Consider the following 144,179-nt stretch of genomic DNA (forward strand, 5'->3'; position numbering starts at 1 on the left):
ACTATAAATTCTGATATTGATATCCCAGAAAATAAGTTAGGCTAAACTCCTCTTCCCTTTATTCATTCATGGGTGTGGGCACTGTTGGCCTGGGTCATTATTTATCATCCATCCTTATTACCCGTTGAGAATGTGGTGGCGAGCCACTTTCTTGAACCGCTGCAGTCCGTGTTGTGTAGGTAGACCCCCCAATAAACTTGAGGGAGTTCCACGATTTTGACTTTGTGTCACTGAAGGAATGGCGACGTATTTCCAAATCAGGATGCTGTGTGGTTTGGCAGGGAACCTGCAAGGAATGTTGTTCCCCTTTCCCTGCTGCTCTTATGCTTGGGGATGGCACTGATGTGCATCTTGTAGATGGTATACATTGCTGCTACTGCGCTTCAGTGATGGAGGGAGTGAATGTTGACGATGGACGATGTTGAACTGGGGCTGCTTTGGCCTGACTGGTGTTGAGTTTCTCGAGTTTTGCTGGCAGATGTCTAGACAAGTTGATGCTGCTGGCTAAATCAGCCCTGTTGAGATGGTCTTCCTGATGGTAAAAATATTGAAGTGGAAATAACATAAGGATAGGAATTTATGCACCTAAAATGATGTGCTTGATGTAGTTTGTGCTTTTAATATTTAAGCTTTCACATCCTTTCTGTAATGCAGTGACCAGAACTGCACACAATACTCCAGGTGCAGCCTTGCCAGTGTCTCGTACAGTTGAAGTATAACCTCATGGCTCCAAAACTCAATCCACTACCAATAAACACCAACACACCATATACCTTCTTAAAAACCCTATCAACCTGGTTGGCAACTTTCTGGGATTTATGCACCAGGACACCAAGATCTCTCTGTTCATCTACATTGCCAAGAATTTTACCATTAGCCCAGTACTCTGCGTTCCTGTTACTTCTTCTGAAGTGAACTACCTCACACTTTTCATTAAACTCCACTTCTCAGCCCAGCTCTGCATCTTCTCTATGTCCCTCTATAACCCACAACATCCTTCGGCACTATCCACAACTCTGCCTACCTTAGTGTCATCCAGAAATTTACTAATCTATCCTTCCACGCCCACATCCAGATCATTTATAAAAATGACAAATGGCAGTGCCCCCCAAAACAGATCCTTGCGGCATACCAATAGCAACTGAGCTCCAGGGTGAACATTTCCCATCAACCACCACCTTCTGTGTTTAGATGGCCAACTTCTGATCCAAACCTTCAATCCTGAAACTCCGTATTTTGTGCAATAGCCTACCATGTGAAACCTTAAATCTTCTCAAAACTCGCTATGTGGAACCTTATCAAACGTCTTACTGAAATCCATATACACCACATCAACTGCTTTACCTTCATCCATCATTCTTGAAGAACTCAATAAGGCTAGTGAGGCATGATCTACCCTTCACAAAACCATGTTGATTATCCTTACACAAATTATTCCATTCCAGATGATTACAAATCCTAACTTTTATAACCTTTTCCAACTCCTTACCCACCACCGAAGTAAGGCTCAGTGGCCTATCATTACCTGGGTTGTCCTGACTCCCCTCCTTAAACACGGGAACAACATTTAGTGTCCTCCAGTCTTCTGGCACTACTGTCGACAATGAAGACATAAAGATCGAAGCCAAAGGCTTTGCAATCTCCTCCCTGGTTTCCCAGAGAATAAATTTCTTCCAGCCCTGGGGTCGTAGCTATTTTCAGATCTTCCAAAATTGCTAAAACCTCCTTTTTGTCAATCTCAATCCCATCTAATCTTGTGGCCTTTGTCTCCGTATTCTCACTAACATTGCCCTTTTCCAATGTGAATACTGACAAAAAGTATTCCATATGAGCTTCCCCTATGTCCTCAGATTTCACACACAATTTTCCACTACTATCTTTGGTTGGTCCTAATCTTACTCTAGTCATTCTTTTATTACTGATATACCCATATAAGGCCTTAGGGTTTTCCTTGATCCTATCTGCCAATAACTTTTCCTGTCCCCTCCTGGCTCTTCTTAGCGCTCTCTTTAGTTCTTTCCTGGCTAACTTATAACTCTCAAGCACCTACCTGAGTCTTCACGCCTCATCATCACATAATCCTTCTTTTACCTCTCGACAAGAGCTTCAACTTCTTTAGTAAATTCATGATAGACTCCCTACAGTGTTGAAGGAGGCTACTCAGCCCATCAAGTCCTCGTTGACCCTCCGAAGAGCATCCCCTCCCACTCTATAATCCTACATTTCCCATGGCTAACCCACCTCGCCTGCACATCCCTGGACTCTATGGGTAAGTTAGCATGGCATATCCACCTAACCTGCAGATGTTTGGACTATGGGAGGAAACCAGAGCACCCAGAAGAAACTCATGCTGACACAGAGAGAATGTACAAACTCCACACAGTCACTCAGGAGTGGAACTGAACCTGTGACCCTGGTACTGTGAGGCAGCAGTGCTAACCACTGAGCCACCTCCTGCCCCTCAATACTAGATTATACTTGAACTGGAATTTTATTTTCCAATTATTCCATAATCATGATTTCCCTCACAGTCTCAAATCTTTTCTCCAATATCACTGATCAAAACCATTGAATCCATAACATTTGCACAAGAATATAGCAACAGGAGCAGGCCATTCAGCCCCTCAGGCCCGTTCTGCCATTCATTCAGATCATGGTTCTTCCAGAGGATTAATAACCAAAACGTTGAGTTGTTCACCTCCTGATGCTGCCTGGCTTGCCGGGTTCTTCCAGCCTTCTTATTGTCTACATCCATAGTTTTACGGTACCTATTAGAATATGCTGATACATAAAAGAGGTGAAAGTGAGGACTGTAGAGGCAGGAGATTAGAGTCAAGAATGTAGTGCTGGAAAAGCGCAGCAGGTCAGGCAACATCTGAGGAGCAGGAGAATCGACGTTTCGGGCAAAAGCCCTTCATCAGGAATGGGGCTTTGAGCCGAGGGGACGATGAGATAAATGGGGTGGGGGGTGCTGGGGGGAAGATAGCTGAGAGTGCACTAGGTAGATGAAGGTGTTGGTGTTAGGTCAGAGAAGAGGGTTGAGCCGATAGGTAGGAAGGAAGATGGACAGATAGTACAGGTCATGAGGGTGGAATATTCCTGATGAAAGGCTCCAGCCCGAAATGTCAATTCTCCTGCTCCTCGGATGCTGCCTGAACTGCTGCACTTTTCCAGCAACACACTCTCGACTCTGATCTCCAGCATCTGCAGTCCTTACTTTCTCCAAGTACAGGCAGGTCCTGGGTCTCCTCCATTGCCACTTCCTTACCACATGACGCCTGAAGGAAGAACTCCTAGTCTTACACCTCAGGACCCTCCAACCCCACGGCATCAATGTGAATTTCCTCATTTCCCCAACCCCCATATTATCCTAGTTCCAAACTCCCAGCTCGGCACCGCCCTCATGACCTGCTCCTCAGAAGCTGCCTGACCGGATATGCTTTTCCAGCACCACACTCTAATCTCCTGCCTCTGCAGTCCTCACTTTCACCTCTTTTATATATCAGCATGTTCTAAAGGTACAGTACAACTATGCATCAGGAATATTCCTTATGAAGGGGTCCGGCCCAAATCGTCAATTCTCCTGCTCCTCAGATGCTTTTCCAGCAAAACTCTCGACCCTGCATATACTTGGCGGAGTGGGAGGGGGTGCTGAATACATAAAAGATCCTAGCATTTCTGTCCACTTTAATTTCACAATTATCTTTTAAGTGAGAAAGACCCTTGACAGTGGTCTTTCTCCACTCTACCTTGGTAGCAGCTGCTCCAAGCCTTCCTTTCATTTTCAAGATGGTGGCAGCAGTAGAGGCCATGTCTAGGCTCAGCTTGTGCTGGTACTTTCTGTCCGCTTCTCTTTTCTTCCTTAATTTTTTAGAGTTTTATTTTGGTTTGTCAGAAAGAGTGGTGGCTCTGCAGCAGCTGAGGACCCAGTGCAGAGCGCGACAGCCAGCAGTTGACAGACCAGGGCAGAGCAGGATGGCCAATGGTTCATGGGCTGGAGTGAAGCTGCTGGCAGTTTGGGGCCTGGTTGTGGGGAGTTGGGGGGAACTGGGTGGGTGTTGGCTGGTAGACTGGGGCCAGGACATGCAGGTCCTGGGCATCCTCTACCGTCACTCCCTCACCACCCGATGCCTGGAGGAAGAACGCCTCATCTTCCACCTGAAAACACTCCAACCCCAGGGCATCAATGTGGACTTCACCAGTTTCATTTCCCCTCCCCCCACCTTACCCCAATTCCAACCTTCCAGCTCAGCACTATCCTCATGACCTGTCCTACCTGCCAATCTTCCTTCCCACCTATCTGCTGCACCCTCCTCGCTGACTTATCACCTTCATCCCCACCCCCATCTACCCATTGTACTCTTGGCTACCTACTCCCAGCCCCACCCCCCTCCCATTTATCTCTCTACCCTGGAGGCTCCCTGCCTCATTCCTGATGAAGGGCTTTTGCCCGAAACGTCGATTTTCCTGCTCCATGGATGCTGCCTGATCTGCTGTGCTTTTCCAGCACCACTCTGATTTCCAGCATCTGCAGTCCTCACTTTTGCCTACAGGTCTCAAGCCTGGCAGTGCAGAGAAAGCGAAGCTCTATGTCGAAAGCCCATTGTATGGGCAGACTGCATGCTACAGAAGGACTAACATTTATCTTTATTTCTTTATCGTCCTAATTTATATACCATGAAGAGGTGTAATGAGGAACTTTTAAGTTTCCTCTTTATTTCTCTATTTTTGTACCCAATCTACTTCCGTAGCTAGGTAGTTTGTACCTAAAATGGCACCTTGTGTGGTGAAATTGTACACAGTTCACCGTACTCCTGTACTTTGTATGAGAGTGCACATGACAATAAATCTGATTCCAATGCTTTAGAGCATCCCTCAGTGTGTAGTCTTGAACCTTCGAATGTGCCAGTCTGCAGCACTCAGTTGAGGTCAACTCTTTGCATTAGAAGACCAAATTTTGGGCAGACCAAAGACCGTCATTCACCGAGTTGATGGTCCTCCAGTTGATCCTTGGTGCGCATGCCAGGGAACAGCCCATACAGTACTGAGTCCTGCTCCTAAAGTCTCAATGCCTGCCTCTATTTGGCTGGTTAGGTCTCCTCTAACATCTGAAGTCTCTCTCCTCTCTTTTCAAGCAAAACATTTGCATGAAGATTTACAAGATTCTTACACCAAGAACTCCTGCATGAGAACATTTAATCAGAAACTTTTAATTTTGAATCCAATTAATTTTACTTTTCAACAATCAATTGGTGTCAGAAAAGAAACAGGTTATATAAACACGGTGTTCAAATGAACATCCTCAGCCAATCTGAACAATGCACGTATTACAAGAGCACATCCCGTGAGCCTCAATTAGCAATACATTGGAGAATCATACACTCTGGTTAAAAGTGTGGGATTAAAAAATAAATCAGACATCCCGTGGTGGTTTCAGGCACAGAACTGTTCGACCTTTCTTTTGCGATAACCCCTGTGGTGAAATCAGAGATCCAGGGAGCAGTCTGCAGAACTGTTTTTCCTAGACTTGGACTAGCCTATGTATGCCATAAGTAATGACTCTGTATTGATGTTCAATAATAAATTAGGCTCTTTTCCAGTCAGGCTTCCTGAGGCAACAAAAATAAAGTTTCAGACAGCCTTGCCTTTCAACGAACCTGGTAAGACCATAACAGCAGAATATTGGAAATCTAGTTGTTTGGGAAACTGGACCATTCTGGTCAGGGTGTGGAGGATTAGCCCCAGTACATAGAAGAATTAAATACCTTTTTCAGACAAAAACGAACGTCATTCTCCTGACCGCTTGTGGAAGCTTGACTTTCAGTGTCAAAGTGTTTAGCCCACTTCAGCAAGCCTGCAGGCAAAATCCTTTGATGAACTAAAACAGAAAATACTGGAGAAATTCAGCAGGTCAGACAGCATCTGTGGGAAGAAAACAGAGTTGACGTTGTGGGTCCGGTGACTGTAATCAGAACTCTCAGTGGTGAAGCATTACAGGAGTTGAAAAGTCGACTCTGCTTATTCCCACAGATGCTGCCAGAACCTGTTGAGTTTCTCTAGCAAATATCATTTTTGTTTCAAACCTTCAGCGTTGGTAGTTCTTTGCTTCCTTTGACCAGGTGATTGATATGGTTGTGGAATGCTACAACACCAAATCATCTGTTAAATTGCAGGGCTGCAGGTTTAACATGGTAAATAGACTGCCCCGGGAACAGTTTAATGAATTCTCAAAAAGACTGCCGAAAATGTTGGAACAGCGAGACAACAGATTAGCTCTTTGGGAAATGTTATGGTTTGTGGAATGAACAACATTGCCACCCAAAGGAAGCGACTGACCAAACCAGATCAAGACTCCAAGAAAGGCATAGACTGGCCTTTTCCCATGAAAACGTGGGCTCAGGAGATTCAGGGTTCCATAGACTGTACCGTTGTCAGCCTTGGACTACTGCCAGACCACTGAGTCAAGTCCCTAGTGGATAGTACTCATGGCTCCCATTGGCTGCCAAGGAAGGGTGATTGGAGTCAGAGGTCCACAAGGTTCCAGAAGTGGGCAGAAGTTTCACAGAATACAATAAGCAGTAAAAGCCATACTTCACTTGTATGGGTCCACCCCAGACAAGGCGACCAAAGCACGCATTACACATACCACTCCGTGCTGAAATATGTTGTCACCTCTAGATAGGGCCTTGCAAATGAATTAGATTAGATTAGATTACTTACAGTATGGAAACAGGCCCTTCGGCCCAACAAGTCCACACCGACCCGCCGAAGCGCAACCCACCCATACCCCTACATTTACCCCTTACCTAACACTACGGGCAATTTAGCTTGGCCAATTCACCTGACCCGCATGTCTTTGAACTGTGGGAGGAAACCAGAACACCCGGAGGAAACCCACGCAGACACGGGGAGAACGTGCAAACTCCACACAGTCGCCTGAGTCGGGAATTGAACCCGGGTATCAGGCGCTGTGAGGCAGCAGTGCTAACCACTATGCCACCGTGCCGCCCACTAATTAGCTGGTGGAAGAGGAATTGATACTGCTAAATTACATTGCTGCTCCCAAACTGGCCCCAAGTAAGATAAAATTCCAGGTAACTGGCCATCCCTAGCCATGGAGGTAGACACAGGTACCACTATCTATTCTTGGGGAGCAAATCATTAGGAAACTGGTGGGGCATCTTGCCTTAAGCTTGTGAAACACATGGCTACACTGGCCACATGGTTGTCCATTTGGATATATTTAAGAGGCATCGATGATGGTTTTGTTGCAAAACCATCGTGTTTACAATCTTGACAGCAAGTTACCACAGATGCAGGAAATCTCAAACAAAGGCACAAAATGCTGGAAATACTCACGTCAGGTATTATCTGTGGAAGGGGGACTGGCACAAACTCGACAAAACAACTGATAAGTTTGGTGCTCTACAACAAGTTGTCCAGGTATTTTTGTTTTAATTGAGTAAAATTTGAAAAAAAAATGTCTGGCACATTCTGAAAATATCTTTGGACAACTTGCAGTTTTTAGGCAGCCACTTTTGAGATTGTAATCCATATTTCTCTCTTCATAGATGCTATCAGTCCTACATTTAGAGTCATACAGCACTGGCCCAAATACTCCGTGCTGAACATAATCCCAAACTAAACTAGATCCATCTCCCTCCAAATACTAATCCAAATGTCTTTTAAGCATTGTAACTGTACCCGCATCCACCACTTCCTCTGGAAGTTCATTCCACTGATGAACTATCCTGTGTGTAAAACATTTGCCTCCATGTCTTAAAAACATGCCCCCCCCTCCCCAGTCTTGATTCCCCCATCTAAGGGATGGGACAACTATCATTAACTCTTATTTCTCAATATTTTCTGTCTTTGCATTAAAACTGCACAGTCTTTTTATTTATTCACTGATGTGGGAAGTGCTGGTTAGGGCAGAGTTTATTTGCCATCCCCATTTGTCAAGAAAGCAGTTACAATTTAAATGACATGATTTATCTCACTTTTTAGATTAGAATCAATCTAAACATCAGGTCATCGACAGAGAACACAGGGGGCTAACACCTTCAACATATTGTCCAGCTATTACCATTGTTAACAGCTAACCCGAGGATGCAACTTTTAAAACAAAAAGGGTTTTTTGTGATTTACACATGAAAGAAGTGAAACTATCACTGTATTCTAACAGATAAAAGGCTTAGCAATCAATTTTTCAATGTATAATTTCAGTTACATCACACTGCAAATTTTTGCTATAAATTCTGTGTAATGATTGAGCCCTCCACAATCACCTGATGAAGGAGCGTCGCTCCGAAAGCTAGTGTGCTTCCAATTAAACCTGTTGGACTGTAACCTGATGTTGTGTGATTTTTAACAATTTAACTGCATCGCCACAGGGTGGAGTCTTACACAGGCCAGACAGAGTGAGAACATCAGAGTTTCCTCCCCAAAGGACAAGAGTTTTCACAACAGTTGACAGTGATGACATCATTGCCATTAGACTAGCTTCGCGTTCCAGATTTTTATGAAATTAAAATTTTAACCATTGCCACGGTGGAATTGGAATCCACATCCTATCACCTTGAACCCATGTCAACCATCAAAATTGGTTGAATTATTGCAGAGGCCTAAGTCAAACAATGCTGGATATTTCCCAATCACCATCCTTGACAAAATTAAAAAATCGCACAACACTAGGTTATAGTCCAAAAGGTTTGACCATCCTCGATGTTATAGCTAGCCAACAGAGAAAGGCAAGTATTAAGTCAAAACAGAGCAGTTAAATCTTAGCTAGCTGAGGTGATGGAGCTGAAAAATGGAGCTAGGATGTAAATCAGAATAACGTGATCAAATGATGGAATAGGCATACCAGGCTGAATGGAATACTCCTATCACAGGCAGACAGGAGTATTCCATTTGACTGGGTTCCATTCTGGAGTCTGTTTGCAAGTTGATTTCTGGTCAAGTTGGAACATAATGCAGGACAACAGAAAGAAGCCATTTATAAGTTAGGGGAATGTTCATATGAAGGGTGTTACGCTTCGCTCAACAATCTGCAGAACATGCTCTTATTGAGCACATTGGCAGCTCAGGCAACATCCGATGAGCAGGAATCCTGATGCATGACATATGCCCGAAACGTCGAACTTTCCTGCTCCTCGGATGCTGCCCGACCTGCTATGCTTTTCCAGCACCACACTCTTGACTTCAGCATCTGCAGACCTTCTTGTTGAAGAAGGTCCAGTTTATGTTCCAGGTGGAGAAGAGCTCCGGGCGAGAGCGAGAGAAAGAGAAACACAAAAACAAAAACAGATGTGGTATAATTTAAGAAATTTTTTTTATTTTTAATTATTAACCAAGATTCTGAATAAACCCAAAGATGCTGTAAAACTCATAATTGCACCAGGTTCATTTCAGAGCCTAGGGAGACTCAGTGGAAATATGCCCACTTACCCAGAATCAACAGATTAATCAAGTATTTTGTACAAGTGCAGGTACTTGAGGAGGCATCAACATACATTGATCATGGGCAGAGATGCATGCTCCATCGTCCACGGCTACAACAGTCGAAAGAAAAGCAACACCGACTCTGGGGGCACCTAATCTCATCTTTAAAAAAATAGCTTATATTATTAGCAACAAAAGGGATTGGACATTTTGGCGACATACTAGGTGCCAGGAATTAATTACAATGAAAAGGAGTCTTCTCTGCATAACAGCAAACTCAATACAAAGCAGAGATCGGCTTTGCAGCATTAAGCAGTCAATCAGCAGAAAAACTTAGTAAGGGGCAGTTTGAATTCCTGTTGGTATTAATAGCCAGGGAATTTAACAATAATGATAGCAAACAATCTGCTGCTTTGGTCTTACCTGTCGGAAAACGGTTAGGACAATTTATGTTTACATTGGAGAAGTTGGCGAGTTTTAGCAAGACACAGCGAGTAAAGATGCAGTATCAAAGAAAATTAGAAAGGAGCTAGAGAGACAGGGACAGACAAATAAGTAAGAGAGCATTGGGGAGGTAGAGTGAGACAGAGAGTGATATGAAGGAATGGGGGCGGAGGGATAGATGGGGAGGGATACAGAGAGAAAGTGAGACTGTAGGTAGAAAGAGATCGATGGGGAAAGGAGAGGGAGACAAAGCAAGAGGAAGAGCTTGGGGGAACGGGTGTGTGTGTGTGTATGTGGGGGGGGGGGGGGGTGTTAGTTGGAGAGGACAGAAGAAAGAGAAAAAAAACAGCAGCAGGAAAAGCATTTTAACCTGGCTTCTTAAGCAGGTTTAACCCTAACATCAGGTGCTGTCACCACCTATGCCTCTACTTCTGGAGCTGGGGGGAAAAAAGGGAATTATTGGATCAGGATCAATTGGAATTCTAAGGAGTTATCAGTCCCCTTCTTCCATTGCTAAAATTATCACCACTAGTGCAGAACTGATGTATTTTTCTTTTAATCTGCACCTGTTTGTAGACAGGGAGATTGCTGTTTACAGGTCACACCACAGTTCTGCATCTTATCCTAATGTTTTGATGAACCTCTACCCCCATTCATTCAGCAGAAATAGATCCTGAAAGAAAATCACTGGTGGAGTAAAAAGGCCATTTAAATTGGTATTACTTACTGGTGAATTAGGAGAGAACAGAGACAAATTGTTTTGTAATGCCAGGAATGAGAGGATGGAGCCGGTGTTGCCTTTTGCCTGGAGTAAATGCTGGGCCAGGTTGCTCACCAGGAGGGGGGACAGGGAACACACAACTCTGCTCAGAATCTGCTGGGCACAGTGTCACACCTGATGCACTCCCCACATTGGGAGGGCCAACCTCACTGCTCATTAATTCTTACATGGTATAACAGTCATTTTAAAAGCAGTATTATCAGAAATCATCAATTGCCACACTGAGGACAATCAATCCCTCCCCCAAACACCTTCCTCCCAATCCCGGCAACAATCATCATTGTTCTAGTACAAAATCTTTGTTCTTCTCCCCGAATCCCATTCAGTCATTCACAATTATCGTGATTTCTGATCATACAACCACTGCGTGATATAGAAATCTCAATATATTAGTGTCCCATGTCACCATCACACCCCCTCCTATTCATTTCAGTGGTGCGGACTGGACATATTCACCATGCTTTCAGCTTAACATGTCCCTCTTTCTCACCTACAGGACCAAGTGTCTGGTGTCACTCAAGGCCAAAACATTCAAGATAAATAAATCATTAACAGCTGGTAAACAACAGACGGTTTCTCCTTTCCTCGCTCTGTTGGCCAATGCTGGTGACCCTTATTCATATGCATGATCAATGCCACATTACATCATTTCTGGCTGAGTATTACAGTACTCAGAGAAGTACGCATTCCTGTTTTCACTCAGTGTGCGCTTCTGTGCACTGACTGCTGAGACAGAATCAGGTACAATGTCTGACAGTTCTGCGCCTAGCGCTGGCACACTGAAATCGTTTTGAAGACCTTCTGCCATTCTAGCCCAGACTGGGAATCGGACCTTCCTAACCAAATACAGCTCAGCTGCGAACAATGCAGTTCCCTGACCTTTAAGGCTTCGAAACAAGCTTTTAAATATGTCACTGATGTTAATTTATACATAAGACCCAAACCTAACAGTGGATTCACCGAATAAATGAGTGTCTCTTTGAAAAGATAAACTTCCTCACTTAAAACTAACGGCTGATTTGTTCACTTAAAGGGGCAAGGTCAGTTTTCCCCAAATGGTGTCACATCGTAAAACTCTACATTAGTGTCATTTCCAGATCAGATCTTGAAAGACATCAATCTTCTAGAATTTACAAGAGATTACGAATTGCATTACCCAACTACAGATAGTGTAAATAAATAGGGACCTTGTAATAAGGAGACCACTCGAGTGTACTCTGTTTACATAGTATGTCAGGATCTGCTGCACAATTTCTAATTGTGTCGACTGACATTTCAGAAACCAGATTCTCATTTCTGTTCCTGTGAAACAGAGACATGTTTCCGCAGAAGTGGCAGTGTTTACCATCACAATTACGGACTCATTCTCATCAGATGCAGCACCTACCTCTGATTTTGAATCATCATTCTATTTTAGGTATGAGTCCCTGAGGGGGTCAGCTTTGAGAACTGGCTGGAATAGTAATTAATTCTGGTTTTACACGAGTATGCTCCTGCTGGAACTTGAACAATGGGACCTTGGACACCTGAAACCAGTATGAATCGTTTCGCGTGTGTGTGTGTGTGTGTGTGTGTGTGTGTGTGTGTGTGTGTGTGTGTGTGTGTGTGTGAGAGAGAGAGAGAGAGAGAGAGAGAGAGAGAGAGGGGGAAGAGAGGGAGCGATCAAGTAAGAGAGTGCAAGTGAGAGCGCGACTGAGTGAGACACAGCGCATGAGTGAGAGAGCGCGAATGAGAGCAAGTGAGTGCAACAGCGAGCGAGCGCAAGAGAGAGAACGAGTGCGCGAGTGAGTGAGAATTCAGCACTCCAGACAATTCCTGTGACATTTCCCTTAAACCAAAAACAAAAACCCACTGAAATGAAAAGGTATCAACATCTGGGCTCCAACTACCCAATGACATGTTGCCAGGACATGAACACGACAAAGTATCGAAACCTTTCCCCTCCCCCAACAACCCACAACTATTAAATCCAGCCTATTTAGGCATGGGATAGCTTCAATAGACATCTCTAAGACAGCCAAAGTGTACAAGAGTTGCCACAACAAACAGACACTGCAAAATAAAAACAATTATTATTACAACAAACTCCTGACTGGAGAAAACATCAGGAAACAAAAAAAATGAAGAAGCCCAGCAACACCATTTCACGCTCATTTCTAAACATAGTGTTACACTAGAAATCAGATCCTCAGCATTTGGAAGTTACAGAATCAATTTATACATATCCTGCTGTAACTTGCATGCAGTTAAGTCTTGATGCACTGCCCTGAAACATTTATTGCACTTCTTAAAAGATCATCTGGAATCTGACATTCAGCCCTTCAGACTGATGCCATCGTCCCGTTTAATTTGGATTAATCGTGGAGAGACACCCTCACCCACTCTTCCAACCTTCTTTCCCATAAAACAGGTTTATTTTACATATATAATCTTTTATGAAATGAGGAGGTGTTTGAACATTTTAAGCTCTCCCCTTCTCTCTCAGTCCTTTACCACTGTGATCTTTCGAGCACTGGTCACAGCTGGGGATGTGGGGTAGTCATAAATCTTTGCATACCTTTGGCTTGCACATTACAATCGCAGTCAGTCTTTGAGGCAGTTTGTACATTACTTTCTCTCCTTCAATTTCACAAAAGACTGATCCGCACCCTCCAGTGCTCAGAACTGAAAGTGAGGCCAATGTTTATCCAAGTGTGAAAACCCGGTGGATAGCGATAAGTTGCGTAGCTGCTTCTTGGGTTTCTTACTTTTGTCTCAAAAGCAGAATGACCAGATCTGGGATCACCTCGGTCGGCAGGCTGTTAACTACTGCCTCAGAATGCTTCACTGGCTTTTGCTCAACAGTCAGAGGAAGCGACCAGCACAGGAAACTGCAGTAAATATCAAACTTCAGGAGGCAGATGACCCAGTTTTCAAATGTTCATCCCATTCCCAGGATAAGGCGTCAGAAAAGGACGGTCCTTTCCCCCCCACATAACCTCAGTTGTGGCTCAGCTGGGTAAAATGTACATACACAACAAATACTTACAGAATATGCTGTCATTACTTTCTCAAAACTGAAAACTCAAAAAATTTACATTTCTGAATAATGGGTAGCAGAAACACACACAAACAAATACTCTATCAAGTTCAGGTCATAACATAAATCACAAGAGAAAAAAAAGCCCGATTTACTTAATGCTGATTGGAATCCAGATGACATGTTCAAATGTTAATTTTCTTTATATACAACGTAGCGTTTTAAAAAAAAGCATTCCAGCAAAGTTCACATCATTTTTTTTCCTGTCACTTTTACAGATACAAAACCTTGCCCTATGTAAGGGAGGGTTTGTAACACAGTGAACCAAAACAGCGAGGTAGAATTGGGAATAACTATCCCACTGCCCCACAGTACCTAACAGAATCTGTCTGCATGCCTTTCCATAATATTTCCATTGCTGACAGGGCAACAGAGTACATTTTGACCGCTGTATCATTTAAACTTAAGAACTTCTGCTTTTCTGCGAGTTACTGACTCAAGAAAATTTCTGAAAAGTGTTGGAATTGCAATTAGTTCTAAATGTACCCCCTCCCCTTGCAAAATTAATTCTGAGGTAATACAATGGAGTATCCCTTATATAGGGAGCTCTGGATAAGATCGCCTAACTTTATTATCAAGAAACCTCAAATGATCTTCTTACATCCCCCATTCATCCTGTGCAATAGGGGGAGCAACCAAGACCATGTATTGCTTCAGTTCAGTTACCCTGTCTTAGTGAGACAATCTTCCCAGGCTTCACAGTGAAAATTTTGTGTTGGAGGGAGATGGACGAAGTGTGATTTTACAAAGTATGATTTTATGTCCTAGGGACAACCTCAAACAACATTAAAAGGAAGTAGTCCCTTCTTATTTTCTCCCTCAGGTCTATCCAAGAAGAGAAAACGTCTCTTCTTTTCTTATTAATGATCATGTTCATGGCTTTTAATTAGGTAGTGTGTAAGTAGGTTGGTGATGGTGGGGAGACAGAGAGATAGAGCATGACAGAGAGAGAGCGAGAGAGAGAGCGAGAGAGAGAGAGGTAGAGCGACAGAGAGAGAGAGAGAGAGAGAGAGAGAGGTAAAGCGACAGAAAGAGAGAGAGAAGTAAAGCGACAGAAAGAGAGAGAAAGAGAGAGGTAGAGCGACAGAGAGGGAGAGAGGTAGAGCGACAGAGAGAGAGAGGTAGAGCGACAGAGAGAGAGAGGTAGAGCGACAGAGAGAGAGAGAGGTAGAGCGACAGAGAGAGAGGGAGGTAGAGCGACAGAGAGAGAGAGGGGTAGAGCGACAGAGAGAGAGGGAGGTAGAGCGACAGAGAGAGAGAGGGAGGTAGAGAGAGGGAGGTAGAGAGAGAGAGAGAGAGAGGTAGAGCGACAGAGAGAGAGAGGTAGAGCGAGAGAGAGAGGTAGAGCGACAGAGATTGAGCGACAGAAAGAGAAAGAGCGACAGAGAGAGCGCGAATCAGATAGTGTGCGTGCGAGAGTATGTGTGAGTTTGATAGTGTGCGCGCATGTGAGAGAGACAGAGAGAGAGAGAGAGAGAGAGAGAGAGAGAGAGAACATGCATGAGTGAGTGATTGAGAAAGACAAAGCCAGACACAGAATATAAAATTATGTTTTGTGGGAATTTAACACAAATTGCTGAATAGAGGTTCAAAATTCTGCACAGATCCTGACCAGTGGAAATTGCCACTGTTTGACTACTATCCTCAGGAAACAAGAAACTGTGGTAGGATAATGCAGAAGTACAACTTTGTTCTAGTTTCCCAGCCGACTGTTTTATCCTCCATTTTGAAGAATTTGCACATAGCAATACAAAAAGCTCTGACATTGGAAATTTGAAATAAAAACATGCTGGAAATGAAACAGCTGGTCTGTCAGCATCTGTACTGGTTGGCGATGTGATTGAAATGAAAATTCATAACCTGCTTGTTCTATTTAGGAATATGGTCTGGCATACAGGAATTCTTTCCCCAGCATTTTCTGTTTTATTTAACACCATGTCAAGTTAATTGATTCCGAATCAATTACCCACATAATCAGGTAGAAGGGAAAGGGTAGGCTCACCTCCACACCGTTCCAATAGCAGTAGGTGAGGGTATGCAGGAAGGAAGGAGGCTATTATAGTGCTGGGTTCTGAACAGTCACCAGTTCAGAAGTGACAGGCTTTGAACCTTTGATTAAAGAAGGGTATGTCTGTAAATTGGTATATAGCAAAGTGCGTGAGGAGCAAAGTAACCCATTTATTGGCAGCAATTTTCAGTCTCAAGTGCTGCCAACTCTGCGGGTTATTTCTGCTGAAAAGGACGGAGATTTTGATTTGTCTGCTGCACCGCAGATCAAACTGTGAAAAGCAGAAGTGTTTTGGCCACTGGAAAAGATTTTGCAAATTGTTAAACATCACTGTGCAGATCTGGCAGTTTAATGGGAATAATTATTAAAGATGTATCCAAAGCTTTTAATCACCCCCCCCACCCCCACCAAAGATTCATAAGTGCAATACAGAAACCGCTAGGTGATCAATCTACTTTTACCAAATGGTTGGGGACAATGACTTAGGTCAATGACCAGATTAACTAACATTCAGCAAGTTCAATTAGTGTTAACGTCTAGTTGTCGATGTCAGTAATTACTACATGTAGTTAAGTAGTTCTCGAGTGACTTCCGACGCTTTTCCCAATCGGCATAACCGTCCTGCTAACTCAAAAGTTGCATTAAAATTGGAGCATTCAAACTGCAACCCCTCAGGCAAATTCCACACTGCCAATTTTAAAAACATTAACCAGACATCAATAAACATCAACGCTAAAAATAAATAGCATCTAATCCAAAATAAAAAAAAATCTCACTGGTAAACTAGAACACAAACAGTACCAGAACTGAAAATGATCTTTTGAGTGTTTCTGATTTTCTCCTCAGTGCGAATCCTTTCACTATCAGGAGAGACGAAGGATCACAAGGAGGACCAACAATCAGGATTAAGCAGAGGGGCTGCTTTCTTGAATAGTGGATCGGCCCCTTGCTAGCAAAAAACATGAAGGGAGTGAAGGGAAATCCTACTTGTGGTTTCATTAGATGAGAACTAGCGTTAATCCTAGCCCTGGCATGATGCACGCACTGCCAAGGCAAACGTCCATTGCCTGAGTCACACTGTTAACAGTTTCTTCCAGACTCAATGGTCCTGGACACATCACGTGTTCCGATGGTCTCCGTTTCCATAAGCGAGACACCACTCACCCGCAGCAGGCAGGGTCCGGCAGCAATCTAACTTCCTGGGGTGGTGCTTACTTTGGTTTGTATCGCAACCAAACTGGGTCACAGAAACCCCTTCTCTGGAGGCAAGGTGGAATGGCATGAAGAGCAAGGTGAATTGACAATGGATAGTCCAATGGCCACTGCTCGGAGAGACAGAGAGCGAGAGCAATGAGGAGAAGGCAAGAGAGAAAATACATCTTTTGTTGGCGCTGAAGAGGGTGGGGAATCTTCAAGGACAGCCTCAACACATTCAGCAAGACCTGAAACTCACTGTGGAATAATATAAGTGAATATTTGAGTTAATACTGAGACATCAATAGGTGAGGGTCAAAAGACAGCAAGCAACAAGTAACCACAAGCGAAATATTTGGAAGTGAAGAACGGCCTTACCTGCTCACTTTCACGACGTTTCACGACAGGTCTCTTGACTCGCCTCCAGTAATAACTCCTCCAGCTCCTTTTCAGTTTTGGGGGATGTAAACTCTTAAAAACAAATAAAAACCATTCACAGATAGGGCAAGGATCAGAACAGTACAAGGTAGAAAAAGAAAATTTTAAAACACTGGGAATCTTAAGGATCTTACAGATTTACTTTTTTAAACACGGAAAATCTTGTTCTTTGCCAAAAGTGCTGTTTCATCCTGTGAAATGTCTCATTTCACCAGGAAACCTTTTTAATGCTGAACCAGAGTGCCTATATTTCATAATTGTATGTGGATGTCAGATGCTATCTTGGGAAAGTGTGGGTGTAGGATGGTCAGAATCAGCAGAGCCAAGACACAGTCAGGCCTTTTACAGTATCTCAATGAGGTACTTGGCAGAGATTGTTAACTTAGCCAAGACCTTCAGGCCTTGTGGGACAATATTGCTCAGTACAGGTGGTGGCTGATATCGCAAAGGGAGCATGGGAGAAATAGAAGCAAAGACTTTGCAACTTCAGTCAATTGTATATGATGAACTGTTGCTAGGCAAATTAGGGATCTGTCCAATTAACTGCACGTGAAGCCATCAACTATTAATTGCATTCTGACTAAACTTAAATTATAAAATTATATTATTTATAAATTATAAAAAAGGATATTTAAAAATTATTGGAAAGGCAAACTGGTTATCCAATAGTTACTGCTGTTTTTAGTTGAGTAGTGCAATAATTACAAGGATGTTGCCAGGTTAGGAGGATTTGAGCTATAGGGAGAGGCTGAATAGACTGGGGCTGGTTTCGCAGGAGCATTGGGAGGTTGGGGGTTTATAAAATCATGAAGGTCACAGATTGGGGAACAGACCTGGCTATTCGCCCAGGGTAGGGGGCAGGAGTTTAAGTAGAGAGGGGAAAGATTTAGAAGGAACCTAAGGGACAACATTTTCATGCAGAGGGCGGTGGTGTGTGGAATGAACTGTTAGAGAAAGTGGTGGATGCCAGTACAAAAACAACATTCAAAAAGGTTTCTGAATGGGTACATGAATACGAAGGGTTTAAAGAGACATGGGCCAAATGCTGGCAAATAGGACTAGATTAATTTAGGCTATTTGGTTGGCATGATGAAGGGTCTATTCCTGTGCTGTACATCTCTAAGACTCTAATTGAAGGGTGAGAGATAACAATAAGGACAGAACAGTGGCTCTGTGGTTAGCACTGCTGCCTCACAGCACCAGGGTCCCAGGTTCGATTCTAGCCTCGGGTGACTGTGCAAACTCCACACAGACATTCTCCCCGATTCTGCGTGGGTTTCCTCCAGGTGCTCCTCCCACAGTCCAAAGATGTGCATGTCAGGTGAATTGGCCATGCTAAATTGCCCATAGTGCTAGATCTCATTCGTCAGAGGGAAATGGTGAGTTGCTCTTCCGAAGGTTGGTGTGGACTGGTTGGGCTGAAGAGCTTGTTTCTACACTGTACGGAAATCTAATCTTAACTTTTAAGGGCTGCGAAAATTAAGTTAGAGATTAGAATACTATGCAAAGACTTGTTGGTTTCAGTATCGCAATGGGGTGGATTTGTGTAAAAGGGGATTTATTTGCAGATTTGGAGAGGGAGTTGGAGCATAATTTATTGAAGCATTGCTACAATGGAAGATCATTAGCACTGATTTATCAGGAGTCAGATTTCACCTATCAGGATACACACTCACCATGCTCAATGCTGCAGCTCATTGCTTTACCATCCTTGCCTGTGGTCAGCACTGTCGTCTCAGGCAACCTTTGTACAAGCTCTGCTTTCAGTCCATTAGGTAAGGCAGCCCCATGTATTATGTGATCGCAGTCTTTGGCACAAACTTTCTCAAAGTCGTGCCCAGCGTTATCTGCCCCTCTGTCCAGGCCTGACAGGCTCTCAGTCTGGGAACTACCATCCAGAGCAGGATCTAGAACAGTCGAAGTTGACAGTGGGTCTGATGCTGAACAAGGTAAAGGCTTTGATGGGGATTCTGCCTCTTTAGTGGAGATAGCATGCGCTCTGCTTTGCAGTGGTTCATTCTGCCATTGCATGTCCTGGTTGTTGGGGTTTTCTGGTGGGCTCTCCACCCTGGTTACAAAAAAGACTTTGCGTCCCCTGCCTGGACTGGACACCAAGCGCTCGTTGTTTCTTGGTGTGATGTCGATTGGCGACCTGATGAATACTGGACTCTCAGGCCCTGGAGATTTTAATTCAGTGGCAATCAGCGTTGGCTGATCACCAACAGTGGCCAGGCTGCTTCTGTCACCCCCATCACATTCTGTGACTGATTCCTTTCCACAACGTGTTTCCAAAGGATCCTGCTTCTCAGAGCTGGACATTCCAGCCAGGCTCAATTGTGCCTGGCTCTGTTCCGATTCAACCTGCACTGCAGGCTGCAGGTTACACTCCACAGAGCAGGACGCAACAATTGACTCATTGGTGCCAACCAGCTCTTCAGCATTCCTGGTTACTGTCTCTTGAACGATTTCACTTTCCGAACCCTCTGGCATTTCCTGGGTCTTCAGGCAGACCTGGCTCTTTTGGGGCTCCTTACTGTCGCACACTGTCACAGTGATCTCAGGCATTGACGCAGACTGCTGCATCTTCTGCTCTTTCTCCTCCTTCTCCTTTGCCAGGATGAAATTCCTCTTGCAGCCATTTTGAATCTCTGAGAGGAGAGCCTTCTGAGTTTCAATGAAGCTCTTTACCTGAGGAGAAGGTAGGGTGACTGGTTATATAGGATCAACTTTCATTTATATAGCAATGCTAACACAATAAAGTGCCTTAAGTTGCTTCAGACAAGGGTCAATAAAACAAAACTAGACATTGAACTACGAGTAGATATTAGGCAAGGCAGAGACAGCGGGAGCAAGGGGGGTGGGGGAAAGGGGGGGGAAGGGAAGGGGGGGGAGGAAAGAGGGGGGGAGGGAAAGAGGGGGGAGGGAAAGAGGGGGGGAGGGAAAGGGGGGGGAGGGAAAGAGGGGGGGAGGGAAAGAGGGGGGGAGGGAAAGAGGGGGGGAGGGAAAGAGGGGGGGAGGGAAAGAGGGGGGGAGGGAAAGAGGGGGGAGGGAAAGAGGGGGGGAGGGAAAGAGGGGGGGAGAGATGGTGTGTTTTCTAGGGAGAGATTGTCAGAGTTTAGGGCTCAGAGAGCTGGTCTCTAGTGGTGGAGCAACTGAATCAGGGTGCACAAGAGGCCAGGATCAGGGGAATGCACAAATCGTTACGGGTTGGAGAGCAGAGTGAGAATAGAAACAGGGAGGGACCATGGAATCATTTAAACACAAGAACGAGAATTTTAAAATCACAGCACTGAAAAACTGGATTTGGTGAATTCTAAATCACAGGCACTTTAGGCAGACAGAATATAGTGTCTCTCTCACAAGAGGCTGAGTCAACTATCGCAGGTGATAACATTCCATCATATCAAGCTTCAAAACGGTAAAGAGCCAGAATTAGCTTTTGTGAAATAGCAATCACTTTTGGTAGAAATTAAAAATCAGAAGTGCGAATAATTTTACTAAAACAGCATGGGAAGGCTTTAAAAAAAAAATCACAGCTTAATTAAGAAGAATGGCTTACATGTAAATACCCTTTCAGAGGGATAGAAAGATTAGGCCTTAAACCAGAATTGTATATGTAATTTTACCTTCTATATGTAAACTTTAAAGAGCAGAAAGAGACAACCTTTACCATCAAGCCTGCTCCAATCCATGGTGGATTGGGCATTTCTATTAGATTTTACCTTTCTACTCACTGCATCCTGCACTGATCACTAGGCAACTCAGATGATGAGCAGCAAAGTGAAAATAACTTGCTTGTGTGTTTGTATTTAAGAACTCTTTAAAATGGAAAAGGAGAGAAGGGGAGTGGATACCTAGAAGTTAAAACTAAAATTTTCTATTTTTATATTTGTTCATGGGATATGAGCATTGCTGTCTAAATGTGAACATTTATTGGTCATCCCTAAACATCCTTTAAGAAAATGGACTGCTGCAGTCTGTGTGGTGTAGATAGGAAGGAAGGTGCAGGATTTTGACCCAATGGCAGTGAAGAAATGGCAGCATAATTCCAAGTCAGGGATAATGTGTGGCTGGGAGAAGAATTTGTAGGTGGAGTGTTCTAGAAGTTAAGGGTTGCAGATTTGGAAGGTGCTGTCAAAACGCTTTGCTGAGTGCAACTTGTGGACGGTAAACATCATTACCACTGCGTGAATGTGGTGAAGGGAGTGAATGTTGAAGGTGGATGAGATGTCAATCAAGCTGGCTGCTTTGTCTTGGATGGTGCTGAGCTTCTCAAATGTTGTTGGAGTTGCACTCATCCAGGCATGTGTAGTTTTCTATCTCATTCCTGACATATGCTTTCTAGATGGTGGGCAGGCACTAGGAGACAGGAAATAAATTACTTGCTATGGAATTTCTAGCTTCTAACTTGCTCTTGTAGCTACTAATGCAAAGAGTATTCCATTTCAAAACAAGGAAGACAGTGATTACTAACTGTTTCTTTTTTGGGTTCCCTGTCCAGGTCAAGCCTTAGGAGGGAATGGTTCACTTTAAGGGCTAGTGAGAGAGCCATAAGTCCACCAGTCTTGATCTCATTTTCACGCAGATCCAGGCGGAGGAGGCGGGGACTGTCAGCAATGAATTCTGCCACGGCCACGGCGCCTGGTGAGAACAAAATAAAAACACAGCATTATAACTCCATTTACCATTCACCACAACTAACACAGAGTTATAAACGGTTCATGTTCACAACTGTAAATAATGTACCAGAAACCTGATGATTAAATCTTTAGTATGGAAAATAGCCAAGCAACTAACTTGGGAAGGATAGTTATTGTTGTGCTGTAAAGGTCTCGCTTACATGTTGGATAAATTCCAAGGTATATAGTGGGCCAGGGATTAAACAATTTAAACAAGCTTACAAAATTTTATGGAAAACATGCAATTTTGTTCAACCCCTTCCTACTCTTGAAGGTACTAACTATTGCATAAATTAGTTCTGAGCGTATTGATCGACCTTATTTAAATGTGCACCTGGGATGGGATGTAATAGCGGTGTCGTCACTATAAAAACAATCCAAAGGGTCACACAGATGCTCTGGAGATGTGGGCTCAAATCCTGCCAGTGCGACTTGAATTCAATTAATAAAATTTGGAATCTAAAAGTCTCAGCAATGGTGATCATCTACGGTAATACTAGTATTACTACGGTAACACGAATAATACTATTATCGACTGTCATGAAATCCATTTAGTGCACCGATGGAAATCTGCCATCCTTACCCAGTCTGCCCTATGTTCACAGACACTGCAATGCAGTTGACACTTAACTGCTCTCGGAAATGGCTTAGCAAACTACTCAGTTCAATGACTTTTACAGAAGGACAACACAGGCTGACAACTCCAACATCACTCACATCCCACATCAGAAAAAGTCCAGACATGTTCATTTAGCATACCTAAAAGGGCACCTCACTTTAATTTTACCCTCATCCTGTATGGGTACAACTCGAGCAGAATTCACTGCAGAGAAAACAGAAATAGTCTTTTCTGACTTTTCTCCCACCCTTCAAATGATCTGATGTCAGCATGCACCATCTCTTATACATGTACATGAATAACAAACACCAAACAACATGCTGGAAGGGACACAATACCCTGGAATTACTCATTCAAGAAAAATCAGTTTTTCAGTGAAGCAGAAAGAACTGGCAAGATGATACATGATGATCATCACCTTGGGTGAATTACAAAACTTTGACAACTCTTTCCTTTCTGCAAAGGAACAATCTGCTCCTGAGGTTCTGAATCTGTAGTAGTTCTTGTTGACCATGAGTGCCACTCAGCTATTTGACTGTGGAGCACATCACATTTGCGTCCAGTCCTATCTTTTGTGGGACATTTTCCAGCACTGGCTCTGGTTCAGAGATAGCTTTAGGTTTGGGTCACAGGTTAACAATCACATGTGGGCAAGCTGAGTCTTACCCCCACAACCACCCCACTGATAACACAGGCATCATGAGACAATGGTAGCCTACCCGGCTAACCTGTGATGGAGTTCAGCTCATGTAGCCAGGGTTGAAAAGAAAAATCCTCCTGTTTGGACAGTCCTTTTAATAACAGTTAGTTTTGAGAAAAATTTATTAACAAAGGACTTCTAAAGAATAAATCTAAACACAGAAGCTCAGAAAACTAGTCTAAAAGCTACAGGACGCAGCAAGATGCACACTTGGATGTGAGTCGTGAGTCATGTGTTTGGCTCTTACCTTCACAGGTGAGTTTTGTAGATGCCAATCCCAAGCGCAGAACCGATCGATTTGCAATCAGTCCATCTTTGAGTTTGTGCACACCTTCATTGCCAATAGCATTATGGCCAAGATTTAACGTCTCCAGACTCAACGTGTAGGGCTGAAGGGGGGGATAAAAGAAAAAGAGCAAGGATGGGTGAAAGAGAAGGGATATTTATCTTGTAATCTGCATCAGTCTGTTGATTTTGCACTGAAAACATTTGCAGCTGCTTCCCTTTGAATGAGCAAAGCAGCAGACTGGGTCTCAAACCACTACTTCAACAAAAAATTTAACATGGACAGGAGTCAAACTTAATTGGCACATATAGTTGAGGAAATTTCTTCAACTTCTGAGTGAATCAATTGGGAATTCTGAAGCTTATGGTGAGACTTACAGAATTATGCATTAACAGTAGTTCAATTGTATAGGAGGGAGAAGAGAAGGTGATGATGTAGTAGGAATATCATTAATAATCCAGAGTTCCCAAGCCAATGTTCCGAGGGTCTATTTCAAATCCCACCTTTGCAGTGGAAGAATTTAATTTCAGTTAAAGCCTTTCAGAGAATGAAATCTGCTATCCTTATCCAGTCTGTCATGCATGTGACTCCATAACTGCAACTGCCTCTCAATTGCCCTCTGAAGTGGCCGAGCAACTCAGTCGGCTAAAGGACAATTAGAGATGCACCACCAAAGGTGACACCCACATCCCATGAAAGAAATGTTTAAAAATTGAATTTTTCTTCTGTCAGTTTAATTGGCTTTATTCAATAACTTAACTCATCCACATCACTATTATACTTGCAGTGAACAACTGTGACCAACTTGTGAGATTGATAACCCCTTCAAATCATATTGTACCTATCTTGGTATTTGAATCTTTGGGTGTATAGTTTGAAAAAAAAAATATAAAGGAAGTATTTTTCTAGCACATTTCACAACAACTAGATATCACAAGAGCTCTGCAGTTAACGAAGTCATTTTGAGGTGTAGTCGTAGGAAATGCAGCAGCCTGTTACTGCATAGCACTGTGGTAATGACCATATAATCTGTTTTGGGAATGATTGAGAGATAAATGTTGGTCAGGACACGAGGAGAACTCCTTTGCTTGATCTATACCATGAGACTTTTAACATCAACTGAGGGGCGCTTACACCCTACCCAACAGTTGGCAATTCTGAAAATGCTGCCCTCCCTCAGTATACAGTGCAACATAAAGATAGATTTGTGCACTTGTGTTTAGTATGGGACTTGAAACCACAACTTTTCTGGATTTGGAGGCAAGTGCTTGTTTCAAATTATTTTAAGTGATGTGGATTATAAAAAATGGCTTATGAACATCAGAAATAAAATTGAGTTAAAATGAAGGCACAGAAAGAAACAGGTAGCAGTCAAAATTTTAAAGTGCCTTGTAGCTCCGCTCATTATGGGTCAGAGTAAACATTGGGGCTACACAGTGTGACTGCAACCAATTAGTTCAGCATTATCTAGAACATTTACACAGACAATTCCATTATAACTGATAACATTGGAATCTTCAAAGTTAAATATTGACACAAGACATCAGAACAAATCTTATGACAACAGGAAGTTATGTCTGTGGACAGGAAACGCCCAGATTATGGACAGTAAAGTCTAAAAATCACTAAAAGCACAACTCATAGCAAATGCATATCCAGTTCCCAAAACAGCATGATTCAAAAGGAAATCACGGTCACTCACTCACCAGTGCAGCTGCCATGTAGGTCATCCCATTGTGGGTCAGCTGATTGTTCCACAAGACCAGGGTCACTAAACCTTGTCTTTGTTCCTTCAATCCATCAGAGATGTATGCCAAGCCTGTGAATAAAGCAAAGAACACCCTGGCAAACTTCTGGAAACCCATTCATGGTCAAATTTCTCCTTATATTTCTTGAAGGCACTAGTTATCATTGGGGCCTAGGTTGGATATCTCACTCTGATACCTTGCTCATATGATCATGTTATTGGTGTGCACAGGCAATGGGCTTGTGGGAGAAGCCATCACATCACAGCTGGGCCTGCCTTCTCCCAGCATCTAGATATCAGAAGAAATGAAGCAGAAATCAGAATCTGTGGTCAAATCTTCTCCATTCCTCCTCCCAGGCTATGAACAACAAAGACCAAGCAGGCCTTCTTGTTCTTGCCTTACCCGAGATCAACTGACTCAGAGACTGGGATTGGACAAATTCACTGGCTAGTCCGAATGGCTCAATGCTCTAACGGGGACTGCAAAGATCTTTCAGAGGCAAGTTTTATTTATGGCAGCAAAAATCTTCATCATGGGTAAGACTAGGAAGCAGGTCCTGAATCCAGCGTAGCCAGATCAGAGATTGAAGGTCACACGATTGGCCCCAATATGGCCTACTTTGGCTGTCCAGCCGATTGAGTTAACCAGCCCCTGAAAGGAGTCAAAATACTGAGTCAGCAGACACTTTTACATGTATGCAGTAGTCTGGAGCTATAGACAGCAATGTGAGAGATTCCAATTTCTTTCCACAACAGGGTTGACCAGAAATGTCTCCCACTCTTAATGCCCATTATTGGTATGTGGTAGAAGGATTTGCAGGTTGACACTTAACCTGAGTGTCTGCATTAAAATGACTCCTTCCTCGGTCATTAAGTCCTGAGCAGGACTTGAACCGAGAACTCTTGCCGAAAGGCAATGACTACCACTGTGCCAAAAGTTCTCCTGAAGGACCTCTAACCACTGGTAATGAAGCATTGGATGAATGCAATCTTACTCAATTGTTAAAGAGTTGATTCATACACTATAAAGAGACAGTCAACATCTAAGTAGCCTACGGGTGCAGTCAGATTAACAGTAACTTAGAAACAAAGGGGGTTTTCTTCAAACCAAAGCTGTATTTACAGTCCAAACTCAGTCTGAAGCTGAAGTCAGGGTTTAACCAAATTACAGGATAGCTGGACTATTGCTAGTGCAAATCCAATACAAAAATCCAACTCAACGGATATAACAATGTCGGAGCAAATTACTACAGATGCTGGAGACTGTACTGAAAACAAAAAATACTGAAGATCACAGCGGGTCAGGCAGCATTTAACACTGTCATCGTTTTGTGAGGAGCCAACTGTCCCACACGGTTGGAGAATTAAAATAACTAGGATTATACTCCTTACAATTTAGAAGAATGTAAGATGAGCTAACTGCAACAAAGATTTTAAATGGGCTTGACAAAGTAGACACTGAAAAAAATGTTTTTCCCCTGGGTGCGTCCTCTACAACATGGGGTCAGAGGTGCAGTACATTGGGTCAGCCCATTTAACACTGAGGAGAGGAGAGACTTCTTCATTCAGAATATTGTGAATGCTTGGAATGCACTACCCCAAAGAGCTCTAGACATTCAATCCTTGAATATAAACGAGGCACAAAGATTGACAGACTTTTGGGTTTCAAAGGAATCATGGGACAAGAAGATTGTGTGATGAAGACATTGAGATAAATGATCAGCTAAGATCGGACTGAATGGCAGAATAGGCTCAAAGAGCTATTGGGCCTATTCCTACTCCTACGTGAGGAAGCAGTGGTGTAGTGGTAATGTCACAGGACTACTAATTGAGAATCCCAAACTAATACTGTGGGGAGATGGGTTCAAATCCCTCTGGGGCAGATTGCAAATTTTTGTTGAATTCAAAATTGCACAATGGAAAAGTAAGGTTAGTGCTGACAATGTAATCACTATCAACTGTAGTAAAATCTCATCTGGTACATCAACACCTTTTAGGGAAGGAAATAGTCTGCCCTTACCTGGTTTTAGGCTGACAATGATGCCATACCCACAACAATATGGTTAACTCTTAGCTGCCCTCTGAAATGGCTACTCAGTACTCAGAACTCAGATCAAGGGGCAGTTAGGGATGGGTAGTAAGTGCCACAACGTTTGGCTAAGTCTTACTGGGGATATACAATAAATGTCAGGATGGGTGGCAACATTCAGCATCCTAGAATAAATCTGAACGATTTTATAAAATATTCCCATTGAATCTAGTGATGTCCTGTCCATTCAATCCAATTAGCCAGAAGGAAAACAACAAACCATGGCAAAAAATTAAGTGCTCTGCACCAATGTGGTCAGCCCATATAACTCCAGTGCAGCTGCCCTACTTCCCAATCACCTACCTGCATTACAAAAGTGTAACCTAATTATTTAGGTGTATGAGGACAGAGTAACAAGGAGATTCATAATATCATAAAGTCAGCCTTGGAGAGATGAGCTCAGGAGAGGGAAGCATAATGTATACCTGAGTCTAGAATATGGTTGTTGCGCAAGTCCATTAGCTGGATTGTGCAGTTGAACTTTAGGAGGTTTCCCAGCTGTGCCGAATCCTGCAATCCATTCAATTTGTTATCAGCCAAAAAGAGCTCTCGCAGCGTCATGTTCATCTTCAACGCAGTTGCTGCCAGGTAGAACAACAGGCATACAGTAAGGTTTGGAATGCACGTACCACAACAGCCCACAAAGTTAGCATCACCCGATATTACAAACCAGCTACTTAGCCAATTGTGTTAACAAACCCCCAACAAAAGGGTATTGCTTACCAGACCAAAGGACTTCTCTCTGAACAGAGGGACAACTGGTGAGAGTCACCATGCATCAGGCGAGAGGAGAGGTTGAGAAAGAGAATCTCCCACATTAGCTAAGGTTAGCATGAAGGACTCTCCTTCTCAATCTCCCCCCTCAACCAAGGTACAGTGATTCACAGGTTAAACCACTTCCAGCCACCCCTCTCTCTCTCTAATGAGAAAATAATCCTATGGTCCAGTACCTTTACCACGATGGCACATTGTCTTATGAGACACATATCTACCACAATTCAACATTTGGCTTTGATTTTTCAGAAATTTGAACTATTATGTTGAGGACGTTAGCTTTGTTTCCCATGGAACAGAAGTGGCCTGATATTGTCAAAAGTTATGAAGGGAAGTCATCATGCTGCTTGGAGGACAGTAGGAATACTGTATTATTGAATGGAGGAGAAAGTTAAAAATTGGCAGTGAAAAGAGGACAAAGGAAAAATAAACGCTGGAAGTTCCCAAATGTAATGACTACTGATTATCAGCAAAAACCAATATGGCATGAAGGTCAAGTTATGATAGACTATGCTCAGCTATGATAAACCTCACAATGCAATAGCTTTCATCGTATGTCCAGGCCTATATGCAGGTTCTTCAGCAGCCAGACACAGATTGAAGCCAAGGCTCTGCTGGGTTGATGCCTACTGGGGCAGTGATCTCAATCATTTTCACTAAGGAACAGAACAATATATCGCAAGCTTGGCACCCTGCATCTGATCGCTATCCAGTGACTTCTGCTTCTTGGATTAACCAAAGGCAAGAGCAGCATTGGAGTTAGATATGATGTTGCTTCTCCACCTTGTGTGAGCAGATCATTGACACACACAGTCTTACTGTTTCAAGTCACATGAAAATGATTACTGCAGAACAACTTGGGACTCTAGCAACAGTCCAAATCTTCGGATGAAGTGAACAAAATCATCAAGTCACCAAAGTTGGTCACCGAGGCAAAATTATTTTGTTGCAACAAGGTGAAAGGTCTAAGAACTAAGTCAGAAACAAAGAATAAGTGAATGATCGTCAGACACTGGGCAAAAAACAAAATTGTACTCAGTCTTGGCTATGTTGCAGTTTTGCATTCAAAACTCATGTAGGAAACACAAGTCTCATCAAAAGTATTAAAGGTCTCTATCCTGTTCCTAACCATGGGGCACAGGGTTCAGCTGCAGCCATATCCGTGTTGCCAAGACTTGAGCACATAATGTGGGTTGGGACTCCAATGCATTGTTGAGGGCATGCTGCACTGTTGGAGGTATTGTTCCTCGGTTGAGATGTTTGCTCAGTGGATGTTAAGGATCCATGTCCCTTCTTAAAGAACAAGTAAGTTGTCCTGTGGTGCTGATAAATATTTCTCTTCAATTATTGTTTAAAAACTCATCATTCATCTCATCCTGTTCTACAAATAAATCCAACATTCACAGTAGAAACTAAATTTTTATTTAGTTGCCTAAGTATTTTGAGATGTTTTATTGGATGGCATCTAGACATTAATGTTTCCTTCATACGAAGGTCAGATAACGTAATAAAGACTAGGGGACACAGGTTTAAGGATAGGGGAAAGAATTGCAGGCTAGATATGCAAAAGAACTTGCTTACTAAGCAACTGCTAATGACCTGAAACACAGTGCCTATGATGAGGAAGTACAAACAATCAATGGTTTCAAAAGGAAATTGGATGGATACTTGAGCGGAGTAAACTTGCGGGTTAGAAGAATCGAGGAATACACGAATTGCTCCGCAGATAGCTGGCATGGAGCTGAAGGGCCGAATAACTGCATTCAGTGCTATGACGACTCCAAAACCCAGGAAATTAAGGCTCCCAAACCCATCTTATGCAAACTACAACTGGATTTTACTTCCCTTACCCAACAGCATGAGCGGTCGGCCAGATAAACTGGCATTTTCCAGATGCAGTACCACCAGGCTGCTGCTGATCCTTAAAGCCCGAGCCACAAATGGTGCAGAGTGGTCGAGGAGAGGTGTGTTCCTTGCATCCAGGTACTGCAGGCAACTAGTCTGCAACAGAGAAGATCAACATTCACCAGGAGGATATTGACAAGCATAGTTTCGAGCAGTGTGGGATGCTTAAGCCTATTGATGTACTGCGAGAAGAGCATTGTAAACAGAGCACAATTACCATGTTTAAAAGATATTTGGATAAGTACATAATTAGGAAAAGTTTGGAGGGATATGGGCCAGGAGCAGGCAGTTGGGACTAGTTTAGTTTGGGATTATGCTCAGCATTGACTGGTTGGACTGAAGGGTCTGTTTCTGTGCTGTATGACTCTGTGCCTTCTCAGAGTCAAAAGGAGTAAAATCATTTACCAGTTCACTCTTGAGGGTAAACCGTCGACCTTGTAATCAATATAGCCTAGTACCACAACAAGCAATAAACTTATCAACTAATCCATCGGGATTCATTCAAGCATTTAGTTTAATTGTGTCCATTTAGAGTCATAGAGATGTACAGCACAGAAACAGATGTTTTAGTCCAACTCATCCATGCCAACCAGATACCGCAAATTAACCTACTCCTATTTGCAAGCATTTGGCCCATATTTCTCTAATCCCTTCTTGTTCATGCACCCATGCAGATACCTTTTAAATGTTATCATTGTACTAGCCTCTGATACTTTCTCTAGCAGCTCATTCCATACATGCACCACTTTCAGCATGAAAAAGTTTCCCCTATAGTCCCATTTAAATCTTTCCCTTCTCACCTTAAATCTATGCCTTCTAGTTTTGGACTTTCTCACCCGGAGGAAAAAACATTGGCTATTCACCCTATCATGATTTTACAATGAGAGGCATGGATAGGCTGAGTAGAGTTCTCTACAATCTTCATGAGTCACTTCTTTTGTTTCTGACTTTGAACGGCAGAATAACTGACTGTCTTTGGCACTGAGAAATGGTAAGATGCTTCAGTGAGTAGCTTCAAGAAACTGTGACGACAGAAGATGGCAGTATGGAAATTGAAATTAAGCAGATTAGCTCTGGTTGGAGTAACTAGAAACGATGCAATGAAGGCTTTTCACTGAAACTGAAAGGAAGAATCCACAGGAAAGTCAAGGATCTAGCCTTTTTTATGGTGCAGAAACCTGAGCATTATCAAGTGGAGAAGAAGAACAACGACTAGATAGGAATTAGGTGTGAATGCTGAGATGGAACTGTGGAGTAACAAGAAAGGATAAAATCAGGAACCAGCACATCAGGGCGCTCAAAGACTGCAGAAACAGTGACGAAAATAACCAAGAAGAGACTAAAATGGTCTGGATGTTTGCTGTGGAAAGGAAAGAGAGAAAATGTGGTGCTGCAAGTGATGGAGAGGTGATTGCCAGGAGGAAACAGAATAGGAAGGTCCACGACCAGGTGGAATTATGCAGTGGCAGGAAGATTTTTTTTTAAAAAGCAGGATTGGAAAAGAAATGGGTGACTGATAGGAGGAGATAGGGAAGGGTCATCAACCAGCATGGCAGCAATCCCAAGTAAAACAGGAGAATCTGAACAAAATGTGATTGCTTAATGTATCTATGTACAAACTATGTCAGTCACACAGGTCAGCAAGTTCCAATTGCCACACATCGATGGATCAGCTGGGCTAGGTTGTAGTTGCACTAGGATTGTTTTCAACATCTCAGGTTTGGGAGAAGACAGCAGCATAGTGAAAATGTTATTGGGTTAGTAATTCAGAGGCTTGGATAGTCCAGAGGCACAAGTTCAAATACCAGTATAAAGTCCAAGGGAATTTAAATTCATTGGTGAACAAAATACCAGTCTCATTAATAATGCTGGTGAAATTACTAGATGGTCATAAAACTCATCTGACTGACTAATGTCCTTTAGAGAATGAAATCTGCTATCCTTCTCTGGTCTGGCCCATTTGCAACTGCAGACGCACAGCAATAAGTTTGACTCTTAACTCTCTGAAATGGCCTAGCTAGCCACCCAATTGTATCAAACAACGGGGGAAAAAAAGCTGAGAGTTTATCTACTCTAAATGGAATGCAATGATTCAAGAACAGGATTCACAACTATATTCCCGTTGGAATGGGTAATAAATTCCAGCCTAGCCAGTAGTGCTCAACACAAGTAGTAGTTTCAAGAATGTCTGACTCTGCGCTACAACAAGTGGAATCATTATCCTTATCACAAATGCAATGATGTAATAAGATTGATGCATACCTTCCTCATCATGTGCGCTGCAGCCTGCCATCCTCGCGTCCCAATATGTTTGTTAAATGAGATGTTGAGCTGTGTGGCTGATTCATAATACTCTATCATATCAAACAATGCTGATGCACCCTGTAAAAATAAAAGTGAACATTGCTTTGACAGCCTGTACATATTTGATAAAACGCCTTCTGTCATGAGGTTTTCAAGGTATGTATATTCATCAGCTGGGACTTGCCCTTGGCAGACAAAAGGAATACAGCCAGACAAGTCTTTTAATTAAACAAAAGTAGAAACGATATTTCCTTGCACATTTGTCATGGCAATGACATGGCTAATCAAAGTAGTGCTCTCTTTGAAATTTGCATTCTTGCATTTGTCCTGATGAGTGCAAGTTCAAAAGTTTCAATATCTTTTTCTTTCACCAATACTCAGGTATTGAGAAGTGTAAATATTGAGGTAGTCGCTATACATTATTTGAGCATTATTTTGAATACCGTTACTGTACATGACTATGAGAGAATAAACAAGAAAACACAATCACTATTAGAGTTAAAATGGTTCTGATGGACCAGAAACGTGAAATCTTTCCTTTCATAAGCTGCTTATTCCAGGTTAGTCGAAGCCCTCGGACCTTGCACACTGGCAATCTGGGAGTTGAAAGCATCAGTACTAATTAGTTGATAGCTGGACAATGAGTTTTTTGTGGACTATATCTGGCACACAGGACAACATTGCCAAGAACCAGGTATTGTCCATTTTGTTGATATCCAGCTGGAATCTCTCAATACAAGTGACCCATAGTATTTATCAGCACAAAGGGGGAGGTTTTATCGATGTGTCAGCTGACAAGGCTGGGATATATCCAAACTGGCACTCTCACCAGCAATACTACCAGGATGTTTTGTTTCAATTGGATCAAATTCAAATGTGGAATTTAGTTGAAACCTAACCTCAAATATGCAGTGTAACCATGGTATCATTTTATAATACACATGGAAAGATAACATGAAATAAAAAATATTAAAAATCTCAAATATACATCTGAAAATATTTAAGCAGCTCACATCTTCATCCAGGTTGGTTGCCTCCAAATCCACCAGCTTAAACTGGACACGTTTGAAAACCTCTTCCAAGGCTTCAGAAGCTTTGTAGTCCAGTTTCTCACCTGTAAAGAGAATAAAAATCTTATTCAATAAACTCAGAGCTACCTCTATTCACTCTTCCACCTGGTTAATCGCATCTTTAACAGGCAAACTTGTTAAAACCTTCAAGAAACATACATGCATAGCCATTCCATCTATAAACTCTCTCTTTAAAATGTAACTTTACCTCTTCCATTACGGATTTCTGCTGAGTTATGGTTTGGCAGGCCCAAAGTGTCCTCTGCAATGTCTTCATGAGAACATAAACATAATTTGAATAGGAAACATCGCACTCAAGTCCAACTCCCTCACTTGTACACCAATGCAAGATTTTTGTTAATTTTCAATCTGAGATTGATAAGAATTTTGTCAACCAAAGGTATTAATAAGAGATTTAGGATAGGTATATAAAGTTAGGTCGCATATCAGCCACAAAAATGGAACAGGCTTAATGTTTAATTGGCCTTTCTAAATAAAAATTGATTCTTGAGTTGTGGACATCAGTGGCAAGGCCAACATTTACTACCCATTCCCATTGTGTTTGAGAAGATGGTGATTATCTGCCTCACTGAACTGCTGCAGTCCATTTGATGCAGGTAAACACCTAGTGCCATTTGGGGACAAGTTCCAAGACTTTGGTCCAACAACAAAGGAACAATGATATAGTTCTGAGTGCTGAATGGGTATTGGACAATTTGATGGGAACTTGCAAGAGACAGTGTAAGCAGGTGCCTGTTTCTCTTGCCAATCTAGGTGGTGCATTACTCAGGTTTGAATTGTGTTGTTGAAGGAGCATTGGTGAGTCGTCATTCCTATGATTCCTGCAGGTGTCACTCTATAGAAAACCTTCGGAGGAAATCCTGGCTGAATTGTCTTTACCAATCCTGAGGCACTGGAACAGCAACATCAACTTCCCAGCTTCTATCCCCTCAAACTTCTAATTCCTCAAGCCATCAATGCTCTAATATGGATTTTGGCATTATGAGACATTTCCTTAGTTCCGGCACATTGTACATCAGGCTATCAGTGTATTATACTGGTGTGTTAACGAACCTCATTGGGAGAATTGCAACTCTCCAGAAAAGCCTATTGTCTTAGAGGGAAGAAACGCAGGTCAGCTTTGATCACAATGCAAATCCTCCCCCTGGTTTCTGAAATCCTTTTGGTAAAGGTGCTTTCAAAAACAAAAATGGTGCTTTGGAGGCATCATCAGAAACAACAACTAACACTAACAACACTCAGCAAGCATCAGTTCGGCAATAAGCCAAAGCAAGCCAGAGGTCCCAAGATGAATTCTTGACTGCGTTGAGTTTAGATTGCATCTAAGGTATGATGTTTAGAGTGAGCTGAGCTGGGAAAGGTGGGAAAATATCAAAGATCTTGCTGCGATTACTAATTGATTAGTCCTGCTGGAAAGCACTATGAGAATGCCTGGGAATGAGTTTAGGATTAAACTCAGCTCTGATGCTTCCCACAGTTGAATAGCTGACTGATACTCGCCATCTGGGTTCACCTGCACGGAAATGAAATGTGAAAGTGAAGGCAGGAAGAGACCAGCCGCCTCTCACCTCGTGAGGACTGGAACATGACTCCCAGTACAGGGGTAAGCGGAACAGAGAAAAGAACTTAGTCGATAAGGAGATAAATACACTGGAAAATTCTTGTCCAAACCCCTCAGGCTATTACAATCAATCCAGGAGATTGTCAAGACTGACTGTTACTATGTGTAAATAAGGTTTTCAATCTCTTCTATAGTTATGAACCAGACAACTGGGTTCACTTCCATCGTGATGGACAAGGTGAATAGCAAAGGTCTTTTCCCAGGGCAGGGGAATCAAAAACTGGAGGGCATATGTTTAAGATGAGAGGGAAAACATTTAAAAGGGTTGCAATGGGGAACATTTTCATACAGAGGCTGGTGTGTGTACAGAATGAACTGCCAGAGGTGTTGGAAGAGGCTGGTACAATTACAACATTTAAAAAGACATCTGGATGGGTACATGAAAAGACAGGATTTTGAGAGATATGGGTCAAATGCTGACAAATGGGACTAGATTTAGTTTATCTGGTCAGCATGGATGAAGTGGACTGAAGGGGCTGTTTTCATGCTGTACATCTCTACGACTCACCACATCAGCTAGATACCTCAATCCTGAGGTTCAATATTCATTGGAAATAGACAAATCACACAAATTACCAGTCCATTTTGACACTTGCTGAATTTAAATCAGTGCTTTGATTCACCCCCCCCCCAAAAAAGTGAAATGTTTAACATTATCAATAGGGGCATAAGTCAATGCAACAATGAAAATAATTATATATTATTCAAGACAAACAAGCTGAGCTTCTAGGAGTATGCTGTTTCAAATGAATATTCCCTGTAACCTCCCCAACCTAGGAATTTTAGGTCCATGTAGTTTTTGTCAAAGAGAAAACTCTTTAATATCATCCCAGAGATTGCAATAAACATTCTGCAATCAGCCTTACCTTTCAGATCCAGGCAGTCCAGCCTCTGTGAAAGTTCTTTAAACTCCTACAAAACAGGAAATATGACCAATAATTACCTGCAAAACCAACAACAATATGCATTTATATCAGGCCTTTAATGCAACAAGGTGCTACACAGCATCAACAAAATTTGACAAGGGGTCACAGAAGGAGATATTAGGACAGATGACCAAGAGCTTGGTCAACAAAGCAAGGCTTAAGGACATTGCAAAGGATGGAAGTGAAATATAAAAACAGAGGACTGCAAGGAAAGAATTCCAGAGATAAGGATTGTAGAAGGCACAGCTACCAAAATTACAGAAATTAAAATCAGAGGCATTCAAGAGTTCAGAGTTGGATTTTGTAGAATGTTGGACCAGAGGTGGCTACATGATAGGAGGGTCATGGTCAAAGAAGGAGAACTGGGTTCAGAACTTTAAGTCAAAGTGTTAATGGAATGGAAGCCAACATTGGTCAGCTAGTGACTGAGACAACTGCCAAACGGGACTTGAGATATATAGGTAAGAGACCTTTGGATTAGCTCCTTTTGACATAGGTTACAAGATAGAAATGTTAGAAAAACATTGGAATATTCAAACCTAAAAAGGTAACCGAGGCAAGGAGGAGGGTTTTAGCAGCAGATGAGATGAGGCAGTGTAGAATTGAGTAATGTTATGGGGTGAAAGGAGGCAGACTGGTCAACATGTTTGCTTATAAGGATGTTATTTTTATTGTGCTGCGGTGCGACAGCAGTATCACAACATTCCTATGCTGAGGTGGGTCTGCAGTAGGAGGCCTAAAATAGATATTATCATTTGACATGTAAATTTCAGTCTCAAACAAAAGCATAGAAGTAAAATCATGTGGGACAGGATATTTTAATTGTTTCTCTGTCCACAGATATTGCTAAACTTGCTGAATTTCTCTTGTGCTTCCTGAATTTTTTTCAAATTTCCAATCCCCGCTTGATAACTCCCCTTGTTGAACCTGACATGACGAGAGACTCTGCTTAAGGATAGTGGAGGTGCAGATTTGCCTCACACTTTACTACAGCTTTCTGAAGTACTTGGTCATCTTAAAATTATGCTAATAATGCCAATATTATTGGGTTTATCATTACCAGACAGTACAGCACCTGGAATTTGGCTCCCCGTGATTGGTTAAGTTATTGATCAAAGGCATTTGACAAAAGGCAATGGCAGAGCTTTCATTAAATAAACAAGGACATGAAAGAATGAAGGCATTTGTCTCTCAGTTCACAACTTCAAGTTGTCATAAATAACTTCACACCAATTATGTAGTTTTTAAAAGTGCAGTTATTTGAATGCAGAAAGGTCCCACAAACTAGGAAGTTTCCCATTTTAGTGATGCTGCTTGAAGGGTGAACATCTGCTGGGATACCTGCTGTTCTTCACAGAGTGAGACAGATTCCTTTAAGAGACAGCAGAGGTAGCTAGTTTAACAAAAACGGAAATTGCTGGAAAAGCTCAGCAGGTCTGGCAACTCTGTTCTGAGGAAGGGTCACTTGACCTGAAACATTAACTCTGATTTCTCTCCACAGTTGCTGCCAGACCTGCTGAGCTTTTCCAGCAATTTCTGTTTTTTGTTTCTGATTTGCAGCATCTGCAGTTCTTTCCGTTTTTATTTAGCTACAGTTTAATATCTCCAACAAGATTGCAGTTTCAAACTTGATGGCATTCAAGCAGCTGGAGTGGTACAAGTCTCAATCTGTCGAATCAAGAATGGGGAGTTAAAATCTAGTCACAAGTCTAAAAGGATCAATGTGAGATTTGCCCCTAAACAGACAACTTCTTGTAAACCATGAGCTCCACCTCTTGGAGTGAAGGCAAGTTATCAAAGGTATGCTTACTCATTAAAATAAAAGGCATTTTTACATGCTCTGTTGTTACTACAGGAATATATTTCACCAACAGCATCCTGGCCTTAACCATTGATCACAAACTGAACATATGAAATAGGAACTGAAGTAGATTATTCAGCTCTTTGAACCTGCTCTGCCATTCAATAAGATCATGGCCGATAATATGTGTTTCAAACTGCACACTCCAGTATACTCCAAATAACTTTTGAATCCCTTGTGTAATAATCATCAATCTATCTGTGCCTTAAAAACATTTAATGAGCCTGCCTTCACCATTTTCTGAGGTAGAGTTCTAAAGTCATACAACCTTCAGAGAATAAAAAGTAATCTCCATCCTAAATAAAGAAAAGACCCTCATTTTAAAAGTGCTACATAATGTTGTGGTTCTGTTCGCCAAGCTGGCAATTTGTGTTGCAGATGTTTCGTCCCCTGTCTAGGTGACATCTTCCATGCTTGGGAGCCTCCTGGGAAGAGCTTCTGTGATCTTTCCACCGGGCATTTGTAGTGGTTTGAATCTGCCGCTTCCGGTTGTCAGTTCCAGTTGTCCGTTGCAGTGATCGGTATATTGGGCCCAGGTCGATGTGTTTATTGATTTGAATCTGTGGATGAGTGCCATGCCTCTAGGAATTCCCTGCCTGTTCTCTGTTTGGCTTGTCCTATAATAGTAGTGTTGTCCCAGTCGAATTCATATTACTCGTCATCTGCGTGTGTGGCTACTAAAGATAGCTGGTCGTGTCATTTCGTGGCTAGTTGGTGTTCACGGATGAGGATCATTAGCTGTCTTCCTGTTTGTCCTATGTAGTGTTTTGTGCAGTCCTTGCATGGGATTTTGTACACTACATTGGTTTTGCTCATCCTGGGTATCGGGTCCTTCGTCCTGGTGGTCGCAGCAGTCTGGCTGTCTGTTCGGAAGTGCTCTTGATGTATGGTAGTGTGGCTAGTCCTTTGGGTTGCGGCATGTCCTTGTTCCGTTGTCTTTCCCTTAGGCATCTGTTGATGAAATTGCATGGGTATCCATTTTTGGTGAATACATTGTAGAGGTGTAGTTCCTCTTTTTGCCGTTCTGGTGTATTGCAGTGTGTTGTGGCCCTTTTGAATAGTGTCTTGATGCAACTTCTTTTGTGTGTGTTGGGGTGAATGCTTTCGTAGTTCAGGACTTGGTCTGTGTGTGTGGCTTTCCTGTATAGCTTTGTGCTGAACTGTCCATTAGGTGTTCTCTGTACCATCACGTCTAGGAATGGGAGTTGGTTGTCCTTTCCTTCTTCTCTCGTGAATCGGATTCCTGTGAGTGTGGCGTTGATGATCCGGTGTGTGTTCTCTATTTCTGTGTTTTTAATGATTACAAAAGGTGTCATCCACATATCTGACCCAGAGTTTGGGCTGAATTTGCAGTAAGACTGTTTGTTCTAATCTTTGTATTACCGAAACACAAAACACTACATAGGACAAACAGGAAGACAGCTAATGATCCTCATCCATGAACACCAACTAGCCACGAAACGACACGACCAGCTATCTTTAGTAGCCGCACACGCAGATGACAAGCAACATGAATTCGACTGGGACAACACTACTATTATAGGACAAGCCAAACAGAGAACAGCCAGGGAATTCCTAGAGGCATGGCACTCATCCGTAGATTCAAATCAATAAGCATATCGACCTAGACCCAATATACCGACCACTGCAACGGACGGCTGGAACTGACAACCGGAAGCAGCAGATTCAAACCACTACAAATGCTGGAGGAAAGATCACAGAAGCGCTTCACAGAAGGCTCCCAAGCATGGAGGATGTCACCTAGACAGGGGACGAAATGTCTGCAACACAAATTCCCAGCTCGGCGAACAGAACCACAACAACAAACACCCGAGCTACAAATCTTCTCCCAAACTTTGAAGTGCTACATAATTTTGGGTGGATCCACAATTGCTCAACTGTATAAATACTGTGACTAGGAGAAAGTGAGGACTGCAGATGCTGGAGATCAGAGCTGAAAATGTGTTGCTGGAAAAGCGCAGCAGATCAGGCAGCATCCAAGGAGCAGGAGAATCGACGTTTCAGACATGAGCCCTTCTTCAGAAATGAGGCCTCATTCCTGAAGAAGGGTTCATGCCTGAAACATTGGTTCTCCTTCTCCTTGGATGCTGCCTGACCCGCTGTGCTTTTCCAGCAACACATTTTCAAATACTGTGACTACAAGAGTAGGTCAAAGACAGAGAATTCTGTGGTGAGTAATTCATCTTGACTCCCTAAAGCTGGCCCACCAGCATCAAAGTACAAGTTAGGAGTGTGATGCAAAAAAAATGTTTTACCCGTAGGCTGTATGCCTGACATGGAAAATCAGTGTAAATATTAAGAAAATTACAATTGCATTGAGCAACTAGAGAGTGGACGATTTCTGCATGGAGACAAGCTGAATTTTATTACATTTTCTGTAATCTCCCCGTTGAAATGACTTGTAATCTACATTTATAAATTTTATGAATCAAGTATATTTTCAGGGAAAAAAATTCAGTCAGGAGCGTGATGGAATTCTCTGTTTGCCTGGATGAGTGCAGTTCCAACAACACTCAAGGAGTTCAACACCAGCAGGATAAAGCACTTCACTTGATCTGCACCCTATCCACTACTTTCAACATTTAATCCCTCCACCATTGATAAGGCTATAATCCCTTGTACATCAAACATCTGGAGTCAAAATCCTTGAACTCCCTCCCAACAACGTTGTGAGTCTACCTATCGCACATGGACTGCAGCAGTTCTCATCATCACCTTCTCAAGGGCAACATGCAGAGTTACAGTCTTAGGATGGGGGGTGGGGTAGGGTGGGGGTTGGGTCTGGGTGGAATGCTCTTTAGAGGGCTGGTATGGACTCAAAAAGGCTTGCTTCCACACACTAGGGATTCTATGCTTCAATCTGTTTGCATTGAATATATTCAAATGACTCAGATTCTCATTCTCTGGGGAAGATAATTACAAGGACTAATGACACTCAGAAGAGATTCCTCGTTTCTAACTTTAATGGCTGTGGCTCTTTGTTCTAAATTTGCCCGTAAGAGGAAACATTCTCTCAGTACCCAATCCTTCAATACACTTCAGAATCTTGCACACCTCAATAAGCTCATTTCTTAGTCTTCTCAACAAGTATAGGCCCAAACTGCTCAAGCATTCATCGTAAGTCAAATCCCTTCATTCCAGGAATTGACCTGTTGAACCTTCTCTGAATGGCCTTTAGTGGAAAATTTATCCCTCCTTAAATAAGGTTGCCAAAGCCAGACATGGCAGGTGAGATGTGGTCTCACCAATGCCCTGCGAAGAGAAATAAATCAGAGTTGTGAACAAGGGTGAGTTCAAGGCCATACACTTGAAGATAGTGAGAACTGCAGATGTTGGAAAATCAAAAGATGGGGAACACAGTAGGTCAAGCAGTATTTTAAGACCAGTCCTGATGAAGGGTCCTGTCCAAAACATCGACTCTTCTGATGCTGTTTGAGCTACTGTGCTTTTCCCAGCTCCACATTTTATCAAAGGCATACACTTGGCTGTGTATGCAATGCTGCCTGCCTGCGATGCTGCGACTTGTGAAAGATATCACATGTAAAAGATGGCTTCTTGAGTGAGTCATCCAGGTCAGTTGGGACAAATGGGATAAGCACCAGCTGTAGATCTACAGTCCTGAAGTGTTAATATCATTGATAGTTTGGGCGAAGGAATGAAAGAGTATGAAAATCACCAGTCAACAAAGGAGTGTTTGACACTTGAGCAATGGAAACTCAGGGTTTGGCTGTAGCATAAGCAGTCATGTCAGTGGACTGGAATTCGACAGTCTCTCATCATCAGGATGCTGGAGCAAGAGGCAGAATGTCACACCACACTGTCAAAGTGACTACAATAGCTGTGCTCCTTTACAAAGTGGCTCCTAAATTCCACAGGAAACTGATGACAGGAACAGACAAGATTTTGCTGGTTACGGGGAAGGAATGAGGAGAGAGGAAAAAAATGCCTCAATATTTTATTGAGGAGCAAACATTTTAAAAAAATGAAATGGTGTGACTTACAGATTGTCATTCAGAACTTCAAAAATACTTTACACCTGTTTATTCCAGAAATTCAGCTCTTAATGGAAGAGCTGGATAGCCTTCTCCAGCTCTTTTTATATTGGTTTGTGGGACAAGGACATCACTGACAGAGCCAACATTTATTGCCCGTCCCTAGTTGCCCTTGTGAAGGTGAGCTGTCTTCCTGAACCATTATAGTCCGTGTGCTACAAGTTGACCCACAATGCCATTAGGGAGGGAGTTTGACCCAGCAACAGTAATGCATTTCCAAGTCAACATGGAGTGTGGCATGGAGGGAAACATCCAGGTTTTGATGTTCCCACATAGCAGCTGCCCTTGTCGTTCTTGATAGAAGTGGTCATGAGTTTGGAAGGTGCTATCTAAGGATCAAAAACAGAAGTTGCTGGAAAAGCTCAGCAGGTCTGGCAGCATCTGTGAAGAGAAATCAAAGTTAACATGACCCTTCCTCAGAAAGGTCTAAGTATCTGTCTGAGGATCTTTGGTGAATTTCTGCAATGCATCACGGAAAACATTTAAAGAAGAGGTCAATAAACTTTTGAAATAATCGGGGAATTGGCAGCAACGCTGACTTAGAATGAAAGTGGAGTTGGGCCTGCAGATCAGCCATAATCTTGATGAATGACAGAGCAGGTTTGAGGGGCTGAATATCCTTCTCACGCACCTTTATAAGTTTTTGTGTCTATTCAACTGTACCAGCAAAGTCGAGCGTGACCCTGCCCTCCCAGTATATACACATTTAGACTTTCCTTAGAGACAACTGAATAATCAATAGGAGTGGCCATTCAGATTCTTTCTTCCGCCCTGACCTCACGAGTAGAAGCAAGTTGCAGGGCCTTCATACTTGTCTTAGTGGAGTAACTTTACCCAGTCCAGTCAAGTAATCCCAAGCACGGTTGCTCCCTATGGTCATTGACAGCTACCAGGCTGTATTTACAAACTGAACTGCTAGGGTTCTATCATGACTGTGCTTGTGTTTTGCTAGTAAACTAATTCCATGCCCCTGCTGTCTTCTCAAGTATCTGTAGCTGTCCATGCTACAAATATTTATCCAGCTGTCCTTTGAAGGATTTTTATCTTAGCCACACCCTGTCAAACTCTATACTTCGATAACTATTTGCATTAAAGACATTTCTTCTAGCTACTTCCTAGTGAGTGAACGTCACAAAGTGGTGTTGTCATTGATGGAGGTAGAGCCGAGCCAAAGTTAGCAATTTCAAAAGAGTGTGGAGCAGTCAAAATGATAAAAACTCACTGAAACAAGGTCAATTTGCCCAAGTGGGCACAACCCTGAAACTTGTAGTTTGACCCTTTGGCTGCGGCAGGGAGCAATCAGCTACATTAAGTATAATCCTGACAAACACACTGTTTGGTTAGAGCTGGGACAAACTGATATTTACAGTTGTTGTGTCAATAGAGTGCTTCAGAAACTTGTGACCACGTAAACAACATTCTAGGCAGTTAGTGATAACATGTGAGTAGTAATCAAACACCTGCTCTGTTAAGAACTGATAAGGAAGAAAACTGCAAATCTGCATTGCTTCAAAAGGGTTTGGAGAAAGAAACAGGGCTATACTCAACTTGCCAGTGCATTCTGGCATGCTTCTTAACCTAATCATGCCAAACAAAAATTTCTAATTAGCTTACTGGCCATACTCAAAGCCTGAGCATAGTGACAAGGACCTCTGTAAAGCTTTGGATTTCACAGCTTTGCAAAGAGCCATAGATATTGAAGGTTGCCTCTGTATTAATCAACCGACATGATGTCACAGCTGAGTAGGATGAGTGACAAACACACTTTTGCCTGTGTCTTACATAATAGATTATAAATTCACTGCTCTGGGTCACTTTAGCATTGACGATTCAGTCAATGAGTAAGTTCTCAGTTACCAGTTTTGTCCCTGGTCTCCTCCTTTCCTGGGGGTTCCAATTCCACTGGCTTTCACAACCCTTCATGAGTGAAGCGAAGGTTTGTGGGATATTTAACTATGGGGCATCACAGCTGGATTCAATGCTGTCCTCCCTCAACCTGTTTCCCTCACTGAAATCAGATTTGGTACAAATTTGAGGGCTTAGCAATCCACACAACTGTTCGTAGTCAATTTGTTCACTGAACTATTGTGGGATCAACTTGTCAAAATGTGGAAGACCTGGTCAAGTTAGATCAATAAATTATGCAAGTGAAACCAATCCGAAGAGAAAAGATGCCAAGTGATTCATTTAGAATGGAGCCTAATAAGTGACAGATAAAATACAACAGGCCCAATCCCTACAAGAGAATGTGCATAATTTTTCACTAATTATACTTCCACATTAGTAAAGGCAGGACTCCTATAACGGGTGAGTTTACTCTGGAAGTCCAGCCTTACTTGGATTTGTTTGAGCAGCTTGTTAATCGGCTTGCAGTTCAGCTTCTGGCAGGCCATCTTGTAGGCAGCAATGATCTCCTCCACTGTCACATTCTGGGCTGAAAGACAGCAAACATTTCTGAATCACAACATAACTCAGCATCCAGTTCAAGAGATAAAGTAAATCATCCTTCTCCACCCACGTCCTGAGAGTATGCATACAAGCGTGGAGCAGGAATCACTTAAATCCACAACCTAACTACAACAGAGTCTTACACACCAATGCCTGGCATTAACTGAAGACACACTTACTTCTGGTTATCACCAATTTTCTCTGCTCGGATTAATCCTTCATGGAATCACAGGGTAAAAGAACAGTATTCAGTCTATAAAGTCTGTGCCAACCTCTTTCACACATCATTCCAGTTAGTTTTACTCCCCTACTCTGTCCCCATATTCCCGCAAATTATTTCTCCAATCCTCTTTCGAAATTACTACTGAAGCTATACCCACTATCCTAATCAGGCTCTGCATCCCAAAATACGAAAAAAAGGTTTTTGTCCGTGTGTCACTTCAGTTTTTCCCCCAACCTGAACAGACTCTGTAGCACACCGCAACCACTCCGCTCTCTTTATAGAGACTGTTTTAAGAAAGTTCTGGAATTGTAGCCCCTTTCTTCTGATCAACACTGGAGTTTGTTATTCACATATGAACCTTGACCGCAAGTGCTAGCAAAGTATTTAATCACTGGTTATGTTATTGCACAATCTAATCGTGTTCTTATTCTATTCCTGCCTTCCAGCAGAAGTCAACAGCCAGTGCTCCTCTTTCCAATTCACAGTAACTGCAGCAAATTTATGACACTGACCCTGTCTGAAAGCAGTTTGCTGGTCACGGGTACCCACAGTTATCAAACATGGGTCTATGGAGCTAAAGACCTTGGAGCTCTTGTGAGTTTATTTAACCTAAGGCTCAAGGCAGTGCTTGCATGGACAACTAGTTCTGCAACTAGCTCTGAAATGGTTGTCCAAGCAGATTGTAGATGCTTGGTGGCATAGAATTTGAACATTGCTGAAAACAAGCAAGTTCAGAACTTTCATCTTGCACTCGTTGGACGGTCATAGGAATTCCAAATCTCAAAGGGAAGGACAATTTATGCTGCAAAGAAAGCAAGTGCTGATTGGTTGCCGATTGGGCTCTGATTGGAAGAGCTCTTTCCAATGAATCAGGACCCTCTCTTGTGGTATAAATTGTTGTTCCCTTTGAGATTGGGCATTCTAATGAAAGTAGGAGAAAGTAAGGACTGCAGATGCTGGAGATCAGAGCTGAAAAATATGTTGCTGGAAAAGCGCAGCAGGTCAGGCAGCATCCAAGGAGCAGGAGAATCGATGTTTCGGGCATAAGACCTTCTTCAGGAATGAGGAGAGTGTGCCAAGCAGGCTAAGATAAAAGGTAGGGAGGAGGGACTTGGGGGAGGGGCATTGGGAATGCGAGAGGTGGAAGGAGGTTAAGGTGAGGGTGATAGGCCGGAGAGGGGGTGGGGGCGGAGAGGTCGGGAAGATGATTGCAGGTCAAGAAGGCCGTGCTGAGTCCGAGGGTTGGGACTGGGATAAGGTGGGGGGAGGGAAAATGAGGAAGCTGGAGAAATCTGCATTCATCCTTTGTGGTTGGAGGGTTCCTAGGCGGAAGAGGAGGTGCTCTTCCTCCAGGCATCGTGTTGCCATGGTCTGGCGATGGAGGCGGCCAAGGACCTGCATGTCCTTGGCGGAATGGGAGGGGGAGTTAAAGTGTTCAGTCACGGAGTGTTTGGGTTGGTTGGTGCGAGCGTCCCAGAGATGTTCTCTGAAACGTTCCGCAAGTAGGCAGCCTGTCTCCCCAATGTATAGGAGGCCACATCGGATGCAGCGGATGCAGTAAATGATGTGTGTGGAGATGCAGGTGAATTTGTGACAGATATGGAAGGATCCCTTGGAGGAAAGTGAGGGGGGAGGTGTGGGTGCGAGTTTTGCATTTCTTGCAGTTGCAGGGGAAGGTGCCGGGAATGCAGGTTGGATTGGTGGGGAGTGTGGACCCGACGAGGGAGTGGCGGAGGGAGTGGTCTTTCTGGAACGCTGACAGGGGAGGGGAGTGTCCTGATAAGTATATGAAAAGCATATGGTTGGAAGTAAGGTTTACACAGTTCTACCAGAAGTCATTTTTTTGTTCCTGTGAATATTGGGAGTGTGAACACTCAGACTCCCCAAGGGACAACCCACTACAACAAGCACAGTCTCAGCATACAGTAGCAACACGTCAAGCTAGAAACAAAATACTGCAGATGTTAGAAATCTTGGATGAACAGGTGGTGCTGGAAATGCTCTGCAGGTCAAACAGCTTCTGTGGAAAAGTGTTAATATTTCAGGTTGTGAAGTTGCATCAGAACAGAACACAACAAACTACTGTGGTGATATTAAATGTTCTCGTGAATGCAGCACAATGCCTTTAAAAGTCAAATTTTGATCACGGTCTGGATGTATGTAAAAGGACATGAATCATTCAATGTCCCAACTCCTCTGTCCAGCATAATCAAGGCACTTTAAACACAAAGTGTTACTCTGAATTGCACGTGCACAGATTTTTGATTGACAAGGGAGTTGAGGGTTAAAAGAAGTCGACAGGCAAGTGAAGTTTTGGCTGCAAACAGATCAGCCATGATCTTACAGAAAGCAGAGCTGGCTTGAATGGCCAAATACCCAGTGATTATTTCTTAGGATCTTATGGTGGTTTACTGTTCAACAAGCAATTTTGCACACTAAATTCCTCAAATTAAAAATAGTGCGATTTGGATGTTAAAGGCAGAATGCAGGGAAAACACATGAGCACCTCTGAATGATACCATTGAACTTTATCATCATCTTGCACCCCTGGAACAGATCAACAAGCCCTCAGTCACAAGTCTCATTTGGACAATGTTTGCAACAAGGCGTGCATTTCTTTCATACTTGCTCACAGTCTGGAATGTACTCTGAATTCAGATCAAAAAGATTTCTAATAGGCGACTGATTTGCAATGTAATGAAAACAATAGAATCATAGAACCCCCGATAGCACAGAAGGAGGCTGTTCAGCCCATAGAGTCTGGAGAGCCCTGGAAGAGCATCCCACCCAGATCCAGCACTGCTACCATACCCCTTAACCTTATATTTATCATGGCTATTCTACCTAGCCTACATATCTCTGAACAATTTCTGTATAGCCAATCCATTTAGCTTGCACATCTTTGGACTGTGGAAGGAAATTGGAGCACTTAGAGGAAACCCACACAGATATAGGGAGGATGTGCAAATTCCACTCAAACAGTTACCTGAGGTGGAATCAAACCCAGGTCCCAGGCAACAGTGTTAACCACGAGCCACTGTGCTGCTCTATAGCAGACACTAAACGTTTTCTTGGCTTTTTCAGATGCTGGTTCCAGGGAAAGTTACACAATGCACAGGAATACATTCCAAGGATGTATTAAACCTTCAGGGTCAGACAGCTTGGGAACATAAGAGGAGGCGGACACTTAGCCCCAAACATAGGACAAAGAATTCTATAAGGGACTTTAAAGGTGTTGTGGTGCAATTTCTAACATTGTATTATAGAATTGAATGACCAGGCCTTTGTGTAACTGAAGCACGACTCCAATCCCTATATACAGTACCCTGTTCCTCTAGATATAATCCAGGATGACGGTTCCTAACTGCAGTCAGCCTACTCCAAAACAACACCTTCCTGCTCATTGATTGAGGATATGATCAGGTTCGATGATCATATCACCAAATCGTTTGGTTATGTCCAATGTCAAGGATGTGGCTAAGGTATATGTGGGGTTGATAGGTGAGTGAGTGAGTGAATGGGGTGGTTGGGCATGCATACATGTGTGTGTCGTGGGTATGTGGTCGTTCAAAGTGGATGGGAGAAAATAAAAACACTATCTCTGAAGAACACATTCTAAGAAAAATAATGGAACTAAAGGCCAATATGTCCTCAACTGGGATTGCATCCTGGGATATTAAAGGAAATAGTTATAGAGAAAGCAAGTAACAACCTTGTAAGGATTCACAAGTTCTGGTAAAGTCTCAGAGGATTGGAAAACTACTATGCAACAACCTTATTCAAAAATAAAGGGAAACAAAAAAAAACCTAGAGGACAGATAGGTTAAACATCTGTCATTGGGAAAATGCGAAGAGTCTACTATAAAGGATGTAACAGCAGAACATTTTAGAAACATATACGATCAAGCAGAGACAACATTGCTTCGTGAAAGGAAATCATGCCTGGTAAATTTATTACAATTATTTATGAAATTTTGTTAGAATTATTTATGTGGTAACAAGAAGGATAAAGGGTAACCAGTAGATGTAATATATTTGGGTTTCCAAAAGACATTTGATAAGTGACAGTACATAATAAGAGCACATGACTGGATACAGGATTGGCTCACTTTTAGAATAGTGTTGGGAGAAAGGGGGCATTTTTTAGGATCATGAAGTGGAGTGCAACAGGAATCAGTGCTGAGGCCACAATCATTTACAATACATATTATATGGTGATGGAAGTCAACATACTACTGCCAGGTTTGAAGATGACACAGATACAGGGGAAGGCAATTAATTACTGAAGATGACACAAGGAATCCACAGAGCGAGACAGACAAATTAAGTGGGCAAAAACATAACTAATGGTGTTATGTTCTTTTACTCCTGAGGTTCTTACACACTTGATGCATCTGCAACACACTTCTGTGAACAAGCAACCAAATTTATGAAACACAGTACAGTATAGCTTTTTGGATGAACGTTTAACACACACCTTGCAGAGCTTACGAGGTCGTGGCAAAAATTTCTCTCTGAACAAAGGAAACAGTTAAAGTTTATTAAAGCTTGTACAAGCAAGGTGACCCCCTCAAAAGTTGAAAAACGTGGTGCTGGAAAAACACAGCAGGCCAGGCAGCATCCAAGGAGCAGGAGAATCGATGTTTCGGGCATAAGCCCTTCTTCAGACCCCCTCTAACACCACCCAATTCCCCCCCAACTCCGCAAGCATGCAAGGTTGATTCGAACAGAGGCACTCAACAAAGCACCATCCTCATAACCTTTCCTACCTGCCAATCTTCCTTCCCACCTATCTGCTCCACCATCCTCTCTGACCAATGACCTTCATCCCCATCCCCATCCACCTACTGTACTCATTGCTACCTTCTCCCCAGCCCCACCCCACAACCATTTATCTCTCCATCCCGGAGGCTCCCTGCCTTCATTCTTGATGAATAGCTTTTGCCTGAAAGGTCAATCTTCCTGTTCCTCGGACGCTGCCTTAACGGCTGTGCTTTTCCAGCACCATTCTAATCTAGACTGATTTCCAGCATCTGCAGTCCTCACTTTGGGTACTCAACAAAGAAAGCATATCCCCTTAATACAGGTTAGTTGGCCATGCTTACAGATGAGGAGAAAGTGAGGTCTGCAGATGCTGGAGATCAGAGCTGAAAATGTGTTGCTGGAAAAGCGCAGCAGGTCAGGCAGCATCCAAGGAGCAGGAAATTCGACGTTTCGGGCATGAACCCTTCTTCAGGAATGAGGAAAATGCTCTGGCCATTCCCCCACAGGCACATGCCACTCAAGACAACTCCCACTATTACCCACAGTCACATGCTACCCCAGGTGCAATGGCAGAATGGGATCACCCTCGGAGATAATGCAAATGCTAATACCTTAATCCTGGGGAATTGTTATGCAGACAATTTCATAACTCAGTGATTTCCCCACAACATTGAAGGTGTGAGATACCTCTAGCCACAAAGCATTTCTGAATGGAAGAGAATGAATTGATGGTTTAACTTGAGAATAGCAGAGGAGTAATGTCAAAATGAAGTGCAAATTACAATGGATAGTCACCTGCATTCTTCCATGGATGTCATCCCCACCCAAAGGCAGTGCAGTTTAACCCTTTAATATTACAATAATGCCCAGAGATAGTACAATTTAATCTTTTAACATTATAATAGAATATAATATGAGAAAGTGAGAGGTTAATGATCTTTGGCAGGAAAAATAGAAGAACTGAATGTAACTTAAATGGGGAAAGACAGCAGCAAGTTGAAGCATGGAAGAATTTGAGGGGTGCATCAACATCAAACGAAAAATAAGGAAGTGGAATGTTGGCCTTTATTTCAAAGAATGTGGAATTATAACAATAGGGAGGTCTTGTTAAAACTATAGAAGGCAGGAGCCAGACCATACCTGGAATACAGTGAACAGTTTTAGTCCCCTTAACCCAAAGAGGCAATCTGGAGAAGGTTCACTAGATTGATCCTGGATAATGAGAGATTTTCACATGATGAGTGATTGAATAGGTTGGGTTTGTATTCATTGGAATTTAGAAAAAAATGAAACACGACCTCATTGAAATAGCTTATTCTTAGGGAGGCTTGAAAGAGTAGATGCAGAATACTTTGTAGAATATATCTTTAAGAGCACAATTTCTTTCCTTATACAAGTGCATGATATTGCCTCATTCATGCATTCATCTGATCACATCACTGCATTCTTTTATTCCCCCCTCCCACTACCATTAAAACTGCAGATACAGCGAGTACAATCTGTCTGTCCCATTTTATGAATGTGTGCTACGTACAATTGATTGATTAAGATTTTCCATGCGATCATTGTGTTTGCCTTATGCTACACTATCTCTCTGGAGCTATGTGGCTGAAAACAATTTCACTACCAGCCAGACATATAGGAAACTGCCTGAAGTACAAAATGTTTGAGTGGGATTATGCAAGGGACCACATCTCTACACATCAAGTGTTTTGTCCCTCAGTATCATGCTGCACACAAGCAGAAACTATTTGCTTTTATCTGAAGTACAAACAAAGGGCCTTCTTAACACCTCAATCTTGAAATCAAAACAACTTATTCCTCATCCTGTGAAATCCCCAATTGCCGTCTGTCTCTGCTTCCTGCCACAGACCTCCACTTCCAAGTGCAGAGTTGCCTTAGCATTAGTTCATTCTCCTTATATTATCTCGCACCCATTTCTGACTTACAAATCTCCAGTACCTGTACTGTAGGGCTCAAAGCAAGGCTGAACAAACCAATCAGCCAATTTTTAACAACATCCAGTTGGTTACAAAATGACAGAATTCAGAAAGGTGACCATTCCATTCCACTGACCTCTAAGCATAGAGTCATGAAAGGATGGGGGTCTAGGATTTTGAAATGCATGTGAAAGGAAATAGGTAATTATTTTAAGAGAAAAAAGAGGATTGGAAAGGATTACAATAATCTCACTGTATAAAACAAAAATTACACTGGCACCCAGTCACAATGTCCCAAGTCCCCTTCAAAAGCATCTCACAAATGTGTTACCTCTGCACCTAGAAAAGCAAGGACAGCAGGCGCATGGAAACACAACACCAGCTGCAAGTATCTCTCCAAGCTACACCCATCCTGACTCTGAAATACATCACTGCTCCTGGGTCAAAATCATGGGACTCCCTTTCTAACAGCACTATAGATGCACCTGGATTACAGCAGTTAAAGAAGGTTTGACAGAGACCTGAGGGGCAACTTTTTCACATACTTATTTTTAGATTAGATTAGATTACTTACAGTGTGGAAACAGGCCCTTCGGCCCAACAAGTCCATACCGACTCGTCGAAGCGCAACCCACTCATACCCCTACATTTATCCCTTACCTAACACTACGGGCAATTTAGCCTGGCCAATTCACCTGACCCGCACATCTTTGTGACTGTGGAAGGAAACCGGAGCACCCAGAGGAAATCCACGTAGATACGGGCAGAACGTGCAAACTCCACAGTCAGTTGCCTGAGGCAGGAATTGAACCCGGGTCTCTGGCGCTGTGAGGTAGCAGTGCTAACCACTGTGCCACTGTGCTGCCCACTAAGGGTGGTGTAACTACCCTTACAGGGTGGTGCAACCATGGAATGAATCACTTGAGGAAGTGGTAGATGCAAGTACATTTAGAACATTTAAAAGACATTTGATACATGTATAGGAAAGATTTAGGGGGACATGGGCCAAACACAGGCAAGTGAAACTAGTTTAGCTTGGGAAGTTTGGTCAGTATGGACGGGGTTGGACTGAAGGGTCTGTTTCCTTGCTGGATGACTATAACAGCTCATCACTACCTTCTTAAAAGTAATTAGGAATGGGCAATAAATGTTGGTAATGCCAATGACATCAACATTGTGTGAATGAATAATGGCAATGTGCAGAAAGATATCACGCTCGATCCCTTGTCCCTACTGTAGGTTGGAGGGCAAGCGATTCTCAACATCTCCACTTGAGAAATACCATGCACTATAAAACATGGACAGACAATTACAAATAAATCTAAGGTCAGATTAACCTTGGCTGTGGCATCCTGCACACTCAAAATAACCTCTCATCTGCTAGACCCGCATGCTAAAAATGTCCAATTGCAGGAGAGTAATCATTGCCAGAGAAACAGTACTCCTGCAAGTCATGAGTCACACAGCATGGAAACAGTCCATGCCAACCTGGTTTTGCAAAGTAAATGAGTCTATTTGCCCTAGCTTAGCCCAACCCCTATAAACCGTTCCTTTTTGTGTACCTGTCCAAATATCTTTTAAATATCGTAATTATACCTCATCTACCACTTCCTCAGGCAGTTCATTCTACATAGGAACCACCCTCTGCGTGAAAAAGTTGCCCTCAGGACCCTTCTAAATCTTCCTCCTCTCACCTTAACGTTATGCCCTCTAGTTTTGAATTCCCCTACCCTCAGGAAAAGACATTTGCTATTCACTGTATCTGTGCTCATAATTTTATAAATCTCTTTAAGATTGTGGGCAGCACGGTGGCATAGGGGCTAGCACGTTCTCCCTGTGCCTGCGTGGGTTTCCTCCGGGTGCTCCGGTTTCCTCCCACAGTCCAAAGACGTGCGGGTCAGGTGAATTGGCCATGCTAAATTGCCTGTAGTGTTAGGTAAGAGGTAAATGTAGGGGTATGGGTGGGTTGGTGTGGACTTGTTGGGCCGAAGGGCCTGTTTCCACACTGTAAGTAATCTAATCTAATCTAATCTAATCTAATCTAATCTAATCAACCCCAACAGCCTATGCTCCGGGAAAAAACATCCAAGCCTATCTAGAAGTAGGAATTTGTCAATATGCCTTATTTCTTAATAAGAAATGGTAGAACTAACTGAAGGCTGGTTATGCACCTACTTATAAATTCAATCCTTTGTCTCTCCTGATGCACCAGATATTCTGCCCTGTGCTAAGATAACAAATTTACTAATGCACCTCTCAAACTAGAGCAAGTCTTTGCCTACAGCTGATATCTGACTGCACAATTTCACCTGTGCAGCAGACAACTGTAACATGAAACTCATTTGTTGCGAACTAATGCTGGGTAATGCTAGTGAGCATTATACCTGTAATTGTCTGTAAATTGAGAACATGTTTAGCACTGAGGATAGGCAAAATGGTTAAGAATATTTTTGTATCGATGTAGTACAGTTAACTATTTGACGTAGGAATGTGAAATCTGCCTTAAGGTGACACCACAAAGAACAAAGTTCATCAGCATTTAAGTACCACCTTGTTTTAGCTCATTTGCTGCTGAAACTCTATATCTATGCCTTTGTTATTTTGTAGATTTCACGGTCTGCTGGCCAGCCTCCTTTCCTGTAAACCTACGCTCAAGCAAAACTTAATCTGTTAGGAGCTTTCTTTTGTACATTTTCTAATCAACCTGTTCAGGAATGTTTTTATATGCCTCTGGAACAGGCGGGTTTTTAATCCAGGACTTTCTGGTGGATACCACCACTGAACCACAAGAGCCACAAGCACATTTCTTTCCAGGAAGTCAGCAGACAACAATAGGGTTCCCGAAAATGAGGAGACAGTCAAAAGTGAAGCTCCATAATGTCTCAGATTTGAGATCTACCCTACACCAGTTGCCTCACATTAGATGACGCAGGGGTCCAGAGTAGGCCGGACTCAGTGACCAAATTGACAAAAAGGGGAAGAAAGTCAACATGCTTGGTTTCCTGCTCCCAATCACTGGCTTGTATTCCTTCTCTTTTCCTGCTGAGTGAATATTAGAGGATAACAAATCACATTAGGGCAGCCAATGGTGGAAAAACTCAATTGGGGAAGGCTTAGACCTTCAAACTGTATTTGATCACGAGGATGGAAACGACACAAGGGATACGGGTTGGGTGCTGGCAGGTGGGACTAGATTGGGTTGGGATATCTGGTCGGCATGGACGAGTTGGACCAAAGGGTCTGTTTCCATGTTGTATGCCTCTACAACTCTATAAAAGAAGTTTCACCAACTATCAACTATTCTAATAAAAAAAATCTGTTTCATAAATTATTACGGAGGAAAAACATCTGCCATCCTACCAGGTCTGACATACATGTTACTCCAGACATATAGCAATGTGGTTGATTCTTAATTTACCCTCTGAACTGGCCTAGCAAGCCACTTAGTTCAAGGACAATTAGGGATGGATAATAAAGTGATACTCACATCTCATGAAAAATAATTGACACACCTCTTCACAACACAGTGGTCCTGCAGGAAATAGTGCATTACAGATAGTAAAGATCTAGTGAGGACAAATGTTCCATTTGTTCATTTTCAACAAATGGAATCGATTGCAAAAGGAATGGAATATAAAAGTAGGAATATTTTGCTTCAGTTGCATAGGACATTGGTGAGACCACATCTGGAGTACTGAAGAATCTGGTCTTATTTGATATGCAGACAGTAGAATTGAGACCATATTCAGTTAAAATGACAGAACAGGCACAAAGAGCTATTTGGCATCTCCTAATCCCAAATTCTATGTTTATACAGAGGAACCTCAATTATCTAAATGACATGGGCAGGGAGAATTTTGTTTGGTTAATCGAATGTCAGATAACATAGTTAGCCAAGCATCGGGACCGTGTGATCTTGTTCAGATAATCTGAAATTCGGTTAATCGAATGCTGGATAATTGAGGTTCCTCTGTATGTGTATCACAATTGGACTAGATTATGAAAATGCCCTCTAACAGCATGTCAACACTCCCTGTCTATACTCAAACGTGCAACGGGGAGTCAGAAGGTTGTTGGCTCTCATAGAAATAATCGAGTTCCTGGGACAAAATTGGGTATGCACCTTTAAACAGATGTCAATGTGACTTAGTTAGCAGCATTCCCACCTCTGAGTCCAAGTCCCACACCAGGATTTCAACACAAAAATCAAGACTGACACTCCAGTGCAGTGCTGAGGGAGTTCAGCACTGCTGGAGGCGTTGCCACTCAGAAATTAAACTGGGTCCTCATCTGATGCTTGCGTGGATGCCAAAGATCCTACACATTATTTTGGAGATGAGCAGGAGAGTTCTCCTTGGTGTCGTGACGTTAAATTTACCCTTTGAACATCACAAAAAACAAACAAACTTGGCATTACTACATGTCAGAGTTTGCTGTATATAAATTAGCTAAGTTCCTACCTTACATCATGACTGCACTCCAAAAGTATTTTGCTCGATAAAAAGAACTTTGGGACATTCAGAGATCTTAAAAGCTGCATATAAATCCAAGCTTTTCCTTTTCTTTTAACGTAAGCGTTCCAAAGCATTTTACAAGTATGTTACTGAACAGCGTGACGTGAATCATTTCAGGAGATATTATGGCAGGTGAGCAAAAGAGAAACTTAAAAGGAAGCCAGAGTGGTAGAAAAGTTTAGGGAGGGAATTGTATATCTCCTGGGCCCATCGCAGCTGAAGGCACGGTCGCCAATGGGGATTAATTAAAATCTGGATGCTCAAGTGGCCAGAGTCAGAGAATCACAGAGATCTGAGAGATGACCTCACAGAGGTTTATAAAATCATGAGGGGCACAGATAGGTAAATGGACAAGATCTTTTCCCTGGGTTTGGGGGGGGTTGTCCAGAACTAGACGGCATAGGTTGAGTTTGACAGGGGAAAGATATAAAAGGGACCTAAGGTGCAACCTTTGCATGCAGAGGGTGGTGTGTGAATGGAATGAACTGCCAGAGGAAGGGATGAAGCCTAGTACAATTACAACATTTAAAAGGCAGCAGAGTGAGTTTATGAATAGGAAGGTTTAGAGGGATATGGGACTAGATTTGGTTAGGATATCTCGTCAGCATGGATGATTTGGACCAAAGGGTCTGATTCAGTGCTGTACATCTCTATAACTATTGCATAGGATGGTGGCTGGGGAGGCTTCAGAGAAAGAGCGGGGAGTTCAGGCCATAGAAAAGCTTGAATAAAAAAATGGAGGGCATTACTTAACCAGAGGCCAATGCAGATCAATGAGCACAAGCTGATAGGTGAAGGAACTTGATAGGGGCAACAAGGATTTAGCTAACCTCTAGTTTTCTAAGTATGGAAAATGGAAGTCGATAAGCATAATGGAACAGTCGACCAAAGGCATGGAGGAGGGTAACGACAGGAGATGAGCTGAGGTCCTGTGGAGACCGCAGAGCTATTGAGATGGAATCTGCATCCTAGCAATAGAGGATAAGTGTCAAAAGCTCAACTCAGGGCCACATTACACACTAGGTTGTGAAAAGTCAAGTTTAAGTTCAGACCAAAAGCATTACTTCCCTTTTCAGACACTAATTTATTGTTCGCATTTTCTGTTTTTAATCCAGTAATCCGTGCTGTAATATTTAACTTTGGAATTTCCAAGGATGGATGTGTGTTCAAATGTGATGCTCCACATCCACAGTATTAATTACAGTAACACAGACTGGCCCCATACATCAACAGCAAGCACCCCTCAGCCACCCAACATCAACCCTATCAGAACCTTGCAGTTTTCAAGAAAGTAGAAATTCTAAACCTGGAAATGCAGGTTGGATATTTCCACCTCGAAGAACAGGGGTAAGAGATGCATGGGAAAGCATGCAAAGACTGAAATTACATTACAATTCCTTCACTATGTTGCTAGGTGAAAATCCTGAAATTTCCCAACAGGTTTGTAGATTCACTATACCACAAGGACTGCAAGAGGGAAGCTTCTCAAAAGCAACTAGGAATGGGGCAATAAACGCTAGGCAATAAATATTACCACCTAGTTCCTCAAAATTCATTCATAGGATCTATCTCAAAGTTTCCAAAACACCACACTGCATCTCCAACTAGGAACCCCAGAAATGCAGCCTAAACCTTTAGACAAAAAGTAAAAAGTGAGGTCTGTAGATGCTGGAGATCAGAGCTGAAAATGTGTTGCTGGTTAAAGCACAGCAGGTCAGGCAGCATCCAAGGAACAGGAAATTCGACGTTTCGGGCCAGAGCCCTGATGAAGGGCTCTGGCCCGAAATGTCGAATTTCCTAAACCTTTAGACATCCTGCCCTAACAGCAAGTGGGATCAGGGATGGTGGGAGTGAATGGAATCAGGTTTCTGTTTCATGACATTCTGTCGAGTCCACTTTCTTTCTCTCTCTCTCTCTCCCTCTCTCACACACTCACTCACACACACAGACCAGTTCCTCACTGTTTAAACAGTGAGCACTGACATCAAGGTGACTTGACTCAGCCCAACAAAACAAACAAAGTTAACATTAAAACTAGTTAGGACCAATTAAAACATCAATGACTCTGCCATGCACACCACTCTTGAAGTAAGGAAGAGAAGATGGGGTCAACCAGTAATTTGACATGTCAGCAAAATCTTAGGTAAATTGCTATCCAACAGATGCAGACAGGAATTAAATGATAATTGAAAATTTAGACATTGGTCAGGGCAGCCAACACCACACCCTTCCTCAACATCCCACAGACACTAATGAATGCAAATGTATGCTCAAGCCAGCTCCTGGCATTTCAGCCAAGTGTTCACTTTCAATCCTCAACAGAAAGTGAAAACACTGCTCAACCATGGCAAGCATCACTTCAATCCTGCCTTTATTTGGTTGCTGTAGGCATGAGGGATTGGGACCAACTGCTCATGGGGAAAATTAAACACAAACACTGTCTGCTTCTGGCCTATAACATCTACATACTTTCTAGCATGGATAGCGGTCGTTGGAGTGTGAATTCAGGCTGATTTCAGGCTCCCTCTCAGAGACCTCAGGCCTTGAAGGAAATTAAAGCAGACCCTGCTGCCACTCCATCTTAGAGCATGCAATTCAGTACAGTACAATTTACGTAAACCCATTCTGACACTTTTGTCTATTTAGCTCACGAGACATGTAAAAAGAGAATCAAGAGATAAACAAACATAAGAATAAAAGAACATATCTCTAGGCTTTACCATGTCTCCAGGGGTCTTTTGGCTCCACAGCTCCAGAAACGATGGCCTCATCAGAGGGAAAGGTTACCCGCTTCACGCTTTGTTTTGCCCGGCTGTCCACTGAGGGCAAGAGCAAAGTGGCATCTCCAGCCTGATCCCGTGAGGAGGAGGTCAATGAAAGAGGATGGGAGATGTCCCCCACTGGGGAGATTAAATCCAAACGGATCTGGGGCGAAGCAGAATATTTAGTGTAAGTGTCACATGCTGAAGTGTTCATCTGTAACCTGGCAGTGCCTGCTGCCAGGGGTAATGGCACCTCACTGTCTGATTCAGTTTCCCTACACTCCTCCAACTGCTGGTCTGCACAGTTCTCTGCTTCCAAAATCAATGTGCAGTTTACCTTCTCCTGGTTTATATCCCGCTCCTTGCTGGCCAGTTGTATCAAGTTTGTAGTCGCCTCCTGTATGGCAGTCAGTTCCAGATTTCGGCAGCTCCTTTCGCTGTCCATTTCTTTGCTGTTTTCACTGCTGCTGGTATTTGGCTCCCATTTCTGCAGTGCTTCAATTTTCACTTCCTGCAGTCTAGTCTCTGTTGATACACACTGTGTGAATTTATCTGTCGTTTGTACAGCAGACATGTTCTGTCCCCTCTCCTTTTCTTCCACTGCTCCTGTCTCAAAGCAGTTTTCCTCCACCATGTTTTCCTTCACCACACAATTGACCTCATGAATGCAGAATACCTGGTCTATCCCCTCTTCTTTACCCCTTCGTGCAGACTTCCCTGACGACAGATCTTTGCCTCTGATATCATTGCTCACTCGTTCCTGGTATAATCGCCCCTTTGATTCTCCATCGAGTTTCTGTGTGGATTCACTGTTTCCTGCTTCACACAACCCATCCTCTGACCCTAGTCTGTTTCTTCCGATCTCTGAACAGCTTCCCTTCTCAGCCTCCAAGACAAGTGCTCCCTCTTGCCTCCTCTCTTCCTTGGGATCCCTCTTCATCTCATTTTCTAACAGGCAGTCACCAGTAGCTCCTCTCACACCTTTCCCGTCATCAGCACAGACAATCTCTTCCTCAGTTGAGGAGACTTTCGACCCACTGTTAACCATTATCTCAGTCTGATTACCATTTATCTCGATTTTGCTCTGGCATTGATGATCTCCGCTTCCTGGGTCATAAGTATCCTGTTCTCGGACATCATTACCTTGATTGCTGCAGCTAACCTCGCCCAGATTAGCACTATTTTCCTGATGACAGCGCTGCCTCCTGACGGAAGTATCATCAACATCCATGTCCCCTAGAATATTAGAATCCTGACCACAGCTGCAGTCTACGCTTTGATTAATATTAATCACTTGGTGGATTTCCAGTCTATCAGCCCGACTGTAGCAGTTGTCCACTCCCGGTTCAGTTTTATTTTCCAGTTGATGAGCTTGGTCACCCCATGCAGGGGTACTAACCTCTCTCCTTCTCTGATTATCATCTCCCAGGGCGTTACCACACTGACTGTGAAAGTAGCCCCCTCCAAGTTCGGTATTATTCTCATGCTGCTCTTCTGGATCAGTATTATTATTTTGACTATGGTCAAAGCCCCCCCGAAGCTGGGAATCAGCCTGCGGCAGGGAGTTATTAGTCTTATTATCGCAATAATTATCTTGAAGGTCAGTATTATTCACTTGCTGCTCTAATAGGTCAATACTATTACACTTATTGTGGTTAAAACCTCCCTGAAGCAGGGAATCAGCCAGACCTGGAGTATTACCACTTTGATTGAGACAACAGTCTCCTCTTATATTATTCTCTAGCTGGTGGGTTTGGTCTTCCCTGTGAGGGGTATTACTAACCTCCATCTCTTCCAGATTATTACGATCCTCAATATACCAGTAAATCAGGTCAGTATGGTACTCTCCCTGCTCTATTAGATCAAAATTATAAGGCTGATAATTGTTAAGCCTTTCTGGAACTGGTGATCAACCTGTTCCAGTGTATTACTACCCCTAATATGGCAACTGTCCTGTCAGAGGTCAGGATTATTTGCTCTCAGTTGTTTCACTGGAGCTGGAAATCAGCCTGTTCCACAGAATTATGACCCCAATTGTTGCAGCAATTCTTTCCTGCAATATTATCTCAATGATTAAAGTATAGAGTTGGAAATTAGCCTGCTCAAGAGTAATGGTCCCCGAACTATAGCAATAATTCTCACGACAGGGTTTTTTTTTGCTGTTTTCCTAGGTCAGTACCATTATTGTAACTGCAGTTAAAGCTTCCTTGCAGCTCTAGAGAATTATTACACAGATTAAGGCAGTAATTCTCTCCTAGGTCAGTATTATTCTCGTGCAGCTTTGGCGGGTCGGTATTATGACCCTGACTGTGGTTAAAAGCTGGGGGCAGCAGCTCACTCGCAAAGACAGTATTGTTCTCCGACTGGCGAGTTTGGGCTCTCCCTCACCTACAGCCCTTCCTGGGGCTTGAGGGGAGGGCTTAGAGACAGGTCTTCCTCCCCACCCCCACCCCCCAGTGTCTGGAAAGGGGGGTGGTGGTGGTGGTGATTAAAGCTCGTCTTTACTCCTTTCTCCCAGCACCCGACGTGTCTCAGGAAGTGCCTCCTTCCATCCACCCTGACGATTCTCTCTGCACCCCCACGTCCCTCCCCCAGCCCCGGGGCACCTTTCACTAACTGAGGTCCTGGTCGCACTTGGGGCCTATTTAAAGACCACTCGAATCCCCCCTCCCCAAATATTAGAGGGAGGGGGCAGGGGAAAGAAGACTTCGAGTTAGCGTCTCCCGGGCGGCTGCTGCTGCTTTCCACTGACTGACTCCATACCCCCGGCTTTTCTTATCCTCAAAACCACCCCCCACGATCCCGACGTTGTCTCCGCCGCTTCTCTGACTAATCGAATCGATTGTTGTCTTTAGGGGAGGGGGGGGGTGAGGAGAAAACCAATCGCGCACCTCGCCTCCCGTCCGCACATTCGCCACCGCCCGCGCAAACGTAAGGGGACGAGAGAAAACGTTAATCGTCTTCCAGATTCCGCCCCGCTTCCGAATGACGGCTTTTAATCCGCTTGTTTTTTAAATCAAAGTAATGAAGAGGTCTGCCGCTGGTTTGCTTCCGGCGGGAAAGGGGATTCCAGTCCGAATCTGCCGACTAGATTTACCCCAATTATCGTCCGCCTCTCCACCGGCGGCCGCCATCTTGGAGAGTCAGGTAAACACAGCGGGCGTTTGCAAACCCTCCCCCTCCAGTGTTTAAATGTCAACTCCCCCCTCCGACACACACTCAATCTAGCCTTTCGTTCCCCTTTCCTGAGCAAGAACAAAGCAAAACTAAGGTAAAGGGGACAGAATCGTTGCAAAGGAGGCCGTTCGGCCCGTCGCGCTTGTCCCCGCTCTCCGGAGGAGTCTCGGTGACCTGGCCGGGTGCTGTCTTTCTTGCCTTTATCCCGGCTGCTCGTTGCTAGGGAAGCGGCGTGAAAGAAAGAAAGGGGAGAATCCGGGTAGGGAAAGCCCGAATGGTGAGGACGTGAAGGGAAGAATAAGAGTGGAGGAAGGGAAAGAGGGGATCGATCTTTTAATTCCTGGAGGTCCCAGTGCAATCCTGGAAGGTTAGCGAAATTGGACTTCTTTCTTCTCCATTGGTGGGGTTAAGGCGCCCACTGGGACTGAAGCAGTAGGCTAATGGTAAAGTTATCATTTCTATGTCAGGGGCAGGAAGTGTGGACCCAGCTGCTGCTACTGGGGTCTGGGCGCCATATATTGGTCCGTGTTGCATCCTCATGAAAGGCTTATTCCCAAAATATTGACTCTCCTACTCATCGGATGCTGCCTGACCCGCTGTGTTTTTCCAGTGCCACACATTTTGACTCATTGTTGTATCCCACTGGCAAGCCAGTTTCGGAACCTGACTCCACCACAATGAAGAAACAGAAACCATAAGAACGCGTTGTGACATATAATATTTAAAGTGAGTTGTGATAATTACAGTTATCTTTTATTATGATATATAGTATTTTCATACTATTCTGTTGGTATCAGAAAGTAGGTAAAATGGAGAAAGGATACAAGGTTCTTAGATGAGATTGTTCAGTGGTCGTATCTTAGCGAAATGCTATTTATGTGTGGACAACTTGGTGCCCATCGACATGGGTTTACTAATAGCCGGATTGGTTGCCTAGAAACAGCAAAACAGAAGAGTATCAGAAAGCACAAAAGGCTCTATTAATGATATTGCTGTCACTGAATTTTGCAGCTATCTACATTTTCGGGGTATCGGTTGGCTGTAAAATGAACAGAACTGGCCACATAAATTCCACGGCTACAAAACAAGTCAGAGACTGAGAATTTGGCCACAACTCACTTGCTAACTTCCCAAGTCCTTATCACCATCTACAATGGATGAGTCAAGAGTCTGATAGAATACTCTGCAATTGGTGGATGAGTTCAGCTCCAAAAAAAATCAAGAAGCTTGAAAACAAAGTAATCCACTTGACTGGCACTCACCCACCACCTTAAACATTCACTTTACCATTGACATAAATCGCACAGTGTATACCATTTACAAGATGCACTGCTGTAGGTTAACAAGACTGCTTCAACAACCTGGCCAAACACATACTTGGAAAGACAAGTGCAGCATATGCAACAGGAGCATCACTACCTGCAAGTTCTCCTCAACAAAGAAAATAGGAACAAGAGTAAGCCATTTGGCTCTTCAGACCTGTCCAGGTGTTCAATATTATCATGGTTGATCATCCAGTTCAATACTCTGATCCCATTTACGTCCTATACCTTTTAATCCATTTAGCTCTGAAAAGTACATCTATCTCTTTGACAACATTCAATATTTTGACCTCAACTGCTTTTTGTGGCAGAGAATAACGCAGGTTCACCACAGTCTGGATGAAGAAATTTCTCCTCATCTAACTCTTAAATGGCCTACTGTTGGACTGTGATCCTCTGGTTCTGGACTGTAAAGACATTTGGAATATCCTTCCTGCTTTTACCCTGTCTAGTCCTGTTAGATTTATGAAGATTTCTATGAGATCACCACTCATTTTTCTCAACATTGGTGAACTTGGTCCTAACAAATCCAGCCTCCCTTCATACATCAGTCCTGTCATTTCAGGAATCATTCTGGTCAACCTCCATAGCCAGACAAGGAGATCAAAGCGACACCCAATACCTCCGGTGTAATCTCATCAAAGCCCTGCACAGGTAGTTCTATAATGCGGTGGTTTCTTCATCCAGACTGTGGTGAAACTGTGGTATTCTGTGTGAGTCTGTGTTGTAGAAAATCACACAATAGAATTAATGGGCCCTATGGGAAAAACATGGTTAGGAGTGAACCACCAAAAATATCAGTAAAAATTGAAACAAAAATAGTAGTTAGCCTAACACAAACGATAGCGCAATCTAAGTTAAAATTTTAAATCATATATACAGTGAAATATAACACTTTAAGAGGTTTCTGAATTAAATAATACCCCATCTGAAATATACTGGTGTTGGCTTGGCTGCTTAATTTAATGCTATTTACATGCTATCACAGCTTCCAACTTTGATTGTCAGCGAAAAACTCACTTCATAATGCAGATAAACATGTTCAATGGGATTTCTCCCAACAAGCTTATTCCCAAAGACATTTCCAAGTAGGAAAAAATAAAAGCAAATATTCTTTTGGTGTGAATAAAATTTTTTTTGAGGGATTTGCTAAATGACTGGGATGCTGTGAACAGCTGGAGGTTTTATTTAGAATCCCTACAGCATGGAAGCAGGTCATTTTACCTATTCAGTTAACACTGACTGTCCAAAGAGCATCCTGCCCTAAATGAGCCCCTGCCTACTCTATAACCCTGCATTTCCCACGGCTAATCCTACTAACCTACACATTCTTGGACAGTATGGACAATTTGATATGCCAATCCACCTAACCTGCATAAACACAGTGAGAACATGCAAATTCCATACAGACAGTTGCCCAATTGGAATTGAACCCAGGTCCTTGTGCTGTGAGGCAGCAGTGCTAACCACTGTGTCACTTGGAAGAATATGTTGTGTTGAGTCTGTTGCCTTGTCTGCTGCTCAGGCAGAAAACAGCAAAGTAATTCACGGTCAAAGCTAGGAAGCTCCTGCATGGTATGGCTCATACATGCACTAGGTGTTCATCAAAGTTGAAATAATTTGGAGCACTTCAGTTTGTAAATTCTTTGTACTCCCTCTATGGTGAGTATAATCAAGCAATAATACATCCTTAGGTTCCTCTCTCCCTTGTATGTATAAGTTGAGCCAGAAGGGGAAAAGAACTGATGAATAAATACTGAATGAGGCTTGAAAAGGAGCGAACTCTTAAATAATATCAAATAAGACATATGGATTCCTTGATTTGGAGATGCCGGTGTTGGACCGGGGTGTACAAAGTTAAAAATCACACAACACCAGCTTATAGTCCAACAGGTTTAATTGGAATCACTAGTTTTCAGGGCACCACTCCTTCATCGGGTTGTTGTGTCCTCCACAACCACCTGATGAAGGAGCACCGCTCCGAAAGCTAGTGCTTCCAATTAAACCCGTCAGACTATAACCTGGCGTTGTGTGATTTTTAACTTTGGATTCCTTGGTCTTATTATCTTTGCAGAAGTGTTGGAAGCTGAATCATTGGCAGAAGGATTAGAGGAAGAAGAACTAGAGGCCAACAATGAAAGCTGGCAAAAATTGGCTTAGCCAGAATTCCAGAAACTAGGTCACCTACTGATAAGAAAGTTTGGAAGACTAAGACCTAATAGCTTATGTCACTTGGTATGGCTCTCAGACACTATTTTTGGTAGCAACTTTCATATTCTTATTAATCTCTGGGTAAACAGTGTCTCTTACTGAATTTATTTTGAACATCTTGTATTCACAGCGCCTGGTTCTGGTCTTGCCCACAAATGGAAGCTATTTCCTACTTCACAATTCTTGTACGGGTGTGAAGATCAACAGTTGTTGGTGCAACCCTAAATGTCCTTGAACCAAACGGCTTCCCAGAGTCATTCTGGAAGGAAGAATATTGCTGTGTGTCTGGACTCCTCTTTTGGCCAGACTGGATAAAGATGTCAGACTTCCTTCTCTGCAGGGTTTAGTGAACCGGATGAGTTTGTTACAACAATGCAAAGATAATTTCATGGTCACTATAGCTGAAACCAGCTTTCAATTCTACATTTTTCAACATGCAATTTAAATTCCACAGCTTCCATTGTGGAATTTTAAACTCCACCCAAACCAGAATATTAGCCTACACCTCTGAATCATTAATCCAGTAAACAATCTACCACCATCCCCTCATAAAGATTAGGCCATTTTCCAAGTCAGTTGTCAATTTCTTCTTTGTCCCAAGCTCTGGAATTCTCTTCTTCGATCTGTCGGCCCTGTTTCTTAAAGGTGAGGACTCAAATGTTTTCTAACAAACACATGCCAGTCTAGCAAAAGAGGAGCTTGCCTTTCATTCAAGTTTTGATGCAGTTTTGGAATTTGTCTTTTAGACAAAATGGCAATTGGTGCAATTAGAGGCTGTTTGGCTCACTGGGTCCATGCTGGTTCTCTGTAAATCCAGTCAGTCCAGTTACTGCAAGAAGAGTCACATCTAATAAAATGATTTTTAAAAAAAACAAAATAACTGGATGCTGGAAATCAGGAACAAAACCAGAAATTGCTGGAAAATGTCAGCAGATCCAACAGCATCTGTGGAGAGAACCAGAGTTAATGATTCAGATCCAGTGATCCTTTAGAACTGATAACTAGGAAAGAGTTTGTATTTATAGTGAAGATATGGTGGGGAAAGGGGGTAAGGAGTAAACGATAGGTGGAGATAGAGCCCAAAGATAGAGAAGGTCAGTTGGACAGACAAAGGAATGGATAGTGGTTAGCCTAGGGAATGAATACAAAAATGAATGCTAATGCAGACTGTTTGTCGTTAACAATGGATTATGTGTAATAGTGGACTATGTGATAATAAGGCCTGATATGTGCAGGTTGGAGTAAGGCTATGGGAGAAAGTGCATCATGCCCTAAAGTTGTTGAACTCAATATTGAGTCCAGAAGGGTGTAGAGCTCCCAAGCTGAAAATGAGGTGTTGTTTTTCCAGCTTGCACTGATCTTTGCTGGAGCACTATAGCAAGCCTGAGTCAGAGATGTTGGCCAGGGAACACAGTAGTGTGTTGAATTGGCAGGCAACTGGAAGCTCAGAGTCTTTTTTGTGGACAAAACCTAGGTGTTCTGCAAAACGATCACATAGTTGATACTTTGTTTCCCCATTGTAGAGGAGACCCCATTGTGAGCAGTAAACCTAGTAGACTTGATTGAGTGAGGAGCAGGTGAAGTGCTGTTTCACCTGGAAAATGTTGTTTGTGCCCTTAAATACTTGAGGAGACAGGAAGTAAGCAGGTAGGTATTACACTTTTCATAGCAGGGGAAGGTGTTATGCAGCTGTGGAGGGATGTTGGGAAGAGTCGGCCAGGATTTCCCAGTGGGAATGGCCCTTGTATAAAGCTGACAAGGGAGGGAAATAATGGTCTGATGGTGGCATCCCATTGGATGTGGTGGAAATGGCAGCTTATGATCCCTTGGCTATGGATGCTGGTGGGATGGTAGGTGAAGACAAGGGGGCCCCTATTGCTGTTGTGGGATGGAAGAGAGGGGTAAGGGCTGAAGTGTGAGAGACGGATCAGACCCAGCTGAGGGTCTTGTCGACTATGGTGCAGGGGAATCCTCAGTTGAGGAAGAAGGTGGACGTTTAGAGGCCTCCTTGTTGAAGCTGGCATCTTTAGAATGGATGCAACAGAGAATAGTAGAGTCTTTACTGGAAACGGAGTGTGAGGATATACAGTCAAAATAAGTGTGGGAGTTGGTGGGTTTGTAGTGGATATTAGTGGTTTACTCCTTACTTCCTCCCCAATCCATTTTCTGCACAAAAGCCCATTTTTTTCCGAGCTTCTATCATTTCTGAAGAAGGGTCACTGGACCTGAAATGTTAACTTGATTTTTGTCCACAGATGCTTCCAGACCTGCTGACGTTTTCCAGCAGGTTCAGTTTTCGCTCCAATAACATTGATCCTTCTTTTCAAAAAAAAGATCCTACTCCAGAGGGAAGATGATGGCATGGTGGAAGTTTATGTACGAGACTAAATAAATCTAGTCCTGTTTTTTCATAGAATCCCAGGAGTGTGGGAACAGGCCATTTAGTCTAACAAGTCAGCACCGACACGCTGGCCTACATATGACTTCAGACCCACAGAGATGTAGTTGACTCTGAACTGCCCTCTGAAATAGCCTAGCAAACAACTCAGTTCATAGGCTTATAGGGATGGGCAAAAATGTTGGCCTTGCCAGTAATAAATGCATCCCATGAAAGAACAAAGGAGGCAAGTTCCCACATTTTCTCTTTTCCATCAGTTACAATTTCTCTCTTGTCATTTGTTGAAGGGAAGATTTGGGAAGATTGTAACAATTCAGATACATACTCATTCTCTGCTGATTCTGGTACCTTCCAGGCAGACAAGCCTTCCAACATGGGGAACTTTAGCAGCCTTTGAATTTCATCCACATCTCTCTTCAAAGCTTCAACAAAGACAAGGGAAATGAATAGCAATCGGGCATATATTAAAATGAATAGTTTGCAGTACTTTCCTTTAATGTATTAAATTAATCTCCTTTTGATAACTTGATCAAATCTGTCTCCACCTTCTTTGTAGACAGTGCAGGTTAGTTCTCAGCTGGGCCTGTATCCTCTACATTTTGGAAAAATGAAAGATGACTTTTTAATTGGATCCCTTCAGTATGGAAGCAGGCTATTCAGCCCATTAAGGCCACATTGACCCTCTGAACACATCCCCGCTATTCCTGTTACCCTGCATTTCCTAGGTCTAATGCCTGCATATCCCTGGACAGTATGGGCACAGCCAATCCACTTAACCTGCACAGCTTTGAACTGTAGGAGGAAACTGGAGCACCTGGAGGAAACCCACATAGACATGAGAGAACATGCAAACTCCACACAGACAGTCACCCAAGGGTGAATCAAACCCTGATCCCTGGCACTGTAAAGCAGCAGTGCTAACCACGGAGCCACCTTGCCACAGCCATTACGGGGTCAATGCAGAGAGGATGTTTTCTCTAGCTAGGATGGATGATGGGTTTAAAACAAGGGGCATATTCTCAGTAAGGGATAGGCCACTTAGGACTGAGATTAGGAAGAATTTCTTCACCCAGAGAATAGAGAATCTTTGGAATTAAAAGGCTGTAGAAGCTCAGGCATTTGAATATAATCAAGACAAATATTGATGAATTTCTAGACATCAGAACTATGCAGGAAACGGAGATCTTGCAGCAGCATATGAACACAGAGCAGAAATGGGCCATTCAGATGCTCGAACCTGCTCCATGTTTTAATAAGATCATGAAATCTGATTGTGATTTCAAATCTGTGTTCCAATCTATCCCTGATAACCTTTCACCCTCTTACTTATCAACAGTCTACCAACTCTGCCTTTAAAAGAAGCAAGAATTCTCCTTCTACCACATATTCAGGAAAAGAATTCCAAAATCTCTTTGCTGTTTTGAATGGGCAATGCATGCCTTTTTTTTAAAGTTGCCTTAGTTCTACATTCCCCCCAAAAAGGAAACCTCCTCCCCACATCTATCCTGTATAGACCTCTCAAGATCTTAGATTTTTTAATCAAGTCACTTGCTTTTCGAGACTCCAGTGGATACAAGTCTTATGTGTCCATCTTTTACCCATAACACAACCCTTTAATTCCAGGTATTACACTAGTAAACTTGCTCTGAACTGCTTCCAATATATTTACATTCTTCCTTAAATGATGTGACCAATATTATACACACTACTCCAGACATGGTCTCACTGGAGCCCGGTAGAACCAAGTCATAACCTTCCTACTTTTGAATTCATTTTCCCTTGTGATAGATGATAATATTCTATTAGTTTTCGTAATTACTTGCTGCATCTACATACTCATCTTTTGTACTTCATTCACTAGGACACTCAGATCTCCCTGCATCACAGAGCCCTGCAATCTCTGACCATACATGCAATATGATTTTCTATTATTCCTGTCAAAATGGACAATTGAATGTTTTCCCACATTATGTTCCATTTGCCAGATCTTTGCCTACAAACGTAATCTATCTACATCCCTCTGTTATCTTTTTCACAATGTACTTACCTATCTATCTTTGTGTCAATAAATTTGGCAACCATACTTGTAAGGAGAGAGGAAAATAGCATTCAGATGGGAAATCAACCATGATCTAGCTCATGATTAGGGCATGCTTGGTGGCCAAACAACCTACACCTGTTTGTATTTCCTACATAACAATCCTCCTTGCAAACATGTTTCCCCCAGTCTTTTTAAATTCCTAGAGATGTAAAGCATGGAAACAGACCCTTTGGTCCAACTCATCCATGCCAACTAGACTAAATAAATCTAGTCCTGTTTTTTCATAGAATCCCAGCAGTGTGGGAACAGGCCATTTAGTCCAACAAGTCAGCACCGACACTCTGAAGAGTATCTTTTTTTTATTTCAAAAATATACTTTATTCACAAAATACTTTGATGATCTATACAAGTGGTCATACCAAGCATATGTAAACATTCCATTTCTTTGCATACCGAATCAGATTAATCGTTCCTATTTACAGGTCTGTACAATTACATTTTTTAGCTGAGGCGTCAGCAGAGCCCAAATGACTGTATAGGCCCCCTGTCATTCTTTAGGCAGGCAGACGTTATATGGTGGTCTTTCCCCACCACGCCTTGGTGGCAGTTTCCCCAAGCTTCAGCGCATCCCTCAACATGTAGTCCTGGACCTTGGAATGTGCCAGTCTGCAGCACTCAGTCAGGGTCAACTCCTTCAGCTGGAAGATCAACAGGTTTCGGACTGCCCAGAGAGCATCCTTCACCAAGTTGATGATCCTCCAGGCACAGTTGACGGGTTTGCGTCCCGGGGAACAGGCCATAGAGCACAGAGTCCTGGTTCACGGCGCTGCTCGGGACAAACCTCGACAAACATCACTGCATTCCTCTCCAGACTTCTTCTGCGTAGGCACATTCTAGAAGGAAGTGTGTGACAGTCTCATCCCCCCTGCAGCCGCTTCGAGGGCAGCATGCAGTGTGGCTGAGAGTCCAGGCGTGCATAAACAATCTCACAGGCAGGCAGTACACGTCTACTTTTTTTTATTTCAAAAATGTACTTTATTCATAAATACTTTGATCTATACAACTGGATATACCGTACATAAGTAAACATTCAATTTCTTTGCATACCAAAACAGACTAGTCATTCCTATTTACAGGTTGGTATGATTATATTTTGAGCTGAGGTGCCAGCAGAGCCCAAATGACTACGTGGGCCCCCTGTTCTTCTTAGGCAGGCAGATGTTACACGGTGGTCTTTCCCCACCGCGCCTTGGCGGCAGCTGCCCCAACCTTCAGCACGTCCCTCAACACGTAGTCCTGGACCTTGGAATGTGCCAGTCTGCAACACTCAGTCGGGGTCAACTCCTTCAGCTGGAAGATCAACAGGTTTCAGACTGCCCAGAGAGCGTCCTTCACCGAGTTGATGATCCTCCAGGCACAGTTGATGTTTGTCACGGTGTGCGTCCCGGGGAGCAGGCCATAGAGCACGCAGTCCCGCGTCACGGCGCTGCTCAGGACGAACCTCGACAAACACCACTGCATTCCTCTCCAGACTTCCTCTGCATAGGCACATTCCAGAAGGAGGTGTGTGACAGTCTCGTCCCCCCCGCAGCCGCTTCGAGGGCAGTGTGCAGTGCGGCTGAGAGTCCGGCCGTGCATAAAGGATCTCACAGGCAGAGCCCTTCCCACCACCAGCCAAGCCATGTCTTGGTGCTTGTTGGAAAGTTCTGGCGATGAGGCATTCTGCCAAATGGCTTTGACAGTCTGCTCAGGGAAGCGTGCGATAGGATCTGCCCTCTCCTTTTCCCGAAGGGTCTCAAGGACACCACGTGCTGACCACTTCCTGATGGACTTATGGTCAAAGGTGTTTTTCTTCATAAACCTCTCCACGAAGGACAGGTGATACAGAACAGTCCAACTACTCGGAGCGTTCCGCAGCAGCGAGGCCAGGCCCATCTTTGCAACACCGGGGAGAGGTAGAACCTCAGTACGTAGATACACTTGGTGTTTGCGTACCGGGGATCCACGCACAGCTTGATGCAGGCACACACAAAGGTGGCCATCAGGTTGAGGGTGGCATTGGGTGTATTTTTTCCTCCGTTGCCCAGATCTTTGTACAGCGAGTCCCTTCGGACCCAGTCCATCTTTGACCTCCATATAAACTGCAGCGGCACAGATTCTGGTAATAGGCCAGACCTGTGCCACGTATAATAGCAATGACAGTGCCTCACACCTGATGACCAGGTTTTTTTTCCCGCGATGGAGAGCAACCGTAGTTTCCATCTGCCCAGATTCTGCCTCACTTTGCTGATCCGCTCCTCCCAAGACTTGGCGCACGGCCCAGCCCCCCCTGAACCAAATACCCAGCACCTTCAGGTGGTCGGTCCTGACGGTGAAGGGGATCGAGGATTGGTCGGACCAGTTCCCGAAGAGCATGGCCTCGCTCTTGCCTCGGTTTACCTTGGCCCCCGAGGCCCGTTCGAACTGGTCACATATGCACATGGGTCTGCGCATGGACAGCGGATCCTAGCAGAAAACGGCAACGTCATCCATGTACAGGGAGGCCTTAACCTGCAGGCCCCCGCTGCCAGGAATAGTCACCCCTCTCAGGCTCGCATCCTTCCTGATGGACTCGGCAAATGGCTCTATGCAGCACACAAACAAGGCAGGAGAGAGAGGGCAGCCCTGCCTGACTCCAGATCTGACTGGGAAGCTATCTGATTCCCACCCATTGATTGAGACTGCACTGACAATGTTGGTGTAGTGCAGTCTGATCCAATTGCAGATTCCCTCCCCAAAGCCCATTTTGGAGAGAACATCTCTCATATACCTGTGTGATATCCTGTCAAAGGCTTTCTCCTGGTCCAGGCTGATCAGGCAGGTGTCCAACCCTCTGTCCTGCATGTAGGCGATCGTATCCTGAGGAGTGCGAGACTCTCAGCGATCTTCCTGCCCGGCACAGCACAGGTTTAGTCAGGGTGAATCACCGACCCCAGAGCAGACCTGATCCGGTTGGCGATTACCTTTGACAGAATTTTGTAATCTGCATTCAACAGTGAAATTGGTCTCCAATTTTTGAGTTCCTCCCTCTCCCTCTCCCCCTTCTGCTTGTAGATGAGGGTGATGATGCCTTTCCTCATGGATTCACTCATGGTATCTGCCCGAAGCATACTGACATACACCTCCAGCAGGTCCTGGACAATCAAGTCCCACAGAGCGGAATAGAGCTCGACCAGTAAGTCGTCGCTTCCGGGAGTTTTATTCTTTTCGAAGGACTCGAGGGCCTTGGTCAGCTCGTCCAGAGTCAGCGGCTGGTCCAGCCTCTCGCGTGTTCTGTCGTCTAAGACCTCCTGATAGAGGACAGGAACGACTGGGAGGCCACGCTGTCGGCTTCGCGTCATTCAGACTGGCATAGAAGGATTTACTGATTTTCATGATATAAGTCTGAGATGGTGTTATTGAGCCATCTTCTTCCTTCAGGCTGCTGAGCACAGAGCTCTCTTTGTGCACCTTCTGAAAGAAGAAACGTGAGTACGTCTCGTCCTGCTCCACCGAGCGGACCCTGGACCGGAAGATTATCTTGGAGGCCTCCGAGGCAAAGAGCGAGGCTTGCTGGCCCTTCACCTCCTTGAGATCCTCCGTGACATCGACCCCCATCGTCTGCAGCAGGAGCAGAGTATCCCCTGACTAATGCACCTAATCTACATATCCCTGAACACTAGGAGCAATTTAGCATGGCAAATCCACCTAACCTATACCTCTTTGGACTGTGGGAGGAAACCTGCATAGACACAGGGAGAATATGCAAATTCAACATAGTCAGTGGCCTGAGGCTGGAATCGAACCCGGGTCCCTGGCACTCTGAGGCAACAGTGCTAACCACTGAGCCACTGTACTGCCCACAGCTGCTATGATGCCAACATTTGGCCCATATCCCATAGGCCCCTTCCTATTCATATATCCATCCAATTTCATTTTAAATGTTGTACCAGACTCCACCACTTCCTCTGGCAGTCCATTCCAGACATGCACAACCTTCTGCATGAAAATGTTGCCCCTAAGGTCCCTTTTAAATCTTTCCACTGTCACCTTAAACCTATGCCCTCTAGTTTTGGGACTTCCCACCCTGGGGTAAAGACTTTGACTATTCACCCTATTCATGCCTCTCATGATTTTATAAACCTCTACAAGGTCACATTTCAGTCTTCAACATACCAGAGAAATTAGCCCAGCCCATTCAGCCTTTCCTGACAAGCTCAAACTCTCCAACCCTGGCAACATCCTTGTACATCTTTTCTGAACCCTTTCCAAGTTTAACAACATCCTTCCTATAACAAGGAGACCAGAATTGAACGCAGTATTGCAAAAAGTGGCCTAACCAATGTCCTGTATAGCCAACTCCTATACTCAATGCATTGATCAATAAAAGCAAGCATACCAAGCACCTTCTTCACTACCCTGTCTACCTGGGACTCCACTTTTGAGGAACTATGAACCTGCACTCCAAGGTTCCTTTGTTCAGCAATATTCCCCAGGACCTTACCATTGAGTGTTTTGTCCGACCAACCTGTAGTACCTCACATTTATCTAGATTAAACTCCATTTGCCACTTCTTGGCCCATCTGATCATGGTTCTATTGTATTCTGAGGCAATCTGCTTTGCTGTCCACTACACCACCAATTTTGGTGTTGTTTGCAAATTTACTAACCATAATTAACTTCATAGCGATATGGTTTAATAATATATGCAAATGCTGTGATATAACTGACTTTAGTAGTCCTCTGTTGAAATATTGGAACCAGGGAAGGTTAGACCAAGGAAGTCTGCTACGTGATAATTGTGTAAGTATTGCTAATAAATATAGTCTAAAGAAACACTTTGAGGTTTAGCCAAGGGTATCTGAAAGATGAACCCATATTAAAACAAACGTCAAACCATGTCTGGGTCCTTTTGACACTCACCTTGTGTGGAACTCAACATGCATTTTTTATTCTTGTCCAATGCCTCTCCTTTCTGTAGCCTCCTTCTGCTGTCAATGCAGCTTATGGGGTAGGCCCCTGGTTCCCTCTTCTCTAAGTTCATTTGGCCAACTGAAAAGCCATTAGCCAACTCATCAGGAGAAACGACACTGAGCATCTGATAGCTTGGCACATTCTTGTATGCTCCGCCCTTCCAGTTGGTGAGCTCCAACTTTGCTTGGTTCTTCTCAGTGCCGCCAAAGTAAAACTTGGGCTTGTCTTCACCTTGAGTATAAGGGACGGTTCCACTTCTGCTCTTCCTAAGCCTTGGAAAACTGATCATTGTTGCCTGAGGGACCTTCCTAATCGTTGGCAGGCTTACTCTTTGTCTCGCTTGTTTTTTATAAAATCTAAATGCAATAAATAACGGGCATCAATGAAGAGGTTTGCAAATGGTGTATGAGACATTGTGCTACACTTTTCATCTAATCTTGAAGATCTTCAATCAAGATCGCTTCTGCCCCTTTGCCAATGGAAATAAAACACCTTGCAGTCACTATTTTGAAGCAAAGCAGGTGTCTTGGACAATACCTCACCAATGAAGAGTGTGAAAAGGTCTACTGAGTCCAGCTGATTGAAATGTTTCAATCTGGTGTGGGATTCCTACACTAGCTGAGCTGGTGAGCGAGCAACAAGGGGCTGTGTTCCATACAGGCCTAGAGGTTGTCATGTCAGCCTGGTTGAAGGAACAACTGCAGCTACAATTTCTCACACTTTCGATATTCCCTTCTCCAATACCACACCCCAGCACCTCTGCAACAATAGTTGGCTGGCTACTGAATCTGATCTACAGTTATAACATTGCTTTCTGTGAGAGCTTGCTGTGACAAAATTGATATTTACGCTATACCAAGGTCAACTGAAGCCAAATGGGTTGCCCTTGCCTCTGAGATTTTTGGTTCAAATCCCTTCAGGTCTTGAGCACAAAAAAAGCTGGTATTGAGGGAGGACTGCACTGTTGGATATGTCGTTCTGTCAGATGAGGTGTTAAGCCAAGACCTGTCTGCCAGCTTAGGTGGATGTATAAGATCCCATGGTCCAATCATCTTTGAAATTTTCCACCTCAGAAGACTATGGGAAGTTTAGTGATTGAGTATGTTCAAGACAGATCAATGGATTTTTGAATATACCGATAATATGAGAAAATAGTGTTCAGGTGGAAGATCATTCATGATTGAGATTGGTGGCCAACCCCTGCTCTTATTTCCTATGTAACATTGCAGAAGTACTTAATTGGTATAAAGCAAGTTGTGATGATCCAAGCTTGTGAAAGTCTCAAAATCATTACAAGTTTTACATTCAGTATTTATGGATTAATTACATAATTGTTAGGAAAGGACGGATCCAATCCATGGCTGGTTTCACTTAATATCCAAATGTATTAATAGTCTCCAGTAAGAATCTTGGGTACTGATCACAAGCAAGCACCCACCTGCTACCTGTGTTGCTGAGGTCAGGAGCTTGATGGTTCTTCTGACCCTATCTGAGTCTTGAATCCTTGGGAGGGTCACCAACAAATATTTTCAAAAGATGCCCTCTGGTTGTAATGAAGACTGGCTCACCATCCAATTAAGGATAGCAGGCAGGCACTTGAAGCTAGCCGCCCAATCAGAGATTTTCTAGCTTAAGAGGTGCAACAGGCTGCTGTAGAAGGTAATTCAGACAGCAGTTGCTTCAAAATGGAGCTGGCCACTCTGCAACTCTTTTAAATCATTAATTATAAAAAAAATTCAATTGTCAAACTACCATGTTGCAAGCAGAATGAGTGAGATTGGATGGGAGAAAGGAGTCCAGTTTAGTCCCTTATTGGTCAGAGTATTGAGTACAGGAGTTTGGAGGTCATGTTGTGGCTGTACAGGACGTTGGTTAGGCCACTTTTGGAGTACTGTGTGCAGTTCTGTTCTCCTTCCTATTGGAAGGCTGTTGTGAAACTTGAACGGGCTCAGAAAAGATTCACAAGGATGTTGCCAGGGTTGGAGAATTTGAGCTGTAGGGAGAGGTTGAATAGATTGGGGCTGTTTTCCCTGGAGCGTCGGAGGCTGAGGAGTGACCTTATAGAGGTTTATAAAATCATGAGGGGCATGGATAGGATAAATAAACAACGTCTCTTCCCTGGGATGTGGGAGTCCAGAACTAGAGGGCATATATTTAGGGTGAGAGGAGGAAAATATAAAAGACACCTAAGGGGCAACCTTTTCATGCAGAGGGTGGTACGTGTATGGAATGAGCTGCCAGAGGATGTGGTGGAGGCGAGTACAATTGCAACATTTAAAAGGCATGTGGATGGATATATAAATAGGAAGGGTTTGGAGGGATATGAGATGGCTGCTGGCAAGTGGGACTAGATTGGATTGGGATATCTGGTCAGCACGATCTGTTTCTGTGCTGTACATCTCTCTGACTCTAGGCCATTAGTTCCACAGTAGAGTCATACTGGACTCAAAATATTAACTCTGTTTCTTGCTCCACAGATGCTGCCTAACGTTTTGAGTTTCTCCAGCTGTCTGTCAGCCCACAAGTGCTTCAGCTTGCCCCTGCCACGTGAGAATCCCGAATTGGATTGAAAATTTCCAAACAGCCTTGATGTACTGAACTCAGTGAATCTTTTCAAGGGGTATTTTTCAGAATGGCAGTCAGTGACTAGAGGAGTTCTGCCAAAGTCAGAGTTGGGATCACAAGTATTTACATTATAAATTAATGAAATAGACGAAAGAACTGAGGGCATTATTGCTAATTTTGCAGATGACACAAAGATAGATAGAAGGACAAGTAGTGTTGAGAAAGTGGGGAGAGGCTGCAAGAGGACTTGGACAAGCGAGGAGTGTGGGCAATTATGTCATATATGGAGTACAATGTTGGAAAGAGTGAGGTTATGCATGTGGTGGGAATAATAGGGAAAGGCTTCAGAAATCTGGAAACAAGGGGACTTAGGAGTCCTGGTTCAGGATTTTCTTATGGTTAAATGCGGTCAGCAGATGGGAAGGGAAGTGTAATGTTTCAAGAGGGCTAGAACACAAGAGCAGGGATGTGCTGCGGAGGCTGTAGTCAGACCGCATTTGAAATACTATGAGCAGTTTTGAGCCCCATATTTTGGAGATTCACAAGAACAATCCTGGGAATGAAGGGCTTGTCATTTGAGGAACAGTTGAGGATTCTGGGTCTGTACTTGTTGGAGTTCAGAAGGATGAGCAGGAATTTCATTGAAATTTACAGAATACTGAGAGGCCTGGATAGAATGGACATGGTGAAGATGTTTCCACTAAGTAGGAGAGACTAGGATCCGAGGGCACAGCCTAAGAGTGAGGGGATCGACCCTTGAGAACTGAAATGAGCAGGATTTCTTCAGCCAGAGAGTGATGAATCTGTGGAACTGATTACTGCAGAGGGCTGTGGAGGCCAAATCGTTGTGTGCCTTTAGAACAAAGATAGATTCTTGATTAATAAGAGGATCAGTAGTTATGGGAGAAAATCGGGAGTGTGGGTTGAGAAACATATTAGCCATGATGGAATGGCAAAGCATACTCAATGGGTCAAATGGCCTCTTTCTGCTCTTATATCTTATGGTCTATAGTCTTGTAGTCTTCATGTGTAGGGCTTTTACTGATGAACCAGACAGCGATGAATTGAAAATCTTTCTTGCAGTGTTACGTATAGTCCCAGCCCTGCCTCAAGCTCAGGCAAGAGTCCAGAGTAAGGAGACATAACCCTAAAGATAGAGCTGGACAGTTCAGTTGTGAGATCTTCATAGGGTAGCAGAAAATTGTCCCTCAGAAAAATGGTGGGACAGTTGGGATCAATTGAAAATTTTGAATTGATATCAATCGATTTTCATGGAATAAGGGTTATGAAAGCAGGGTGGGTAGATGGAAAGGAAGATCCTAAGAGTTTAAGATTAATGTTAAGGAATTATGACAGTAATGTCATTAGATAAATAATTCAGAAGCCCAGGTTAATTAGTTTAAATTCCACCATTGCAGCTAGTAGAATCGAAATTCAATTAATAACAAATTTAAATTAAAAGCTAGTTTCAATGATGGGGACCACAAAATTGTAATCGATTGTTGTAAAAGTCTAACTGGTTCACCAGTGCTGTCTAAAAAAGGTAATCTGCTGTCTTTACCTGGTCTGGCACATACGTGACTCCAAACCCACAGCATTGTGGCTGACTCTTAATTGTCCTTTAACCTGGCCAAGTAAGCCATTCGGTCTGAGGGCATTATGGATGGGCAACAAAAGGCTGGATTTTGCCATTCCTGAAGAAGGGCTCATGCCCAAAATGTCGATTCTCCTGCTCCTTGGATGCTGCCTGACCTGCTGCACTTTCCTAGCAAAACATTTTCAGTTTTGCTATGGTCAGGTAATTATAGAACATAGAACAATACAGCACAGAACAAGCCCTTTGGCCCTTGCTGTTGCGCTGAGCTGTGAAATAATCTAAGCCCACCCCACTCCCCCCAACACTATCCCATCATCATCCATGTGCATATCCAAGGATTGTGTAAATCTCCCTAATGTGACTGAGTTAACTACATTGACAGGCAGGGGATTCCATGCCCTTACCACTTGCTGAGTAATGAACTTGCCTCTGACATCTATCTTAAATCTATCACCCCTCATTTTGTAGCTATGCCCTCTCGTACAAGTTGAGATCATCATCCGTGGAAAAAGACTTTCACGTCTAATCCTCTGATCATTTTGTATGTCTCTATCAAGTCCCCTCTTAGCCTTTCTTCTTTCTAATGAGAACAGACCCAAGTCTCTCAGCCATTCCTCTTAAGACCTTCCCTCCAGACCAGGCAACATCCTGGTAAATCTCCTCTGCACCTTTTCCAATGCTCCCACATCCTCTCTGTAATGGGGCAACCAGAATTGTACACAATATTCCAAGTGCGGCCACACTAGCATTTTGTATAGTTGCAGCATGACATTACGGTTCCGGAACTCAATCCCTCTACCAATAAAACCTAACTCGCTGTATGCCTTCTTAACAGCACTATCAACCTGCGTGGCAACTTTCAGGGATCTATGTACATGGACTCCAAGGTCCCTCTGCACATCCACATTACCAAGAATCTTTCCATTGACCCAGTATTCTGCCTTCCTGTTATTTTTCCCCAAAGTGCATCACCTCACATTTATCTGCATTGAACACATTTGCCACCTCTCAGCCCAATTCTGCAGTTTATCCAAGTACCCCTGCAACTTGAAACATTCTTCCATATTTCTGTGTAAATGTGAGTTACACATGAGGGCCCAACGTCCAGACTTTCTGGGAAGTGCCTAGGAAATTGAAGATTCTGCTGCAAAATTCCACCACATTTGGAACCCTCTGGCTGTCCATTTAAATCAAAATTCACAGGATTCTGCTGCAGTTAAGTACAGTTAGTCAGGAAAAGTTAGACTTTTAAAGAAAGTCTAATTTCTGAGTAACTATTATACTGACCACCCAGGTTGATAGTGTTATCAACTTACTACACACATCTCAACCACATTTCCCCCGCATCTTCACATTCGCAAGACCCTGACCCAATACTCCCCATCTCCCCCCTCCAGGACACGACAGCTACTCTACCCCTGAAATATCTACCCTCCAGTTCCTGCCACACCCCTACCTCTGGGACCTGACATCTCTCAAAACCGAACCCAACGTTCCTCTAATCCCTGGGAACTGACATCCTCTCTCTTCAGAATGTGACACCATCTCCATCACTAGCAGACTTGGCCCATTCCCCCCTCTCCTGAGCACAATATTGCCAGTACACATGACCTACACTGAACTTCCCATGATTTACTTGATCCTGTATGCCACCTTGCTTTCTGGCATACTAACAACCTGACACCCTATTTACTCTGCACTCTACCTTCCTGCCATACTCAGTCTATCCCTCTAGCATCCTATCTACCTCGAACCCTATTTACCTGGCAATCTCCAATTCTACTGTTCCCACTCCTTAACTTCATACTGAAATATTTACCTTTTCACAGGAGCTGTCAAAGTAGTGGCTGTGATGCTGGACCTTTGAATTACATAATATGAAAAAGGGAGTGGTTTGCTTTTCCTGAACTATTTTGCAGTAAGTCAAATTCAAGTAACTGTTCTGCATTTCTGAAGTTATCCTGATGGAAATTGCGTGTCAGAAATGCAGAGCTCTCTTAAAGTAATGACAAAGTAGAGTGGCAATCTGAATGCGATTTTCTCTCCTCAGAAAATCTTGCCCAAATGATTGAATATAAAGTGGTAACCGGCTCAAGGGGTTGAATTGCCTCTTCTTTTTCCCTAACCAGCGGAGCATTAAGGGATCTTACCGCTGGTTAGGCTGCAGGAGCTCCAACTGCTTCTTTAGAGTAGGCAGCTGTTCTTGATTCAGCCACCGGTGAGCCATTTCGGTCAGTTTGTTCGTCTATGAGGGCGACAGTGGTGAGAGTGTCACAGGATAGCTGTTTTGCAGCATGTGGTCAAAAAGTTCAGGGATACAGGAAAGTCCCTCTCCCTACAATGTTGGGAAATTAGTAGAGAAATTAGCATTTTATTTAATGAATAGAGGTGATTTGTACTATAGAGATTATGCTGCTCTCTGTTTAAGATGTACTATGAATGCAAGTTGTTCTTGAATAGCAATCATGAATTACATTTCCAGCAGATTACATGACTAGTACATACTATACATTATTAGCCGATTCCGTAAGAAAGCCTCATTCAAATCGGTCTCCACCACAAGTTTTGGCATCACAATCCAGACCCTACCAAGCTGTGTGACAAAAAACACTGTCATCACTTCTATTGCCAAGCACCTTATATTGATATCCTCTGCTTTTCGATCCTTCAAAACACATTCTCCCTGGTCTACTCTGTACAGAAATTCCTCGTGAATTTTGATATCCTCTAAGAAACTTCTTCACTTTCTTCACTGAGAACACCCTCAGCTTCTCTAAACAAAGTCTGACACTGAGCTATCTAAGGAAATATTTGGACAGGTGAACAGAAGCTTCATCAACGAATTAGGGATATAAACGTCAATCATTTTAAAGAAGGAAAGTGAGATGGCGAGACAAAGAGCTTTTAGGAGGTAATTCTAGAACTTGGAGCCCTAGAAGCTGAAGGCACAGCCATCAATGTCATTCCCATTCCTAGATGCAGCAGAGTAGGGCTCCTGAGCCCGGGGCTAACTCTCTCAGTCAACATTTCTTTTAGTTTCTTTTCTCTTTTCTTTTCTTTTTGTACTTGCCTTAAGTGAGGAGCTCAGTCGTGGTGGCAACATCAACAGTGGCAACTGAGCCCAGCACAGATTCAAGTGGGCCCAGCGAGGGCTCAACTGAGCCCATCACGGACTCAAGTGGGCCCAGTGCAGACTTGTGGCGGAAGATTTCAGCAAGATGAAAGCAGTTGAGTTGGGGGGGGGGGGGGGGCAGCACAGGATCCGGTATTGACATTAGTTGCTACATCAGTGGAGGCAATGTCAGTGATGGAGGCCAGCAGCAAAAGATGGCGTCTGACAATTGACAACTTCAACACTGGTTGGATCCCCACTAGCGGTGGCAGAATGGGTATCACATCGACAGAGAAAGCAACATCTGTGGCCTACATTTGAAATCAGAGATGTTGGGCTTTAACTGCAGTGATGTGGTAGGTCCAAACTGGTTTTCCTGCAATGGACTGTGATATGGGGATATTGGTGGGCCCAGAGTCCTTGGTGGAAACCCCCCTGATGTCAAGCGAAGCACAAGAACGGAGGAAGATTAACTTTGGTTTAAGTCTTATATCTTAATTTCACTCATATCTTCATATCCTCTAAGTAAAAAGTGGTACAGGAGCATGACAACATACACTTCTCACAATTTATTTGTTAAATGCAAGTGGTAATAAATCATTCAATTCAATGGTGAGCCAGTAAAAATCAGGGGATGCTCAAGTGGCCAAAATGAGAGAAATGCAGAGACCTTGGAGAGCTGGGGGAGATTACAGAGATGGTCACAAGGCTCTCTGCTTCTTCCTGGAACAAAGGCCTGAACGATCCCCACCAGCCTCCCCTACCGGCTGAGCACGTCCGTGTCCTGAATTGCTTTTCTTTAAACTCATCTAATTTTCTTCAGGTCAGAGGGGTGGTCATGGGCCCCAGTTATTCCTGTCTCTTTGTGAAATATGTGGAACATTCTTTGTTCCAGTCCTATTCCAGCCCCTACCCACAACTGTTTATCCAGTATATCAATGATATCATCAGTGCTGCTTCCTTGTCACATCGGAATTGGAAAGGTTTAGCGATTTAGCTTCCAATTTCCACCCCGCAGTCATCTTCACCTGGTCCATGTCTGACTCCTCCCTTCCCTTCCTCTATATCTCTGTTTCCACTTCTGGGGATAGGCTGGCCATTAATATCCAGTCTTAATCCACCGACTCCCACAATTACTTGACTATATTTCCTCACATCCCATTTTCTGTGAAGACTCTATTCCAATCTCCAAGTTCCTCTGTCTCCATCACGTCTGTTCTGATGATGCCAACTTCAACAAGGGAGCCTGTGAAATGTTCATCTTCTTCCTCAACTAAGGATTCCCCAGCACCGTAGTTGACAGAGCCCTCAGCCAGATCCAACCCATTTCCCACACTTCGGAACTCACCCCTCTCTTCCCTCCCACAACAACGATTGTGTTCCCCTTGTCCTCATCTACATCCTACCAGTATCCACATTCAGAGGTTTCTTAGCTGCCATTTCCACCACCTCCAGCGAGATGCCACCACCAGACACATATTCCCCATCTCCCTTGTCAGCCTTCCACAGGGACCATACCTTCCAGGACACCCTAGTCCCCTCTTCCTCTGCTCCCAATGTCATCACACACCCTTGCAGCACCTTCCCCGGAACTGCAAAAGGTGTAACCCCTGTCCATTTACTTCCTCCCTCTTCAGTATACAAAGGCCCAAACACATCTTCCAGATGAATCAGCACTTTACCTGCACTTCACAGAATCTAGACTATTGCATTTGCTGCTCACAATGTAGTCTCCTCTACATTGGGGAACCAAAGCTTAGACTGGGTGACCGCTTCGCAGAACACCTATGTTCTGTCCGCAAAACAGGCCCTAACTGTAACCCGATTGCCTGCCACCTTGAAACATCACCCTGTTCCCTGGCCAATGTCTTTGACTCAGGCTTGCTGCAGTTCTCCAGCGAAGCCCAACTAAGCTGGAAGAACACCTCATTTTCCGCTTGGGAATCCTGCAGCCTTCTGCACTCAAAATCAAGTTCAGTAACTTTAGGGCTTGAGCTCTCCCATGTCCTTACCCTAACTCCCATACACCAGGCCCATTGTTATCACATAATGTGCTATTACACACAACCCATTGTTAGCCACTAACAATCCCCATTAACAGCCATTCACCCTCCTAGACAAATTATTAACCACTTCTTTGTCCTTTTCTCTCATTGGCTTCATCCCCACCTATTTTTTACTCTTTACCCCCTTCCCCCACCGTATTTTCTATACATAAACCAAAATATTCCTAGCTATCACCAGTTCTCAGGAAGGATCGTTCTACCTGAAATGTTAACTCTGATTTCTCTCTGCAGATGCTGTCAGGTCTGCTGAGCATTTCCAGCAATTTCTGTTTTTGTTACAGAGATGGGGCATGTCTATGGATGCAAGGCCACGGAACGATTTGAAAGCTAAGAAGAGAATTTTTAAACTAAGGTATTGCAGGAGGAGAGTCCAGTGTAGGTCAATGAGCACAGTTCAGTTATGTGCAGCAGGGTTTGAGATGATCTAACGTTTATGGAGGCTGACAGTTGTGAGTGCATTGGAATATTTGAATCTAAAGGCAACAAAAACATGGATGAGGATTTTACAGCTAGCTTGTTTTAACTTTTGGCCTTAGGAGGCTGGTGGGGAGATGGTGGTGTAGTGGTACATTAATATTGTTAGACCCGTCATATAGGGGCCCTCACTAATGATTACAGTACTAAAGACATGGGTTCTAGTCCCACCCGGGGCAGCTGGTAGTATTTTAACAAGTTAATTAATTAATATGGAAAATTAAGCTAGTCTAGGTAATGGTACCAATTAAATTATCATTGATTGCTATAAAAACTCATCTGATTCACTCATACCCTCTTGAGAAAAAAATTTGCTGGTCTGATATATATGTGACTCCACACCCATTGTAAGGTGCTTTATTCTTAACTGCCCTCAGAAATGGCCTAGCAAGTCAGTCAGTTCAAGGGCTGTTAGGGATGAATAACAAATTCTGGCTTTGCCAGTGATACCAATATCCCACAAAAAAAGGTTAAAAAAATCATATGCTTTACCAATTTCTGAAAATCATTTATACTTTTGGAAGCCTCTTGCGAAAGATGTAGTATTTTGTTCACTCACAGTTATAAGGCAGGAGCTGTCTGATTTGTTTCCTGTATGTTTTGTTGCCTAAATGCCCTAGGCCCTGCGTTGTCACGTTTGCCATTATTACCCCCTTCCTCCCAGTCATGTTTGGTGGTGACATCATAATGACCATCAAAGCTGTGTTAATGTTTTATTCAGTGTCAAGAATTGAGTATCCTCCTCACTCAGAAAGGGTTTAAATACCTATCAGGTATGGACCAATGAGTAGCATTGACGTGATTATCCTGTAGGAAGCAGGCATCCTGGGCAGAGAATGACCATTCTCATCTAGTAACCACACTGGACAGATAATGAATGCTAAAGACCTGTCTTCCAAATGTGCTCTCTATTTCCAGTGAAAGGGCTGTCAGCAAAGGTTTCAGAGAAGTCCTGAAAGCCCACTTGAAGAAGATAGTCTTTGACAGTAATAGCTAGGAAGAGAGCATGGTGAACCCTCCATAATAGTGAGTCTTGCTTCATTCCATGTAGCTGGCTTTGAAACAGATAACAAGGGCTGAAGACAAAAGAGTAAGAATAAAGCTCCAGAAGGCAGGTAGCCTAGGATAGGCGATGGCCAAGTGGTATTATCAGTGGAGTATTAATCTACAGAATCATGTAACATTCTGGCGATCCAGGTTCAAGTCACACCACATCAGATGGTAGAATTTGAATTCAAAAAATTCTGTGATTAAGAGTCCAATGATTGATGTACCTACTAGCGAAGGTGCAAAACTTGACCTACTCTTGGGAAATTAGGCAGGGCAGGTGACTGAGGTGTCAGTGGGGAAGCACTTTGGGGCCAGCGACCATAATTCTATTAGGTTTAAAATAGTGATGGAAATGGATAGACCAGATCTAAAAGTTGAAGTTCTAATTTGGAGAAAGGCCAATTTTGACGGTATTAGACAAGAACTTTCTAAACCTGATTGGGGGCAGATGTTCGCAGGTAAAGGGACGGCTGAAAAATGGGAAGCCTTCAGAAATGAGTTAACAAGAATCCAGAGAAAGTATATTCCTGTCAGGGTGAAAGGAAAGTCTGGTAGGTATAGGGAATGCTGGATGACTAAAGAAATTGAGGGTTTGGATAAGAAAAAGAAGGAAGCATATGTGAGGTATAGACAGGATAGATCGAGTGAATCCTTAGAAGAGTATAAAGGCAGTAGGAGTATACTTAAGAGGGAAATCAGGAGGGCAAAAAGGGAACATGAGATAGCTTTGGCAAATAGAATTAAGGAGAATCCAAAGAGTTTTTACAAATACATTAAGGAGAAAAGGGTAACTAGGGAGAGAATAGGGCCCCTCAAAGATCAGCAAGGCGGCCTTTGTGTGGAGTGGCAGAAAATGGGGGAGATGCTAAATGAGTACTTTGCATCAGTATTAACTGTGGAAAAGATTATGGAAGATATAGACTGTGGGGGAAATAGATGGTGATATTTTGCAAAATGTCCATATTGCAGAAGAGGAAGTGCTGGATGTCTTGAAATGCATAAAATTGGATAAATTCCCAGGACCTGATCAGGTGTACCCTAGCACTCTGTGGGAAGCTAGAGAATTGATTGTTGGTCCTCTTGCTGAGATATTTGTATCATTGATAAGCACAGGTGAGGTGCTGGAAGACTGGAGGTTGGCTAACGTGGTGCCCCTGTTTAAGAAGTGAAGTAAGGACAAGCCAGAGAACTATAGACCAATGAGCCTGACCTCGGTGGTGGGCAGGTTGTTGGAAGGAATCCTGAGGGACAGGATGTACATGTATTTGGAAAGTGAAGGACTGATTAGAGATAGTCAACATGGCTTTGTGCGTGGGAAATCATGGCTCACAAACTTGATTGAGTTTTTTGAAGAAGTAACAAAGAGGATTGATGAGGGCAGAGCGGTAGATGTGATCTATATGGACTTCAGTAAGGCATTCAACAAGGTTCCCCATGGGAGACTGGTTAGCAAGTTTAGATCTCACGGAACACATGGAGAACTAGCCATTTGGATACAGAACTGGTTCAAATGTAGAAGGCAGAATATGGTGGTGGAGGATTACTTTTCAGACTGGAGGCCTGTGACCAGTGGAGTGCCACAAGGATCGGTGCTAGGTCCTCTACTTTTTTTTTAAAGATTAGATTACTTACAGTGTGGAAACAGGCTCTTCAGCCCAACAAGTCCACACCGACCCACCAAAGCGCAACCCACCCATACCCCTACATTTACCCCGGTTCCTGATGAAGGGCTCCGGCCCGAAACGTCGAATTTCCCTTTCCTTGGATGCTGCCTGACCTGCTGTGCTTTAACCAGCAACACATTTTCAGCTCTGATCTCCAGCATCTGCAGACCTCACTTTTTACCCCTTTACCTAACACTATGGGCAATTCACCTGACCTGCACATCTTTGGATTGAGAGAGGAAACAGGAGCACCCGGAGGAAACCCATGCAGACATGGAGAGAATGTGCAAATTCCACGCAGTCGCCTGAGGCGGGAATTGAACCCAGGTCTCTGGCGCTGTGAAGCAGCCGTGCTAATCATTATGCCACTGTGCCGCCCGTGTCATTTACATAAATGATTTGGATGCGAGCATAAGAGGTACAGTTAGTAAGTTTGCAGATGACACTAAAATTGGAGGTGTAGTGGACAGCAAAGAGAGTTACCTCAGATTACAAATGGATCTTGACCAGATGGGCAAATGGGCTGAGTAGTGGCAGATGGAGTTTAATTCAGATAAATGCAAGGTGCTAAGATCTGCTGGGAAAGCAAATCTTAGCAGGACTTATACAGGTAAGGTCCTAGGGAGTGTTGATGAACAAAGAGACCTTGGAGTGCAGGTTCATAGCTCCTTGAAAGTGGAGTCACAGGTAGATAGGATAGTGAAGAAGGTGTTTGGTATGCTTTATTGGTCAGAGTATTGAGTACAGGAGTTGGGAGGTCATGTTGCGGCTGTACAGAACATTGGTAAGGCTACTGTTGGAATATTGCATGCAATTCTGGTATCCTTCCTATCGGAAAGATGTTGTGAAACTTGAAAGGGTTCAGAAAAGATTTACAAGGATGTTGCCAGGGTTGAAGGATCTGAGCTATAAGGAGAGGCTGAACAGGCTGGGGCTGTTTACCCTGGAGCGTTGGAGGCTGAGGGGTGACCTTATAGAGGTTTACAAAATTATGAGGGGCATGGATAGGATAAAGAGACAAAGCTTTTTTCCCTGGTGTCGGGGAGTCCAGAACTAGAGGGCATAGGTTTAGGATGAGAGGTAGAAGATATAAAGGAGAGCTACTTTTTCACACAGAGGGTGGTGCGTCAATGGAGTGAGCTGCCAGGGGATGTGGTGGAGGCTGGTACGATTGCAACATTTAAAAGGCATTTGGATGGGTATATGATTAGGAAGGGTTTGGAGGAATATGGGCCAGGTGCTGGCAGGTGGGACTAAGTTGAGTTGGGATATCTCGTTGGCATGGACGGGTTGGACCGAAGCGTCTGTTTCCATGCTGTACATCTCAATGACTCGATGGCTCTATGATTGCGATGAATCCATTGTTGGTTATCAGAAAAAAACCCATCTGGTTCACTAATGTCCTTTAGGGAAGGAAACTGACATCCTTACCTGATCTGACCTACATTTGACTCCAAAACTGCAACAATATGACTGACTCTTAACTACCTTCTGGGCATTAAATGCAGACCTAGCCAGTGATGCCCTCATCCCATAAATGAAATAAAAGGAACTTCAACTATGGACTAACCAATGACACTGTTGTGGTAATATCATTGCACTGGTAACCCAGAACCCCAGGTTAGTGATCTGAGGACATTGTTTCCAATCCCAACCTGATAAATGGAATTAAAAAACTACTCTAATAGAGACCACATAATGACCATCAATTGTCATTAAAAACCCATTTGGTTCACTAATGCCCTTCAAAGAAGGAAATCTGCTGTCCTTATCTGGTCTGGTCTACGTGGGACTCTGAGCCCTTAGCAATGTGTGACTGTTACTGCCCTCTAGCAATTAGGGGTGAGAAATATATGCTATCCTCACCAACAAAGTCCACATCTAATGAACGAAAATTGACTGCCAGTGTAGATTTTAATTCTGTTACACTCTTAGTCTTTACTTTGCCTTTTCCACTTCCCTTTTCTTTCGCTGAGTTCACTGACCTATGCCTTACAGGTGCTTTTTTTCTCTGTTTCCCTCATCTTTCTGTGCCATTCTATGGGGCTTCTGCTTTCCAAGGGTCTACCAAAGTTTGTCACTTTCTTGAATCTGTGGGATATAAGTGGTTGGAAAGGTTAATACTGGGGAGTGCCCTAAGGTTAGGTTGCCATAGTATTTCTAGACCATGGAGCTGCTCTCCCATTAGAGAAAGAGACGACTGGTGCTGTCAGAGCCCCCAGAGGGTCACCATGCCTCAGACAAGGGGAGAGGTTGAGAAGGAGAGCCCTTCATGGTAATCTCAGTTGGAAATTGAGCTGAAAATGTGTTGCTGGTTAAAGCGCAGCAGGTCAGGCAGCATCCAAGGAACAGGAAATTCGATGTTTCGGGCATAAGCCCTTCATCAGGAGTTGGAAATTGAACCCACACTGTTGATATTATTCTGCCCTTACTAAATTGTCAGCTAGACAGCCAACTGAGCTAACCAAGCCCTTCGCATTGTAAGCACTGGCCACTATGAAGAGAGGAGCAAGTTACTGCAAATGCTGGAATCTGTACTGAAAACAAAAACTGCTGGAGACCACAGTGGGTCAGGCAGCGACAGTGGAGAGAGCAAGCTAACATTTTGAGTCTGGATGCTTCTTCATCAGAGCTGTGAAGACATTTTTATAGACTTGTGGGGAGAATAGATTAGGTTCTTGCAGGGGCAATCCTCATCTGGAATGGCTCAAAGTCTCTGTGACAATGTTTATCATATCAATGTAGCCTGTAACTAGTTGCTGACATGCAATGAAATACATATTGCTAATTACATCAGACATTTCTATTTAGACCAGGAAGTGGGTTTTCCTCCACCACATTAACCAAGCAGGTCCTATAGCTTGCTGCACTTAAAGAGGATGGTGCAGCTACTTTCATGAGAAGCAGCTCATACAGTGAAATGCTGCAAATGTGTTGCTGGTCAAAGCATAGCAGGTCAGGCAGCATCTCAGGAATAGAGAATTCGACGTTTCGAGCATACGTCCAATTCTCTATTCCTGAGATGCTGCCTGACCTGCTGTGCTTTGACCAGCAACACATTTGCAGCTGTGATCTCCAGCATCTGCAGACCTCATTTTTTACTTACATACAGTGAAATGAGCTGTTATGTCCATACTGCCAAAACCAGAGGTTAAAAATATTGGTATCCAGACATGTCTTTTCCAATCAGAATTTATTCCAATTCACCTTCCATGACAGCCATTACTTCTTACTCATTTATACTTACTTTTTAATCAATCTGTTCAGAGATTTATTACATGTGTTTGGAGTAGGTAGGACTTGAACTCCGGCCCGCCTGACGTAGAGGTAGGGACACTATCACTGCATCACAAGGACCCCTAAATCAATGGTGTTAATGCGGCTGCATGATATCCAGGGAATGTCTCCTCCTCCACACCCGTGTCCTGACAGTGGTGGCCACTAGCAATCATTGGCTTTTTCAAATGTATAACTTCTGTGTTAAAGTATTTCCCAATTTCAGTCCTGAAAGAATCATTATAGAATCCCCACCATATGGAGGCAAGCTATTTGGCTTACTGACTCTGTACTGACTCTGTGAATGTCTGGCTCCAAAGTCTACACTCTGTTATCTAGTCCTTAACTCTCCAACCAGTGGAAATGGTTTCGCTCTGTCTTATCAGATTTCCTTAATATCTTGAGCACTTCCATCAAATCACCTCTTAATCATCCAAGTTCCAGAGAATTTGCCTTAGTTTGTGTCTTATTTCCTTGTAGCTGAACTGTTGCAGTCTAGGTCTCATTCTGGTAAATCTGTACTGCACTCCCTACTCTCTGTGATACTCAGAAGCAGAGTGTTAGAATGTGTTATAGTGTGGACTCTTTAGGTCTTAACAGGACGAGTTGGACCGAAGGGTCTGTTTCCATGCTGTACATCTCTATGACTCTATAAAAAAAACTCAGATCAGAATTCTTAGTAATAGTTAAACTTTGCATTGTTCACGATGGTAAGGCTACAAAGGCATGTACTCCAAGGGTCCAAATCTTTAGTAGAATACTGACGTGTATAGCTACTGAGATCACAGTGACACCATAACTCACTTCAGAGGCTCATTTAAACATTCATTAAACCCTTTCACTATACACAGTGACTCTAGGAGTTGTCTAACCAGGGCCTTGTATTGCAATAGCCAGACATGTGACTACCTGTATCGTAGTTCTGTGTGCTCAATATTTTTCAGAGATCAATCCAAGAACCTTCAATCCTATGTAACCCCAGAATGAACCGAGTGGTGCATTTGGGAAGCATGTAGTGATTTAACATCATTCAGTTGGACCTGCATATTGGGTTTCTGTCTTGTATTGGTGATGTGAGCAGGAAGTCAGGGTTACTGTGGCCGCATAGACTTTTTAACAGGCATGTTGCAGTCTTGACCTGGAGAGAGAGAGAGAAAGATAGCGGAGACCTAAACTGTCCTTCCATGACATGGCTGAGCAGGAATTTCTCCCATCCCTGACATTTGTTGGAAAGGTTTGCACATTGATGCTTTCCCTGCTTGGCCACGTTGTGAATGCACCTTCCTTGAAAGTCAAGTCCTGGTGTGGGATTTGAATCCAGTGCTTCAGAGGTAGGGAATGCTACCCACATTGTTACACTCTCAAGGATAGGACAATTATATTGGCCAGACTTGGCAATATACGTTATTCCTTTTAAAGCCACAAGAGGGCTCTAAACTCCCAGTTACATTCCCACTGCCAGGAATGTCTTTTGTTCCCATTTTCTTGCAGTCAACTGCATCCTAGGTATATATCTTGTTAATGAGCCAAAAGGTTGTGAGTTGGAGTCCCTTTCCAGAAATTTGAGCACTTAATCCAGGCTGATATTCCCCGTGTAGCACTGTATGAGTGATTTTCAGGTGACACATTAAATCCTGTCACCTCTTACCAGTGGATATAAAAAGAGCAAGGTGAATTCTCCCTGGTGCCCTGACTGTATTTATTCTTAAACCAACATTGTTAAAAGAAGATCTCGCAAAATGTCCCTCATGGGAAGAAATACCCATTCCTTATTGCCTTTGAAATGGTAGTGGTGAGTTCTGTCATGATTTAATGAGGTCAGCCAGGTGGACCTCATAGAATACGAGTTCCCTGATTGGGGCTATTAATCTGCTCCAATCTGGAAGCCCTGCCTGATAAAAAAAAATGAGTTGTGAAAAAGAGTGTTGGAGGTTCTGTTCACTCTGAAAGCTGGCCCTGAGTGTCAAGGACTCTCCATTTTGTGCCAGGAAGGAGTCTGACTCTGTGCTGGTTGGGCCACAGTTTGTATGTTGATTTCTGCTTTTTGTGGGCGGAACCCTGATTCCTGAACTTAGCCCTTGGACTCTAGTTTTCTTTTTTTTGTATGTGTCCATTGTTTTTTGGTTTGGACTGAGCCCTTGTGAGAAAATACCACTTTCCAGATGCGCTGTTCCTGTGGGTAGGCTTGACCCTTGGCGGTGGACTAGGCCTCTGTAAAGACAACACCTGTGTGTGTGCTGGGAGGTGAGCACTTGCTGTGTCCTGGAGATCGGGAGTGGACTCTGCCTTCGGGCCTGAACCAACCCCCTGTGACCTAACTGCACCTTCATAATGTACTGTGTTCCTGTGATGGGCCTGGCTCTCTGTGGATAAACCAGGCCTCCATAGAGACTGAACACTTGTGTGTGTGCTGTGGGGTGTGTATTTGCTTCCTTCATGAGTGGACTCTATCTCTGACAATGTATTCTGCATACTGGAGTGGACTCTGTTCCTGAGAATAGACTGTTTATGGTAATGGACTCTGTGTACCAGAAAGGACTGGTGTTGGTATTCGACTGTGTCTTGCTGTTGGTTGGGTTTATCACCTGCACTGTCTTGTGTGTCCCTGGGTCAGGCAGGCCTTATCTGTGAGCTGGGAGGCTCATGGGATGTCCTGAAAGCTGTCACCCCGAGAGCCGGAGGGTGGGTAGGCCATCCTGTGCACTGGAAGGTGGGTAGGCTGTCCTGATGCCAGTTACCCTGAGAGCTGGAAGGTAGGGAGACCGTTCTGAGCACTGTTGTCCCAAAAAGGGGTCATTGGGACAGGCTGTCCTAGACGTGGTCTGAACGGCCGAGAGCCAGAAAGAGCAGAGGGACAGGCTGAGATCCGGAAGGCTTGTGGGTTGCCCTGTGTGCCATCATCCCAGGGAACGGTACGGGCTTAACTAGAGGTGGCCGGAAGGTGTGTCGGCAGTCCACAAGCCGGATGGCGCATCAGGGTGGGCAACACCCAGATGGCACGTAGGTGCAGACCGAGAGCCAGAAGGCGGATAGGCCATCCTCAGAGCTGTCAGCCTGGGCAGATACCAGGACGGGCTGTCCTAGAGGTGGTCGGAAGGTGTGTCAGAACGGACTGAGAAGCCAAAGGGGACTGATGCAGACTGAGAGCCAGAAGGGGCGTAGGGGTGGGCTGCCTTAGAGTGGCCGGAAGTTGGGAGTGATGGGTAATTGCTGGGGTGGGTCTGTATTCTATTCACTTTTTTAAAATCTAATTGGACTGTCTTGTATGTACTTGTTACTCTTTTGGGATGACTGAAAGTGGGATTTGAGGTTTCCCTGAAAACTGGTTGAGTGATGGGGTTGGGGCCTGGCTTTGCTGCTCCTCTCCCTTGTAAATTGCTGTTTCTCTGTGTACAGCTGTTAATGTTAATTGTTTTGTAAACTGTATTGTTTAATAAAATTTGAAAAAAGTGTTGGAGATTCTGTTCACACTGAGAGCTAGCTCTGAGGGAGCTTGATCAGTGTCAAGGACTTTCCATGTGTAAATAAAGGGTGAGTTGGTGATGGGATACCAGCCTCTACAGAATTATTTCTGTGGTAATGAAAGTAAAGCATTCTTCTGAAGAAATTCACTCGCAACAGTTATCTTTTATTTGGGATAAGCATTTCTGGCATCTTGTCGTTATTTGGGAAGCTTGGTTCATTCAATCCTGCCATCGAAGATGAAGCCCAGTATGTGGAAAGAATGCATTTTTTTCTCTGGGCAAATGACATTGGGGCAGGTGAAAAGCAACAAGTAACTCCCATGATAGCTTGAGAACAGTTATTAGGAGCCTAACTTTTACTGAAGCACCAGGTACTAAAATCTTACAAAGGTTGACAAATTTAGTCGAGAAATATTATGACCCCAAGCCTTCTCTAATTCTGAGAAGTTATCCATTTTACTCAGCAATTTGAGAACTAGGGGAATTTGTATCAGGATTTTTGACTAGGTTAAGGTAGTTGACAGAGGCATGTGACTTTGGTTTCACCCTAATAAGTTACTGAGAAGCCGTTTGGTATGTGGGATTAATGATGTAAACATGCAAAAGTGCCTACTGGCTGAAGCCCAACTGGATTTATTATTGGAAAATATGGCAAGTAGACCATATGAAAGCTGCAAACTCGCAAATGGGCAAGAGCAAAACCTAGGAGAAAGTGAGGACTGCAGATGCAGGAGATCAGAGTCATGAGTGTGGTGGTGGAAAAGCACAGCAGATCAGGTAACATCGGAGGAGCAGGGGAATCGACATTTCAGGCATAATCCCTTCATCAGGAGCAAAACCTGTCCAGCTCCTTGGAATAGTTGGAAAGATTGCCTGAACCTGTGGTTTCTTCCTCTCCATCAAGCATGGAAAATACCTCAGAACCCAAGATGGACACAGCAGATGTTGCCACCTCAACACCTTTGCCCCTGAACAAAGGAATGAGTTAGATACTCTAGGCTCAAGAGGCAAGCAACTCTACGTTACGTGCTGCCGGTATCCGAGGCGAGAGTTGGAGAAACCTGATCCTGTGCTAAAACACCCCAGGAGAAGCGACATAAAAAACGAACCAGCCTATTTCCTTGGACTCAGAAGAGGAAGAATGTAGTGATTGTAATGAGGTCAGCCATATGGAGCTCATAGAATATGAGTTCCCTGATTGGGGCTATTGATCTGGTCCAATCAGGGAGCCCTGGCTGACAGATAAAAAAACAGGAGTTCCGCGGTTACGTTAGGGCCCGGGTGTCCTTGGAGAAGGAGCACGCGGTGTCCACCAACACCCTGGAGTTGTTTAGGGAGAGGTGGGTGCCGCAGGGAGTGGAGTGCATCATTTCCCCCTCCAACGCTATTTTGATTTAGTCCTTGCCCTCCCCTTCACTGTTTTGATCACACAGCATTGCCCTTTGATGTGAAGGGCACTGCTTGTCACAGGCCACTCGGGTGTTTCCTTTCTTCCTGGTGGTGGAAATTAAATAAAGATTTGTGCACTTTGTGTCTCCACTGTGTCTCACACCTGCACACACACACCAAAAAAAGAAAAAAAACAGGAGTGTCAGACACCTAACACTCTAAGAGCTTGCTCTGAGGGAGCTGGATCAGTGTCAAGGACTCTCCATTTGTGTCAGGGAGGGGACTAACTGACCTGGCTGCCCAAATCCAGTGTGTACTGATGTTGGTTTTTGTGTTTTTGTTGAACCTGATTCCTGAACTGGCTGAATTATAATATTTATTTTTATATATATATATATATATATAGCCAGTTTGTTAACTGGTATTCCTTTTGTATTGAGGACTGATTTCTAAACTGGCTGATCTTCACAGTCAATGTGTTACAGGTATAATTCAGTTCTCATTAGGGAACTGTTGTTTCACTGGCTGGTTACAGCCTGTGTGTTACTGTTTTCTCTTTTACTTTGAGAAAAGGACTATGTTGATTCTGTGGCAGGGCTTAGCTCTTGCACTTTGGTTTTCTTACCTTTTTGCATGTGTTTTCACTTTTTTCTTGTTTGGACTAAGACCCTGTGAGAAAATGATCTTTCCAGATGAGCTGTTCCTGTGGGGAGGCCTGGCTCTTTGTCGGTGGACTAGACCTCTATAAAGACTGAACACCTGTGTATCCTGGGAGATGAGCATTCTTTAGATTAGATTAGATTAGACTTACAGTGTGGAAACAGGCCCTTCGGCCCAACAAGTCCACACCGACCCGCCGAAGCGCAACCCACCCATACCCCTACACTTACCCCCTTCCTAACACTACGGGCAATTTAGCTTGGCCAATTCACCTGACCCGCACATCTTTGTGACTGTGGGAGGAAACCGGAGCACCCGGAGGAAACCCACGCAGACACGGGGAGAACGTGCAAACTCCACACAGTCAGTCGCCTTGTGTCCTGGCCTTTGGGAGTGGACTCTGCCTTTGGGAGTGGACCAAACCCCTGTGAGTTAACTGCACCTTCAAAATGTACTGTGTTCCTGTGAGTGGGCCTGGTTCACTGTGGATAAATCAGGCCTCTATATAGACTGAACACCTGTGTGTGGTGTGTGTGTATTTGCTGCCTTCAGGAGTGGACTCTGCCTTTGGTTGTGTTATCTCTATCTTTGACAGTACATTCTGCATTCTGGAGTGGGCTCTGTTCCTGAGAATGGACTCTGCATTTTGAAGAGAACTGTTTATGGTAATGAACTCTGTGTACCAGAAGAGACTCTGTTTGTTGGTAATTGATTCTGTCTTGCTTATTGTGTTTATCACTTGTGTTGTCTTGTGTGTCCCTGGGTCTGGCAGGCCTCACTGAACTGGGAGGCTCATGGGTTGTCCTGAAAGCTGTCACCCTGAGGCCCAGAGAGTGGGTAGGCTATTCTATGAACCAGAAAGTGGGTAGGCTACCCCGATGCCAGTCAACAGGACAGGCTGTCCTTGAGGTGGCAGGAACATGTGTCAGGGCGTACTGACAGCCAGAAGGGACATGGGGCAGACTGAGAACCGGAAGGGGCATAGGGGCGGGCTGCTTTGAGTGGCTAGAGGGTGGGAGGGAGTGTGGTTTGCTGGGTTGCCAGGGGTGCCTATGATATAGGTACTGTTTTATTGTTCGGTTTATCGGACTGTCTGTATGTGATTGCGTTTGCTGTTTCCTTCTTGATTGATGTAAGGTGGGATTCAAGTTTCATCCTCATTTCCCTGTGAATTGGTTGTACAGTGAGGTTTGGGGTCTGGCTTTGCTGCCCCTTTTCCTCTGTAAATTGCTGTTTCTTTTATACAACTGTTAACATTAACTTTGTTAGTAATTTGTACTGGTTAATAAAATATTTAAAAAACAGGAGTGTCAGACACTCTATCACTCTGAGAGCTGGCTCTGAGGGAGCTGGATCACTGTCAAGGACTCTGCATTTCTGTCAGGGAGGGAACTGACTCTGACCTGGCTGCCCACATCTAGTCTGTACTGATGCAGTTGGTTTGTGTTTTTGGGGAATCTGATTCCTGAACCGGCTGAACCATATAGCCAATTTGTGAACTGGTATTCCTTTTGTAATGAGGATTTCTAAACTGGCTAATCTTCACAATCAATGTGTTAGAGGTGTAATTCAGTTCTCTCTAGGGAACAGTTGTTTCACTGGCTGTGTTACTCTTTTCTCTTTTACTTTGCCATTGCACTCTGGCTTTCTTTCATCTTTGTATGTGTTTTCACTTTTTTTGGTGTTTGGACTGAGCCCTTGTGAGAACATACATCTTTCCAAATGAGCTGTTCCTGTGGGTAGGCCTGGTCCTTGTCGGTGCTCTAGCCTCACAAGACTGAACACCTGTGTGTGCTAGGAGGTGAGCATTCCTTGTGTCCTGGAGCTTGGGAGTGGACTCTACCTTTGACAGGGGACCAAACCCCTGTGAGGTAACTGCATCATTACAATGGACTGTGTTTGTGTGGGTGGGCCTGGTCCTCTATGGATGGGCCAAGCCTCTATGGAGACTGAATGCCTGTGTGTGTGTTGTGGACTCTGCAGTTTGGAGTGAACTCTGTTTCTGACAGTACACTTTGTATACTGGAGTGGACTTTGTTCCTGAGAATGGACTCTACATTTTGAAGAGAACTGTTTATGGTAATGAACTCTGTACCAGAAGGAACTCTGGTACTCTTGTTAATTGACTGTCTTGTTGCTTGTTGGGTTTCTCACCTTCACTCTCTTGTGTGTCCCTGGGTCTGGCAGGCCTTACTGTGAGCTGGGAGGCTCAAAAGTCATCCTGAAAGCTGTCATGTTGAGAGCTGGACGGTGGGTAGACCATCCTGTAAACCTGAAGTTGGGTAGGCTGGCCCGAAAGCCGGAGGATGGTTGGCCACCCTGATGCCGATCACCCTGGGAGCCAAAGGTGGATAGGTCATTATGAGTGCTGTCCTGAGAAAGGGTAATCGGAATGGGCTGTCCCATAGGTGGCCAGAAGGTGTCAGACCAGCCGAGGGCCAGAAGGTTTGTGGGCTGCCCTGCGCGCCGTCGTCCCAAGGAAGGGTACAGGCTGTCCGAGAGGTGGCCGAAAGGTGTGTTGGGGCAGTCCATGAGCCAGATGGTGCATTGGGGTGAAGGAGAACCAGATGGTAAGCAGAGGCAGACTGAGAGCCAGAAAGTGGGTAGGCCATCTTTGGTGCTGTCCCCCCAGGGAAGTACCGGAGTGGGCTGTTCTACACGTGGCAAGAAGGTGTGAAGGGCACTTAGGGAAGCTGGAAGGTGGGTAGGATGTCCTGATCGCAGACGTACAAGGGGTTTGGGGCGTTTGGGGAAACAAGACGGGCTGTCCTAGAGGTGGCCAGAAGTTGACTAGGTGGACTGAGAGCCAGAAAGGGTATGGGGCGGATCAAGAGCCGGAAGGGGTGTATGGGAGGGGTGCCTTAGAGTGCCAGAAGGTGGGAGGGACGGGTGGGTTGCTGGGATGGTCTGTATTCTATACACTGTTTCTTATGTAATTGGACTGTCTTGTATGTATTTGTTACTGCTTCTTTTGATGTGACTGAAAGTGGAATTTGTCCTCATTTCCCTGAAAACTGGTTGAATAGTGGGGTTTGGGGCCTGGCTTTGCGTCTCCTCTCCCTTGTAAATTGCTGTTCCTCTGTATACAGCTGTTAAGGTTAATTGTTTGTAAGCTGGAATGTTTAATAAAATTTTAAAAAAAGAAAACGGGAGTGTCAGGCACCCTATCACTCTGAGAGCTGGCTCTGAGGGAGTTTGATCAGTGTCAAGGATATCCCTCATATCAATAAAGGGTGGCCTGGTGACAGAATACCGGTCTGTATGGAGTTATTTAAATCTACCTACTTGAATCACTGTAGTCCATTTGTTGTAGGCACACCAATGATGTTGTTAGGGAGGGAGTTCCTGGATTTTGTCCCAGTGACACTGAAGGAACAACAGCAATGTATTGGTAGCTTTGCCTACATCTGCCTGGGCCCAGGCTCTGGGATTCTCTCTCTCAAACCTCTGACTCCGTCACTTCTGTTTTAATTCTTAAAACCTTTATCATTGATCAAGCTTTTATTCATTTCATATCACCATATGTGAATTTGTGTCATGTTTTGCTTTATAGCACTGCTGTGAAGCACCTGGAGACAATATTGAGCTGATTGTGCTCTCCAGAGATTAGCTGTTGGACATTTAGAATAGTGTAAAGATTGAAAGGTTGATGATTAGTCTTATGGTACAGTAGCATGGTCTAGATTCCAAAGTAGACAGATCTTACCTTTAAGGCAGATGAATTCACCATATGTGACATTCAAGCATAAAAGAATCTGCCTTGCCTTCAATATTGCCTGTCTCTCCACCTACCTGTGTGTCATCTGCAAACTTAGCAACAACGTCCAGATTTAGATTTTTAGATTTAGATTACTTACAGTGTGGAAACAGGCCCTTCGGCCCAACAAATCCACACCAACCCTCCGAAGAGCAACCCACCCAGACCCTTGCCCCTACATTTACCCCTTCACCTAACACTACGAGCAATTTAGCATGGCCAATTCACCCAACCTGATCATTTTTTTGCACTGTGGGAGGAAACTGGAGCACCCGGAGGAAACCCACGCAGAAACGGGGAGAATGTGCAAACTCCACACAGACAGTTGCCTGAGGCGGGAATTGAACCCAGATCTCTGGCGCAGACCATTAATATATAAGGTGAATATTTGTGCTGCCAACACAGAAACCTGTGGAACTCCACTATTCATTGGCTGGCATCCTGTCTGTCTGCCATCTGTCATCAGCCAATCCTCTGTGCATTTCAGTACCTTGCCCCTAATACCAAGAACTCGTATTTTATTTAGCAGTCTCCTGTGCACCATCTTGTCAAAAGTGTGCTGGAAATCCAAGTAGACCATGTCCACTGGCTCTCCTTGTCTAGGTTGCCCATTAGCTTCTCAAAGAATTCTAACAGATTTGTCAGGCATGACCTCCCCTTGATAAAGCTGTGCCGACTCTGCCCTATTTTACTATGCAATTCCAAATACTCTAGGAGAAAGTGAGGACTGCAGATGCTAGAGATCAGAGCTGAAAATGTGTTGCTGGAAAAGTGCAGCAGGTCACGCAGCATCCAAGGAACAGGAAATTCGACGTTTCGGATTCCTGAAGAAGGACTCGTGCCTGAAACATCGATTCTCCTGCTCCTTGGATGCTGCCTGACCTGCTACGCTTTTCCAGCAACACATTTTCAGCTCACTTCCAATACTCCACAATTTCATTTTTAATAATGGACTGTAAAATCTCACCATGACTGATGTCAGGCTAACCAGCCTATACTTTCTCATCCTCTGCCTCCCTCTCTTCATAACCAGGGCTGTTACTTTTGCCATTTTCTAGTCTTCTCTACTCCAGTGACTCCTGAAAAATTGCCACGAATGCCTCTAAAATCACCTCCGCTATTTCCTTCAGAACTCTGGGGTATAGTCCATCTGGTCGTGGGTGATTATCCACCTTCTGACATTTCAGCTTTCAGTACCTTCTCTTTAGTGATGACCACGACACTCACTCCTGACTCTCTTGAATTTCTTGTATGCTGCTGGTGTCTTCCATTGTGAAATCTGATTTAAAGCACCTATTCAGTTCCACCACCATTTATTTGTTCCCATTGCTACTTCTCAACCTCATTTTCCAGCAACACAACGTCCACTCTTGCCTCTCGCTTTCTTCTAATATATCTAAAACACTTGTAATTTTCTTTTATATTACTAGCTAGCTTACCCTCATGTTTCATCCTTTTCACACTTATTCATTTCTTATTGCCTTCTCTGGCTTCACAATTCTCTGCCTTCCCATTAATCTTCACCATATTGTATGTTTTTTTATGCTACCCCTTACTTCCCTTGTCAACCGTAGTTGCCTTGTCCTCCCCTTAGTATGTTTATTCTTCGGAATGATATTCTATTGTGACTCCCAAATTACCCCCAGAAACTCCTGCCATTGCTATTCCACCATCTTTCCTGCTAAGTTCCCCTTCCAATCAACTCTAGCCAGCTCCTCTCTTTAGTTACCTTTCCTCAATTATAATACCATTACATTTGTTTCAAGTTTTTCCCTCTCAAACTGCAGGGTGAATTCTATCATATTGTGGTCACTGCTGCCCAGGGTTCCTTCACCTTAAGCTCTCTAGTCAAGTCTGCCTCATTACATCACCAAACCCAGAATTGTCTGTAACCTAATGAGCTTTAGAAGAAACTGCTCCACAAAACTATCTTGCAGATATTCCACAATTTTCTTTTCTTGGGATCTGTTATCAACCTGATTTTCCTAGTCTGTTTGCATATTGAAGTACACCATGATCATTGTAATAGTGCCTTTCTTTCCTACCTTTTCTATCCTTATTTATTTTCTGCCTTTGACCTGACTATTGCTAGGAGGCCTGTACATAACTCCCATTAAGGTCTTTTGCCCTTTGCAGTTCCTCAACTCTGCCCAGATTCAACACTTTCTGACCCCATACTGCTTTTTGCTATTGACTTAATTTCTTTTCTTACTAACAAGTTAACCTTGCCCTTTCTGCCCATCTTCCAACCTTTCAATAATACATGTGTATATGGATATTTAGATCCCAGCCCTGATCTTGCAGGCACGTCTCTGTGATGCCCACAATATGGAACCTGTCAATTTCAATCTGTGCTACAAGCTCATTTACCTTGTTTTATATACTGTGTATTTAAGTACCCTCAGTCCTACATTGACTACCCCCTTCTTATAATTGTCACCTTATCTGCTGTGCCTGAAGTTAGATTCCTGATCCTTTCCATATTCTCTCTTCCCATGTATCTGCTACCCTGTAGTACATTTTGCTTATGGTACACACTGATGCTACTGAGCATCAGTGGTGGCGAGAGTGAATGTTTATTGATGTAATGCCAATCAAACAGACTGCTCTCTCCTAGATGGTGTCAAACTTCTTGACCATTGTTGAATCTGCACCTATCCAAGCAAAAGGGGACTTTTTCATCACACTCCTGACTGCATCTTGTCGATGATGAATGGGCTTTGGGGAGTCAGGAGGTGAGTTACTAGCTGCAGTGTTCCTAGCCTCTGACTTGCTCTTGCAGTCTCAGTATTTATGTGGCCAGCCCAGTTCCTAATCAATTAAGATGTTGATAGTGGAAGAATTCAGTGATGGTAATGCCATTGGATGTCAAGGTGTCATGGTTAAATTGTCTCTTCTGGACATGGTCATTACCTGGCTTCAGCTGTTTCTTGATACCCTATGAAGTGAATTGAATTGGTTGAAGATTGGCATCCGTGATGCTGGGAACCTCAGGAGGTGGCTAAGATGATTTATTGATTTTACAATTCTGACCCAAAATTATTCCAAGTGCTGCAGTCTTAAATTTTCTACTGATGTGCACCATTGAGGATCTGTTTATTTGCCTCCTCCAGTGAGTTGTTATAATTGTCCAGCTCTATTTATGACTGGATGTGGCATAACTGCACAGTTTAGATCTGATCCATTGGTTGTGGAATTGCTTATATGCTCATTACTCCATTGCTGTTCATAGAGGCTTGCTGTACATTGATTTGTGTTTACTACATTACACTAGCTATTGCAATTTTAAAATTACTTCATTTGTTTGAAAGCACTTTGAAATGTCTTGAAGGTGTGAAAGGTGCTATGTAAATGCAAGTCTTTTCTTTTACTCATGGATTTATCCAAATTGAATCCCTTAGCCGTAACACTTACAACTTTTTAAGAAGCAAAATTATTTTTAGATGTTTCTGTAGATCAGACATTCCTTTAAATTCTGTCTCTGGGTTGTCAAGGCTGCTGAATCTCAGGGGAATTGTTTCCAGCATTGTCAGAGCCTTACAGTATGGGGGAGACCTCTACTGTTTCAGGTCTCAGGAGAAATCCCATGAAGTAAAGCTACTCCTTCACATCCTGTGAGAGATCTGTTGCCTTGTCATCGTGGACCTTCAGATCTGCTCCTGGGTGTTGTACAACCTATGAAGGTATCCATCACGGCGTCATCACTTTTTATAAGGTTACCAGAGTACAGTAACTACTTAACCAGTCTCTGTAAACCCAATGTCTAGATTTATTTGGCACTGACAGACCTGGGACCAGGGATTGAGCAAAAGCATTTAAGCATTTGTCCTCCAGTGCCAGTATTAACCATTAGATACAGAACACTTTTTTTGTACTGAAAATAAAGCTCTCCCTACACTTTCCCCATCAAATATTCCCAGGACGGGGACAGCACGGAGTTAGATACAGAGTACAGCTCCCTCTAATTGTCCCCTCAAATATTTCCAGAGCAGGTACCACATGGGGTTAGATAGAGAGTAAAACTTCCTCTTCTCAATTGGATGTAATGCAATCTCTACATTGTCTCCATCAAACACAAAGCTCTTTCTGTACTGTCACCAACACACACTCTCAAGGCAGATGTAGCACAGCATTAGACATAAAGCTCCCTCTATACTGTCCTCATCAAACACCCTCAAGGAGAAGCAGCACAGGGTTAGATGCAAATTAATACTCTTTCGCACCCATTCAGCTCTTGTACTCACTGTATTTCATTGGCTATTAGTTAAGCAATGCTCCATTTTAAAATTCCCAATTTTGTTTTCCATCCGTCTGTTGTCCTACCCACCCTGCCCCCATAATCTCACAGCCCTACACCTTTTAAAAACTCTGCGTCCCTATGAATCTCTCCATTTGAGCATCACTGATTTTAATCTCTCCATCTAACCTCTGGTGGTTGTGTTTTGATTTGCCTGGGCTCCAAGCTCTGGGATTCACTCCCTCAAACTTCTGACTCTGTCTTTCCTTTACTACTTAAAACCTCCATCATTGATCAAGCTTTTATTCACTTCGTATCACCACATGAGAATTAATGTTGAATTTTGCTTTATAACACTATTGTGAAGTGCCTGGAGACTTTATTGGGATGATATGTGCTATATAGGGATGAGCTGTTATATTTCCAGCATAATGTAAAGGTTGAGAGGTTGATGATCAATCTTATGTTATTATAGTATAGATTACAAAGTAGACAGACCTGTACCTTTAAGACCGATGATATCATGATATGTGACATTTAAGCATAAAGAAATCTCCCTTGCCTTCAGTCACTTTCTGTGTAATCCAATCAGTGCAGGCAGTCAGTTATATTTATTTAATATACAGTAGTATCAGGAAGCACAGAACTCAGTCCATGGTGTAGGTCTGTGATATTGGAGTCATGTGAGCAGTTAGTATTGTAAATAAACTTCATGACATCTGTCTCAACAAGAACCCAACTCTCTGAGAGACTAAGGTACAGAAAACTACAAACCACATCATGGTGGCAGTTAATAGGTTCCTAAAAGCAAATCATGACAGCTAGTTAGTGGCAGTAAATAGATTGTAAAAATTTGCTAGATGATAGCAGAATGACAGTCATGAGAAGTCTTTTTCCTAATAGCCACCAATCAATCTGTCCAGCTACAATCTAATTAATGTATAAAGTCCAAAACAAAAGGCTGTACACCTGTATCAAAGCATGAGTACTCTATCTCACTCTCTTTCAAAACAAAAAACTGCAGTTTATAAGAAACCCAGAACAACACTTTTTTTTAAAAAAGCTTTTAAATGGTGCTGAAAGGACAGCTCCAAGTTATTAAATGGATTCTGGGTATTTAAAAAAATACAAAATGAAATGTTTTATATACATAGTCATTGTTATGCCATCTTGCCCCTCAGAAAAGACACAAAGACAAAGAAAAAAACCATGCATGGCATCATAACTCAGTCTCTTTAAATACAAGCATCACCTTCAGGCATAATTCTGCAATATTTAAAGGAGCAGCAATGTACAAAATAACAACAACAGAGAATAATAGAGTAAAGAAAGAAATCAACAAGAAAATGGGAAAAGCACAACAGTACAATATAGATTTTGTTTGCAATTTTTAGAGCTACACAAAATAAAGTTGGAAAACATCTCATAATGGACTGACAATCCATTGACATGCTGTCAAAATTTTAATTGTTTAAAGAAAGAAATATTTTTCATGGATCAGCAAATGAGTGACAGAGGATGCTAGGCTGTGAATCTCCTTAATGTGGGCATTGAACAGTTAAGAATAATACAGTTCTCTGGTATTTTTGAGGACAAGTACAGAAATCTTGGCAATATTTTTAGATTTTAAAAGATCAATTTAAATTTTGAGTCAATTTCAGGATTCACAAGATTGAATTCATGTCATGACACCAAACAGCCAGATGAAATGACCAATTTGTAGGCAAAAGTACAGAATGTGATTTCATCAAAGCTAACTTTGTTGAAAGGTTTATGAACTGGTCATTGCCTCTATGCCCATCAGATTCTTTGAATATGTCCAGAGTGATTTTCTAAAGAAAAGACCATTGATGTTTTTTGAGAAGAAGAATGCAAGTTTGAAGAAATTGTGGCAGATCAGAAGCACCTCCAAGTGTTTGATTCTGGAGGAGTCATTGCAGCTGTCAGCTGGCTCAGTGGAACTTCCAATCTTGCATGAGATGTGGCTTATCTCAATCACCAAATATCCAGCAATTTGTGATATATGCAAGCATTGTTCTAAAAGAGGACATTGGGGTAAAATGTATAAAAAGCCCAATTGCCCAGGAACACCCAAATGCCAAGCTGCACAGCAGTATTTTGAGAAAGAGTCACTCAAGGAATAATGCCAAGGACATTTTCAATGTTCCATCCATGACACACAAACTTATCAACAAATCATAACTGCAACATTACAGCATACAGACCTCAGGCAGGCAGTATGTGTGGTCAATTTGGCAGACCACTGGATCCTGTGAGCAAAGCTGTAATCTTTACCTGCATTCCAGTGACAGACTGTCAAAGAAATACGTGCTAAATGTCAAAATTGGCATTTGTGCATGTGCAAATATAATTGCTTAATGCATCTTATAGAGGATGTGCTCAGGAATTGGGCGCAATGTGGTGAAGTCTGCGTAAGATACACTGACCACTTACAATGGATCTGACATTCCTTGATTCACATTATCTATCCTAGATACAAATATGCATCCTCAGTCTTTTACATTGTTGAAAAAGATGGTCTACCAGTATTCTTAGATCTATGTATTATTCAAATCTACAAGATAGCACACCACAGAGTGAAGCAACAAGTCATGAAAACATGTACAAATTAGATCTGGTAATGTTGAACATCCTGTAAGGCATTATCTGAAAGTAGCTGAAAATGTGTTGCTGGAAAAGCGCAGCAGGTCAGGCAGCATCCAAGGAACAGGAGATTCGACATTTCGGGCATAAGCCCTTCTTCAGGAATGAGGAAAGTGGGACACACTTTCCTCATTCCTGAAGAAGGGCTTATGCCCGAAATGTCGAATCTCCTGTTCCTTGGATGCTGCCTGACCTGCTACGCTTTTCCAGCAACCCATTTTCAGCTCTGATCTCCAGCAACCGCAGACCTCACTTTCTCCTCGAAGATTTTAACCTACTGCGAATCCTCTTGCAAGGATGCCTTCCTTGAAGAAGCTCTCTTCCTCCCTCTACAAGGATTTCAATGAGTCCCTCTCTTACTGCACACCCCAGGTCATCTCCTCTGCACAGAAGCTCTTCAGCCATGTTCTCAAACAGTCTCATTACCACAGCCACATCTCCTTCCTCCGCACCTGCCTACGGAGGGACATACTTTCCTCATTCCTGAAGAAGGGCTTATGCCCGAAACGTTGAATCTCCTGTTCCTTGGATGCTGCCTGACCTGCTGCGCTTTTCCAGCAACACATTTTCAGCTCTGATCTCCAGCATCTGCAGACCTCACTTTCTCCTCGAAGATTATCTGAAAGTATAAAGACAATATCTCAATGTGCATCTTGTAAATGTTTATTGTGAAAAGGAATACCAATATTAAAAAGGAAAAGTAGAAAGAAATAATGTATTATGGCATAGACTCCACATCAGATAGGTCTGTTGAGACAATTTAATGATATCACAATATATGACATTACAATATAAAGATATTCGCCTGACCTTCAACCACGTTCTCTGCATAACAGAGTCAGGGTATTGTGTTCAGTCAGATAGCTATGAACATGTATTGTAAAGTAACATCAGTAAGCATATAAACCAGACTATTGTAACCATGTAAATAGTCAATGTTGCAAATCAATTTCAAGATATCTGTCCCTAAAATGACTTGAGTCTCTGGTGTATATTTTAAGATGATAAGAAAAAGAAACAGGTAAAGGCCGTTTGGCCTCTTGAGCCTTCTCTGCCATTCAAAAGGTCATGGCTGATCCAACATTCTTAATGTCCACCTTCCTGAATTTTCCCTGTTGATTTCCCTACTGATTAAGAACCTGTCTATCTCAGTCTTATATAAAAACAAGGACTTTGCCCCACATACCGACTAACATATGCAAAAGCACAAACCACACCAAGTCTGGTCTAACATGGTGTAATATCCTTTTATGACTTTTGTATGGTATGCTTGAGAATGAAAAATTCTGTGGTGCTAGTGCCATTTTGTGTTATCTCTGCCTGTTGTAAACTTAGATAAACATCATGGCCTGAACCATGCATAACGTATTGGTTAACACAAAAATACATGGATGCATTTATTACATTTTGGAGAAGCTGATGGCAGTATTACCCAGTTGGAGAACTTGTACACTTGTCAGAATTGGTAGCTTCTTCAGAACAAAATTGGTTTGAATTGTAGTGGTAGGGCTTAATAAATATGCATAAGTGCCTCTGAGCTGTGCTGTATCTGTGACCTCAATAAGGTCGTGGAAGAGACTCTGCCAGAAGGTTTAAATTAATGCAAGTCTTTGGAAGATGACTGTGACTATATCATCATATATACATTGTTAATAAAGACAGTCTAAAGAAACCTTGAGGTCAGAGTTGAGGTTATCTGGAGGTTAGAAAACCCCATACTAAAACATGAATCACAGTATATTTCATTATTCCACTTCTAGTGATACATACAGAAAAATGTTACCATAACCATTTAAAGTTGTACCCCAACAATGACTGTAATCTTTACCCCTGCGTGTGAGATGCTGGACCTGATGTGGTTTTATAGATTCCTAACATCATAAGGTGTGGTCCAAATGCACAAGCCTGATGCGAGCACCCCACTAGATAGCAATATGTATTTATATCTCCAAGCCCCTCACTCAAACTTTTGACACAGGAATACTATCACTGGTTTAATAACCTACTCCACATTCCTTGCCATCAAGAGGTGGAAACGACAATCCACATAGGCTTAACCTGAACTGTTAAGGAAGTGGAGCTATGATATGCTCCAAGTGAGTATTGGCTAACCTATGGCACAGATGACCCATTGATAGCCAGAGCATTGGAGTGGACTGATAGCCTCACCTGTGTGGGAAAATGTTGCAATGACTGGATTTGTGAATGTAGTTGAACGACAGTGGAGCAACATGCAAGAATCAATTCTCGTGTAAGATTTTTCCCTCGTTTGCGACTGGGTTTCCATCTGGTTTCCATCTTGGGTCTTGTTCAGAGGCTGCCCCAAGGAGGCTTCTGTAAAACCATTGCATTTTCCCTCCCGCTGAAGTATGTTTTAAATCATGTACAAATAGCAAGATTTCAAAACATAAATCAGCATCAATCGTTTAAACAGCACTCATATGGGGGAGGGTCGCAGAATCATCAAGAAAGACAGAAAAACAAATCTCAGTATTTAGTCCAACGGGTCACTGCGATTTTGTCTCCAGCCCACAGTTTATAAATGGAGTATCCCCACTCATTAATGTCCTCAGGGAGTTCAAGTCACAAATTGTCTCCTTTTCCAGAAACCCAGGTTTGCAGATTTCTTTATTTCCCTCTACCTCTCAGCAACGGATAGTAAAATTCTCAGGCTTGTCTTCAAATCTCTCCCTAGCCTCCCTATGTCTGTAACTTCTTCCAGTCCTAACAATCTATTCCCCACACTCCCTGAGATATTTCCACTCCTCTAAATCTGACCTCTGCAGCCTCCTTGATTTTCATGAGAGAGTGGGGTGTAGTGTAGGTGAAATGATGTTTTACTCCTTCATCTGTCAGATCATAAAATCTCTAATGTGAGGCAGGCCATTCAGCCCATCAAGTCCACACTGACTCTCTGAAGAGCATCCCACCCACATCCACCCCATCCCTATCACCTTGCATTTCCCATGGCTAACTCACCTAGCCTGCACATCCCTGGACACTATGGGCAATTTAACATGGCCAATCCACCTAACCTGCATGATTTTGGACTGTGGGAGGAAACCCATGCAAACTCACACAGTCTCTCAAGGCTGGAACTAAAGCCATATCCCTGGCACTTTAAGGCATCAGTGCTAACCACTGAGCCACGTTGTCATCCCAAACTAGATACCTCATCTAGAGTAAAGTGAAGGTCAGCAAAAGGAGGGTTGATGAGGCATACTTGGATGATACATGTCAGAGGGTGGGTTGCAGATGTGTTACAGTGTATGTGTGAGGATGGTACAGCATGATATATTGTGACAACAGATACCCTGGTAGGAGAAAATGCATAGAGAACAGTCAGATAACCTCAGTGAACGCCTTGATAAACCAGCAAGTGAATTGCCCTCTCTGACCGAATTGAACTCTCACTCACTGTTCTGGGAGTAATTTGCACACATTTGTATCTGGATTCCAGAGGGACTTACCATTCTTTAGAGAGTTTATGATTTTGAGTCTTGTGTGCACTGTTGGAGTGAGATTTTTAATCTTTCGTCCAAAAATTACCCTGACTCACTCGTAAGAGAATACTCACCTTTCGTTAGAATGGGACCCTGGCCCATCGACATACATCACATATTAAGAGGATTCAGCGAAAAAGGATGATAAGAATGAAGATGCAGAAGAATGAAAGGATTAGAAAGAGGGAAAGAGCGAGTCAACGGGATGGAGAGAGGGGTGAGAGAGAGCATGCAAAAGGCACAGAGTGAGAGGCACAAAAGGAAACAGAGCAAGGAGAAGGAAGGGAGAGAGATTGGCAGAGAAGTTTGGGGGAAAGAGAATGAGGAAGTTAAAAGAAAGTGAGAAAAGAGGAAAAAAATGAAAGATGTAAAAGGAAACAAAAGGGAGGCAGAGAAAGAGCGGGGAAAGACAAATGAGAGAACCAATAAAAGAAACATTTAAACAGGAAACCAGGAATACGCACATGGAGAAGCACTGAGATTGCCTTTTCAGTGTTTTTCCGGGGAAGGGAGATATGAAATGGCATATACACAGAATCAGCTCCAATCAGGTTAGTCTTTAATAATCTAAAACTCAGACTCCAGCAGGAATGGCTCATAATATGACAGGGAAAAAGATTTGAAGTCTACCTTCACATTGGTTAGTAACTCTCGTATATTGTCAATGGCAATTGCTGGTTGCAGTACAAATGTCCGTTCTTCATCTGTACTACAAAAGCTGATTGGTCAAATGGAAAACATGTTGTGTTTGGAAAAGTTATGAATGTTGTCAAGGCACAGGAAGCAGTGAGATTAAGAAGCTGGACTACACGTTCCTGTGTTGTCATTGCTGACCATGGGGAGTTGCAATGAAAGCATTCCAGCAGTAGCTACTGTATGTACCCAATTGATGACCAGGATCTCTTTCCTTCTCCTTGTCAGAAAAGTGAAATTCAAAGATCACTTGTTTGCCATCATTAGCTATTTAAATTATGTTATTGTTGGGCAAAGTCTATGGCACGCTTGCCTTCATTGGAAGGGGTATTGAATATAAGGATAGGCAAGTTATGCTGCAGCTTTATATCTACAGTCACAGAACGCTACTCGATGAAACTTGCTTGATCTATATTAGCTGATGGGAATGGCAGCATGGTACCTCTCCAAAGTGCTCTTTCTCAGCATCAGGGTTTTTTTTTGTCTGAATGTAATATTGTATCTGGAATCTGAACTCTCCACTTATCTTAAAGAGTGTTTGCTTTGGACCAGAAGTCAGCAGCCTGAATGATTAATCCAGGGAATGTGTCTCAGTCAAAGTGATGATGGAGCTTTATAAAAATTAACCCATGGCATGTGGGAGTCTCTGACAAGTCCAGCATTTATTATCTAGCCTTAACTGGCCTTTGAACTGAGTGGCTTGCCAAGCCATGTCAGAGGGTCAATCATATTGCTGTGGGTCTGGAGTCACATGTAGGATATACCAGGTAAGAATGGCAGACCATCCCTAAAAGGCATAAGTGAGCAGCCAGGCTTTTACAATTGACAGTGGTTATGTGGTTGCCATAGGCTTGCTTTTAATTCCAGATTTTTAAAATTGAATTCAAATGCTACCATCTTTCATGGCGGGAGTTGAAACCATGTTCCCAGCACATTAGCCTGGAGCCTCTGGATTACCTAGTCCAGTGATTAAATCATCACCACCTTCTTTGTTGTGAAGGCCCACCTGGTTCACTGATATCCTTGAGGGGAGGGATAAATCTGCCATCCTTACCTAGTCTGAGACTACATGTAACTCCAGACCCACGCTCGGATTGCCAACTGGGATTACATATATCTCTGAAGGTTTAATCAATGTCTTTACTCCCCACATTACTCAGCCATTGGCCTGCCAACAGTTACATCCTTGTGACCTATGGCCTTCCTACTCAAATTGGAAAGAAAAAGACTCGCTACCCAATTGTATGATGGATGACTATCAGCCAAACAGCTTTTAAATTCCCTCCATTTTGACTATTTTTATATCTGGTAGAGAGAGAAGCTTGAAGCACACGACAAAACAAAAAGCATCTTTTTGGCTCAGTAGTTGACACTGCTGCCGCACAGCACCAAGATCCCAGGTTCGATTCCAGCCTCGGGTGATTGTGTGGAGTTTGTACATTCTCCCCGTGTCTGTGTGGGTTTCCTCCGGGTGCTCCGGTTTTCTCCCACAGTCCAAAGATGTGCAGGCCAGGTGAATTGGCCATGCTAAATTGCCCATTGTGTTAAGTGTGTTAGTCAGGGGTGAATATAGGGTGGGGGAATGGGTCTGGGTGGATTACTCTTCAGAGGGTCGGTGTGGACTTGCTGGGCCGAAGGGCCTGTTTCCATACTGTAGGTAATCTGGTTACTCTTCGGAGGGTCGGTGAGGCCTTGCTGGGCCGAAGAGCCTGTTTCCATACTGTAGGTAATCTAATCTAAAGTCTTTGTAATTTTTTAGCACTGTTGGACATAGCAATATCCTGGAGACCCCAAGCCAGTCCAGCAAGGGACAGCGACTCTATCCCACATCAACCTAGTCAATTCACAACTGCCTCTCAGAAGTGCTGAAATGAGTCCCACAGAAACAAAACTGTTGGTGGCATGGTGGTTCATTGGTTAGCATTGCTGCCTCATAGTGTCAGGGATCTGAATTTGATTCCACCCTTGGGTGGCTCTCAGTGTGTAATTTGCACATCCTCCCTGTGTCTGCACGGATTTCCTCCAGTTTCACATCCTTCAGATGTGCAGGTTAGGTGGATTGGCCATGGGAAATGCAGGGTTACAGGGATAGGACAAGGGATGGTCTGGGTGGGATACTCTTCAGATGTTCGTTGTGGCTGAATGGCCTGTTTCCGCATTGTGGGGATTCTATGACTCTTACCTACCGTGTAGCTCAGTCCAGAGTGCCACCACCTTCTCAGAGTCAACTCGGTAGGTGTAGGAAATGTCAGCCTTACCAGCAACATCCCGGGAATTCTTTAAAAAAAACAACCTTTTATGTATAGGAGGTGTGTTTGCTGAGCTGTTCGCTTATGTGAGCGTGTTTGTTCTGCAAAGATTGTACATCGATGCCCATGAAGCCATCAGTCTCACTGTTGCCTACATTATAGCAGTGACCGCACTTTGTAAAGTGTCTTGGGGCATTCTGAAAGTGCAGCACTAGAGGAACAGGAGGAGGCCATTCAGCCCCTCAAACCCATCTATTACAATTCATTGCAATCATGGCAGGTCCATCACTCAACCTTTGGTTGGTTAAAAAGAACAATTGTTCATTTATCCTGTTGACAGGAGAGAGTTCCAAATCTCTACTACCCTTTGCATTGTGAAACTTATCCTTATTTCAAGCCAGAAGGCCAGGCTCCATGATTTCGTCTCTGTCTCTTCATCCAACATGAGATGAAAGGTGCTATATAAATGTGAATTATTTCAGCTTGCATGTTGTGATATGCAGTTGTTAGATTGTATGCTGCTGTTTGAGAGGATAGACAGTGTCACAATCATTCATCAAAATGACTGGCTCAATCAGAGTCAAAAATATGGTGACATTTACAGCACAGGCAGATCATTCAGGCCATTGCACCTATTGCTAGCTGAAATTAACACTAAAATTCTTCTAAACAAAAAAAATTGAATAAACTAAAGATGTTGGAAATCTGAAACAAAAAGAGAAATTGCTGCAAAACCTCAACAGGTCTGACACCATCTGTGGGGAGAAATCAGAGTTAATGTTTCGGGTCCAGTGATCTTTCTTCAAAACTGATAGTAGCTAAGAATTCTGGATTTTATACAGAAAAGTAAATGAGAGAAAAATTTGTACAAAAGAGTGGTTAGAGACCAGCCTGGGAGAATGAAAAGCTGCTAATGGGGACTATTAGTAACTGACAATGGATAGTGTGATAGTAGCCAACATGATGACAAGATAGACAGACAGGAGGCTGGCAGAACACAGGAAGCCTCAGTGGGTGGAGAAGTTGACATTTCAGGTGTAACCCTTCTTCAGGACTGGGGCTGGGTGTAGGGGTAGCTGCAGATAAAGGGGGTGGTGATGGGAGCAGGGTGGTGAAGTGGGGATAGGTGAAAACAGATTGAGGGTGCGACATGTCAGTCAATGGGAGGAATGAATCTGGTTGGTGGCAGGGAGGAGTGGAGGAGATGGGAAGGGCAGGGAAGGGAGTCGGGGGATGGAAGGGAAGCTATTTGAAATTGGAGAACTCAATGTTGAGTCCTACAGACTGTAGGCTGCCCAGGCAGAGGATGAGGTGTTGTTTGAACTGTAGCTTTTGTAGCAATGGAGGAGGCCAAGGATGGTCATGTTGGAAAAGGAGTGGTTAGGGGAATTGAAAAGGGTGGTGACTGGAAGGTCCGGTCAGCCCCTGTGAGTCTGGCTGCAATGCTCGGCAAACCATTCCTTAAGTTTACATTCCCCCTGATGTAGAGAAGACCACACTGGGAGCACCTGATACAGTAAACTAGGTTGGAAGAGAGGCAGGTGAACCTCTGTGTCACCTGGAAGGACTGTTTGGGACCCTGGATGGAGGTGAGGGGTGTGGTGTATTGGCAGCTGGGCCGACAGGGCCAACTGGACCTCCTAGTCACTGCCCATTTCAATGCCACCAACCAGATTCATTCCTCCCATTTACCAACCAGGTCATACCCTCTGTCTTCACTTACCCCACTTCACCACCCGGACCTTGTCACCCTCTTTATTTGCAACTCCCTCTACACCCACCTCCCAGTCCTGAAGAAGGGTTACACCTGAAAGGTCGACTTCTCCACCTCCTGTTGCTGCCCTGGCTTGCTGTGTTCTTCCAGCCCCCTGCCTGTCTATTTTGGATTCCAGTACCTGCAGTTGTTTTTGTCTCTAATCACGTGATGACAAGGCCGGGGGGGTATAGGGTTTAGGATAAGGGTATGGGAGAAGGTGCCTCAAGCCCGAAAATTGTTGAACTCGATATTGAGTCCAGAAGGCTGTAGAGTTCCCAAGCAGGAAATGAGGTGCTGCTCTTCTGGCTGGCGATGACCTTCTCTGGAACATAGCAGCAAACCTGAGACAGAGATGTAGGCCAGAGAACACAGGTGGTGTGTTGGAGTGGCAGGCAACTGGAAGTTTGGGGTCTTTTTGCGAACAGAACGTAGGTGCTTGGTGAAGTGAACACCCAGTCTGCACTTTATTCACCCAATGTAGAGGAGACCACATTGTGAGCTGCCATGTTCTCTCTCTCTCTTTGGGCTGTATTTCCACCTATGGTTTACTCCTCCCCCACCCTATCTTCTGCATGAAAAACATCCTTTCCCTAGCTACCATCAGTTCTGAGGAAGCTCACTGGACCTGAAGTGTTAACTCTGATTTCTCTCCACGGATGCTGCCAGACCTGTTGAGATTTTCCATCAATTTCTTTTGTAATTGTCATTCATCTTAAAATTAAAACACACTTGCAATTAATTCCCATTCTTCAGAAATATAACTGTTAAAATGTGAAACTATCTACTTCATGCATGAACACATGCTGATCTGACTGGGGCTTCAAGCGGTTTCTTACCTTTTGAAGGACTTCAGAATTTGGGGACAGTGGGTAAATTAAGTGTTAAGGCACGTCCATTTGTTGCTGAGTGCACTAGAATGTATGCCAGCCTGCTTGGCAATGTTCATCCCTTTCACCAGTGTCCAAAAGCACTTACTTTGATTGGGACAAATGCATGGGTGTTCTGCTTCAAATTTGTGACCTCTCAAAAGTGGCATATGTCAGTAAGCTGTCAACAGCAGAAGTTGAAAGACTGCTTCAAAGCCCGAGGTAAAATCTATTTAGTGCACATGATTTATTTATTGTTAAATGAGCAGATATTGTTACCAGACTCCCTGGCAAAAGCAAAAATAGAATCACTAATCAGCCATGGATGTTCTGCTTCAAATCCGTGACCTTTCCAAACTGGCATGTCAGCAGGCCTGAGATAGAGGTGTAGGTTAGGGAACATGCAGAAGTGAAAAGACTGTTTCAAAGCCTGTTGTGAAAATCTGTTTAGTGCACAAGATTTATTTATCGTTAAGTGAGCAGATATTGTAATCAGATTCCCTGGCAAAAGCAAAAATAGAATCAGGACTCCATCATTAGCTTAAATTCACTTCTTCCATACCAGAGGTGTGGTGGCAGCAATGTGTGATATCTACAAGATGTACTGCAGAAATTCACCTATGCTTCCTTCCAAAAACGTCTGCTACCTTTTGGAAAAACAAGACTAGCAGATGCATGGAAATAACACCACCTGGAAGTTCCCCTCCAAACCACTAACCATCCTGACTTGAAAATATGTTGCCATTCTTCAAGTGTCATGAGGTCAAAATCCTGGAATTCTAGTCAATGGTAGGGCCCTGGGGAACAAAGAGATCTCAGAGTACAGATTCATAGCTCCTTGAAATGGCGTCACAGGGAGACAAGGCAGTGAAGAAGGATTTTGGCATGTTTTCTTTCATCGGTCTAAGCATTGTGTTTAGGAGTTATGATGTCTTGATGCAGCTGTACAAGATGTTAGTAATACCACATTTGAAATACTGCATACAGTTCTGGTGGCCCTATTATCAAAAGGATATTATTAAACTACAAGTCAAGGTGGTTTGTGACTGGAGAGGAAATTTCAAGTGGTCGTATTCCCACACCTGTTGCCTTTGTCCTTCTAGATGATAGTGGTTCCGGGTTTGGAAGGCCAAACAGCCATTCAAGAACACAGTTCACCACCACAGTCTCAAGGATAATTATGGATGGGGTAGTTCATGCTGGCCCAGCAAGCAATGCCCACATCACATGAAAGCACATGATATAGCTCAAATGGCTAAGATAAATAAACAAAAATAGAAGCATTGGCTGTAACTATTGAACTATGGTTCCAAGTCTATCCAAGATGGAGGATGGGAAAAAATTCTGGCTGTAACAGCTGCTCCTTTATTGAGGTATTTTAGGTGTTGGAGGTGATTTCCTCGAATTCCAGAAACAACAATTACTGTTTTTATGCTGTTGCATTGTTTTGGAACTTTGGGGGAAAAAAAGTCAAAACAACAGCAGTTTAAAAGGGAGAGGAACAGACAAAGGAAGCACATGGCGAAGTCAGTGCAGGAGAGATAGAGAAATAAACTGACACATCAGTGAACCTGCACAGTTACTGCCTTTGCTGTTTGAACTCACGTATCGCTGGACATTGGAGTGCGTCTGGGAAAATTGACAAACAGTGAAATTCACAACTGATCTTGGAGGAACTGTTTGGGTGAAGTTCACAGCATAGAAGCAGATAAGTGTATTGTTTTTAAGTGGGACCTACAGAAAGTCTGCAGTAGTTAGTAGAGTAGGTTCTTTCTTGATGATATGTTTTTTGAGATATGTCTCTTGATTAAACATAAAATGTAAACCATAACTATTAATTTATCCTGGGGCAGTGTTTTGTAGAGGAAGAAGACAGTGTTATTTTCTGGGTCTGACCTTTAGTAGAGTCATATGCGTTTCTTGTCAGATGTGGGAGTTTAAAGAGCGTTACTGCGGATTAAATCTATAATAAATGCTGTTGGTTGCAAATCTTATCAAATCAAATGGATCAGTTGGAGAGACAGTTAGAAGCAATGAGGAATTTGCAACAGCAACAGTATGTGATGGATGTTATAGGAAGTGCGGGCGGGCGGGGGGGGGGGGGAGTCTCAGATACAGTGACATAGATGGGTTAACTCCAGGAAAGGTAAGAGAGGTAGGCAGCTAGGGCAGGAGCCTTCAGTGGCTATACCCATTTGAAACAAGTATGCTGTTTTGGAAAATGTAGGAGGTGATGGATTCTCAGGGGAGCGTAGCATGAACAGACAAGTTTCTGGTATTGAGACAGGCTCTAATGCAATGAGGGGTACGTCGGTTCCAAGAGATCAATTGTGTTACGGGATTCTCTAATCTGAGATACAGATAGACGTTTCTGTGGCTAGCAGCGAAAAATCAGAATGGCGTGTTGCTTCCCTGGGGCCAGAATCAAGGATGTCTCTGAGAGGGTGCAGAATGTTCTCAAGGGGGAGAGGGGCCAGCAAGAGGTCATTGTCCACATTGGAACCAACGACATAGGAAGGGAAAAGGTTGAAATGCTGAAGGGAGATTACAGAGAGTTAGGCAGGAATTTAAAAAGGAGGTCCTTGAGTATAGTAATATCTGGATTACTCCCAGTGCTACGAGCTAGTGAGGGCAGGAATAGGAGGATAGAGCAGATGAATGCATGGCTGAGGAGTTGGTATATGGGATAAGGATTCACATTTTTGGACCATTGGAATTTCTTTTGGGGTAGAAGTGACCTTACAAGAAGGACTGGTTGAACCTAAATTGGAAGGGGACTAATATACTGGCAGGGAGATTTGCTAGAGCTGCTTGGGAGGATTTAAACTAATAAGCGAGTCAAACAGTCAGGGCAGGTAGGGATAAGGTAAGGACTAATGAATTAAACTGCATTTATTTCAATGCAAGGGGCCTAACAGGGAAGGCAGATGAACTCAGGGCATGGTTAGGAACATAGGACTGGGATATCATAGCAGACACATGGCTCAGGAATGGACAGGACTGGCAGCTTAATGTTCTAGGATACAAATGCTACAGGAAGGATAGAAAAGGAGGCAAGAGAGGAGGGGGAGTGACGTTTTAGGTAAGGGATAGTATTACAGCTGTGCTGAGGGAGGATATTCCCAGAAATACATCCAGGGAAGTTATTTGGGTGGAACTGAGAAATAAGAAAGGGATGCACACCTTATCGGGAATGTATTATAGATCCCCTAATAGTCGGAGGGAAATTGAGAAACAAATTTGTGAGGAGATCTCAGTTATCTATAAAAATAATATGGTGGTTATGGTAGGGGATTTTAACCTTCTGAACATAGATTGAGACTCCCATAGTGTTAAGGGTTTAGATGGAGAGAAATTTGTTAAGTGTGTGCAAGAAAATTTTCTGATTAAGTATGTGGATGTACCTACTAGAGAAGGTGCAAAACTTGACCTACTCTTGGGAAATAAGGCAGGGCAAACTGAGGTGTAAGTGGGGGAGCACTTTGGGGCCAGTGACCAAAATTCTATTAGGTTTAAAATAGTGATGGAAAAGGATAGACCAGATCTAAAAGTTGAAGTTCTAAATTGGAGAAAGGCCAATTTTGACAGTATTAGTCAAGAATTTTCAAAAGCTAATTGGAAGCAGATGTTCGAAGGTAAAGGGACGGCTGGAAAATGGGAAGCCTTCAGAAATGAGATAACGAGAATCCAGAGAAAGTATACTCCTGTCAGGGTGAAAGGAAAGTCTGATAGGTATAGGGAATGCTGGATGACTAAAGAAATTGAGGGTTTGGATAAGAAAAAGAAGGAAGCATATGTAAGGTATAGACAGGATAGATTGAGTGAATCCTTAGAAGAGTATAAAGGCAGTAGGACTATACTTAAGAGGGAAATCAGGAGAGCAAAAAGGGGACATGAGATAGCTTTGGCAAATAGAGTTAAGGAGAATCCAAAGGGTTTTTTAAAATACATTAAGGAGAAAAGGGTAACTAGGGAGAGGATAGGGCCCCTCAAAGATGAGCAAGGCAGCCTTTGTGTGGAGCTGCAGAAAATGGGGGAGATACTAAACAAGTATTTTGCATCAGTATTTACTGTGGAAAAGGATATGGAAGATATAGAAAGTAGCAAAATAGATGGTGACATCTTGCAAGCGACCATATTACAGACGAGGAAGTGCTAGATGTCTTGAAACGCATAAACATGAATAAGTCCCCAGGACCTGATCAGGTGTACCCTAGAACTCTGTGGGAAGCTAGAGAAGTGATTCCTGGGCCTCTTGCTGAGATATTTGTATCATTGACAGTCACAGGTGAGGTGCCAGAAGACTGGAGGTTGGCTAACGTGATGCCATTGCTTTCGAAGGGTGGTAAGGACAAGCCAGGGAACTATAGACTAGTGAGTCTGACGTCAGTAGTGGGCAAGTTGTTGGAGGGAATCCTGAAGGACAGGATGTGCATGTATTTGGAAAGGCAAGGACTGATTGGGGATAGTTAACATGGCTTTGTGCGTGGGAAATCATGTCTCACAAACTTAAAAGATTGAGTTTTTTGAAGAAGTAACAAAGAGAATTGATGAGGGCAGAGCGGTCGATGTGATCTATATGGACTTCAGTGAGGCATTTGACAAGGTTCCCCATGGGAGAATGATTAGCAAGATTAGATCTCACGGAATACTGGGAGAACTTGCCACTTGGATACAGAATTGGCTCAAAGGTAGAAGACAGGGTGTGGTGGTGGAGGGTTGTTTATCAGACTGGAGGCCTGTGACTAGTGGAGTGACACTAGGATCGGTGCTGGGTTCTCTACTTTTTGTCATTTACATAAATGATTTGGAAGCGGGCATAAGAGGTACAGTTAGTAAGTTTGCAGATGATACCAAACTTGGAGGTGTAGCGGACAGCGAAGAGGATTACAACAGGATCTTGATCAGATGGGCCGGGAAGTGGCAGATGGAGTTTAATTGGAGATAAATGTGAGGTGCTGCGTTTTGGGAAAACAAATCTTAGCAGGACTTATATACTTAATGGAAAGGTCCTAAAGAGTGTTGCTGAACAAAGAGACCTTGGAATGCAGGTTAATAGCTCCTTGAAAGTGGAGTCTCTGGTAGATAGGATAGTGAAGAAGGTATTTGGTATGCTTTCTTTTATTGGTCAGAGTATTGAGTACAGGAGTTGGGAGGTCATGCTGCGGCTGTACAGGACAATGGTTAGGCCACTTTTGGAATATTGCGTGCAATTCTAGTCTCCTTCCTATCGGAAAGATGTTGTGAAACTTGAAAGGGTTCAGAAAAGATTTACAAGAATGTTGCCAGGGTTAGAGGATTTGAGCTGTGGGGAGAGGCTGAACAGGCTGGGGCTGTTTTCCCTGGAGTGTCGGAGGCTGAGGGGTGACCTTATAGAGGTTCACAAAATTATGAGGGGCATGGATAGGATAAATAGACAAAGTCTTTTCCCTGGTGTCGGGGATTCCAGAACTAGAGGGCATAGATTTAGGGTGAGAGAGGAAAAATATAAAAGAGATCTAAGGGGCAACTTTTTCACACAGAGGGTGATGAGTGTATGGAATAAGCTGCTAGAGGAAGTGATGGAGGCGAGTCCAATTGCAACATTTAAAAGGCATTTGGATGGGTTTATGAATAGGAAGGGTTTGGAGGGATATGGACCGGGTGCTGGCAGGTGGGACTAGAAGGGTCTGTTTCCTTGCCGTACATCTCTATGACTCTAGTCAGCTGCCTTCTGAACTGTGCACAGTAAGTGAGGGTGATTTTGCTGTAACTGGGATTCTGAATCTCTAGGGGAAAGATGAAAAAAGGAAAAAAATGTCAGCCTGGATTCCTGTCACAAAGTATCTGCCCAGTGACCCAACCACTTCCCTCTCTAACCCCTTGCTGGCAAGTTTAAAGGTCGTTGCCAAGGCGGGATTTCATTGCTAACTGTGATGTTACCATAATCAAATAACTTGCAACTATTCACATTCTTGGTTTGCACATACTGTTTGAGGTGAATACCAAATGGCTAGGCTATTAGCCAGTGCTTTCAGGGCAAAGAGGACCCATAGACATATGATGAATAAGGAAACTATTTAACACAAGATTAGGGAAAAAAGTTAAATTATTTTTCACCACATCTGAATGTACAGTCAATTCATTCTTTATTTTCACAGCGACAAAAACATTGGTAATTATTGGTGTCAGTTGATTCCAGAGACTTGAGCACAAATCCAGGCTAACGCTCCCTGTATCGAACTGAGGGAGTGCTGCATTACCACCTTTCAGATGAAGTCAAAAGTCACATGACACCAGGTTATAGTCCAACAGGTTTATTTGAAATCACAATGACTTCACCTGACGAAGGTGCAATGCTCCGAAAGCTTGTGATTTCAATTAAACGTATTGGACTATAACTTGATATCATGTGACTTCTGACTTTATCTAACCCAGTCCGACAGCAGCATCTCCACATCATCTTTCAGTTGAACCTTCAAACTTCCTGCTCCCACAGGTGGGTGTACAATATCCTGTTTCCAATGGGAGCTGGGCTATGGAGAATGGGGGCAACGGTTTATTTTCTTCCTGGTGTCGTGGACCAATATTTATCACTCAATCGACATTGCTAAAAGACAGATTATCTTGGTCTGAGTATGAACTTGTGCACAGCAATATCCTACAAGCACCAATTAGACAGTCATGTTTCTTTGCAGTGCTACAGAGACCGACTGCATTCATAGGAAAAAAGATTATTTGTCAGCTGCCAAAGGATGTCCTGAGGCCATGAAAAGGTGTCACACAAACACAAGTCTTTCTGTCAATAGCTTCTGATAGGGGCAACTATGTTAGAACCTCCCCAACACACTTTGCTGCAGACGCTGGAAATCTGAAACAACACAAAACATGCTTGAGAAACTCAGCAGGTTTGGCAGCATCTGTGGGAGAGACAAATATAGTTAATGTGTTGAGGATGGATATTGAGAATGACTAGGAAGTCCTAAACCAGGAGTCACAGTCTAAATAAATGGGATAGACCTTTTAGGACAGAGATGAGGAGAAATTTCTTTACTTAGGGATGCTGAACTTATGGAATTCTCTGCCACAGGAAACTTTGAGGCCAAAACATTGAAGACTTTCATAAATGTTGGGTATATAGTTCTTAGAATTTAAGGGATTACAGGATATGAGGAGAGAGCGGAAAGAGGGAGCTGAGTTGGATGGTCAGTCTTGATCATACTGAGTTTCGGAACAGACTCAAAGGGCAAAATGGACTATACCTGCGCCTTTTTTCTATGCTTCTTTGAGTCCAACATGACTCTTCTTGACAACAATATTGGAGAAACTCAGGAGGTCTAGATTAGATTACTTACAGTGTGGAAACAGGCCCTTCGGCCCAACAAGTCCACACCAACCCGCCATCCACCCATACCTCTACATTACCCCTTACCTAACGCTACGGGCAATTTAGCATGGCCAATTCACCTGACCCGCACATCTTTGGACTGTGGGAGGAAACCGGAGCACCCGGAGGAAACCCACGCAGACACGGGGAGAACGTGCAAACTCCACACAGTCAGTCGCCTGAGTCAGGAATTGAACCCGGGTCTCAGGCGCTGTGAGGCAGCAGTGCTAACCACTGCGCCACCGTGCCACCCTAATGTGACTAGTAGAATATTTGGACATAGAAACAGTTAATGTTGAGTCCAATTTGACTGCACTGTGCTGGAAAGGATATAGTGATGAATCCCGTACCCAGCACAAGCCTGGACTGATGAGGGTATCCTTTTGAGTGAAGACCCTGGAATATAACCTTCATGCAGGCTTATCAAATCTCAGCATAACTTATATTAACAAAAAAATCCTGGGAGGGTAATAGAAATCTCACACTCAAAATGTCATGACTTCGGAGGCTGTGGACTAGGTACAGGAAAGTGGGATGAAAGTAGGCCAGGTGGACACAGACTTGATAAACTGAAGGACATCTTTTGTGTTGTATGACTTAACGAAAACATGTCATAATTCAGTGAAGATTACCAATGACTTAATGAAGATCCTCAATGTCTCAATGAAAACCCCTGAAAGACTTAGTGATGACATAGTGAAGACCACCACTATGACTCAATGAAGACCACAAAGACTTAGTGAAGACCACCTCCAATGACTGTATCAAGACTGCACGATTAATCAATGAAGATCCCCAATGATTCAATGAAGATCATCACTATGACTCAATGAAGACTCCCAATGACTTAAAGAATATCCCCTATGATTCAATAAAAATCACCCCAGTTACTCAATGAAGACCACCTTCAATGACTCAATTAAGGCTCCCCATGATGTAATGAAGATCTTTGATGATTCAATGAAGACTCCCAGTGACTTAATGAAGACTTCCCAATGACTCAATGAAAATCTGCAATGATTCAGTTACTCAATGAAGATTACCCCCATGACATAATGGTCGCGCATCTGGTGGAGGCAAGGTTTGTTTTCTCAGCGGCATCCACAACCTTCAACGGCCATCTCCTGATAATTCTTGAGGACCACTCTCTCATCATCATCTAGGTAGAGCATGGCGACTGGGCTGAGCTCGGTGGGTACACAGCAGGCCTTGGGGATGTCAGTGTTCACTGAATTGACCAGTGTCTGCACGATGGCATGGCTGGAGGAGTTCATGTGATCGGCAAGCGGGAACCGGCACTCACCCTGGCAGTAAAAGGCATTGTAGCCACGGGGAGCAATGATCCACTCAGTCCAGCCCACCCTCTTGAAGTCTACGTACAGCGGCCTCCGGCGGCACCGATTACGCAACCGGACTCTGGCCCGAGCCCCTTTCTTCAGGCCATGCCGCTTGGGCCTGGATCCCAAAGCCCTCCCACCGCCACTGTCCCGGCCATAGGTGACCAGGAGTGGCCAGCGGGGTTCCTCAGCCTCCCGTGGTGACCTGCCGACCCTCAGCCGCCCACGTGGTGACAGGCCCGACCTCATCTCGACCAGGAAAGCCACCAGTCCCCGCCTTTGCTGATGCCCTGCTTTCAAGTTCATCACCGCCGGGCCCACCTCGAAGCTCTCCCACTGGCTCCGGTTACCGGGTAGCAGGCGCCTCTCCAGTAGCCTGCGCCCCATCTTTCCTCTGCCCAGGGGCCCAGAGAGCTCGTAAACAGCCACCACATCCAGACCGGGACTGGCCCCAATCTCAGCCTCCCGGAATAAACGGAGCTCAGCCGAGGTGACATGTTCTCGGTCAGGGATGGTAGTCAAGTTGAAGACGATCTGGTGGAAACCTCTTCCCTTAGGATAGGGAACCTCCTGGAAATAATCTGTCATAAACCAAATGGAAAAAGAAGAGAAAAACACTGAATAGGGTTAATAACAAATTATTTCATTTAGAGTAAAAACCTCCCTGATCCAACAGTTTTTTTTATAAAGACTTTCATTCCCTATGACTCCATGGAGACTATCCCTTTATGGGTCAATAACGACTATTCGCCATGAAAGTGTGTGAGCAGAGGAGTAAAATTCAACAAGTCAGTAAGCATTCCACATCTAAGGAAGGATGTGCTGGTCCAGAAGAGGTTTACAAGAATGAACCCGAGGGTTGAAGGGCTTGGCATATCAGGAATGGCTAACGACTCTGAATCTGTACTCAATTGGGTTTAAAAGGATGAGGGGTGGGGATCTTATTGAAATTTACAGAAATCGGAGAGGCTTGTATAGAGTGGACTTGGAGAAATAGCAGAGACTAGGACCAGAGGGCACAGCCTCCAAGTGAAGGGACAACCCTTTAGAACTGAGGTGAGGATGAATTTCTTCAACCAGAGAGTGGAGAAACTATGTAACTCATTGCTGCAGAGGGCTGTGGAAGGCAAGCCATTGAGTGTATTTCATCCAGAAGGCGGGAGAATGGGGCTATGAAACATATCAGCCATGATCAAATGGCAGAGCAGACTTGATTAGTGAATGGCCTAATGCACTCCTACATCTTTTGGTCTTTTACCTTTATCTTGCTATCTCATTAGAGAGAGATGACTAGTCTAACCTGAGAGTCATCATGCCTAACACGAGGGGAGACTTTCAGAAAGATAGTCCTTCTTGGTAACCTCAGCAGGTTTGGGAAATGAACTTACACTGTTGGTGTCATTGCATTGCAAAGCAGCCAACTGAGTTAACCAATCCCCTAGAAAGTGAATAACCTCTCTCCACAAAGAAAATATGTCCACTTTAGTTTCTATTTATCTATTCCTGATGCCCCTGAAGAGGGTGGAGGGTGAGCCACTTTCTGGAACCGCGATTGGCCTTGGGATTTAGGGACAGCCACAAAACTCCTAGGAGGAGGTTTCAGGATTCTGACCCAGAAGCAATGAAGGAATGGGGATATAGTTCTAAATCAGGGTATTGTAGGGCTTGGCAACAAACTTGCCGGTGGTAGTGTTTGTTTATGTCTGGTCAATCACACTGTTGAGGTTTGTTAATGATATTGTTGGGTTAAGAGAAACCGGTGATGGTTTCTCAAGCAGGCTGGGGTTCTTATGAAGTGGTATGACCCTACTTCTGAGCAAGGAGGCCTGATTTCAAAGCCCACCTGCTCCAGAGGTATGTAATAACATCACTGAATAGAAAATATCTATAACCAGGGAGCACTGGGATACTGAGGGTGGGATGAGAGAGGGCTAAAGCTCAGCATGTCAATAAACCCTCTCTGCAATGAAGAGAACTGTGCTTTGGTTGCTGTATCACAATCTGGCTTGGATTCTATTTACCGTGTTCTATGCATCTGTTATTCTTGCCCGTCTGGGTAATAGAGGTTCTGAGTCTGGCAGGTAGAGTTGAAGGGGTTACTGCAATGCATCTTGTGGTACACCATGCTGTTAATGTGAAAGACTCCTAATTGCCCTCTGAAATGGTCCCAGCAAGTCTTAGGATCGCATTATAGACCCCCTCATAGTCAGAGGGAAATTGAGAAATAAACTTGTAAGGACATCTCTACTATCTGTAAGAATAATAGGGTGGTTATGGTAAGGGATTTTAACTTTCCAAACATAGACTGGATCTGCCATACTGTTAAGGGTTTAAATGGAGAGGAATTTATTAAGTGAGGACAAGACAATTTTCTGATTCAGTATGTGGATGTACCTACTAGCGAAGGTGCAAATCTTGACCTACCCTTGGGAAATAAGGCAGGGCAGGTGACTGAGGTGTCAGTGGAGGAGCACTTTGGGGCCAGTGACCATAATTCTATTAGATTTAAAATAATGAAGGAAAAAGATAGACCAAATCTAAAAGTTGAAGTACTAAATTGGAGAAAGATCAATTTTGATAGTATTCGGCAAGAACTTTCGAAAGCTGATTGGGGCAGATGTTCACAGGTAAAGGGACGGTTGGAAATTGAGAAGCCTTTGGAAATGAGATAACGAGAATCCAGAGAAAGTATATTTCTGTTAGGGTGAAAGGAAAGTCTGGTAGGTATAGGGAATGCTGGATGACTAAAGAAATTGAGGGTTTGGATAAGAAAAAGAAGGAAGCATATGTAAGGTATAGACAGGATAGATTGAGTGAATCCTTAGAAGAGTATAAAGGCAGTAGGAGTATACTTAAGAGGGAAATCAGGAGGGCAAAAAGAGGATATGAGATAGCTTTGGCAAATAGAGTTAAGGAGAATCCAAAGAGTTTTTACAAATACATAAAGGGCAAAAGGGTAACTAGGGAGAGAATAGGGCCCCTCAAAGATCAGCAAGGTAGCCTTTGTGTGGAATGGCAGAAAATGGGGGAAGATACTAAATGAGTATTTTGCATTAGTATTTACTGTGGAAAAGGATATGGGAGATATAGACTGTAGGGAAATAGATGATGACATCTTGCAGAATGTCCATATTACAGAGGAGGAAGTACAGGATATCTTGAAATGGGTAAAGGTGGATAAATCCCCAGGACCTGATCAGGTGTACCCGAGAACTCTGTTGGAAGCTAGAGAAGTGATTGCTGGGCTTCTTGCTGAGATATTTGTATCATCGACAGTCACAGGTGAGGTGCCGGAAGACTGGAGGTTGGCTAACGTGGTACCACTGTTTAAGAAGGGTGGTTAGGACAAGCCAGGGAACTATAGACCAATGAGCCTTACGTCGGTGGTGGGCAAATTGTTGGAGGGAATCCTGAGGGACAGGATGTACATGTATTTGGAAATGCAAGGACTGATTAGGGATAGTCAACATGGCTTTGTGCGTGGGAAATCATGTCTCACAAACTTGATTGAGTTTTTTGAGGAAGTAACAAAGAGAATTGATGAGGGCAGAGTGGTAGATGTGATCTCTCTGGACTTCAGTAAGAGATTTGACAAGGTTCCCCATGGGAGACTGATTAGCAAGGTTAGATCTCACGGAATACAGGGAGAATTAGCCATTTGGATACAGAATTGGCTCAAAGGTAGAAGACAGGAGTGTGGTGGTGGAGGGTTGTTTTTCAGATTGGAGGCCTGTGACCAGTGTAGTGCCACAAGGATCGGTGCTGGGCCCTCTACTTTTTGTCATTTACATAAATGATTTGGATGCGAGCATAAGAGGTATAGTTAGTAAGTTTGCAGATTACACCAAAATTGGAGGTGTAGTGGACAGCGAAGAGGGTTACCTCAGATTATAACAGGATCTTGATCAGCTGGGCCAATGGGCTGAGAAGTGGTAGATGGAGTTTAATTTAGATAAATGCGAGGTGCTGCATTTTGGGAGGGCAAATCTTAGCAGGACTTATACACTTAATGGTAAGGTCCTAGGGAGTGTTGCTGAACAAAGAGACGTTGGAGGGCAGGTTCATAGTTCCTTGAAAGTGGTGTCTCTGGTAGATAGGATAGTGAAGAAGGCGTTTGGTATGCTTTCCTTTATTGGTCTGAGTATTGAGTATAGGAGTTGGGAGGTCATGTTACGGCTGTACAGGACATTGGTTAGGCCACTGTTGGAATATTACGTGCAATTCTGGTCTCCTTCCTATCGGAAAGATGTTGTGAAACTTGAAAGGGTTCAGAAAAGATTTACAAGGATATTGCCAGGGTTAAATTATGAGGGTCATGGATAGGGCACATAGGAAAAGTCATATCCCTGGCATTGGGGAGTCCAGACCTCGAAGGCATAGGTTTAGGTGAGAGGCGAAAGATATAAAAGAGACCTAAGGGGCAATGTTTTCACTCAGAGGGTGGTACGTGTATGAAATGAGCTGGCAGAGGAAGTGGTGGAGGCTGGTATAATTGCAACATTTAAGAGGCATTTGGATGGGTATATGAATAGGAAGGGTTTGGAGGGATATGGGCCGGGTGCTGGCAGGTGAGACTAAATTGGGTTGGAATATCTTGTTGGCATGGACGGGTTGGACCGAAGGGTCTGTTTCCATGCTGTACATCTGTATGACATTATGACGCTCAGTTCAGATGCAGTTACGGATAGTGAATAAATGCTGGCCTTGTCATATAGAAGGATTAAAAGAAATTGCAATGGGATGCAACTTGGAAGGGAGGTCCTTTCCTTTCCTTTTGGGCTTCCTGAGTTAGTACAACTATAATTTGTAGTTATACCCAAAATGCCAACCCTCCTGCTCCTCTGATGCTGCCCGACGTGCTGTGCTTTTTCTAACCCATACTTTTCGACAGACTCTCTCGCATCTGCAGTCCTCACTTTCTCCTATAGAATATGTAGGCTATGCCAGTTTTACTAAATCAAGTGTCCCAATATTCAGCAATATTATATTGACTGTGAGAAAGCATTGAGCATGTGGTATGTAAGAATTTGATTCAGGACAAATTCAAGTGTCTGATGAAGCTAAATGCACTGAGCATATGATTTATGTAACACATTGAGATTTTTATAAGATGAACCAGAAGACAAATTATACTTTTACTGTTCACATTTTTCAAATCATAGATATGATATTGGACCACGTGCAGTTGGATAGCGTGGTTCATGTTGAGTCAATCCAAAATAAGTGGGAAGGAGCTCCTAAGGGTATTCCCCTTTGAACTCTATTCCCCAATGGATGGTAGAGGTTGTGGATATCTAACTGAATATGTGCGATAGAGAAAAGTAATGTGAGGTAAAAAGAACAGTCCATTCTGAAGGGAGAAGAGGAGGTGGAGAGTTCGGACAAGATATTTGGTTGTGGTAACTCACCCAAGTGATGGAAGCTCCGCACTGTGTTGGCGCCCCGTGTGTGTTTCCCTAAGTGGGTGAAGCTAGAATCCTGGATGTTGCCGTAATCCCCGGTGTGAAAATGGTACAAATCACGCATGTACTGAGGGATGATGGCAGCAGGATTGGGTTTGGGGAGATGGCTCAGTCCCAATCTGCTCAGCAGAGTCCTGTGGAGGGTATGGACCAGCTCAGGATCAGGCAAAGAGTGTGCTGCACCTTCCTTTCGGCTTTCATCCAACGGCACTGTCTTCCCTCCTTCGGAGAACAAGCTGGCTTCTCCAGCTAACAGCACCCAGGCACACAGGACGACCATCTGCAGACGACTAGCAAGGAGCATGGTGGAGCTGGGAGGCAAGAGGCGACTGTAGCGTTAGCACACGAGGAGGAAAAAGACAAGTTTCACTTTTGACATGGCAACAATCTTCCCAACCTTCATTGTTCATTTATATATCAACCACAGGATTCCCCAGAATGTTTAATGCCCAGAAGGAAAAATCACTAAAGGTAAAATGTAATATTTGGAATTGAATGTGCTGGTTGCACTGGAGTTCCATTTTGAAGTATACAATTCAGACGAGTCAGTTTCTTTGCCAGTTTTATTGTTAATGTTTCCTTCAAGGGCAATCAATCATTTCGTTTTTAATATTACTAGAAAAAACAGACGTGCTGTCAAGGGTTTTCATTTTGCACTCTCCAGGACAGAATCATAGGAATTCCAAATTTCAAAGGGATTGTATTATCAAGCATCACTTTTGAATTGTAGTTACTGTTGTAATATAGATAATGTCCATACTGCAAGCTCCCATAAACAATATTGCGATTACGTCCAGGTAATCATTTTTTGTAATTTGACTTGATTTATTATTGTCACATACGTAGATACAGTGAAGAGTTTTTGTTTTGCATGCAATACAGGCAGATCATATGATGCAAAGTGCATTAGGGTGATAGAACACAGCAAGGAATACAATGTTACTGCTGCAGAGAAGGTACACAAACAGCAAGATCAACATTTAAATTTAAAATTGGAGTGGTCCATTCAGAAGTCTAATAGCAACAGGGAAGAAGCTGTTCTTGAATCTGTTGGAGTTAGGAAATCATTTTGTGGTTGTACAGAATATTTGTTTCATCACTTTTGGAATATTGTATTCTATTCTGGTCTCCCTGCTATAGGAAATGATTTGGAGATGCCAGTGTTGGACTGGGGTGTACAAAGTTAAAAATGAAGAAGCAGTGCTCTGAAAGCTAGTGCTTCCAATTAAACCTGTTGGACTATTACCTGGTGTTGTGTGATTTTTAACTTTGCTATAGGAAAGGTGTTGTGAAATTTGAAAGGGTTCAGAAAAGATTTACAAGGATGTTGCCAGGGTTTGAGCTCTAAGGAGAGGCTGAATAGGCTGGGGCTGTTTTCCTTGGAGCTTCAGAGGCTGAGGGATGACCTTTTAGAAGTTGACAAAATCATGGGCAAGTATAGGGTGAACAGCCAAGGTCTTTTCCCTAAGGTAGGGGAGTCCAAAACTAGAGGGCATAGGTTTAAGATGAGAGGGGAAAGATTTAAAAGGGATTTAAGGGGCAACCTTTTCACACAGAGGGTGGTGTGTGTATAGAATGAGCTTCCAGAGGAGATGGTGGAGTCTGGTACGATTACAACATTTAAAAGGCATCTGGATTGGGATATGACTAAGAAGAGTTTAGAGTGATATGGGCCAAATGCTGGCAAACGGGACTAGATTAATTTAGGATATCTGGTCCACATGGATGAGTTGGACCGAAGGGTCTGTTTCCCTGCTGTACATCTCTGTGACACTATCTATTTTTGTGATGTTGTTTGAGGGACGACTATCAGCTGGGACACTGATGCAGTGTTTATTATAACATCTGCAAGATTGTGCCTTTGACCAGCTGGGCTGGGAGTGTCACCCTTGGTTTTTCTGAGCTCAGGTCTCAGGTATGGATGTTGAACCCACAGCCTTCTAATCAGCTTAGAGACTCCCCTGTAAAATAGTGGAGCTGGAGGCCCATAAAGGCTGATGACAGCTCCCTAAAAGGAAAAACATTTTTTAAAAAATTCTTAATACTGGGAAATGGGACATATTGGTCTTTCTGTTTTGAGACTAGTCAGACCAGGATATCTCCTTGACCAATTCTGATGAGGTCACTGGATCTGAAATTTTGACCCAGGTTTCTCTCCAAGGATACTGCCAGATCCACTGAGTTTCACCAACAATTTCTGTTTTTAATTTCATTTACCAGTTCAACTGCTTTTTCCTTTTTCAAAACAGTTCCATCAGCTCAGTTGGCTGGAGGTTGGTTTGCAATGCAGAGTGATGCCAGCAGCGCAAGTTCAATTGCTGACACCAGCTGAGGTCACCATAAAGGTCCTGTCTTCTCAGCTTCACTTGAGGAGTGATGACCCTCTGGTTAAAGTCACTACCGTGTGGCCCTCTGAGATGATGGCAACTTTGCCTTTATCTTATTTCTAGATTGAGGACCACAGATGCCTTTTCTCATTCATTTGATTGCATGTGTACTTCCATGTGATTGAGGCCAGAGATACCAACAGTGGGAAAGAATTCAAGAGTTTTCTTACAAAGTCCAGACTTTTTTTTTCCAACTTTCCCCTGGGAATCACTGCCACCAAACACATGGTAGTATTTCTCTGGGGAAAGAGAATCAGGAGATCCACTTGTGGAATCTTAGGGTGCATCCAAATTTCAAATTGAACTTATAGTGTACTTCAGTGGTCCTAATACATCAAGGATATGGGCTATGTCCTGTTAGGCACAACTCTAAATGAGAATTACATTTACTGGAACCTAATACTTGAACTTATAAAGTGTATAAAGGTAGAAAGAAGACCCATGGATTGTTATCAAATAACACTTGACAGTTATAGAAGGATATTATTAAGCTGGAGAAGGTTCAGAAGTGATTGACCAGGATGTTGGTGGGTGTGAAAGGTTTGAGTCATAATGAAAGGCTGGATAGGCTGGGACATTTTTCACTGTTGAGAGGTGACCTTAAAAAGGTCTATAAAATCATGAGGGGTATAGATAAGCTAATGTTAGGTGTCTTTTCTCTAGGATGTGGGATTTCAAGACTACAGGGTACATTTTTAAGATGAGAGGAGAGACATTTAAAAAAGACATGGGGGCAAATTTTTTTACACAGAGGTTGGTTTGCAGATGGAATGAACTTCCTGAGGATATGGGGCCAGTTACAACATGTAAAAAAAAACTTAGATAAGTACATGAATAAGAAAGGCTTGGAGGAATATCAACCAGGAACAGGCAGGTGGGTCTTGTTTAGTTTGGGATTATGTTTGGCATGGACCGGTTAGACTGAAGAGTCTGTTTCCATGCTGTATGACTCTATTAAGTCACATAAGGAGATATTAAGACATACAGCTAAAATCTTTGTTAAATAAGTATGGAACATCAAAAAAGGGACAGAGAAGCAGAAATTCCAGGGCTTAGGGTCCAGGTGGCTGACAACCAGTGGGTTGATTACAATTGGGGATGCTCAGAGGCCAGAATTGGAGGAATGTGAGTTTTCAAGGCTGGAAGAGGTGACTTGCATGGACTAGTAGGGCTCACGTGGGCTGAATTATCTGCTTTTGGAGCCATTTGATTGATGCGTGTTAATTCAGCTCACTTCTTTCCTATATCGTTGACTGTGGAGCCCTCAAAAGTTCCCTGGTTACATGCCAGCTTTCTCTATTTACCAGTATGCTTAATCCCGACAGCAGCTCTCCAAATTTACAACATTATACCGAAGGCACTAACCAATAGTACGCTGCCATTCCCTTCAGGAATTCTCATCCTTCCACCAGGACCAATCTTTGTGTCAATTCTCAGCTTCCTGCAATTCCACCACAAGCTACCATTTCCCTCCAGATCCCAGAAGATGAGGAGGGAAAACACAAACTAGGATTATGTCCCCTGGAAGATTAAGGGTGGTTTTCAAGAAATTAGAGGGAACAGATGATGATACAGCCGTGCAAGGCATTGGTTAGACCTCATCTAGAGTACCGCATGAGGAGATGGTGATCCAAATAAGGAGCAGGAGTAGGCCATTCAGCCCATCAAACCTGACCCACTATCAAATAAGATCATGGCGCATCTGATTGTAGCCTTAAATGTACATTCCTATCTACCCCGAAACCTCTTCACCCCCTTTCTCTATCTATCTATCTACCTCTGCCTTATTCTGCTTCCACCATCTACAGAGTAAGAGAGTTCCAAAGATCTATGATCCTCTGTGAGAAAAAGTTTTACCTCATCTCTGTGTTAAAGGGGATGTCCAACTGAGTAGAAGCATGGGATCTTTAAGTCAGAGTTGAGGAGAGTTTACTTCTCTTAGGGAAGTTGTGAGCCTGTGAATTTCTCTGGTGGAGACCGGGTCATCGGATGTTGAGGTAGGCACATTGTTTGACTGACAAAGGAGTTAAGAGTTGTGGGGAGCAGGCAAGCAAGTGAAACTGAAACAACAATCAGATCAGCCGTTGAAATAGCCGTACAGAGGCTGATATCCCATCACCAAATCACCCTTTATTCACATGTGCACAGTACATGGGCTCTGACTGACCAGCTTAGAGCCAGACTCTAGAATGAGAAGACTGTCTGAATCTCCTGTTTATTTTTCTTTTTTTGTTCTTTCTTTTTTTCTCTTTTTATTGTGGTGCTTATTTTTCCCCAGCACCCATGTTGAATCTCCTGTTTACATCTGTTGGCCAGGACTCCCTTATTGGGAGAAAATGAGGACTGCAATTGTTGGAGCTCAGAGTCAAAACGTGTGGCGCGGGAAAAGCACAGCAGGTCAGTTAACATCCAAGGAGCAGGAGAATGGACATTTCGGGCATAAGCCCTTCATCAGGATTGGCCTCCTGATTGGCCCAGGTTAACAATCCCAATATCACCTGGCACTCATTCCAATCACTGTAGTCATGATCTTGATGGAATAGAGAGACAAGCTTGAGTGGCCCACTCCTGCTCCAAATTTGAAGGTTTTTTTGAGGTCTTGAGGCCTCGGGGATAGAGACTAAATATTAGAGGTGGACCTTTCAGGAGTGAAATTTGGGACCACTTCACACAAAGGGAAGTAGATGATTTGACCTCTTTTCTCCAACAGTGATTGGTGCTGGATTAATTGTTAACTTGTCAATCATATGAATAGAGGATTGACTAATGGGCAGGAAGCAGACAACAGGACTTTAAGTCAGAGTTGAGAAGATGCACGGGTCATTTTTAAGTCAACATGTTTTGACTTGGGCAGGAACAGGACCATTAGCCTCGAGTGAGGTCACAGAAAACTGGAAGGTAGCGAATGTTGTGCCATTATTCAAGAAGGGCTGCAAAGAAAAGCCTTTGAACTATAGACCAGTAAGCTTAACATCTGTGGTGGGTAAGTTACTTGAGAAGATTCTGAGGGATAAGATGTAGATGCATTTGGAAAGACAGGGCTTGATTAGGAGTTGTCAGTATGGCTTTGTGAATGGGAGATCATGCCCCACAAATTTGTTAGAGTTCTTTAATGAAATGACCAGAAAGGTTGACGAGGGCAGGGCAGTAGCTGTAGTCAATAAGGCCTTTGATAAGGTTCCACTTGGTAGGCTGCACGGGACAGTTAGATTGCATGGAATCCAGTGTGAGCTGGTAAATTGGACACAACATTGGCTTGATGGGAGGAAGCAGAAGGTAATAGTGGAAGGATACTTGTCAGACTGGAGGCCTGTGACTACTACAGGAGTGCCACAGGGGTCAGTGCTTGAATCATCACTATGTTTGTTATCTGTATCAGTGATTTGGATGAAAATGTACAAGACATGGTTGGTAAGCTTGCTGATGACACTAAAATAGGTGGTATCATGGACAGTGAGGAAGGTTATCAGAAATTGCAGCAGGACCTTGATCAGCTGGGGAAGTGGGCCGAGAAATGGCAAATGGAGTTTAATATAGATAAGAGTGAGGTCTTGCATTTTGGAAAGTCAAATCAGGGTAGGGGTTTCATGGTGAATGAATAGGGCCTTCAGGAGCGTAGTGGAACATAGGGATTTTGGAGTTCCGGTTCACTGTTTTCTGAAAGTGGAATCTCAGGTAGACAGGACAGTGAAGAAGGCTTTGAGCACATTGGCCTCCAGTCGGGCATTGAGTATAAAAGTTGAGAAGTTATGTTACAGTTGTACGGGACATTGATGAGGCTAAATTTGGAGTATTATGTTCCGGTTTGGTCACCTTGTTATAGGAAGGATGTTATTAAACTGGAAAGAGTGCAGAAGAAATTTACAAGAATGTTGCCTGGAATCAATGGTCTGAGCTATAGGGAGAGGCTGGGGACAAGCTAGCACTTTTTTTTCTTTAGAAGCTAGGAGACTGAGGAGGGACTTTATAGATGTGAATAAGATCATGAGAGGCATGGATAGGGTGAATGCTCTCAGTCTTTTTCCCAGGGTTGAGGAATCTAGGACTAGAGGGCATCCGTTTAAGGTTAGAGGGGTAAGAATAAAAGGGAACCTGAGGGGCAACATTTTTTATACAGAGGGTGATACACATATGGAATAAGTTGTCAGCAGAAATGGTTGAGGCATTTAACATTTTATTAACATTAAAATTAACATTTTAAATATTATCAACATTTAAAAGGCATTTGGACAAATACATGGATAGGAAACAATGAGAAGTATTTTGACCAAGTGCAGGAAAATGAGGTTAGCGTGGATAGTCATTTTGGTTGGCATGGACCAGTTTGGGCCAAAGGGCCTGTCTCTGTGTTGTAGTATTGAGCGGCCTAGTGGTTGAGTGTGTTCAATCCCAGCCTTAAGCGACTGTCCGTGTGGAGTTTGCACATTCTCCCCATGTCTGCATGGGTTTCCTCCCACAGTCCAAAGTTGTGCAGGTCAGGTGAATTGGCCATTCAATTGCCCATAGTGTTAGGTGCATTAGTCAGAGGGAAATGGGTCTGGGTGGGTTACTCTTTGGAGAGTTGGTGTGGACTTGTTGGGCCAAAGGGCCTGTTTTCACACTGTAGGGAATCAAATCTACTGTATGACTCTATAACTGATGTCTGGGGTGGAGGAGGGAGCTGTTTCCTCATGTAGTTGGGGAGGCTTTAAACTAAAATGGCAAAAGGATGGGAACCAATGCAAGGAGTGAGAGAAAGGGGAATAGGAAACATAATCAGCAGAGAAATCAGGGCCACAGTGAAAAATGACGGGAATGAACAAACATTGTTACAAAGACCAGCCTTAAGGCTTTGCACCTTAATATGCAGAGCATTTGCAATAAAATGGATGAATTAATTGTGGAAATACGTGAAAACAAATATATTAGTAAGGATTTTGGAGACTTGGCTGTAGGGTGACTAGGAATGGTAACTGGACATCCATTTTGGTGGTAGACATTTGATGGCCTGAAGAGCCTCTTCTGACCTGTAAACTCCTCTGATAAATCTGTGTTGAGTCTGAAAGTGGTATGTGGAGTTAGGTTGCAAATCAGCAATGGCTTCGCTGAATGTTAATTTCCAAAGGCTGAACGGCTTCTTCCTCTTATTATAGGGCCGGGACATTGCTCCATTCTCTCCCCCTTTATCTTGCTCCCTTCTTTTCTTTTCCTTTCCTCCACCTTCATTTGATCCCCACATTCCTCGAACCCCAGAGGTCAGGACCTTAAAATTGAAAAATAGGTCTCAACAAACTAAAATAATGCTCAGCAGGTTGTGTGGAGTTAACTGGCTGGATGCTTTTCCATTGGTTTTAAGGAAAGAGCGTTATAGGTCAGCTTCTTCCATTTCCTGCAAAAATCCTTTTTTTTTTCAAAATCAGGACTTTAAAGTATATAGGATTTCACTGATAGAGGGGCTTTGTTGAAAAAGTAGTTTGTGGTCATTCATCATAATTGTCAAATTTGAGCTTATGCAAAGCCCTGTTTATGAACTCACACCAAATCTCACCGACCAATGTTGGCCTCCAGTTAAGCAACAACTTGATTTTAAAGTTCTCATCCTGACTTTCAAACTCCTCTACTTCTGTAATCTTATCACAGAATCCCTACAGTGTGGAAACAGGACATTCGGCCCACTAAGTCCACACCAACCCTCTGAAAAGCACCCCACCCAGACTCACTCCTTATCCAGCAATAGTAATGCTGCATTTTCTATTGCTAATCCACCTAACCTACACATCCCTGGACACAACCAGGCAATTTAACATGGCCAGTCCACCTAACCTATACATCTTTGGGCTTTGGAAGGATACCATAGCACCCAGAGGAAACCCACATAGTCATGGGGAGAATTATGCAAACTCCACACAGACAGTTGCCTAAGGTTGGAATAGAATCTGAGTCCCTGGTGCTGTGAGGCAGCAGTGCTAACCACTGAACCACTGTGCTACGTCAAATCTCTCCTACAACTCGTATAGATCTCTGTAGTCTTCCAATTCTTGCTTCTTTAACATCCTCAATTTTAATCACATCTTCAGCTGCATTCGCCTCAAGCTCTGGAATTTCCTCCCTAAACTTTCTGTCTTCTTTGAGGTACTCCTTAGAATCTACTTCTTTGACCAAGTTTTTGCCTTGATATCTCCTTATGATTTCAAACTTTGTTGGAAAACACTTTGTTGAAATGAGGATAGTTTACTGCCTCAAACAAATTAATTAGGAGCACAAATAGACCATTTGGTGCTTCAAACATTTCCTAAAGGCACTATACAATACAAGTTGTTATTGTGTATACACCAGGATGGCACTATGGGTTAGTGGCTAGCACTGCTGCTTCACTGTGCCAGAGACCAGGGTTTAATTCCAGCCTCGGGCGACTGTCTGTGAGGAGTTTGCACATTCTCTCCATGTCTACATGGGTTTCCTCTGGGTGTTCCAGTTTCCTCCCACAGCCCAAAGATGTGCAGGTTTAGTGGATTGGCCTTGGGAAATGTAGGGTTATGGGAATAGGTCTGGGTGGAGTGCTCTTCAGAGGATTGGTATGGTATCGATGGGCTGAATGGCCTGCCTACATGCTGTAGGGGATCTATAATTCAGTGGTGAATGACATGGATGTTCTTATAGCACAGATGGAGATCATTTAACTCTTCATGTCTCTACCAGCTTTCCCAATGAACAATTCACTTAGCACCGTTCCTCTGCCTTCTCCCAGTAAACCTTTAAACACTTCCTTTTCTAGTAACAGGCTAATTCTCTTCTGAAAACCACAACTGAATCTGCCTCCATACATTCTCAAGCAGAGCATTCCAGATCGTAACCGCTGCTGCCTCACAGTGTCATGGCAGGATTCACACTGAACGCCCCAGAACATTAACTAGATCTCTAGATTAACAATTCGGCAATAATTACTACTAGTCCCACTGCCTCCCATCTACATTTTGCTATCTCACAGAGGCTGCACAAGTGATCTCAGGTTTGAGGAATTTCAATGACATGGGGAGATTGGAATAACCCAAGAACTGTTGGAGCAGGGAGGGTGAAGGAGAGATTTACTGAATGTTTTTGAAATTGCATTTTTATAGAATAAGGAAGGTAACTAGAGGGACACAAACTTGAGATAAGTGACAAATGAATCAGAGCGAGAGATGAGAGATATTTTTAACACAGTGATTTGATCTGCTATGGAGCGCCCTGCCTGAAAGGGTGGTGGAAGCAGATTCAATAGAAACTTTCAAAAGGGAATTGGTTAAATAACTATAAGGAGGGAAAATAAATATGCAGGACACTGGGGTGATACCAGGGCAGAATGGAGTACATGGGGAATGAGAAGAACCATTTTGCTCTTTCAAAGCCAGGAGCAAGACACTGAATGGAAACCTCTCTCACCTGTGTGGATCTATGATTGGTCATTTAACCCCAAATCTTGCTGTGGTGGTTTAAACTACCTGTTGGAAAGAGCGAGGGGTTAGGCTGAGGCACGATGGGCTCAATGGTCTCATTAGGTTCTGCAGGACTGCATTATGTGTGAGCGCCTGCTTTGTAAAGAAACCACATGATGTGCAGACGTGACAAAATAGTATCAGTCAACTGTGACCCTCTCTGCAAAGTGTGTGTGGTTTGCAGATGGTGTGCGGAAAGGACCAATCTGCGTGACAGTTATAATCTATCTGACAGACATGGCTAAACTGTCCCTTCGGTACATCAGGGAAAGAGTCTGAGCACAACTGATGATAGTCTTAATCTGTCTCACAGACAGAAAGACAGGGGTAATAGCAATCAAATATTTCAAATGAAACAGGGATTGCAGCCAAGAGATCAGGACTGTGCTCTGCACAGTGCAGAAGGAGGCCATTTGGGCCCACCGTGTCTATGCGGTCTCTTCCAGAAAGCTTCCCCATTAATTGGGGCAGCATGGTGGTTAGCTTTGCTGCCTCACAGCGCCAGAGACCCGGGTTCAATTCCCGCCTCAGGCAACTGTCTGTGTGGAGTTTGCACATTCTCCCCGTGTCTGCATGGGTTTCCTCCAGGTGCTCCGGATTCCTCCCACAATCCAAAGATTGCAGGTTAGGTGAATTGCCCATGCTAAATTGCCCATAGTGTTAGGTGAAGGGGTAAATGTAGGCGAATAGGTATGGGTGGGTTGCTCTTTGGAGAGTCGGTGTGGGCCTGAAGGGCCTGTTTCCACACTACCTAATCTAATCTAGTTCTCCTTCCCCTTTCAATAGCCCTGTCCCTACTGCCTGTTCTTTAAACATGGCTCCAATTCCTTATTTGAAAGTTACTCCTCTTCCTTTCTGGTAGGGAATTCGGATTTAACTCTCTCCACACAAACACTTTCTAAATCTGTGCATCCACCCTTCTCTGCAACCCCACCCCCACCCCAACACCTCCCAACATTTGTGTCTGTTTCTGCCAGTTTCTCCCTCACCAAAATCCTTCATAATTTGAGGTTTAGGGAGGGAATCCCAGGACCCAGGCAGTTGACAGTTACAGCTGCCAGTGGTGGAGAGATTAAAATTGTAGATACCTAAAGATGCGTTAAAAAAAAGAGTGCTTTCATCTACCCTTCTGTTTGACGATGGGGGACTGGAGCATTTGGTCAGCCAAGCTTCATCCACCATTCAGTAAGATAATGGCTGATCTGATCAAGCCTCAACTCCATCTTCCTCCATTACCTCCTTCTTATTGGTTAAAACTCTAACTCAGTCTCGAACAATACTCATAAGAGCATAAGAACCAGGAGCAGGAGTAGGCCACCTGGCCCTTAAGCCTGTCCCACCATTCAATAAGATCATGGCTGATCTTTTCATGGACTCAGCTCCTCTTACCTGCCTACTCATTGTAAGCCTTAAATTCTTTACTGTTCAGAAATCTATCTTTGCCTTAAAAACATTCAACAAGGTAGCCTCAACTGCTTCACTGGGCAGGGAATTCCACAGATTCACAACCTTTTGGGTGAAGAAGTTCCTCCTCAGCTCAATTCTAAATTTGCTTCCCCCTTATTTTGAGGCTATGCCTCCTAGTTCTAGTTTCACCCTCCAGCAGAAACAACCTCCCTGCTTCTATCCTAGCTATTCCTTTCATAATTTCAATGTTTCTATTAAGAAACCCCTGTCTTCTCCTAAATTCAGTGAGTAGAGTCCCAGTCTTCTCAATCTCTCCTCATAAGGGCAATCTTCTTATATCTGAAATCAACCAGTGAATCTCCACTGAACCATCTCCAGTGCCAATACATCCTTTCTCAAGTAAGGATGCTGAACAGCCATTGATCTTGGGAGTAGAGAAATTTCTGCACATCTCTTTCTTATTGGATACTTGGAGCATTGGATCCCTAGATAGAACCTCAGTTTAATGTCTCATTCGAAAAGGTGGCACTTTTGATGATGCAACACTCTCCTGCTATGGAAGCCTTATACAGAAATTAATCCTACATCACTTAAAATAAGCTGTGAGTCAAAGAGGGTCCAAAAACTTAATTCCACCTGTCCCAAATTAAACAATCTCAGCATACTGCAGGAATTAGCTCCTGGCTTCTTACAGCTCTTTCTGTGATGCCCTCACAGTCAAATATCTTCTTGAAACTTGTGTGCAATTTGGGCTGGGACCTTTTTGTCCTGTGCATCTGTTCCCGAGTGCGATTCACCGCCTTAGGGGGCAGAGTGAGAGCTTGGAAATGGAGAACAGAATTTTAGGAAAATGCACACTCTCAGTTACAGCTGCAATAGCGAGTGCAGCAGCTGCGATGTGAATTCAGTCACCTCTACCCCCAAACCTCGACCACAAACACTGCCAATTACAGCGTGGAACTATTGTAGCGAGGAGAGGGGGCTCAAAGCAGCCTTGAAACCGAGGCAGTGGGGAATGAGGAACAGGTCTGACAGGCAAAGGGACCCACTGGATCACCTCATCAACATCCCCCTCACAACATCAAATCTCCAGCCACTTCAATACTTCAGTAATGTCACATAAAACAATGACTGAACCCAACTGCAAACATCACAAGTAACACCCAAAAACGTTTTCAATTTTAAAATTACATGGAATTTTTTTTTAAAAAACTCACTGAGTTCTGCCGATGTGTAAAATCCATCGTTCACAATGTCTCAGGACAAGAAGCAAGATGTATTGTCGACCCTGTATGTTGACTAATTTTTCAGTGCATGAACTTCTCTTCAGATCCAACTAAAACTCCCTTTTTTTAAAAGAAAAACATTAGTTTTCCTTTATCACATTTCTCCTTCCGTGGTTCTGTTCCTTAAAGGTTGTTTTGAACTTTCTCTTCTTCCTCAGTCTCTCTCTCTCTCTGTCTCCCATTCGCTCTGCCCTCAGTCCATTTAAACTCCTTCATGCACCTTCCTGCTTTAAATTGACCAGACACTGATGTCATATGTGGCGGTCAGCCAACAATTCCATAAAATCAAAAAAAAGAAGCCTTGAAAAACAAAAATGAAAATACACACACACACATATCTAATGTTGGAGGAAAATTGCCTTTTCGATGTAGCCAATTTGTTGCATATTGATAGGATTGATTTGCTTTCAGATTTGGGATGTCCCTCAAACCAGATCAGATCATAAAATCCCCAGATGTGTGTGGAAGCAGGTTATTCAGCCCATCGACTCCACACCACCCATCCCAAAAGCATCCCACTCAGACCCAACCCTTTTCCCTGTAACGTTGCATTTTCCATGCCTAATCCACAAAGACAGCACATTTTTGGACCAGGATAAATGGGAATAGGTGTTTCTCTCACAATCCTAGGGCGGCACAGGTTTGGTTTCACACTTGGGTGACTGCCTATGTGGACTTCGCACGTTCTCCCCGTTCTGCGTGGGTTTCCACCGGGTGCTTCAGTTTCCTCCCACATTCCACATGACCAGCTTAGGTGGATTGGCCATGCTCAATTGCCTCATTGCGTCACAGGGATGTGCAGGCTAGATGGATTAACCATGGGAAATGCAGGGTTATAGGGATAGGGTAGGGGGGTGGGTCTGGTTGGGACGCTCTTTGGAGGGTTGGTGTGGACTCAATGGGCCGAACGGCCTGCTTCCACACTATGATACAGAAAGATTCTCCATTAAAGAAGAGGAACCTGAAAAGATAAGGAAAAGCTAATCTTTGCCATCTACTTTCTCTGCCTTGATCTATTGGAGAATAGCTTCTAGAGAGTGATGGGCAGTAAGGTTGCTATGGGAACAAGAGAAGGCCATTCAGCCCTTCAAGCCTGTACTGCACCATTTATTTAAGCCACAACTGCTCTTGTACCTCAGAGCAAAGCGTTTCCTGATTGATAACAGTGACGATACATTTCATGGTTATGTCATTGGCTGAAAAATGCAATGAGATTTCTGCTGGGTGTGAAAAGCATTATGTGTAGGGGGTCCCTGATTTACAAACATCCAACTTACAAACACTCATACTTGTGAACCCAACCCATACAGGGACATAGTTTTAAACATCCGACATGTACATTTCCTGTACTTATAAAAGACAGCTTTATATTGTCCTACAATGTATTCCAATTTATGTAGAAATTGACTCATAGACTCGTACAGCACGGAAACAGACTGTGTGGTCCAACTTGTCTATATCGACCAAATACCGTTAATTAATGTAGTCCCATCTAAAATCATTCAGTCCCCTCCACCAACATTCATTAGCAGCAGTGTGCGCTATCCACAAGATAGAGTCATAGAGTGTACAGCGTGGAAACA

The 144,179-nt window shown here is 43.4% G+C and overlaps 2 protein-coding genes and 1 long non-coding RNA gene across 4 annotated transcripts; 1 reads left to right on the forward strand and 2 right to left on the reverse strand.

Annotated features, from left to right (window-relative positions):
* Positions 1-9,317: 9,317 nt before the first annotated feature.
* On the reverse strand, positions 9,318-61,608 carry LOC132836796 (protein phosphatase 1 regulatory subunit 37-like). The gene is made up of 13 exons (XM_060856266.1): positions 58,673-61,608; positions 44,400-44,497; positions 36,070-36,115; positions 33,505-33,605; positions 32,450-32,569; positions 30,133-30,283; positions 27,934-28,089; positions 25,379-25,491; positions 23,634-23,775; positions 21,863-22,029; positions 19,065-20,076; positions 17,329-17,421; positions 9,318-17,208 (listed from the first exon to the last, which is right to left on the reverse strand). The coding sequence occupies exons 1-12, from the start codon at positions 60,501-60,503 to the stop codon at positions 17,339-17,341; spliced, it is 4,020 nt and encodes a 1,339-aa protein (XP_060712249.1). The 5' UTR covers positions 60,504-61,608; the 3' UTR covers positions 9,318-17,208; positions 17,329-17,338.
* Positions 61,609-61,860: 252 nt separating this feature from the next.
* Positions 61,861-64,147, forward strand: LOC132836763 (uncharacterized). Its single transcript, XR_009647395.1, has 2 exons — positions 61,861-62,617; positions 62,903-64,147. It is a non-coding gene; the product is annotated as an uncharacterized LOC132836763 (long non-coding RNA).
* A 57,867-nt stretch (positions 64,148-122,014) lies between these two features.
* Positions 122,015-142,791, reverse strand: LOC132836734 (bone morphogenetic protein 4-like). 2 transcript variants are annotated; one of them, XM_060856157.1, is made up of 3 exons: positions 142,528-142,791; positions 130,009-130,373; positions 122,015-125,181 (listed from the first exon to the last, which is right to left on the reverse strand). In XM_060856157.1, the coding sequence occupies exons 2-3, from the start codon at positions 130,364-130,366 to the stop codon at positions 124,355-124,357; spliced, it is 1,185 nt and encodes a 394-aa protein (XP_060712140.1). In that variant the 5' UTR covers positions 130,367-130,373; positions 142,528-142,791; the 3' UTR covers positions 122,015-124,354. The 2 variants fall into 2 exon arrangements, with proteins under 2 accessions (XP_060712140.1, XP_060712141.1); XM_060856158.1 differs by having other exon boundaries at positions 130,009-130,391.
* Between the last annotated feature and the right edge of the window lie 1,388 nt (positions 142,792-144,179).

Source organism: Hemiscyllium ocellatum, chromosome 47 (genome assembly GCF_020745735.1).
Source record: "Hemiscyllium ocellatum isolate sHemOce1 chromosome 47, sHemOce1.pat.X.cur, whole genome shotgun sequence".
NCBI lineage: Eukaryota > Metazoa > Chordata > Chondrichthyes > Orectolobiformes > Hemiscylliidae > Hemiscyllium > Hemiscyllium ocellatum.

Bases quoted from the DNA above. Each gene is read 5' to 3' on its own strand.
- LOC132836734 (XM_060856157.1), bottom strand. From the start codon at position 130,366: ATGCTCCTTGCTAGTCGTCTGCAGATGGTCGTCCTGTGTGCCTGGGTG. The intron at 125,182-130,008 runs GTGAGTTACCAC...GGTTTATGACAG, and splicing joins GCGGAGCTTCCATCACTTGG to ATTATTTCCAGGAGGTTCCC.
- LOC132836796 (XM_060856266.1), bottom strand. From the start codon at position 60,503: ATGGAGGTTAGTAATACCCCTCACAGGGAAGACCAAACCCACCAGCTA. The intron at 33,606-36,069 runs GTAAGGCTGATT...TTCTCTTTACAG, and splicing joins GGACTGCCTGGATCTGAAAG to GTGAGAAACTGGACTACAAA. The intron at 25,492-27,933 runs GTATACATTATG...CTTTATTCACAG, and splicing joins CAACCATATTCTAGACTCAG to GCTTGGCATACATCTCTGAT.